At 38.3% G+C, this 144,179-nt stretch overlaps 2 protein-coding genes across 2 annotated transcripts; one reads left to right on the plus strand and one right to left on the minus strand.

Moving 5' to 3' along the window:
• Positions 1-11,825: 11,825 nt before the first annotated feature.
• On the minus strand, positions 11,826-96,921 carry LOC139732189 (tyrosine-protein kinase Fer-like). Its single transcript, XM_071643063.1, has 20 exons — positions 96,894-96,921; positions 93,063-93,385; positions 91,183-91,385; positions 53,814-53,924; positions 52,595-52,720; positions 50,367-50,537; positions 49,707-49,803; positions 48,292-48,484; positions 41,218-41,355; positions 40,574-40,696; positions 37,184-37,315; positions 30,181-30,397; positions 28,249-28,347; positions 23,678-23,875; positions 22,083-22,265; positions 21,021-21,234; positions 20,075-20,198; positions 19,153-19,307; positions 16,909-17,031; positions 11,826-15,815 (listed from the first exon to the last, which is right to left on the minus strand). The coding sequence occupies exons 2-20, from the start codon at positions 93,322-93,324 to the stop codon at positions 15,673-15,675; spliced, it is 3,012 nt and encodes a 1,003-aa protein (XP_071499164.1). The 5' UTR covers positions 93,325-93,385; positions 96,894-96,921; the 3' UTR covers positions 11,826-15,672.
• Positions 96,922-107,018: 10,097 nt separating this feature from the next.
• LOC139732191 (glycerol-3-phosphate dehydrogenase [NAD(+)], cytoplasmic-like) lies at positions 107,019-141,758 on the plus strand. Its single transcript, XM_071643066.1, has 8 exons — positions 107,019-107,225; positions 107,699-107,876; positions 118,260-118,400; positions 134,149-134,290; positions 135,383-135,495; positions 136,391-136,621; positions 138,328-138,434; positions 139,505-141,758. The coding sequence occupies exons 1-8, from the start codon at positions 107,023-107,025 to the stop codon at positions 139,599-139,601; spliced, it is 1,212 nt and encodes a 403-aa protein (XP_071499167.1). The 5' UTR covers positions 107,019-107,022; the 3' UTR covers positions 139,602-141,758.
• Positions 141,759-144,179: the final 2,421 nt, after the last annotated feature.

Here is a 144,179-nt window from a genome sequence, read left to right on the forward strand (position 1 = left end):
TTTATTTTTTCTTTTGACAATATAGTTCCTACTTCCCGGTTTCTATACTCACATTTGTTTGAATTTCGTGATCATTCCCGCTGTTTGAATGGATTTTCTAACAACAAAAAAAGAAAATGCTAGAAAGAAATTATTGTCTTATGTTTTATTTGATATAACTAAATCTTTAAAAGTTGTTTTCTTCCAATGATTGGGTGTGGTTAAGAAAAGACAAAATGGACAGGATTTCACGACTCTTATGTCAAGTGGAGCCTAGAATAGATGTTAGTGGTGTGGAGTGTACATGTAGGTGTGGGGAAGCTAATCCATGTGAGGGGGGAGTACCCACGGTAACCAAATCCCATGAGAGAAGTGAGGTGGTTGGAGTTGGTGTGACCCAAGTAGCGGACATTTTTACCCATTGATTACGAGAAATCCAGTGTGCCAAGTATAAATCCTATTGGGCATTACAGTACATGTATCTGGGACACAACAGGGTAATCAGGTGCTAGGGTGAAGGAGAATCAAGCAATACTCAGATGCACATGTGCTGTTAACGTTGACGCCACATTTTGCCAGCTCTCTTGGCATGGTACTGCAGAATCATTCAGAATGGACGTTTACAGCAAAACCCGATTACTGTAAGAGTGGACATTTTCGTGGGAGTAATTTTTTACGTTTGGTCTGGTAAACTGAATTTCGCATGTCTTTAATTCTGTGGAATCGAAAAGATAAAATATTGCATCATATACAAGCAAAAATATGTGCACACTTTTATTTTTGTGTCAATTTCATGTCGTGTGAAATTTGCACAGTTTTCCAACCTTTACAGTGCACCTGATTTTTTTTTATGCTTTGGTTAAGTACAGAACTATAATTTCTGTTGAAGAAAGATTGCTAATGGCTACTCTCCATCTACCCCCTTTGATGGCTGAGTTTAGAAATTGCCCTTGTATGAGTTTTGAGCAAAAGATGCTTTGGTTTGTTGAGAGAATGAATGGCTCTATAAAACAAGCTGCCAACCCACATGTACCATACTGTTGGGCCCAATCCCCCCTTGTATGAAAAGATTCTTCCTAATACTGACTCCATGATCCAATTTTTTTGTCTTTCCCAATGGCATATGACACCACCCACCAGTTTCAAAAGCAGACCGTGATTTTTGTGTGGTACATAATATCGTGGAAAATGCATGATTGTAGTCAAGAGTCTCAAAGATGCATAGTACAGTTGTACTTCTATAGGATTCACACACATAATGTTGAATCTAACAAGACATGATTGTGATACAAGTTGGAGGATGCTTTTGAAATTAACATATTGTGTGTGGTAGAAAGGAAATTTCCGTTTCAGTAGACAAATTTTTCCACTGTATGAGATCAGTATAAATGGTGATGTGCCAATAACTGGCTTATGAAAGGCTGAAATCTTAAAGAAGGAATGGTAATTCAAACTAGCAAATATTATGTTAATAGTTTTGTATAGGATATGAAGTATTTTTTTATAAAGGATAAATGAAGTGTAAATCTAAATAATCCAGATGTTAAAGTACTGCTCAAATGATTTTCGTCCATGCCTTCTAAGACTAAGCTTCTTTGAGTCAATTTTTTCTGAAAATGCAATTATTTACTGGTTTATTTATTTATCTTATGGGGGGGGGGGGTCTATTGAACAGGTTGTTGAGAATTAAAGCGGAAGGAGCTATTTCTACACGCACTGAATCATGCATGATATGTTAAAGGAAACAGTATGTTGTGGTGGAATTCAGTCTGAAACCAGAGTGAAACTTTCCAATGTTCACTACGGAGGGTTTATCTACACTGGAAATTTCATATTTATTTCATAAGAATACCAACAGTGGTAGCGCCGTAAGGAGATCATGCTCTTCTTTGAGACCAAATGTTACATTTCATGGTAGCTCCATTCTGAGCAGGAGTCTGTGGCTTTCTGAATCATGAGGCACGGTCAGACTGGCAAAAGATCGAGAAGTATCAGATTGCAAAGCCTTCGCGATATATTCACAATCTTTTGCCGTCCAGTCACACTGGCTAAAGATCAAGAAGTTTGGCAGGGGTGGCAAAGGTTGAAATATCCCTGGTTGGAGTGGGGAGTTCAAGAGAAGTTTTGCGGGAAGTTTGCGGTCACACTGGCAAAACTTTGGGATCTTAAACTTCTTGATATTTTGCCAGTCTGGCAGCGCCTAGTGACTACTTCGCCGATATTGTTTTTGTACTTTTGCCCTAATGTGTACATGTCTGGCATCGTTTTCAGCCAAGGCATCAAACCAGCACTTGACCAATATCATTCCAGTTCTTTGCATGACATGTAATTCTGTTTTCATTTGCTTTGAATTGCCATTTAACTTGTTTGTTTTCTGTAGCTATGCGACGTAATGACAGTTGATTTTATTTTCTCTACTTATTTAATCTTACAAGTATGCTAATGTTCCTGATGTTCATTTTACTGCCTGTTTGAATTTCTTATACCTGTTTGCCTTGAAAAAAGAGCAAACAGAATTTGAGAGGTATGTACCTTGTATATTGCATCAACATGCAATACCAAATGTCAGTATTATAACAAAATGGCTTTCAGTAATATAAAACACCTGCAGAATAGGTTGTTGCACATGCAGTACACAGTATGTGCTTTCATGGCATTGGTTGTTAGACGTTTGTTCTCATTTGTCAAACACTGGGAAAGGTTAAGAATAGAAGAGGTATTTTATCATAGCTGGGGATGCAGAATTTTCACTGTTCACATAGTGGGATGATTTTTACGATCGCCTTGCAGCCTTTGCTTTCTCTTACAAATCGAAACACCCAGGGAAGCTCCTGCGATGCACCCTGTAAGAGCATTCAAAGAGATTCAAAGAATGTCTGGGAAAATGCATCGTTTCTTGTCAAATCTCAACAACAAATTTCAAGGTAACCCGATACTGACATTTACAACATGTCTCTGATGCCAATGACTATCTCAGGATGAAATTTTGCCAAATTGATGGGTGTTTGCCGAGATAAACCACCATCGTTCATGAAGTTTGTCTCTGTTCCTGTGCAAATTCAGTCTTGGTTGTAGCAGGGAGGTCGTCTTACCTCCCTGGTTTTAGCACTGATACTGAAAATACAGAAGGGTGGGTAATGCAATCGCATCATGCACATACAGCTGTAGTGATGGAGTACAAAATTGTGTGATAGGAAAAGTATAAAGAAATCTGACCTTTGAAGGTGTGAAAACTGCAAGGATTTAGATAATATAAGCACGTGCTTAATCTTTTCTTCCCATCTTGTCCTAGCACACAAAGTGCAAAGAATTTGGTAAAGTCTGTGGCCACAATAATACTTTTTCCGCTGATTAGCCATAGTGAGAAATGGGCATATTCTAGGCAGATCCTTAGAGCTGTATTTTGGGTGAGGTTTTCTTCATGATTGTCTTGCCGTATATTCTGCATTATTTCCCCTCACTTCCGAATATTTTGACCATGGTAGGTGTGATGAACAACCTTTCTGAAGGGATATAGCAATTGGGGGGGGGGGGGGGGTCATTGCAGATCTAGATGGTGGTACATGTGTACCAAATATTTGGAGTGTTGGGCACATTGGGTAGTAAAGCACAAAACTGTATACTTTGTCAAAGTGCACACACATAGGTATGGCATGACAGTGGTACAGTGCTTTTCTTAGACTGTGTAATATTATCGTCTCCTCACCTTATTTCAAGGTAGTGTATGTCCTGTGATGAAACTGAAAATTTACCTTTGGTTATGTCAATAGTTATTTGCCACTGAACACAATAAGTGAATCATCCCTAGAGACGCCATTGTATATGTTCCTCTGCAACTCAAATGTTGATGTTTCATAGCATATAGGTGTCTGAAGATGAAATTCTCTTGTAGATTAGAATTGGTGTCAGGATTTTTCATCTTGTTAATAGACACACACTAAAATTAAAAATGTGTGGAACATGCCCTTTTGACTTCCTCTGAACATTGATTTTTTTTTTTTTGTTCACTAACTTTGTTATAGACTTGTGTATCTTTTTGATAAAACTGTGGTGTCATTTTTTTCCTTTTTTTATATATATATACGCTGTATGGGGCAATGATATTGTAATTACTAATAAGAGAAAGTATATATGTACCAAGTCTCGTTAATTATGAATTGACATGAAAATGAGTATTGTTGTTGTTTTTTTAAATCATGTGACATTTGAGCTGTATATTTATGCAATCTTTATGAAAAGCTATATTGTACAAATGTCAAGGCAAAGACTTGCTGCTCTAAAATTAAGAAAAAAATAGTAATAATAAAAAAACATGGAGCCACACCACACTGTAGTACCACATAATGCTGATTGTTGTCATTGCTTTTGGAATGTACAGTTTCCTTGTTTTATCAAGGTTTATTTTTGAAGGCCACTGCTTTAGTGTTGTGCTTATATTTTCTTTTCCTTCATATTATTATTATTTTTATCATTGATAACAATAATAATAGTTATAAATATATATATATATATATATATATATATATATATATATATATATATATTTGCATACATGTTAACACTCAACACAGTCTAGTGCATTATTATTACACATATCAGACATCTGAGCTGTGGTTGTACGAAATTGTATTCCCCTCAATTTTACTTGTCAGCAGGGATAAATTTCTTATGCCCCCCTGTGTTTTACAAACCTCTATGGGATTGGCGTGTTAAAAAATAGAGGGGAATATAGCATCCAGGTACTTGAGCTCCCAGTGATGAAAATTTGCTGTTGATGAGTGTTTCTCGCGGAGTGGTTTAACCACAGAGGGCAAATTCCAATATGTTAGCATGTAAAAATTGAGGACAATCGCTTCATCTGCCTTAAAGGGACTCAGTCCTCACGAAATTAAAAAAAAATATGTTGTTGTTGGCACCTCCAATGAACTACTTTCATCAAAAACAAACTTTCAAATCACCAAATAAGCTCGTACATTTCGGTTAAAAAAGTGTGACTCTGCAAATGAGCAAGTCTTGGCGGAGAGTCATACGTCATCGATGCACAACTCTTTCCAGCGGTGTTCTGCTCGTCATCCCTAGTTATTTATAAATACATGTTTACTATTTATTTTTATGTTAATTGTATATATAAATAAGCTTGAAATATTTTGTTTGAAATAATAAAACCACATATTGTCACATTTTATGAAAAAATCAGATATGATCCTTTTGAACACTTAAATTGGTTTTCTGAGGCACGGCTTTCAACTTGAGAGTAGGGCATCAATGACGTTGCACCTTTTGGCAGGCTCTTACACGATCGCTTGCAGGAATTATTTTTAAAAAATCGTGTACGAAGACAATTTTTGATGTCCACGCGTATAAATTGGTGAAAGGTTATATTTTTTACTCTTCTTAATTATCAGTACAGTGAAAATCTCAGGACTGCTTCCCTTTAAGTGTGTAATCGTATGTGTGACTGTGCGTGCATGGCTGTAATGCGCGCTGCATAGCTGAGCTTTGCATGTATGGTATGGTTGCTGTGGTGTAGAGCTTGAGTGTGGCGCTGAGTGGAAATTTGTTTATATTGGCTGGTTGCAAAAAGTTTACATTGTATAGTAGTTTATGTTGCTGCTCGCTCAAGATGTCTGAAATGAGTAATAATAATTCATATGGAGTGGTTACTTTCGGGGAATATGACATTAATTGCCCTCACTAGAATTGTATTGCCCTCGTCTTCGACTCGGGCATTACAATTCTAGTTCAGGCAATAAATGTTGTATCCCTTCAAGTCCAGTCCATATTACATTATTACTAGTCATTAGGTTTTTTATCTCGTCAAGCATTCATATCTACTGCTTGGGAACTGATCCCTTCTACAGCTTTCACTAGGAATCCTACGTGATAGCATACTTAAACATCAAATTATGCAATGTTCAAAAAGAATTTTACCATTTCCATATATTCCACTGATGTGGGGGTTAAACTTACTGATTTTACCCATAACTGGACGATATGTAGGACATCTCACACACATAAACACTCACACAATCACACACACACATCCCCTGCACACACACATCTTCCATCAATCTGTCAAGCACACCTTTGGTCTCTAGTGGTCTGTGTATCCTTTTATAGCTTGAAAGAAATAAGCTATCTATTGTGCTTTATTTTCCCCTGTAATTCATGAGGCAGCCCATGTCAGGACACACAAACACACCAGTGCACACACACACACACACACACACACACACACACACACACACACACACACACACACAGAACAGTCTGCATACATAATTCCACTTTCTCTGTTGTCTAAAATGAAGGGAACACATCATACAACCCAGAACCACACGAGTGTGGACTCGCCATCTGACCGCCATTACTCATAATGGAAAAAAAAAAAGAGAATTTTTCTGAGATCACTCTTTGCTAGACGCAACAGCCTGGATACCGTATGCACCAAATATTCAGCAGGGTTTCTAAATTTATGAATTATGCCACGTGGGTGCTATTCGGGAATATAACAATAGACGAAAATATGAACTGTGATCCCGACATGAATGCGACATAACGACACGTGTTCAATATTCTGGTTACTCCAGTAGGCCCTATGTGAATAAGGTGTGTGATAATACAGTTTTGTAGGCCTAAAGTCTTGCGATGCCTAATGTGTGAACAGGTGCATGCACTTCTTCCTGAAAATGAGTGAATAACACCGATTTTTCCGCCCATTGCTGTACTGCGTGATCACGAATTAAACCCCTCTCAAACTTGTCGGGAAGTCACAACTTGCGGAAAAATTAGACTCTCTAAATATATGGCGCATACAGTAGTATTAATAACAAAATGGCAGCCGAGACTTGGTATAGTTACCTTGTCTTATACATAAACTCGCATATAAGTCATGACTCAAGAAATCTCTTGTTCATCCTTTTAATGCATATGAAGAAATAAAAAATCACATTCACATTTCCTTGTGAACCAACCATAGGGTGCCTAATATATCACAGGCTCATAGACTTTTCACATCTCGTCAATTTATATATATTATATACACACAGAGAGTTGACCTACAAAAAAAATGAAAAAAAATTGCAAGATTGTACTAAGCGGTAGACAAATCGTACACATATAAAAATGATACATATTATGTCATCGTTCAGTTGCAGCACATATTAAAGGCAGGCACTGTGCAGAAGGCGTAATAAAGCTACTTAAATAGTGGAAGAGTATATTTGCTTGGCATTGTACATGTATTCTCATATTAAGGTTGAGGGCATGTGTTTGTGCATTTATTGGGTAGGCATGTAGCAAGCTTGAGTATGGCATTATTCTTCGTATTAAAGGTATGCGTGTGTGTGGGGGGGGGGGCATGAAGGGGGCTGCAGGGTGTAGGATTACGTGACCTTTGTAAATACCTCTGTAATGACAACCACAGAAAGAAAAGAATTTTTGTGGACCATGGACCAAACGTGATCAAACTTCATTCCCCATAAAAATATCCTGTTGGTCAAATGCACTGCTGGTCTCGTACATATGTCATTGTATACCAGGGTACCTGTTTGCATATGTCGGGACATGTAAGCCACCTATTCCGTGATTGTACAATTACTTCCTATGTTGTTAAATATGAGCTAAACAATGGAATGTTATCAATTCCTTCTACCAGTAACTCCAATTTTAACAAACGATGCAGACTGAAATATTGACTTCTTTTGTTTTGGCTTTTGTTTCACAACATTGTTTTCAACTCCCCTCTGTTTCTGTTGACACATCAGATCCTAATATCTGAGACTAACGAGGGTGGTGTTTTTTTTGTGTGAAAGCTATAGAATTTGAAGCTACAACATTTAAGTGACATTTACGAGGAAATGAAACCTATGACTTTTTACCCCCCAAAAAATATAGATAGTCTGTTCTATTCAAGTGTCAAAGCTTGTATTCCAATACAACAACATAAATTTGCATGAACAAGGAAAATATAAAACACACTCTTTTACACAAATCCGGCATGCATGGTCAAATATCGAGTGTCTTTGCTCATGTACTGCAAAGACATTTCACAATGTCTGCTAAAAAAAAAGGGGGCAAAACAAGAGAGGGCTCACTTCCAAAGCTGCAAGAGTAGAGATTCATGTGGCATGTCATGTGACACAGCCAAGATCTGCATGAGGTATCGAGGGTCTACATTATAATTAGGCTATACTCCACATATTCCACAAAGTCATACTATTCTGTGCTCACTCAATTGTAAAACGACATGGCCATTGGCATTAAATTGGGCAAATCAGATTAAACCTATAATGGACTGAATTCACAAAGGTAACTGAAAGCAAATCCATAGTCTGATCGAATTTAGTCCATCAACTCATGAAAGTGTGAAATAGGTGGATCTTTCACATGCATATCGGTACACACACATTATTGGAGGCCAGTCGCCGTACATGATCTGTCACGCACATTTACGCAGATAATATTTGCATAATCCATGGGCTAGATTTGAACTACATTCGTGAATTTGGGCTTGTGGGTTTAGAATTCCAACATTATTATCACTGTAATTTATTTATGCTTCACAAGCACCAAACATATTCAACAGTTATTTGATAACAAGAGACCACACTTCTTTAAACAAAATGCGAATCATTTGTTTGACTACAGACCCCCTCAGGAAGAGTATGGCAAAAATAAAGCCTATTCTTCGCAAAAGATGCTACAATAATAAATATTGTAAATGTTTCACGCCATCCGTTCACACAAAAACAAATAGAATAAAATTGCAGAGCAATGGAAATATCATCAGCTTTTGTACACTTATGCACAATCGGCTTGACAGTCAGCTGTACACTGCTATGCTTATGACATTTACAGACAGCCTGGTCGGCTGGCTGCACATTTTTCAAAATCTTGATCGTTCTATGGTGAGCAGTGTCACTGCAAAACGATGCAGAAAAATCACGCTTCAGTCTGTGATTTTTATGGTGATGATTTGGGCAGCATTTCTTATGCTTGCTAAAGAGCTTTCACAAGCATGTTGCAATTTGCTGATGTCACTATTCTACAGAGACAGTTAAAAGAATTTTGCCCAGCATATTTACGAGTTTTATTTAGCACAAATAGGAGTGATTAGCTCCCCTTTAATGTCATTTCTCAATGAGAACTTCTGATGGAAGCATTGAATAGTGATTTTTCCCTTAAAATTGGAATTAACATCACATACATATCATAACACATCTTCATAAAAAAAAAAATAATAATAGATTCACTTGTTCCATCAAAAATTTCATTTTAAAGCGCATTTGAACATGTACATGGAAAATGTGCTGTATAAATACATTATTATTATCATAATTATCATCATCATTATATTGGTACTAATAGAAATATTGCTAATTTTGCACCAATGGTAGGAAACAAAGAAAAAAGACAGTAACAGCCAATGAGATAAAGAATGCTTACTTGACACACTGCCTTGTTGCTTTCCATATTGACAATTTATGAAATTTGACACAAAACTCCACATTTGGAAGAAACTAAAACAAGTTAGAGGGTAGCATGCGTCATATATAATGCTCTAGGAGAATTTGCACGAGTTTGGAATTACACACTTGGTTCAACCAGCTCATGTTTCACTCGACTGCACAAATTCAATCAAAATGTGTGGTGGATTGTGCTTTTCTCACCATCACACATGAAATGCACAATTTACAGATATTGATATCAAATCAATGACTGCTTGGATTTACACGCCGACTATATACGCACCATCAAATTTTATCATTGACTGCAGAAGGACCTCTAAATATGTACACGTAATAATCCAATCGGCAAAATGATTTTGCCATGGAGACAACTCGAGAACTGATCGTCATTACTGTTCAGATGCTTGGAAAAAAATTACACACTCCCTTGCAACAAATATATACACATAATTCAGTGGTATGATAATCTCCAAATCAACTCGCACAATTTGTCAGCAGCTCTGCCGACTCCGAGCCTAACCTCTTGTGGATCTGCACACAAAATTTTGTTGGACCCCTGACAGATCTTTTTTTTTTGCTCTATCAATGTTTCAACATCAGAATGAAGAGAGAACACCAGGTCTGTCTGACTTTTGAAATACATGGAGAGGTTACAAAGGGCAAAGTTCAAAGTTCAATCATCTCATGCACCCAGATACTGTGGAAATGGAAAACATTCCTGATGCTCCTATTTGCATATTCCCTACACCGTTCATTCAAAGTCACAACGTTCCAAGAGTATGGGGAAGATAATTTCTGATCAAATAATGGGCTACAAACATAAAGTTCTGGTGTTTTCTGTTTTTGTTTTTGTTTTCAAACTGAACAAATTTAGCGCAGAAATGGTAATTATGCCATAACCATTTCAAAATCAGTATTATATGATCAATCACATGACTAAGACATTTTGATTTCTTCTTTCTGGACACAATAATGTGAATAAATTTGAGATATTTTACCTCAAACTCACACTGTCACAAATATGTACCATTTGTCTTTTTTTCTCTCTTCAATTTGTGTTGACCTGTGGTTCTTGTTTCTTATCCAGTTATAAAAAGAGTTTTCTCATTCTGCTTTATCAAGTTCACTAAATATACATCAATACAACAGCTGGAACGATTTGCATAGAAAAATGGTATCCTACGATAAAAAGAATAGTGACTGCATGAAGCAGAATTTACATTGAGCTTTGCATATGGGAGAAATGAAGCTGACTAAATTAACGTCCTGTCTAGAGTACAGTCATATAATTAGCATAACATATTCGCCAACAATAAGGCCGCGCTATTTTTAACGAATGATCAGAACAAAATTAAATTCCTCCAATTTTGTTTGTTTTTCATCACCAAAGTTGGGATGCAGCTTATCCGGCGTTGCGACCTTATCGACGGCGAATATGGTATTCCAAAAACAAGCAAAAAATATATTAATCAGACAAATGGTAGCAAACATTCTTTGAGTCTAATGTTTCTGTAAAAAAAAAAAATGATAGACAGAGCTGCGAGGAAGAGTGCAGTCACCAGAGTCTGAAAATAGACTAGGCAACCAAAGACTGACAACATTTTTCTTTCAGGAATCCACATTCATTTTTTATAGCTTTTTGAGTAGAGACTATCAATTTGGAATTCTAGCACAAAACACAAAACAGATATGATCCAGTTGACGCAGACCAGAGCTTGACCAACAACAAAAAAAGTTGCTTACTTTTAAATAAAGAATAAGAAATGAACCACTTTTAACTTAAAAGCATTTACAATGGCACACAATGAGTTGAAAACTTACAAAGTTTGCTATTAGATACTATGAGACACATACTTGTGTAAAAACAAACAAGCAAACAAACAAACTTAACAACAAATTTGGGTCCCTTGATATCATGATGTTGCTGGAATGCTGGCATAGGTTTGAGATGCTACGCATATTTAATTGCCCCAAATCACCAATTCAAATGTACAAATAAAAACATTCACTTTAAACGTTTCATTCCAATATCTGCTCTATATCCAGTCCCACAAAAGTTCTAGTTTCATGTCGCTTTCCCAAATCCATATGTATATATGCTAATGAGATGTAGCCATCTCTATAGGTGCTTGAATTCATGCTAATGTGGTACATCCTGTCTGCAGCTGTTAGTCAGCTTTCAACACCAGGTTCCTAGAGCAGAGGAAATCATGCTTATTCTTTTAATAGGCAACACATAATTAGGCAACACAAAAAAAAATATATATATATATATATATATGAACTGGCACACGAGGTTCCTTTCCATGATTTCATTGTATTTCCAAAATCTTAAAAAACAAACAAACAAACAAACTTCACCAACTTGTACCGTAAGTGGTAAATCCCCGCTCGTACCATATTTTGAAGTAGTTGATAATATTTACTAACCATACACATGGTAACTCGCGTTCATGCATGTAGCCCACTCGTGATAGGAATATGGACATGAAAAGCATTCTGTGTCATCATATACACACACACAGACACATAAATACACCCAGTAAAAAAAAAAAAAAGAACCTGAAAACACATCAATGATCAGACCTGCTGAATATTCAAAACTTTTAGGTGTACCCAGAAGACTGCTTGTTGCCATAGGCAACCATATTACATGTTTTTGATTTCTGTTCATTTTTCAAGAAATTGGACAGATATGGGAGGATAGTGATTGTCCAACCTCAGTTCATCAGTAATTGTCATTGATTTAGTGCAACAACAGTCATTAACTATGTATTGTATATGTAATATCGGTAAGTGAAATGACAGGAATATATACCTGTAAATTAAAGTGTTCCATCTCTCCAGATACCAGACTGCCTCTCTTGTTTTTAAGTATGATCTCTCAATGTTTAACATCCATAGGCCAATATTGAATACAAATATGAAAAAATATACAGATTTCCAGCAGATTAATAGTTACCGATTTGATTATCATACAGTGAAATAATGCCACTATTTTGTGCCTCTAATCTACACCAGTCAAAAGTAGAAACTATGTTCATATGTTTTTATGACAAGTAAGTATAATCCTGCACGTATCAATGCACTTTGTATTTCAATATACATGAACTATGAGAATGCACCAATCAGACTGTCCTTCTTTTTCTACAATCATCGAGGAGATGCTTTGAGATACCCTTTCTGTTTTCTTATAAAGATTATCATAACAGACAAAAAGCTACAGTTGCTTGGAGTAAAATGTTCTCTCTGCGTACATTCACATTGTCACAAGTGCTGCATACAATGAACTGTCATTTTATACCTAGTTATGACAACCTTCTAAACATGTCTTTTTTTTCTTTGTTTTTTTTTGCAAGTGAAAAGATAGTCAGGTGAGTGCTTTTGATGAAATCACCAAATCATCCCACAAAAATACATTATACATCACATCTTTTTATAAATAGTATTTTAGTACATATATATATATATCACAATTTCATACATATATTCTATTTTTATATGACGCCACTTGCAAAAGCATGGTGCTCGGCAAATACAGAGATTTGTACAATAAAAACTTCTCTATATGGGAGGCAATTTGTTATCATGCATTCTACTTCTCCCAACACCCACCCGCTGAGCGCACACCGATTAAAACAAAAAAATGCGCATACGTCATAAACCTCTACTGCAGTCAAAAGTTAGCACATTTCTTACTGTTGCAACAAAGTACGCATATCAAATCACTATGATCGTCAGGCTAACATGCCTCAGTCCTTTCAATATCAGCTCGCGTCGGGGCACGGTTATCCAGTTATGCAAATTTCATCATCCACAGGAATTGCATGACGTAATAACTGCTCCAACACCTCACACACACACACACACACACACTCACACACACACACACACACACACATACATTTCATGTTTTCTGTTTTTGTCCCTTTTCTGCCTTCTTTCACTCCCCCTAAAAAAAAAGACAAAATAGGAATGGATTTAGATTGTAGGATTCACCAAAATCGTGCTTTCATTAAAGCACACACAAAGCAAGGGCACACCATTATATCACTGAACAGACAAAACATATTTATGAAGATGCAGCTTAAAGCCAAAACATAGTTCTCAGAAGGGCTCAAAATTCATCTTCCATCAATTGGAATTTGCTTCCTATACGTCCAAAAGATTTACCATGGTGCTTACGCGGCTGACGCAATTTGCCAGGATGATGAGTTGTTTTGGAGTGTTTTGAGATCAAAAGTGCAGAATAATTTCAATCATAGTACATGACTTTTATTCTAGAAGAGCCCTCTCCATTAACGCTGCATTCTGCATTGTGGGAAGGTGAAGAATGCAATGTGATGATCAATTGTACCTTGCAACTGTATTTTCAAATAATCTGCATGCGATTCACTCTAGCATGGAAGATTGATGGGTATCGTTGTGGGTCAATTTGTCGCTTACCAATAATCAATTATGAAAAATTATGTAGCAACCATGATGGGGTAAGCTCTGAGAATGGGGACTTCCAGCGAACCTTTTCGGTAAATATTTGACATTTTCGTTGCTACACAACTGAAATTGTGCTACTACAGTGTAATTTCACACATTTCTCTTGCATGCATGCATACCTCAGAGCAATAATCGACAGTTCTGCTGGCCTATGAGAACTATCTTTTGGCTTTATGATCCGAAATGTTTTGAATCACTAGTGACCAAGTAATCTTCCTATGCACTGTGAGCCTAGAGCTACCTTGAAGAGATCATCAAGGAGTCAGTACTGCAGACCAACTTTATTTTAAGGGAACGATGCCCTTATGTAAATGCAGAGAATTCAGCAAAGCACTTTCCTATGTTGCCATAGTTACACACGTACTAATAGAGATTTAACTCTCTCACTTGCATTGTAGACAAAAATATTAGAATAGCAAACATATATCTACAGTTAAACCTGCACAGAAAGACTGACCATGTAATAGCTAGTTGGTCCTTGATGACAGGTTGGTGGACATTTTGAGGATTTACCACTCAGTGTTATACTTAGCAAGCAAGCCAAGCTAGCAAAGCAACCTTTTTTATCATTCCAGTGATAACACATGAGTATTTATGGAAGTGCAAAGATAATTTCATCTGTGAAGTTATAAACAAGTAGAAGTAATTGAAAATGGTCCATTAAAAAAAAAACAAGTCAGGTAATGGTTCCATTTTAACAGAATAATTTGGCTTGTCGCAGCTTATATAGCTGGCAGTGCACTGAGTTGTAAATTCAATGAGCTGCAATCCACAAAATGAAGTCGATGTGTCCCCCCACCCCCTGTGTCCTTTTAGCTGCCATCTTTGTCTTTTTTCTTCAGATGATTGGAACATGACATCTTCTAACATCCTAACAGTAGCTCCATCACACAGGAGGCATTTTCCATGCAGATGACAAACTAAATTTCAATTCGCAGTGGGAGAAGTTCAGGTGGCAAATCATACACATGTGTCTGTTCTTTCTACATGGTCTTCTGATGGGCTTGACTTTGATTTTAAAGACAAATGTGTGCTTGATTGTACACACACACGTACCAGTACATGTGTGTATGTATGTTTAGATGTATGTTTGTACTGTCATTGCAGAAATTTTCACAGTATATTTTAGTTTTTGCATATTTTGCACTGCTACTGAATAGCTTGAATTCTGTGACCCACAAAATTATCTTCACAATTTTCTCTGCGCATTTTGAACAGGTTGAATTGTGGACTTCATCAGTGATGCGTCCCCAGTACAAGTGTGTGCGTGTGCATATGCCCTGGTATGTTGTAGTATTCAGCTGAGTGCATGTGTGTACGCAGTAGTTTCTGTGCAGGCCGTACATTCGAATGGACCGGGCAGCGCGTCGATCTTCATGCAGGGAAACGTGAAATACAATTCTGTCTTTTCTGTGAACTGGATGAAAACGGACTAGGAGTAAAGCATTTGTGCCGTGCAATTTCAAGAACCCGCAAATATGTTTTTGAGCCACTCAGCACGAAAAATTAATCACGCGAAAGTATTGACGTTAAACAGTAGGCATACATATGTGGGTGTCATTGATGTGCATGTATATGTCTCTTTGTGACATTTCATCAAAACACATATACACACAGACACACACATACACACACAGATATGTGTATATACCAGCATCTACTTATATCTGAATGACAGAAAGAAAGAGATAAGATAGATCCTCTCTCTCTCTTTCTCTCTCTTTGATGATTATCTAACAGTCTTTAGGGCCCTCTTCAGCATGGCCTGCGCCTCTTTGAACTTGGGCCGGTCCTCGTCCTCCATCTTCCAGCAGTTCTCCATCAGCATCCTCACCTCGTCCGGGGTGTGCTCCGGGGCCGGCATCCTGTAACCTGAGGGCATAGAACGGACAAATAAAGATGGAAGGGAACAGCTTAACATAAAGATGCATCATAGTTGGGTCTAGGGCAATTACCCCCTGGGCAAACCCAGACCCTTTCCCTGACCCTAACCCTTATCCTAATCCTGAACCTAATCCTAACCCTAAACCTAACCCTAATCTTTACTCGTATCTTATCACTAACCAGTATTTAGCCGGGGGTTAATTGTCCTCAAGGGGTAATTGCCCTGATACGCTTTGTATGATCCATGTTTCCTTTTTTTTTTTCTCTCTCTCTCTCTCTCCTCCCTCTGTCACACCTAAAATTACATGCAGCCATCACAGAAGAAAACATACATTCCATACTGCGCTCAACTTGACTCAATGAAATCACATCAAACAAACAGATGAGTACAATACAAGTCAGGTTCTATATTTTCACTGGGGAAAAAAAAAATAAAAATAAAAATATATATATATATGGCTGTGTATTGAGAAAGCGGATATATCTTCACTGGATTTCCCTTTTTAAAAGTGAATTCAGAGCCTTGAAATCACACTGTTCTTCAGGGGCAATGATTCTGCACTGGTTACCTTTTAAAGAGGAATATTAGTTGCTATATTTATTGTACACAACAATATGACATTCATGCAATTTATGAACGTGGAAAATTTGTGATGCAATAACATCATTATCTCATCTCAGTACACAAGACGTGTACTTGTAGCTGATATCATTGTTTGTGAAAGAATATGAACTTTTAAAATTTTCACAACTTCTCTACATTTGTCAAATTTGAATCAAACACTGTTTATCCTGTTTGACTTTTCCTGTGGGACTTTTATTCACGTCCACTTGAGAACATATTAAAAAGCAATGCTTCCTTTCGAGCATATCTTACAATCATACCATCTTGCTCATCAAACACTCTCTGAAATAACTTACATGCTGACTGCCTACCTCATTTGCATACTTGATGTAGTGCTGGTATCATCCAGATTTGAATTTAGCCATCTTCGTTAAAAAAGTACACAATTTCCTGTAATTAGGTATCAATGAATCTAATCACATCAAAATCTTGACATTCAAAGTTTCTGATGCTCACCTTGCTGTACTTTTTCTCTGGCCTCATTATTGCTCATACCAGGGTAGGGTGTACTGCCATTGGAAAAGATTTCCCACAGAAGAATTCCAAAGCTCCACACATCTGACATGGATGTATATTTACCTGCAAAGCCATAATGACAGAAATCACATTGATCTCTTTATCAAAACGAATAATACCACTGGTACAGCCACCTGAAAATAAAACTACATTCCAACAGAACAGTAAACTTTTCACTAAAAGCCGACTGAAAACTAGAGAGCAATAAAATTGTACAGTTCAACATTCAGATTTTACAAATTCTCACAAACTCTTACATGCAAAATAAAATTGGAAACTTTGATATTAGTATAAACTCTAGGCAGCAATTGAATTACGTAAGAATCTGGTCTTGAGGAGCCAAAAACCAACTGAAAATGGATTAAATCTCTTCATCATGGATGCCGTCATCAGAGGAAAGATCCAGGATGATCTTTACTGCTGTTTCATTTCAGAACCTCTAATGAACTATTATAGCCATAATGATAATGACTGGCACAGCAAAGAAGGAACAGCTTGGCCATTGCCTAAGCTAGTAGTGCCATTTATCATAAGGCCCCCCCCAAAAAAATTGTTGTATTGGCGTAACCCGCCCGACCCTAAAAATTCCGCCGACCCCATGTTTTTTTTATTATTTTTTTGCTATCGATATCAAATATCTTGTTGATTGCGATCGCGATCGCACAAACCCGGAAGTGGAAACGGCTCTGGGGATATTGGATGTACGAGAGAGAGATCTAGCGCCTCGCATAAGCCTCGCTTGATCAGTACGTCATCTGTTTCCAGCACCGACGCGTACTCTAACAAGAGTTATTCAGTGCATACTTAGCATTCAGACTGTGATGTATTGTGCACAGTTTTGCCACAGGTTTCTTGTGTGGAGAACTTACACGAATCTGTGTATGTGGGACTGTAATAGAGATCGCCGTGTGCGATGAAAAGATCGTACATATGGGTCAATTTGCATCTATCTTATCTAAGTCAAAATAGTAAAATATGAAGTGAAAACATTCAGGATAGGGATTTCAACATCTTTAAATTCTGTGAAGGGGTATAATTCCAGTGATATCGGCCTCATAAATGATTTGTAGAATAGATGAACACAGCACAATCGGTGCAGCAGTTGTAACTGTTTACTTAGCTGAGCACGAGTTTTACACGTAAAATGCAGGTAGCAAAAACAAAAAACAAAAAACAAAAAAAATCGGCCCGACCGACCCGAATTGAAAATCTCATGTTACGCCAATACAACCTTTTTTTTTTTTTTGGCCTAAGGTACAATTGCCAGTATTAAAGGACAAGTCCACCTTTATATACTATGTGGATTGAGTGAAGGCAGCAATATTAGTACAACACATCAGTGAAAGTTTGGGAAAATCGCACAATCCGTTCAAAAGTTATGAATTTTTAAAGTATCTGCGTAGTCATTGCTGGATGAGAAGACTACTACAGTGAATGATGTCATATGCGTACAACCATATAAAAGAAATAAAAAGAGAATTTCACAAAACTTTACTTTTTGAATAAAGTGCACATTTCTTTGACTTGTTACTGGCATATGTTAAGGGTAATATTATTATCCCTACCTTCTGAAAGAGAGAAGTCAAGTGTTCTTTTGTTATGTGAAAAAAATGAAAATATGTTGAATTTTCTTTATTCTGTCTTTATATCGTTGTACTCATGTGACATCACAAGCTATAGTAGTCTTCTCATCCAGCCTTGAGTGAGCAGAAACTTCAAAAATTCATAACTTTAGAATGGATTGTCCGATTTTCCTCAAACTCTCAATGATGTGTTCTGCTAATATTGCTGCATTTGCTCAACCCACATGTCTATGAAGGTGAACTTGTCCTTTAAGTTTTCTTATGAATCTTAGATTTCAGAGAGCAGTGAAGTTTGAATGCAGTTCTACGGAGACTGCCCACTATGTAGAACATATTAATATTCATGTTCCAATGGGGTATAATTCTCCATCACTGCCACTTTTGTTTTCTCCCGTGAACAAGGCGTAGAAGAATTGATGTGGAGGTGGAGATCAGTCTGTTGTTGCTTGCTTTTACAAGCATTCAATCAAGCAGCTATGTACAACAAATCATAACACTCATTCACTTGTTCAGTCACTTGACCAAAAAGGATTGAGTGCTGATTTATATCGAATGATTCTAGTTGTGAGAAGAAAAACAAAAGGTGAAAAGATCTGCTTACCATAATTCATTGCTTCTGGTGCCGTCCACTTTATTGGAATTTGCCTCATTGCTCCTTCCCGTATTGTGTAGACGTCATCTTCTCTCGACATACCAAAGTCGCTGATTTTAATCACGTTTTTGTTACCAACGAGACAGTTTCTGGCCGCCAAGTCTCTGTATGGGGTCGTAGTGAGACAAAATGAAAGGTGTCATTTCAGAACATGATTTAACATAGGGGATGACTGTTTGAAGAAAGTACAGGGTCCCATTTCATGAAAGATGTAAAAGGACAGCAACTCTTGCTAGAAAGGTAACATATCGTATCAACAGCCAATCAGAAAGCAGGATTCTTGTTACTACCATGACACATATGACGTGGGGCCATGGAGTGGGATTCCAATGCATATACAATCAGTCTACCTCCTGATAAGTGGCCCTTTTGATAATAACTATTATAACAATGATTAACATCTGTACAAAGTTGATTCTTTTTTATTTTGATATTTAGCCCTAGCACAACTGTCCATTAATTGTTACACTTGGCTTTATTTTGAATGTATGTGTGTAACTGTATTAGATGGAGACATGGGGCAAGCAATCTAAAATTTAAATGGCTAATTGCTGTAGACATGATATATTTTGCAGCATGGACATTTTGGACCATCTAAAATTATGTGATAAAAGCAGGAAAGCCAAGATGTGATCATTGTTTCTTTTTTTCGAAAATATCTTGATGCACACGATAATATAAAACACCACACAACATAAGTAACATTTTCACTGTCAGTAAACTTCTAAAAATATTTCTTAGTCACCAAAAATAATTGCACTTAGATTGTGTGTTGGCATGGGGTCGTGTTGGACGGCATGGGGCTAGTAGCAGTGGGTGTGGTGTGGGGAGACGTGGGGTGCTGTGCAGTGAGCTGGGATGTCTGTCTTACCGGTGTATACACTGCTTGGATTCCAGATAGGCCATCCCTGAGGCTGCATCCTCTCCCATCTTGACCCTCTGCTTGGTGGTCAGATCATTTTGGTCATTCCTCAAGAAGGACAAAAGGTCACCACCTGTGGACAGGATTTACCAAGTGTACATCTGTTATGATTCCTTGGAAACTCCATTTTCTCTCAAATACATGTTGACCCTTTTTTATGACCTATAACAGCAAATTGCATTTTAAATTCATTCACATTTATACATCCTATATATCAATGACGCAGGATTTGATAGCATTGGTTTCATTCAGTCAACTTTCATACTCAAATCAGTAACTACAAAGCGCTTGAAGAGCTCAGACTTTTTAAGGACCACACTCACATTCAAGAAAGAATAGACAGTGTACAGTGTGCACTCCCATTATAACGAACAAGGTTCTAATGAAATTCCAGTTACAACAAAGTGAAAATTGAGGCCGCAACACTATGCGATCTTTGTTTTTTATTGTTTACTTGTTCGGTTATAACAAAATTTCTATATAACGAACAAAAATTGCCAGTCCCCAGGACTTCGTTATAACAAGAGTCCACTGTACCGTGAAACCGTTCACCACCAAATGTTCTACCACAATGGAAACATTAAAGGCCTGATAGCATGGGGATTCAAGGGATGGGAAGGCTGGCCTGATTCAGATATATTCAAGAATCCTCGTAATGAATTGCGGACAGCTTTGTTGCTGATCTCTCTGTAAGTACACACAGCCAAAGAATCTCAACTGGAGTCAACTGTTGCCAAAGAGCGTATGCTTCGATGCACTTTTTCGCTGACCAGTGCTATTCATGGTTTCCAAATGTATCCCGTTGGACAGCAAATAAATCGGGCGACAAATGAATCCCCATGCTACCGGGCCCTTATTAAAGAATACATCAGCCATTATTACTGGCACTGCTAACCTGGAACGAGCTCCATGACGATGTAGATGGGATGCTTGTCGGTGCACACTCCGATGAGTTTGACGATGTTGGGGTGGTCATACTGCTTCAAGATGTTGGCCTCCTGGAGGAACTTCCTCCTCGTTGCCGCGTCAACCGTCTCCTTGCACGTCTTGACTGCCACCGATGTGGAGGTCTTTTTTAGCCGGCCCCGATGGACATCCCCAAAATGACCCTTTAGATAAGAAAAAAAAATTCACTTCCCGATTGAACAAGAGACCCTGTGGTCTGAAGAGCGCCCTCTGCCTTCTTGGCACTCCACCTGAGGCAAACTAATCTAAAAATCTTAAGATTCCAGGATTGCTGCAGCCATTTCAGCTCAGATGATCTAATTCTGTAGATTGAACACTCCTTCACTCTCAAAAAAAAATCCACAGAAATCCTGCAGAAAATCCCTGATCTCCTCTTAAAGTTTTGAGCTGAGAGAAGAAAGAAAGAAGTGCTTTTTTTCCTCTTTGAATCGAAACACTTTCTCTATAAATTGTTCTAAATTCTTAAAATCAAATGTCTTACATATCTCATGTGTAACTATTGTGTAGTAAACTGACAGTTTAAACCTCACCAGACCTAACAGCTAACACTACTTTGTGGTAGAATTTCATAGGGTCCTGTTGACTTCTTTCCATATATCACACCGTCTTTGAAATATTGCAGTGCTGCTGAGTTTATGCCTTGAAATCCATCAAACTTCCATTGGCTATAATTCAATGCTACTTTACAAATTGTAATATCTGCCATAACCACCCCCCACACACACACACAATACACAAACACAGACACACAGCTATGTATGAATGACCTTATGCATTAAATTGCTTTGAAAACGAGTGAAGTGCCTAAACAACTGAGTGTAAAAAACAAAAAGAAAGGTCTTTTATACCAATGTACACAGGAGCTGATTGTGAAGTGGCTTATACAAAAGACTCTTCAGAAGCCCCTAACTGATAAAGATCCAAATGAGGACGAGTGACCGATCGACCAACTGACCGATGGATGGGCTCTCTAACTTCTGGCACGACTTACTGCTCCAAGTTTCTCCTCTAGTTCGATCTCCTCATGCCGCAGGTCGTGTTCATTCCTGACCCGACAGACGGGCTTCAGCAGGATGGCTTGGGAGGCCTTGGTGACCGGCTGGCGACTGTTCAGCTGGTACCGGATCAGCTCGCCAACCGTCGGGAAAGCGTCCCCTTCCAGCCGATACATGTTCTGTGGAAAGAAAGAGAGAGACGGTGTGACACAACTGATGCTAATGCCGAGAACACCGGCCATCAACATTATCATCAACACACTGTAGTAGAAGATCTACACTGGACAGCAAAAGAAAGTACCCACTTCTGTCAAAGGCCGCACACAAAAATTCACCCCCTAGAAATAAACAATTTTTGGACACAGGTATGCTGCAATATCCATTAGTAATCACATACCCAATAGCAAGTGATTATCTTATTGCAAAGAAAAAAAAATGACATGCACAGCATCTTGCTCACTGAATCAAAAGTCACAAAATGTAACAGAATGAGCCTTACAAGTTTTACGCAAAAATCAGTGTCACAGGACGAAAAAAGCAGTCACAAACATCAATTTTCAATAATGTGTATGTCCTCCTCGTGCCTGGACACATTCCAGGCATCTCTGACGCATGCTCGGGACAAGCTGTCTGGCGTAGTCCTGGAGAGGTTCTGTCCATTCCTCCTGCAGAGCTTGGATCAATGTTGGTTGTTTAAAAATGTTGTCCATTCAGTGGCCCTTTTTGCGTGGTGGAAAGTGCTTTTGTGTGGGACTTTTGATTCAGTGACCAAGATGCTGTGCATGTCAAGTTCTTCTTTGTTATGAAGACATTCACTTGCTTATGTGCATGTGATAAGTAAGGGGCATTGTAGCACACCTGTGTACAAAAACTGTTTATTTCTAGGGGGTGAATTTTTGTGTGCGGCCTTTGACAGAAGTGGGTACTTTCTTTTGCTGTCCAGTGTAGATACTAGGTGTCATTGTGACACGATTGCATCATTTTATCAGCTTGTAAACTTGAGTTTACTGAGTGGCATTACATTACGAGAGTGTACGATTTGCTGATTTGTGATTTCTGGTTGTCCATCTTTCATTGACTGCTGGATTCTGTAGTGACTTTACGCTCATGCTTTGGGGCAACATGCTGCCATTCACAGAACTTTACATTGTTGGTTATTAGCTGAATGGCATGTGGTAAACACCTTTTGGTGTTTGTCAAAAAGGTGTTTGTCTGTTGTTGTTTTTTATAAGGGATGTTAGTTTTGGTATGCTTTTCTGGTTTCCTCCTAGATATTTACTCTACTATTAAATCCTCCCCCCCAAAAAAACAAACAAACAAACAAACAAACAAACAAGAGATTCATTACCTCATTTCACCAGTAGGAAATTCCAAACTGCATACAAACAAATACAGAATTGCCCTTCCATTCAGCATTATCCCACAAGAATTTGGCAACAAGAAATTCTCAAGAAAATAACCTAAAACCCACAATAAAACCACATTTGTTTTTTCATCATTTCAGTAGAGCCACCCTTTGTGAAGCACACACACACACACACACACACACACACACACACACACACACACACACACACACAAATTCACTGACCTCATCATTTATCTGGATAGGAAAATGGCGGACTTTGGCACTGTGCTTGGCTGAGAGAACATAGCGCCCCCACGCATCACTCTTCTCCCTCACTAGGAAGTCTCCGTCGTTGACCAGCAGTGCTTCCGTCTCTTTTCTCGGCAAAGCCCCGTGGTAGAATTCCTCCTCTTCCAGAGGAATTTCTGTTGGGCTAGTCGGCTGGACATGAAAACAAACGGTCAAATAAGGCATGGTTAATCAATCATAATAACAAAAATAATTAACAATGCTTTATATACAGCACATAAAACGTAGTATATATGTCCTTATGTGCTCATTATCTACTTTTGTATGTAGTTCTAAAATTCTCTTTGACTTTAGAACAGGAACATAGAAGCCATAGTTTAGTAAATAGTTATCTCCTCCCGTATATGCTATGATTTTCTATAAATTTCCTGGTATTGAAGTCCCAAAAAATTTCTTGATTCCCTTCCCATCTGTTACTGCATCATGAATTCTGACTTAAGTTCTCTACAATTTTTGTTTTCAGTTGGACAGCGAATTTAACAGCACGCGAAAATGCCACCATATGCTCAGGTATAAGTGCACTTATGAAAGCCTCTGTGTCAATTCGCGAAAAGATGATCTTGCGAAAATGTCCGCAACCCTCCTCATTCGCGAAAATGACAGCGTATACCGTATCTAGGTGTCCATTGTTTATTTTCACAGCTTTATGGATCCCATGAGGAGAGTTGTTCCTAACTCCTTTGATGGTTCCAAAAGATTTTAGTTCGGCACGACATCTTGACCTCACCTAAACGGAAGCATCAAAATTTAAACTATCCCAGGCATCAGAGACTTCTGTCAGCCAACTAAAATTCCTTTACAAGCAGCAGAGGAAGAGTTGTGCAGCAACTGAAGAGCTGTACAGCTATCCTTTGCCTACAAGATTGTAAACAATAACTTGCCTTTCCCCTAAAATGCAGTACCATTCAAATTTGTCCATCAGCCAAAGCTAACAATTACAACTCACACAAACACCACAGCTTTACTGTGCTTGTAAATTTACTTACTTCCACAATCGACTGCTCTCTTTTATGATAACATTAATTAACCACAGATATAACTGTGCCTTTTTTTTACTGTTTATTTGTCTGAATTGAAACATAACTTTTGAATAATGTTGGGCTTTCCTATTTTTTCTAATGTTTTTTTCTTTATTTTCTATTGTATTATCTTTTCTCATAAATTCTAGATAAATACAAATCCCATAAGTTACTCTTATCCAAAAGCATGAACACTTGTCAGCATTTCCAATAAGTGGCCAAAAAAAAAAAATGACTGCTCTATTAAAACACTACCCTTACTAGGCATTTTCACATCAGCCCGATAAAAATCCAAGCTCGAGATATTTTTTAATTTCCCAAGTCAGAAAATAGCGCGCTATTTCGAAACATCGGGCTGATGTGAAAACGCACTGAGTAATATTGTAAACGTGCACAAAAACCCAACAGCTGGGTGTACTGGATCATCCATTTGCAGAGTCAGCAATACAGTAAACAGAGTGTAATGCAACATCCCAGAAATTCAATGATAGATGCAAGCACTGCATGCCAGAAATATGTGAGAAGGTTTCCGAACACACCATTAAATTCCTTGATTCTATTTTGGTCAAGATTGTGAATGTCTGAACATGCATGATAACTTCGACTTCACATGAATGAAACTAGCGTTACACAAAGACATCACGGAGTTTGCAGTGTCCGGTATCTAGTTACTCTAGATCTCCAGATCACATCAAATTAGCTCTTCTTCACTACCAGAGATGTAGCGAGTATCAGAAACCATCCAATCAGGAGTAATGCAGTGAAGATGCACTCAAGGAAATTACTTTTAGAGGAAATAAGAGAAATAAACCCCTGTTTTTTACCTAATATACCCTTACAGAATCACAAAAGAAAAATTAATAATATACGAGAGAATGCCACATAAAAGCTTGAGTATTACACATGATCAGAAGAGAAATCAGCCCAGTGTCTTGTACAGGCATCTGCAATAGACACCAAAAATGGGAAGAGAACCAACATGCCATGCATAGAGATTTATACTAGAACAAACACGAGGGGCAACTTGCACTCTGCTCCCATTATAAAAACTAAGGCATTATGCTTGCACTGAATGTGGTCAGCTTGTTACTACGACAGGCAAAGCTCTGGGAAATAGAGCCGGATGTTCCACTTCGCAGCTGCCCTAAAGATGCATTGTGAAGCCTTGTTTTAGGGTTGATTTCTGATGTTTCTGGAATAAAATGGCACATCAGTGCAATCAAACATACAGTTGAACCTCTATTATCCGGCCTCCCTTTATCCGGATCTCTCTGTTATCCGGACGCAATCTCGCCGTGATTTTTTTTAAAATAATTACGGGAAGAAAGGGGGATTCCCAACTCCTTGAGAGCTCCTACCCAAACACACATGAATTACATATTATTTCCAATATGATTAACATACATTGCATCAAATTTCCTTCCAAATTGCTTACCTTCACTCTTCAGACATTTCAACATCCCGAAACATCCCCAAATGTAACAATGAAAAGGTTGCAGTATACACATTACTACATGTGGTACTACAACGGGCTACATCAGTACATGTGTATGTATATGTACATGTATATAAAAGCATTGAGTCTCCCGTATCCGGCCAAATCCCTTATCCGGATGAGCCCCGGTCCCGACTTGTCCGGATACGAGAGGTTCAACTGTATATTGTATGAAATTCCTATTCTTATGTTTGATTTTTTTCTCTCTCTCTTTATTTCCACGTGACATCTTATTCTCATCTCAAATTCATCTAGGTACAAAATCTTCTCCATGAGGTGGTTTGGTTTGCGAGTTCAACTGCCCATATTATTAATGAAGTCTAGTGTTCCACGATGGCAAGGCATTTTGGTGTAGTACGCCCCCTATGGTTCTATTTCATTTACATACGTATATAGCTCTGTGATACCATGTCATAAGGGAAACACATGCTAAAACACAGACACAGGGCCCTCTTTGTAACTCATGCCATGCACATTCCAAGTTGCAGTGATACCTTTGCATTAACAGCCACCATTGACTGATTAGTTTGTCTCCTGTACCACAACCAGGGCTCCCTCTATGGTGAAAATAGTTTTTAAAAAAAGCCTGACTCTTATTCAAGTTTGTACCATTAAGAGTGTTCATTAAGTCCAGTCTTACCCATACTTGTAATGAACATATAAATACACAGTTTGATGATGATGAAAGTATATCGTGTTGGCCATTGACTGTTATACATTATTATTATTACCTATACGAGGTAGTTTACAGTTGGTATTTTGCAGGGTCGAGAGTTCAGCAGGCGACATTAGAGCATATCACGAGCATCCGGGGTTTTACATATTATACAGTGGACTCCTGTTATAACGAAATCCTTGGGACCGGCAGTTTTCTTTCGTTATATCAGAATTTTGTTATAACTGAACAAATAAACAATAGAAATACATAGAGTGGATGACATTGCAGCCAAAATTTTTACTTAGTTATAACCAGAATTTTGTTATAACCGTGTTCGTTATAATAGGAGTATAGGAGTGCACTGTAAAACAGGGAGGTGGGAAGAGAAGGAGTGGAATCTCATCCCCACCTCCCTGCTTTAAACATAAACATTCCGATCGACCACGAAAAGAAAACATTCCAGGACGTCCAGGGTGTCAGTTACACGCACCGCAAAAGAACGCTGATTTATCAACTCATACAAGGTCAACCACTTACAGCAGCACTATAGGCGTCAAACAATGACTCGTCCATTTGTGCTCAGTAATTGCACAGTGACCATCAGTTTTATAACTCTCCAACTTTAAACAGAGAAGTAAAAGTAAAGTGTAAGAGCATTCAGATGTTTGAAGTTTGCCTGTTACAACTACATATGTATCTTTGAAGTTGGAGTTGAATGATAAGCATTGATGAACAATTTTCAACATGTTGATGGTCTACAGGTACGTGTAGTCAAATGTGGCTTGATCTGTATCATAGTGTATAGCCGTATTCACATATTTTCTTAATTTACCTAGGGGATAGGTAATAATTATGATATTGACTGGCCTTTCTTTCGGGAGGTACCAGATAAATATTGCCCGCACTGAAAACATATTGCCCTCGTCTTCAACTCGGGCAATATGCTTTCAGTTTGGGCAATATTTTCGGGTACCTCCCTCAGGGCCAGTCAATATTATATAAATAATAACCTCTGACCTGACTCAGGCAGTCACAAAGTTTGACTGACCTCTAACCTTTGACCTCATGGCAAAACTCACTGTTGCAGGTTACCCATGTGGTCGCATATTCTTTGAGGTAGCTCAAGTTTTTCTAAACATTGCAGTAGATACAAAATAATCACAGACAGACAAAATACACACAACTTTAAACACAATGCCTGGGAGACTCCCCCCCCCCCCCCACCCTGCATTTCAAAGAACTTGCCAAAGAGAGGGTACTCTACTTATTCTCTTACAACTGGATACTACTTCATGACAACACGACTGACCATGGGGTCATCACTCACCCCTACCTCATGTGAGCTGTCGTGATTCCTCCCCTTGAATATCTTGGTCATCTGTTTGGCCATCTGGGCTCGCTTGCTCTTACTCTCAACACTGGAGTCTGTGCTCTGGTAGAGAAACAAGAAAAAATAAAAACAAAAACATAGAAACACAATCACAGGGCTGCCAGAAACTCCCAACATCAATGAAAGGAAGATACTCCTGTGTGCAATATCTACAGCTACTGGTGAAAATCATTCCCGTTTCATGGAGACATTCTATATGAGTTCTGGTCAGGACAAAATGAGATATTGAAGTTTTGGGGGAACGCCCTGCAGAATCAGTGAGAGTGAGACCTAGCAGATCTGCAATGAGTGGAATACGCATGTTCAGAAGCAGCTAATGAGCACATGGGTACAAATGACCTTCCTTTTTTCTCAGTTGGTTAGGCACTTCACTCATTTACAATGCAATGTCATGCATTCATAAGATTGCCAGACTTCACAGTTTATGGAATTCAGTCATGTTCAAACAAAGGACGACCAGAATGGTCCATCAATTAACGTTTGGGAAAGCATCCATTTCGTCATTTTACATTGAATGTATAAACAATCTTTTAAAATTGCCAAATACAACTTTCACTATCAGGCGGATGTGCTGGCAAGCACCATTCATAAGGAATACTTAGATAATCATCACATCACATCACAGATGCTGATCTCAGTGAATATAAAAACCAACATGCCCTGTTAGTACAAATACACATTTTCTGCTTCTGCCCAAAGTGGAACTCCAGACTGGCTCATGAAACAGGGTAGGAGAGTTGGAAAAATTACACAAATGGAGAGTTATAACACATGCAGACGTGGTAGATTGAGGAAATTCCAGAAACAGAAATTCTGTTCATTACGTAAATTCCTTCAATGCAGACTAATATGACATGAAGCATACCCAGCCTGACTTGATATTAATGCCCTGCACATCCTTTTCATCAATTAATCAATACTTAATCTCCGTCATTTAGTCTGTCACAGTAAGCAAATAACTATGTGTAAATGACTTACGATACCACGACTGCACATACAATTAACTTCCACCTGTCGGAAATGATTGATCACCTGCTACCGATCTGTTTGGAGGTTTCGTTTGGATTTCAGTGCAGCAGTTTAGGAAAGCAATTTGTCAGTCATAGTGTGAAGGTGAAGTTGAGTGAAAAAAAAAATAACAAAAAGTACTACGGTCAAACCGGAAGGAAGAAAACTTCTCTTTGGTTAGATCCATAATTTGGTAATATACAGTTGTTCATTTCATTTGCAAAATTTTCAAAGGGCTCCCAATTGGTGAATTGATAACCGATCCTTTCATTGACAAATCTTCTCTTTCATTAGAGCCATGCTTTTGTCCATTGTTTATTTTGACGGCAAAATCATCAAAAGCCTGTCAATCGCTAAATTCATAACTGACCCTTAACTTGGCAAAACTTCTCTATTCATCAGAGCCATGTTTTGATCAAATACCATCATCTATTTCGGTGGCAAAATTATCAAAAGCCTCTCAATCGCTAAATTCATAAATGATCCTTAGATTAACAAAACAGTTATCAAAAGTCTCAAATTGGCAACTTTCTGTGATTGGATTTTTTTTTTCTGATTTTGTGCAGATGCAATGAATTTAGCCACTTCTAATTTGTCTCTAATTTATGAAAGGCACTAAAATTCAGAGTAGCCAATTTACTGATCACAAGACAATAATTTCTGCAGCAAAAGTTACTCTTAGGACTTGCCGGATTAAATGGTAGTCGTAAGAGACTTAAAGGCCTGGGCAGCATTTCATGAAACTTGTCAGTCACTAGTAACTGTTTTAAGCTACTGAAATCCATGCATCTGATTGGATGGCAGCAAATTTGTTGGTGAAAAAAATCACTGACAAAACACTGGATGAAATGCCCCTACTGGACTCACTGAGTGGAAGGTGGGGGTCTGGATAGTGCTCCTGGACATGGTCCCTGTGCCGCCCCCCTCGGGGAAGGTGATGCCGGGGGGCAGGGAGTCCTCGTCGCCCATGTCCCCTAGCTTGCCGTCCAGCAAGGAGTACTGGACGGCCAGCTTGGCCTCTTGGCATCGCAGCTCCTGAATCTCACGGCTCACATCACGGTACTGCTTCTGTTTCGACAGCAAACTGTAAAGGTGGCGGGAAGAGGAGGAGCGGGGAGGAGAGAGTAAGTTAAGAAAAGGGACGATACTTGTCTTTCTGGTGATGTGGAGTTTGATCATTTGGTCTTAAAATACAGTCTGACCTCTATTATCCAGCCATGTTGGGACCACTGCAAGAAAACGCTGCGCAACAGTATAATTCATGATTGCATGATTAAAATTATAGTCACAAATTCAAAACATTTTCCTGCATAATTCGTAACATGTTTCTGTAGGAAATGTCATGGGTAAAATTGTGTGAGTTTTGTATCAGAGATGTAACTGTAGTTGAAATCACTTTTTTTGTTTGTCTTCATTGCTTGCAGGCATTGGGGTAGTAGAGAAGTCAAGATAAGAGAGGGCTGGTTGATCAAGGTTGGACCGAATCTCAATGCATCGGTATAAAACAAGACTGTTGATACGTAGCATCATATTTTCTCTCAAGACTAAGCACATAATTTCTCATTCTAGTTTTACTGACTGACATGCAAGACTGGTTTGTGAACCAAGAATATGTTCTATGGATTGGGAGTTCTCACAAAGCACAATTCCACATCAATCTAGAGTTGGCTTTGATGAAAAGAGTGAAACCAGATAAACAGAATGGTAGCAGTGTTATCAAACTTGGACAATAAATGAGAACAGTTATGGAATTTCAAAGGTTCCCATGTTTTGCAAATCAGTGATATCAATTGTAACCACATTCTCTAATTGGCATGGCATCCCATCAAACAGTCACACAAGTATTCACCAACAAAATTTTCTCCTTGTTTTGGCATGAAATCGATACAAGAATATATTGATGTATCCTTAGGGAGAAATTGCAGTTGCTAAATCACTCATCAGCATCCCGATTTCACTTAAAATTTCAGGTACAAACAAACTATGGGAGATTGACATTATTGGCTCTTTCTAATTTGTGCATTCGAAAAACGTGTGAAACTTTTGAATTCTGCTAAAACTTTCTTATTTCAAGTCCAGTTCTAATGAAACTATGAGCATTCTGTTCATCTGATTAAACTCTACTCATTAAATTCAACATTCACTTTGTGTATCATCTTCAGGGTCTCTTGAACAATGACTTACTGTCACAATTGAAGTGTATACTTAATGTTCTTTGATGCTCTCTTTTTTGTATCAGTTTGGAGTATCTAATTTTTGTAATGTACCACACACTGACAAAAATCTAAGGCACTCAATCAATATAGAATTTGTCATTTTCATTACAATACGCATGGGGAGTGGTTTGAGGTGTAGACATTGAAAATCTCTGCCACAGAAAAAAAAAGCCCAAGCGTAAAGATCACGTCTACTAGGACCACTAAATGTCAATCACCTTCAAAGGCAGACTACCGTACACTGAGTTAGACATGGACATTGAGAATAACACTCAAGACCTCTACATGTCTACTACATGTCTCTACATGTGCAGTTATGGACTGATCGTTAAGCATCATTATGGCATTGATTGTAGTTGTGTGGTTGTTGCTCTTGTTGTCATGCAAATACCACTTGACTACCAGTGCACATGAGGAAACTGGACAAAAACTGAACCCCGAGGGCGTACTTCCTGTGGTGCTGCTCCATTTGGATCCTGATCAAAGCTGAATAGCCGGCGTGTCTGTAGCATGAGATCAACATTGGAGGTCAGAGTATTTGGGGGGAGGGGGTCTAGCTGATTTCATTCGGCATTCTCCGATCAAAAAATTTCCACGGTTCAGTGATTTCTAAGACTCCAGGAAAGTTGCCATTTCTCATGCAACAGTCACAGCCAAAAGCTTATGGAAAAAATGAAGAAAAAAAAGGTAGATTGTGTCATTGTTTTTGTGGTTTAGCGATTTGGTGGATTCACAGATTCACAGATGCATGTGCAAGAAAAAGAAGAAAGAATTCTTTTTTTCTTCTTTTTCTTCAGAGGGGAAGGTTTAGTTGCAGGAATGGAGGAGTGATTTATTTCAAGCTCTAAGACTGGTGGTTGTGGTTAGTTTCTCACAATCATATACTGAAATTTCAAGTGATATATTTTAGCTGGATATAGAGTGATTGTTCTGTTGTTGAAAAACAGAAACAACAACAGATGTATAGGAATGATGAATAGAAGATTGATATCAAGATCAATCTTTATTGCACTGCTGCAGATCCGCGTACTCATGTTGGAGGTGCAGGAGGTGTTGCAAAAATTTAAACTAGAAATGTCACTATGGCGAGTGGTATGCCTCCGCCATAATGCATGATTCTCCTAATAGATCTATAGTACATGTAGACAATGTGTGATTACATTTTCACAAAATTGGCAAAATATTAAAATGACATGTTTGTCACAAATGTGTTGAATGTTCACCTTCCTTGACCTACGTTTAATTGTATGAATAGGAGAGTATACACATTTGTATATTTGGGGATTTAAGGACTTTAACTTGACTTTGACCCTTTCATAAGTTTATGCATTGAGTAATTTTCAAGGTATGGAGAACAAGTGCAATTTCTGTATTGAATAGTAAATTGTTACCATTTGCATCTGGCCTTTGACCCTAAAATTCATAAGAGAATCACTGTCAGGCAGAACATGCATAAGTATGTACTAAGTTTCAAGATAACTTGAGCCACTTCCGAGATATGGAGGAAGAAGTAAGTGCAGCACTTTCACTTGATCTTTGACCTTTTGACCTTTTTGGCAAAAAAAAAAAAAAAAAAACTTCCCAGAAATTCTCTATTGGGTTATACATGCATAGACCAAGTAAAAAAAAAATAATCCTGCTGGCATTGCATAAATATAGTACAATTTTGAAGTGTTGCCCTTGACTTTTGACCCCTGACCTTTGACCCCAAGAACCCAAAATTCCCTAGATAATCACTGCCAGTCAGTACATGCATATATCCTCTGTTCCATTCAGATACCTTGAACAGTTTCCAAGATACAGAGAAAAGAGTAACATTTCAACATGTTTACTTGACCTTTTGACCCTTGACCTTTGACCTCATGACCCCAAACTTTCACCAGATAAGTTTAATTGGGTAATACATGTATACACTAAGTTTCTAGAAAACATCTTCAGGCATTGCATAGATATGGGGGAAATAGTGAAATTTTAAGCATTTGACCTTGACCTCTTGACCTTGACCTCTTGACCTTTGACCTTGAGCGTGTGCACGCAAAAGTTGAGAGGCACAATTTAACCCCCTAATACACATACATACCAAGTTTCATTAGGATACCTCAAAATGTTTTGTAGTTACGCCGTCCACAAAATTCATTAGGGATGGACGGAAGGACGGATGGAAGGACGGACAACCCGAAAACATTATGCCTCCGGCACCACTTTGTGGCGGAGGCATAAAAATGGGAAAATCTGTAATATCGCGTGAGCAAGGAGCCTAATTGCACTAATCTTGGTTTCCTAGAAGCTTGTAAGGCAGGGTCATACATCACTCTCATAAATCAGCCATAGGAGGAAACACATATTTGGCAGGCATCTTGGATTGATTGTTTCGGATTGCTAAATAGATTTTTCCCATCATGCACTGCACTGCATGATCATAGTTTGTTTCTATTGCTCCCTCCCGGCTATTTGGCCGAGATGTGAATCCACCGAACCGAGCTCAGGCAGATGTATGATGCCTCCAAGCAAATTGAAAGTAGCACGTAAGTTTCAGCAACACAGGAAGTAGGAACCAAGGGACCTTTTTTCAGGCATGATAATAGAAGAAGAAGAAGAGAATAAGGGATAAAAATATACGTACGCTTGTTTCACTTTGAGAGTCATTCAGCTCAGCATGTTTACCGCAAAAGACCCATTAGCAAGGAATGACAAGGGTTAGTGTGTGACTGAGTATCAGAATCATGGAGTTTTAACGACAGGAAAATGTGGCAAAGAAGATGGAATCAAAAGCAGAGGTAGTTACAGCTCATCAGGAACAGTCCGGTGCAATTGTATTTCATTCTTCTTTGGGTATCGGTAGGTTTCAAATTAGTAGGATGCATGTATTTGGTGAGAGGTAATAATGATATATAGGAGCAGGCATTCATTCCACCCTATTGCATTGCCCCCCCCCCCCCCCCACAAAAAAAGAAAAGACAAAAGGATGAATACATCACAGTGAGCTCAGCTTTGATTAAATAGATGTCGTTATATTGCCTCTTGGCTCAATTTTGATATAGTTTTCCCCAAGACTGTTATGATAAACCTTAGGTTTGCTACATACTGTATGTGACTATCTGCTCACATGCTATTGGTACTAATCTCACCATCAATTACATTTAATCATGATTATCAGGGAAGATGAGTGGATGAATGGATTGAACTACTTGAAATACTGAACTGCAATACTATATGCACCAGACATGCACAAACATTCCTAATGAAGGCACATATTTTTGCTTTAACTCTGGGTGCGTTCGAGCGCTCTAAAGCGAACCAAAGTGACCTGAACCAAAGCGTACCGTGCCGAACCGTGACAGTTTTGGAGCGTTCGAGTGCTCTGTCGAGAAAGCGTACCTCACGAGTTATTTTTAGAAAAGGTCACGCTTGTTTGTAGCAAGAATGTCATCCACCTGGCACTTGAACTACTTACAGCTGTCCCGAACAAAGAGAATCTTTGCATTGTGACGTATGTGCATGATACGCGTATGCTATACAGCAAACTTTTAGTACGCTTTGGTACGCTTTTGGAGCACATCGGGAAGTGGTCCACTTTTGGCTCGGCACAGTACAGTACGGTACACTTCAGGAGCATTCGAGCGCTCCTCTGCCACAGGTACGGTACGGCACGGTTCGCTTTAGGAGAGCGCTCAAACGCACCCATAGATAACAGTCCTTTATCTCATGCAAACAGCACACACTCGCTGTGTTCTAATCATGAATACAGCCGTTCTTAATTTGGCACATCACAAGAGAAAGAAACATTTAATGTGCATGGTGTTTGCACAATTCAATTTGACTTGAAAAATACAACCACCACCTGCCATGTATATTCAAAGTTTTCTTCTTTTTTCCCATATTTCTATTTTAAACAAATCCACTTACTACAAGCACTTGGCTGTTTCAGTTTCTGTGTCACTGTCATGTAAAATCATTTGCATGATTCTTCAATCATGAACATTAAACCATGCTCCAAGGACATAGCATTATGACTTTATGAATCTTGAAACAGTGCTCAGCTGTTTCAGTTTCTATGCCACTGTCATGCAAAATCATTTGCATGATCTGCACTCATAAAAATCAAACTAAGGTCTAAGGATATCGAAATATGCTGGAGTATAAACCACAATGAACACAAAATGCGTACATAGGACCACTATGTCTCTGTAACCACCATATTGTCTGACAGGGCATCACTGCAATTCTCTGCCAAGTCTACCAATCCACTTTCAGAAACAATCAACCCTTTGTATCTGACCCGGTTAACTCTTTGTATTTGACCCCATAGCATTCATACATGCTGTTCAAATTCCCTGGCACATAAAGGTATAACTCACAGTGTGTTCAAAGTGGTTGGTCCTGTAAAGTCAGTGGGTATGTTACAATCTCATCTCCTAAGTACAGATTACTGTACGAGCTGAAATGTTCGCGGTGGTTTTATTTTCGCAAAATTCGTGAATCGCCTTTGAACCGCGATAAACAACACGCGAAAATAACAACGCGCGAATAAATAAGTTCAGTTAGACCCTCGCAACCGTGAAATTAACAACACGCGAAAATGTCCTCAAGTAGCAATTCGCGAAAATATCTGTACGCGAAAATTTCGGCTTGTACAGTATGCTCTCAATGTTCACGCACAGCGTCAACAAACCAGGCACACAATGCTCTTTGAGTGGAGGAAGTCCATTGCAATAGCTAAAATTTAAACTATACAAGGATTTCCTGTTTAGGGTGTAATACAAGAGGTAAATGTTTGTTTATGCTGTCTATAACACATCCACCTATACATCCATCAAAATTCTCTCTGTTATAACTACCCCTCAAATGATTTGCCAGAGACAATTCGCTTCTCTTTCACATAAAATCTCCCTGTGTGCTGTATGTAAAAAGGCACAGTGTACAGAAGAACATGCAATATTTCACACTCTCTGACCCATCTCAAGCCTCTCCTCAAACAATTTTCCCATGATGTGCACGTTCGGAAAAAGGAAATAGATCAGACCATATCACTTTTACTGATTCAAGTCTGCTCACACCAAACTCGAGACTGTCTCAAAATGGTTCAAGTGGCATTAGAAACAGATGTCTGCCCACTACAATTAGGATTTTTACATAGGGTTTACTCCATTTGCCATGACACATTCAGAACAAAGATTTTGTATTAGGAGAGGGAAGGGGAAAAGCCCAAGTCCTAGTGTCCTACTCATTAATAAAGAACAACAAAACAAAACAAAGGCAAGGGAAATCAGCTTCTCCATTGTAATAAATTGAGTGAACTGCATTGTGGATATTTTGGCACACTATCACAGAATCTACTGTTTTGCTAGTGAGTCCATGGGGGTAGGGAATGGGGAGAGGGGAAGGCAAGATATTTCTCCTGATCGGTTCCATGGCATTTGCTCCTGCAACAATTGCTCCCATAAAATATCTACATGCTAAGTCAAACATAAGTTTTACCCACAAACATAACCCTAACCCTAATCCTAATCCTAATCCCGACATCAAACTAAACTTAAAACCCTATCACAACCCTAACCCTAAGTCCTCGGAGAAAATAAGACCTGAGCAATTGTCACAAGAACAAATGTTGTGTCACCCTCCTGAACACAGAGTAAGGTAGGGCTTGTTCTTACTCGAGCATGGCGCTCTCTTCTTTGGGTGAGGCGGGGATTGCCCTGATCTCCTCGTCCAGATTCTTCAGCTCCTGCTTCTTGTCAACCAGCTTTGCCCTCGTTGCCTTCAGCTGCTCCTCCAGGGAAGAGTGTCTGCCAAAAGACAGGAATATTGAGAAGAAAACAGCTGAAATGATGCCCAGTAAGAACTCATCAACTGAGGGGTAATGTATGGTACCACCACCATTCCACATAGATTTTTTTCTCATCAGTAACTCGTCGGAACCAAAGTGTATCAGATCACAGTCTGATGAATCCGACTTGTGTTGGTTGACTACCAGGTCAGTGTCAGACATGTCGCACGTGATCCTCATCGGATGATCTTGCGTAATCGCATCGCCGCCCGATGCGTCTGACACTGACCTGACAGTCGCCCAACACAAGTTTGATCATCAGACTGTGATCCGATACACTTCGGTCGGTGACCAGAAGCAACAGACTCTGGTTCTGACAAGTGACTGATGAGAAAAAAAAATCTCTGCAGAGTGGGGGTATACTCAAGAAATGCAAACCAATGCATTACTATCCTCCCTGCACTCACTCATGGCTGTTTAAACTGCATCAAAGGAAACAAGCACATGACACGTGCTTGTTTTCTCCCTAATATATATTTTTTTCTCCCAATTCCTTGTTTCTTTTTGTACGATTGCTTGTTATTGATATCATTAATAAATAAATATCACATCAATCTTTTTGGGGGGAAAATCTGGAGGAATGTGACAAAACGGAATTCATTATTAAACTGAGCTGCACTTGATGAAATGAGACTACAAGAGAAAATCAACTGTGTTTATTACAAGTGAGATACGGATTACAAGAACATTTGGTTGCTTAAATATTTGGTGAGGAGGAGGTGGAGATTACTTTTGATACAAGTTTGTTGAACAAATCCGAACAAACAAATCTCACTGGATGTCTAAATAAGGGTTGAAAATACATTACTGACAGTCAGTCACACTTGACAGGTATATACAAAGAACTAAAAAAAAACAAAAAAAAAACTACAAATTGATGAATATAAGAAAAGGTGTCACATTACAAATTGTGGGCATGCCAATAGAATATGCTTGCATTTATACACCACTCACACTTTTCAGATCTGTATTCATATTCAACAAGAGAATGCTAAATACTGAAATAGTGAAGAATACATGAAACATATAAACATATACCACACTGCATGAGCATACATTACAAAAAGCATGTCTAGCATGCAGGAAAAATCACTGGGGTCGTGAGAGCTTTATTTCCATGGGCCAGTGTTCATGCAAGACACAACACAAGTTTGCCACAAGACAACACTACCATAAAGCTGCTCTGAATTATTAAGTTGACATGGTCGCCGCAGTGTACGGCTTGAGTGCTATTATCAATGACTGTTCTTTTCTGGACTGATCGGCACATACAAGGTACATAATCACACTCATACAAACAGGCTGGATCTCATTGATGTGACATCACTGATACATCATCATCTACACCAGTAAGAACGCATGCTTGAGAACATTTTTTCATCTTATACCTGTGGCACTACACGTCAGGTATGGGAAACCACGGCACAACAAAGTCTAGTATATGAACATCACAGATACATTGATTATATGAGGCTGGAATAATAATCACAAGCTCGGACTGACTTCAACCACATAACAAAATCAGATGCTTGACTGACAATTCAAGAAACAGAAAGTTAAACACTTCAAAACATTTGTAGACTTCAAAGTTTAGATGAGAAGTAATTGTGATGTCAAAGTTTTTGTGAGAAGTATTATGATGTTGAAGTTTTCATTTTCAAAGACATGAAATTTCTAATTGCAACTGAGTGTCAAACTGCCCTACATTAATATTAAGTTAGTGTAGGACAATTTGTCAATCAGGTGCTATAAAAACAGCTCAAGAATTCATTAATTTGAATGAAATATCTTATATTCTTCTTAAAAAGCACCTTATTTTTCAGTTTTCTTGACTTTTCGAGACTTATAAGGAGCATTTAAGGACCATACAGCTCAGATTTTTCCACACTGAAAACATCTTTAAACAATGTCTCTATAAATGTCAGCAAATATATCATGGCAGCATTGGGGCATGTAAAAAAATCACACTATAATGCCACAGCAACGCGGAAACATAGGTGCATCACTACAGACGATGGCACAGACACTCCACACTGACAAGCCACTGGCTGGACAACGTGACATGCCAACAGAGAAACATTCAACTTTTTACCCTGATTGATGGCACTCACGTAGCATCGGCTACCGCTGTTACAGAAACAGACACTCGTTAAGGAAACACTTCCTTGCCAACGTGGAGACATACACAAATATTGGGAAGAAAGTCGACAACAATCACAGATCTATTTAGACATCAGCAAACACTACAATCTTGTGATTTGTGGTACCACCTAGAAATCCCGCAAGGGTGCAGAATACATTGATTCATTCACCTAGGATGTTTAACACTAATTCTCTTGTGAAATTACAGGATCCCTCAACTGGAATATTACACTTGCATCTTCAGGGAAAAATCATCTTTAATTTAAACATCTGTTGGAATCTAAGTATACATATTTTTTTTTCTCCCGAAGTTGTAAATGCTAGTCAAAGGCTAAAATGCATAATTCAATAGATGCTTTAATGCTATTGCTCTGCATGAAAAAACAAACAAACAAAGAAACAGACAGATAGTTGATATCAATAAAGGCATTCAAATAAAGGTGGGTCCCACCTTTTATTATGACACCTTTGTTATTGGATATCTCAGCCATATCAAAACCGATTTTCATCAAATTAACTTTGGATTTCTCTGAGAATTGTACACTCTTTCATAATTATACTATATACATGTATGGTGTATTTGATGAAAATCTGTTTTGAAGTAGCTGAGATATCCCAAAACAAAATGGTCCTAATAAAAGGTGGGCCCTAACTTTTATTTGGACTACTTTTCAGCCATTCCAGAATTGATTTTCATCAAATAAATTTTGATTTCCTTTTAGAATTATACGCGATTTCATATTTTTCAAGCAGTTTCTCATTATCTCACCAAATAAAAAATTAATAAATGAATAAGAATCTGAAGCCCCATCTAAACCAAAACTACACCATCGCTTTTACAGGGAAGTCAGGTACAAAATGTATGTCTATGATATCTGTGTCTGTATTTTTCTACTTTAATGCTGCATAGAAGAGCAAAGGTAAATTTTTTGTGCTTTAGGAAATGTTCACATCAGACAATTCTTCATGAGTAAAATATATGTCAGAGCAAATCCATGAATGTAGCTTAGAATCACACACTCATCGCATATAAACAAACAACAACAACAACAACAACAACAAAAAGCCCACTTACGAATGCTGTATCGCTTCAATGGTGAGTGTGTCGAGTACTATTGTGTCTTCTTTGAGGTCGTCGGGGAACTCCTCCAGTGGTGAGCCGTCAAACTGGTAGGTGTCCATGGGGAGCGGCTCCATCCTGGTGGGTCGATTTACAAGATGAGACACCAGTGGTAATGGTTGCCTTAAAAAGTATCATTATCTCATCCGAATACTGGCTGGAAAAAAAAAAAAGGCTCATGTATGGATGAATCAAAATCCAAACATTGCAAGTACCTTTATAGATGATGTGTTGACAGCAGTTAGGTATCATATCTTGAGCTATCTCAAATGACAGAGGTGTTCGAAGAAGCATACAAATTACACATGGTCAAAGTAATATGAACCAAGAATAATATTTGCCTTTGAAAGATTCCACACAGCAAATACTGTGTATCTGAAATGAATATGAACATTTTTATCTAAAAAAAAAAAAAAAAATCACTTTCATTGCACTTTTATAGTCTGTACTCTTTACAGTTCTTCAGATAATCGTGTGAGGAAGCGAGATTTTGAGTAATGGACACAAACTGGGAAGATGATCAAATGGCCCCATCTACTTGAATGGCAAAGGGCAAAGGTCAAAGGGCAAGGGGAGAGACAGAGAAAACAGCAGCAAACCTGTAGTTTTCTACGAATTGGACGTATTCTTTGTCTGGTCTGATCTCCACCATTTTCTGCATGATGGCCTTGTAGTGTGACTGGAACTTCCCCGATGCTGTGTTGATCAGGTTGCAGTGCTCCACCAAGATTTGTTTCCTTCATAAAACCAAAAGAGACAAATAAAAATACACAAATGAATTCAGAGAGACATGCAGCTAAATCCATGGCTTCCAATCTCCCACGAAATCGCAGAAAAATAAAGTACAGGTGAGAAAAAAAAATTTTTCTTGCATTTATACATACTATAAATATTTTCTGAATGCTTGTTGCACAAATGAATCGATGCAAAATCTGAGATGAGAGGAATCAAAAGAAAAACTATAAGATATTGAGAGAGACAAACATATTGAAAGACAGACAGACAGATAAATGGACTGACAATTGGACAGACATACATAGATAAATAGATAGGGAGATAGACACAGACAGATAGATAGATAGAATAATAGATAGAGAGATAAATAAATAAATACATAAATAAATAAATAAATAAATACATAAATAAATACATAAATAAATAGACAGATAGATTGATGATTGATTGATTGAAAGGTATTTATTAAATAACATCTCTTGCAGCCAGGAGGCTGAATTGCGGACATTTTACAAAGATCATCATGAATACATTCAAATATACAAACATACATTAGAAATATTAACTATTGCACAATAAAATTGACCTTTACCATCAACAAACAAAAAATACAATTATTCACATCTCTGTTCTTATTTGCATAAATAATCTCTTTTGTTTGATAGATAACCTTACTAAAAAAAACAACTTTCTTTTCATCTACTCATCTTCTTTTAACCCATCTTCTCTTTTACCCCTCCTTATAAACTTTACCATCCTCGTCTTCACTTTCACTCCTTCAGCGTCTTCTTATTCCCTGAAATTATCCTTATCATAATCACACATTATTACTTTTCATCATTAAAAATCAAAATACCCTTTAGTCTCTACTAAAAAAAAAAAAATCAATATACATTCATCAAAAATATACTATTGCAGTGTATTATGTAAAACACTGGTTTCCTATCAGTAAAATTATTCAAACTATAAAAAATTTCTTATTTCACATAACACAGGACAGAGGAACATAATATGGTAATTAAACTGATCTAAAAAAATCTGCTTAAGACTAAAAAATTCTGGCAAATGAAAAAAAAAAATGAGATGAAATCAGAAATAAATGAATGAATGGAGGGCCCATAATCAAACACATCATTACAAAGAGAGAAAGAAAAAAAAAAACCAACCTTAACAATAATGAATCCACATGCGATTTGTAACAAAGTTGAGTGTTATATCAAAAAGAGAAAGTTTCGGCGTGCCTGCAAAAGGCTGAACTTGAATAACAAAACACAGAGTGTATGGGCGATATAACTATCAGTAAAACATCGATTATATTCTTCTCTGTCAAAAAGATATATTATATATAATCATATTCATATCAAAACACTTAAAAAACTTTCAGATCTTACACATATGAAAATAAAATCAGTTGTTATCTCATTTTCTTAAATAATCTCTATTGTTCATACAAATGACCTGACTAACCCCAACTTTGTTTTTTTTTTCATCTACTCATCTTCTTCTTCTCTTTCCCCCCGCCTTATAAACTTTACCATCCTCTTCTTCACTTTCCCTACTTCAACCTCTTCGTATTCCCTTACTATCTATTACAAAACCTCAATCAAAAACTCAGACTTTACATTCATCAGAAAGTATACTACTATTATACAAAACACTAAATTCATATCAAAAAGATTATTCAAAATACAAAATTTCATATTTCACATGACACCGAACAGAGGAACGTGACGTGGCGATCAAAATGAAATCAGAAAGTCTGTTTAGGACTACAAAATTATGACAGGTGAAACAAAAAATTGAGATAAACTCAAACAGGCTTTACCCATATATGGAAAAAAAGGCGCTGGCATACTACTTTTGCTAGTGTCCTCTACGAACGGTACAATCAAATAAAAAGGGGAAATATCTACACATACATCAATTATGGCGTATAAACTCCCCTATTCGGCATTAATATGGCGTCTGTTATTTTCTAAGAGGCATTAGCTCAGTTTGATTTCTCTTCGTTTTTTTTATGCTGGTGGTTTGTTGTTCAGTGTACAAAGTGGTGTGGGCTTTCTTCTCTGCAGAGGTTGAATAAAGCCAGGGCACTGAAATAATTGTCTGAAAGACCCCTGATGAATAATATTAGTCAAAAGAACCCAATAACATGCTTCCATGGTGAATTTGCAAGAAACGGCGATTAATCGCAATCATGTTGCAAATGGGCTGATGAGTGTAAATGGCTGAAAACCGGATACAGAAAGAAATGTAGCACATCTACCCATTAAAAAAAGAAAGAGGGAGAGAGAGAGAGAGAGAGAGAGAGGCTGAGGCTGGTGTGAGAGTGACAATCCATAAATCACATATTCTATTGAGTATTATACAAACGAATTAAAAAAGGAAGGGGGCTATTCTTCATTCTGTTTGTTCTACAGAAAAAGTCAGGTATTTTTTGAGAATGTCTTAAAAGTCTTTCATTTCTTGGTTTCTGAGGTAAATAATTCTTGAATTGATCAGTATTGTTCAGAGTTTTTTGTATGAAATTCAAACACAACATCTTTCTCCTTTCCTGCAGGGTGATCATGCCTAACTGGGCGAGCATGTCACAGTAAGTACTGTACTGGCAACCGAAGATGATGCGGAGGGCTCTTTTTTGTATCTTTTCGATGTTTTCAGATTGCTTCTGCGTAATACCGCTGTGCCACACAGGGGTTCCATATTCAAGCACTGGGCGAATGTAACCTTCATAAATGGTCAACATATCGCGGGATGGTAAACAATGGCGCTTTAGGACTCGGAGCATATGGAGCTTCCTATTGGCACGTTTCAACATGTCATTAATGTGGGACTCCCATTTGAGGTCGCTTTGGATGAGAATTCCGAGAAGTTTGATGGTTTTAACAGACTCGAGCTGATGATCTCCTAGTAATACGGGTAACAATGGTGGCGTGTTTCTCATGAAGTTAACTTCCATTGTCGTGCATTTCATAGGGTTTAATTTCATCATGTTAGCATCCGACCAATTTGCCAAATACGAGACAGCCGCTTGCATCTCAGATTGGTCATTCCCAGAGCGGCATTCCACCAGCGTCATATCATCAACATACTTGTAGGACCGAATGGGTAGTAGTGGCTTTGCGTCATTTATCATAGAAAGGAATATGATAGGGCCCAAACGCGTTCCTTGGGGGACACCTGCATTGAGAGATGCCCAGTCAGACAAGGATCCTCTGTAGCGCACACATTGCTGACGTCCAGAAAGAAAGCTTGCAATCCATGGTATTATGCACGGGCGGACTCCCATCTGGACGAGCTTCGTTATTGCTGTTGTGTGGTCTATCCGGTCAAAGGCCTTTGTGAAATCGGTGACCACTAGGGTAGACGATGATTTTGATTTCTCAGCATTAACATAGATGTTGTGCAGCACATTGATGATGCAGTGTGAAGTTGACAGGCTCTTTCTGTTGCCAAATTGCATGGGGTCCAAGTTGGGTGCCATATCGCTCATCACCCATTTCGCTACAAAACCTTCTGCAACCTTGGCAATGTGGTCAGTGAGGGAAACTGGACGGAGTTTCTCGAGGGACGGGGGAGACGTTTTCGGAACGGGGATCACAATTGCGCGTTTCCAAACGTTCGGCACAACACCTTCCTGGATAGATGTATTTATTATGTGTGCAAGTGGTGTAGATAATTCATAAGAAAATTCACGTAGAAATCGGGAGGAAATATTATCCGGGCCGCCAGCAACGTTTCTTTTAATTCTCGAAAGGGCTTTCTGAACATCCCAGGGATAGATATCAGGACACCGTTCACACGCCGGTAGAAACGCAGGAAGATGCTCTGAAGTCAGTGGGTCGAACGATTCTGTTACAGACACGAAGTGATCATTTATGGCACTGGCGATCAATCCGGTATCGTCAGAATCCAGTCCAGGAATTGAGATCAAAGGTTCATCCCGCCTTCCTCCTGTCATGATACGAATCTGTCGATACCAAGCAGCTGGATTGGATCTTTTCAGCCGTTGTACGCGAGTGGAGTAGTAATCAGACTTTGCAGTCGTGATCATTCTCTTCACTCGGTTGCGCAAACGTTTCCAGTCATCATCGTGGTTTAGAAGGAAGGCAGCTTGCCGACGGTGAATCAATGATTTGATTTCACACGTTATCCATGGTTTGTCGCGAGGATGCACATTGATTTTACGAAGAGGGAAATGCGTGTTGATTGTTTCAAGCAGCCTGTCATAAAAAGCGGTGCACTGATCATTGACGTCATTACTCAGAAAAACTTCTGGCCAATCGTATGAGCTAATCCATCGGCCGAAGGAACATATTGCGCTTGTTGGCATCGGTCTATTGAAGACAGTCTTTGTTGCGTTAGATCTCACCTGGGGGCCTTTCGGCATCCATAACAAAGCAGCATGATCGGAAAGCCCTACAGGCGATTGAAGTTGCACACTGTTGTACAAGTTGCTGATGTTACTTATTATTTTGTCCAATGTGCGATCTCCTCTCGTTGGGTTATCTACGACCTGTTTGAAGCGGTTGTCAAGGAGTAAAGGTTGCAGATTGAGTCGATTGAAATCACCAAGTACGATGAAGCCGGCATCTGGATGTTTCGTTGTCAATAGATCGATGGTAGACTGAAGATGGTCTAAAAGTTGGGTGGCTAACAGGTTGTCCGGCTGAGGGTAATAGACAACTGCGCAGAAGATGCATGAGACTTCTCGGGGCAGACGATTCGGACGAACCCGAATCCATACAACCTCAAGGTTGTCAGGAACTGACACGTCCTCCGGCTGCAAGGGATGAAGATCGTGTTTAATATAAAGTGCCACTCCTCCACCAGAACGATTGGTCCTTGCTTTTGAGGCAATGGTATATCCGGGGATGGATACGTGCTCTAGGGGCATGTCATGTTTGAACCACGTTTCCGTAACGGCACAGATGTCAACATCATGGTCAAGAATTATTGCAGACAGTTCGTCGAATTTGTTATTGACAGAACGGGCGTTACACAGGTATACGGAAGGCAACCTTGTGACATTTTTCTTTTTGTCCCGAGTCGTCGATATTTTGATGAGATTGGTGGAATTTCCTCGAGGTTGGCGAATTGAGCAAATTGACCTGTTAGGGCGAATGATAGTTTGAATCAGGTGGCAATAGTGTTTCAGCTTACGTCTACCAGCACGGCAGCCACGATGGGTTGGTTTTTTACGTTGTAGGCCCAAGAATTTGATTCTGTCTAAAATAGAAGGAGCAACATCTGTGATCTGTACAGAGCCAATGGTTTTGAGCTGACTGCTGGTGTAGTGCAGACTTTGTTGGTAGCGAGTGCTTCTTTCAATCCTACAACCTGTATCAATGGTTGAAGTAGAGGGACCAGGGCTGGGATGCACATCACCGCAACAAATGAGTGGAGGATTAAAAGTAGCGTCTGAGTTTGAATAATATCGTAGTGGAACTTTCAGATATCCCTTGCGAGTCATAGATATACGGAAGCTCTGATCCGGGGTATGGGGGCAGCCATATTGTTTAACACCACAGTCAACGCAGTGTAGACACACAAGAAGGTAAATGAGCAGAGCATCGCATAGCTTGTGTGCAATCGTCACGGTCATTGTCCACTCCTTTTATGTCCACTCAAGTTCATTCTTCTATCAAAGGATTCTCATTCAGCTTGTTCGCACAGCATGAAAGTGAATGGTACACACTTACTTGTATAGGGATGTATGTAACCGAGTAAATGGCCGACTTCAGTTCAAGTATAGGAAAGCCAAGTTGAAGGAAATGCCTGGTTCCATGAAAACTCATAGACGAATGTTTCTCAACAAAGTCCAGCAGGGTCACAGAAGTTCAATAAACACACTGATACATAAATGATACAGTCTTTCTTCCGAAATATTGCTCAAAGGCCAATGTTTTAGGAGAGCGATTCAGAAGACGGCAGCCTGCTAAGCGCGCGTCCACAGATATAGATAGATAAACAGACAGGGAGACAGACACAGACAGACAAAGAGAAAGAAAGAAAGAAAGAAAGATAGATAGATAGATAGATAGATAGATAGATAGATAGACAGGGAGAAAGACATAGACAGACAGATAGATAGATAGATACATAGATGTATAGATAGATAGATAGATAGATGGATAGATAAATAAACACGGTGACAGACACTGACAGACAGACAGACAGATAGATCAATAGATAAATAAATAAATAAACAAATAAATAAATAGATAGATAGACAGGGAGACAGACACAGAGAGACAGATAGACAGACAGATGAATAGATAGACGGATAGATAGATAGATAGACAGATAGACAGGGAGAAAGACATAGACAGACAGATAGATAGATAGATAGATGAATAGATAGATAAATAAACAGGGTGACAGACACTGACAGACAGACAGACAGATGGACATATAAATGAATAAATAAATAAACAAATAAATAAATAGATATATAGACAGGGAGACAGACACAGAGAGACAGATAGACAGACAGATGAATAGATAGACAGATGGATAGACAGAGAGACAGATTCAGATGGACAGACGAGTAGACAGACAAACACACAGATGAACACACAGACCAAGACAAATAGACAGATACACAGCCGTACAAACTGATGGATGGATGGACAAAAAAAAAGAAAGAAAACACTTGTTGATTGAATGTATTTTACCTTGTTTGTTCGAGGGCTCCAGCTACAAGCACATAATAGCTTCTTACAAGTCCTGGCATGGATTTGTTTCTTTGTTTAATGACTTGTAAGTTATATATTGTTTTATATTTTGCGAAATAAAATGAAATGAAAATGACATATATAGAAAAATGGACTGACAGCCAGAAAGTAAGACAGACTGACACACAGGCTGACATACAGACTGACAGACACAGAGACAGACAGACAGACAGACAGACAGACGGACGGGACTCCACTCACATCTGGGCTATCTGGCTCTCCTGTGTCTGTTGGAGGCATTCCAGGAGGCGTGGTAGGATGTGGTTGCGGTAGTGCTCTTGGTGGAGAACGGCGGCCCGCAGCGACAGCACGTATTCATTGTGGGCCTTGTGCATCTTGATCACACTCTTCTTGTACTTCTCCTTGGCCCGGTCAATGTCCTTTACACCCTTGCCTGGCGGACGGAGTAACAGTAATATCATGTATATCATACACTGTAAAACTAGAAATTTTTGTGGGCATGAAATTTTTGCAAATATCGCAAGGAGCCAAGATATTCAAAATCTAAATTTCAGTATCTTCATGTACCCACTTTATAAAACATATGACGCATGGGCATATTTCGTGAATCTGCAGATCTGGACGGGCTGATTAACCCTGAAAACAGTACTTAAAACCTACTTGGCTAAGGATCTTGGTTTAACTCTTTTTGTTAGACATTTGCACCTCCAACTCATCAGTCGACAACTTGCTAACTTCACAGTACATTCAAAACATCATATCCATAGTTTTCTCATAAATTTACAGCCCAACAAAGCTTGCAATTCTCTCCCACTTTGCTGTACTGCATTGCTAGCCTAAATGTTTTGATTAAAAGTTACACGGCTTTGAAAAAAAGAGAATGTTTTCTCAAATCAATCATGCATTACAGTCTCAGAATAATATGGCACATAGGGGTTTACACCATGACACACATAGATTTAAACTGTTTGAAAGTTACCTCCTGCTTCCAATTCTTACAGAGTATAAACTCAAGCCTCTGCATCCTACATATTTACTTGGAATTATACAACACCTAAAAACATTCTAGCTATTCTATTGGTTGATCGCTCATCATGTGACATGCACTTAAAAGTATCGTTGCACAATGTCGCTGTTGAGGAGTGCAAGTTTTTAGCAAAAATGGATAGCGCAAGGCTGATGTCACCAATGTACATCGACTCCTGTGTTAAACTCATTCTCAACTCATAGTTTTTTGCACCAATGCATACCTCTGACATCATAATAAACATAACTTTGTGCACTAAATCAGTTGCAAGCTTAGTTTCAGAAACTCATTTTTAAGAGCATCAACAACTTTGACTGATCGCTTTCACATACGACTGATGGCACTGTGCCACCTACTCGACTTTCACGAAAAATAGTTGTCATTTTTGTATCAAATAAAAAACTCAGTGTGGACCATATCTGTTGACATCCACAGTGTTGCATAAGAAACTAGTGTTTGGTCTTTACTCGTGCAGTGGAACAAGATTTTGCGCTCAGTAAAATATGAGGTGCGCTATTCCGCTCAGCTCGTAACTTTGAATAGAGCGCCTCTATCTTTCACCTGGCGCAAAATCTTGTACCTTCACACTCGTGACCATTCACTATTTGTATTCAAGAGTGTTACTCACCCCTCTGCAGTTGGTCCTCGTATTTCGCCTTGCTTTCCTTGGCCTCTTTCGCTGATCTCTTGTAAGTACTTAGATTCTCTTCCACCTCTCTCTTAGCCTGCAGGGCAGAATTCAGATATAGGATTGATAGCTTGGGGATCACGTTGTATCAAAGTGTGCTCTCACTTTCTATCTACACACACGGGAAGGCTGACAGGTCCTAGAAGTTTGCTGCGCTTGGTTGCTGGTAGTTGTTGGATTCAACTACAGCATCAAATGATAAAGCCTGTGAGCTTGAATGATTTCAGGGGATGATGCTGGACCAAATCTATGTAATTCATACCTACACAACATATCACTATAAATTCTTTTCAATAGTTGTGATCTCAGGTTTCACAGAGAGATGGCAGCAGAAAGGTGGATATTAGGTGAAAGTGTCAAGCAACAACTGTGTCACTGCACAGGCAAACTCATGATGGTCACAGTTAAAAATTTGCTATGTCTACCTTCATACTGTATACATGTGGATTAAGTAAATGCAGCAATATTAGTAGAACACCAGTGAAAGTTTGAAAAAAGTAGGAAAATCCATTCAGAAGATATGAATTTTTGCAGTTTCAGCGCTGCAGAATAGTGTTTCAAGCCACATTAAAAGGATGGAAGTGAGGAATTTTTTGTTACCTTCATGTACTCCGTATCTATTCTGCTTCGTTCATGCATGTACTGTCGTTTGGTGTCTTGCTTGTCACGTATCAGCAGCCCCAACTTCTCCAGGAGCCCCTGCACCTCCTCCGCATTGCTGCGAATCAGCTTGCATATTCGGTCCGTCTCCTCGATGAGGTTATTCCACGCCTGGGTACGGCAAACAAAGCACAGACATACACATCAGAAGCATGCAAACTGCTCACTAGTCATCCAATGCAATGGTAAATGGTGAACTTGAAAGTGGATGAATGCAAAAGACCTTTCAGAAGTCCATGATCAAACGGACCCAACTTGATGACTGGGATACAAATGCTACATTCCCATGAGTTACAAAGGTTTGGCAAATACTGAATGACATTTTATAATTCTGCATCACATTCACTGTATCTGGATTTAGAGCTGCTTAGTTCCTATCAAAAATGACTGTGCATCCGTAAGAGAAAACTGTTATGATCCTTAAGTGATCTGCTTTAGAGTGCGTGTGATGACCATCATCATAATCTTTTCAATTAATCTACAATTGTCTACTTTCCAACCACACATCCTATCACTAATTTGAAGCAAAAAGCAAGGATCAAGACATACAATTTGTTCAAAAGTACAGGTTTGACAAAACTTTCTACTCAAAATTCCTAACATTAGCTGCATTCACACACACCCATGAAAAAAGAAAAATGCCATGTACAGCATGAGTAAAATAATGGTGACAAATAAAATCAATTTTTGCATCACAATGCAAAAACTATTAACTCCTGTGTGTGAATGTGGCTAGAGAGCCATTAACTTTGAAGAATGCAACTTCAATTTCTCTCAGCATTCTGCACTAAATACTAATGAACGTGTCATCACCCTTTTCATACAAGACAGTGCCACTGGCCTTACTGTACGCACACCGCACTGTTACCTGCCACTCGGGTTTGCATGATCAAAATCATTGGTTAATATTGTGATAGGCATTGCCAATTCAAGGATCAGTTACAAACTCAGCAATTTAAAAGCAGTTAATAATTCTTCGACGGACAAAAAATTGATATATGACCAAATAAGGGTATGAAATGGAAGAAAAAATTGATTATACCTTAAGGAACACTTAAACTGTCAAATTTGAAATTTATTTATAAAGATCAGAATAAAGTTCATTTTTACAAATATTCATTCAAATATGAAAAAATGATAAAAAGAATACAACTCCAAACAACAGAAATATGATTTTCTGGGACTTCATGGCTTAATTGAAATTCATATCTCAGTAGACCACCTGGGTAGTTATGAAGACCATGAAATTCAACCCACGACGACAACGCACATTCCAAATTTCCCAAGCGCAGCAAATTCGATGACAGACTCGTCGGGAAGTTTCTCACAGCATGCTACATGCAATTCTGTCAGCGTTACTATGGTATTGCCAAGGAGCAAACCATAAAGGGGAAAAATATGACAAGCTATAAAAATGCTAAGAAAACATACAGCTTAAAAGTTCGCTTGTTGACTCCACAAGTTTGGAAATTTCTGTCAATGTGGAGACAACGGCTATGAATGGATTGAAAACATACCTGGAGTGAGAACAAAAATACAAACAAACATACAAATACACTTCTCAAAACAAGCTACTTATTTTGTTGACACCATTGTTGGACATCAATCCCAAGTTGAAATAAAAAATTCTTAGCATGCTGTACATGTGTTGAGTTGAGCAGAAATCAAAAGGGAGAAGAGACTATTGCAATCTTCTGTGAAAACAAACTTGTAGAAGTCGAAGGAGTCCGTGTGAGGGTGTGTATCTATATACTGTACGAGCAGAAATTTTCGCAGTGGTTTTATTTTTGCAAATTTCGCGAATCGTCTTTGAACCGCGAAAATAACAACACGCAAAAATATCAACGCACGAATAACAAAGTTCAGTTAGACCCTTGCAACCGCGATATTAACAACACGCAAAAAAGTCCTCCAAGTAGCAATTCGTGAAAATATCTGTGCGCGAAAACTTCAGCTCGTACAGTATTCTCACATTGGTATACAGATGTTTCAGTTTTGATCAAGACTTCATAACTTGGGCAAGGCTGATTCACTCATTGTCAAACACGACCATCTCCCAAGGGGGATAAGTATGATTGATTAGCCACTTGAGGAAAGTTGGCCAGGATGTAACTGGGGGTCAATTAAACGGACTACACACCAAGAGACTATTCCAATTTTACTCTCACCTTCAAGAGTGGACTTTGGTTGTGTGAGAGTTGGGCATCTGTGTCGAATCTCCCGGCAAGATTGCTGATGCCCTGCAGTGCTGTGGCATACTCTTTGTCTGCCTTCATTCTATGCTGTACAACACGCTGTAGGAGGTGAAATTGAAAAGTATGACAATTGAAATGAAGTCAGCCATTCTATTAAAAGTCCACTGTGTATCAAGGTATTTCCTTCTTCTTCTTCTTCTTCTTTTCTTCTCTCTCTCCCTCTCCTCCCTTCCCTCCTCCCCCTTCTCCTGCTTCTTCTCTTCCTCCTCTATTTCCTCCATCTCTTCTTCCTCTTCATTCTATTTCTCCTTTTCTCTTTCCCTCCCTCTTCCTCTTCTCTTCCTCATCCTTATCCTTCGATCACCATCTCCTTCTATTTTCCACCTCCTCATCTACCTCATATGTTTCCTCCTTCTCCTCCCTTTTCCTCTATACTCACTCCCCTCCTCCTCTTCTTTATCCTTCTCCTTCTCCTTTTCCTCCTCCTCTTCTTCCTCTACCTCTGCTTCCTCCTCCTTCTCTTTCTCCTTTTTCTTCTCCCCCTTCTCCTCTCCCCTCCCCTTCCTCTTCTCCCTTCTCCCTCTCATTCTATTTCATCTCCTCCTCCCGTACTTCTTCTTTCTCCTTCTTCTTCTTTTCCATCTTCCCTTTCCCTCCCTCCCCTCCTCCCTTTCTCATTCCTTCTTCTTCATCCTTCTCCTTCTCTTCCTCCTCTTCCTATACATCTTCTTTTTCCTCCTACTTCTCTCATTCTCCTTCTCTTCTTCCTCTTCCCTCCTCTTTATCCTTCTTTCTCCCTCTCCTATTTCCCCTTCTTTTTCTCCTCCTCCTTCTCTCTTCCTCCTCTTATTTCTACCTTTCTTTATCTTCCATCTCCTTCTATCTCTTCTTTTCCTTCTTCCTCTCCCTCTCCCATCTTCCTTCACCACTTCCCCTTCCTCTTCCTCCTCCTTCTCCTATCATCATCATCATCATCATCACCATCATCACCATCATCACCATCATCATCATCATCACCACCACCATCATCATCATCATCATCACCATCATCACCATCATCATCATCATCACCACCACCACCATCATCATCATCATCATCATCACCATCACTACTGTCCTCATAATCATTAATTCTTTCATACCATGTCCCCCTGGCTCAGTGACAGAGGGTGGCAGAGAAGACTGCTTTTACCTTTAATGTGTCCAAGAGGCGCAGCTCCTGGTCGTTGAGTCGCAGTATGGCGTCGTGAGCCGTCTTGCTCACGAGTTCAGAGCCAAAGCCCATGCGATTGACATTCCTTGCCTGTGAAATACAATACGATACAACACAATACAATTCAGTAAAACAAGGTGAAACAAAGTCTAATCAAATGAGACATAATCAAACATTACATAAAATCATATGAATGATATGAAATGCAATAAAATGACATAACACATAACTAGATTTGTGATGTGCAATACACTGTAAAAGATGAAATATTACTTTAAAAATGTATCAAAGATATCATGCTTTAATAAAAATGCAATAAATACAGTATCATCACTTAGGAAAATATTCTACAATTGAACTCTTCCATTCTATCTGTACATATGACATAAGGTTGAAAGCTTTATAAAAGTTCAAAAAATAATTCCTTCCACCCTCAAAAAAAATGTAACAAATTTGTTACTGCAGCAACATAGTATTGATATTTCATAAAATGATACCTCCATACAGAGACTGTCTACTGATAAAATAATCTCTCCAACATTTCAACCATTTATACTTTTCAGCAAATATGTAACATGTTTATATAAACCACAAAACCACTGTGAAGAACCTATATGATTAGAGACTGATTTATCCAGCTCAATACTGTCTTCTTTTATCTACCATCTTATTATCTAATGAGGAAAGTTAGCTTGACAAATTGACAAAAAGCAAGCATGTAACATACAGAAATATCCTCCACAGATAAACAAATGAAAAAACTGCAAATAATAACAATAATGATGAGGATGATGATGATGATAATGATAATAATAATAATAATAATAATAATAATAATAATAATAATAATAATAATAATAATAATAACAATGATAACAATAACAATAGATAATGATAATAGATAATTATATAAATATACACAGAATAAACCATATGAATTTCTGCTGGTGTATAAAGAGGACATTTTGTCAAACAACATTAACAGTTTTGTTTTTTAATTACACATGACATTCTGGTAATGTCTTTACAAACGAGACATCATACAGAGCAGTAGATTCAGGTTTATGATCTGTGTACCTGTTGACTACAAGCACAAAGAGACTACCAAATGCCCCTCCCATACAGGTTTAATATTGCCAGCGAGGAGGGGGGGGGGGGGGGGGACGTGGAATGGAAACCTTCACAAAATATCCCCCAATAGAATTTTACACCCCAACAATCAAACATTACAAGATCATTTCCCACAACAGAAGTCATTTGCCTCATTCCCTGTATGGATACCCAGCCTGTCAAACAACATGGCAACTCCCTTTATTGCCTTGCAATGAATGATTTAATAGTCTGCAGTAATGGACAGGGGGAAAAAAAAAGGGTACACATACATGAGTGTTTGTTTACATGCACTACATGAATATACCTAGAATGTTTGTAAAATTATGTATACTTTAAAGCAAGATGTTTGTCTGGCATGAAATTTTTGCAGTTGAAGCCAACCACCTTTTTTGCTGCATGCAATTTTCAAAAATTGCCACTGGCATTCAAGGCATACACTCTAGTAACTAGTGTAGACAAGAATTTTTGCATGCATATCAATTTCACAAATCATGGCTCTCATGAAATTTGCGAAATTGAAATGCATGTGAACATTTCTGGTTTTACAGTAGTGCTGCAACTGGCTTTGGCATTTGTCTCAGTGTCAGAACTTATGATAATTACAGTTAGCACCATATACTCCCACATATTTTGCATATCGGATGAAAATTTCACAAGTGGTTGAATTTGCAGTTGAGAACCACGATTGACAGAATGAGAGAGAAGTACATGTACATGTATAATCACTTTTTTGAGGAAAAAGTTACCAGTTTCTCACCCTACTGATGATACACAACACATATGTGTCACAGTAGGCAATTTTTTTTTTCTCAAGGTATCAATTTCATGCATATCTGTCAGCCCAAAAAATTTGCAATGTTGCTTATACAACAAATATGCACAAGCAAGAAAATAAAAAGTCATCGGATATTGATTTTTTTTTCTCTCTCATACTCTCTCATGTGTTCTATACCATTATCATTTACCAGTCCTGTCATAAGTACATATTTATCCGAAGGTTTGCACTCAAAAGATAAACATTTCCTAAATTATAACATATCACATGACTTGCCACACATATCACATGAATTGCCGCAGAGTTAAATAAAGAAACGTAATTGTTTCAAAGCAAACCAGTGTCATTTAGCCTGACGATGTCATTCAGAGTAAAATCAGAACTAAACAGGGTAATCAGATCGATCAAGTCTATCTCAGCACAGTCGAAGGCGTTGCAATGGAAACCAACAAGGAAGTTCAGAACCATCACATCATGTCTGATATTTGGCTGCTAATTATACCTGCTGCAGCTTGTGTATCAAATTAATCAAATGTACTCGTTTCATTCTTTTCATGTGAATGCTTTTTCCTCCATGTAAAAATAGAACGCTGTCATCGTAAAACTGCTAAAAGTATAAGTGCTGTCCGCTGTGGTATGACCTCATCATGAATCTTCTTTCTGTTCGTATTTTATAGCAACCAAGCTGAAAGGTTGTGAAACTTAAAATAGTTGACACAATAACAAATGGATGAAATGGAAACACACCCCCTGCCAATGGCACAAACAATGACGATGCTTCCTCTCATTCAAAAGAGTGTCTGCCCCGTTGACATTACTATTGATATCAAAATTGATAAGATGAATGAGTGGCAATACAAAAACAAAAAGAAGTCAGATACAGCATGTCAGTTTTATGAATTGCTTCCGCATGAGAAGCTCCTAAGAGGTATGCGGTTTTAACGTTCATGATAATTTTGCACGCTGATATTGTACTGAGTGGGTATAGAGCTCTGTATTGCCATGCACCAGAGTGGAATGGACAGAGCATGTACTTGTAGTTTGAGGCAAAATAATGCATGTGCTGGCGTGTCTCCAGGAAACAAGAAACTTCACTTCAATCGCTGATCTTGTGAACATGACTCATATGCTGTTTTATCTTTATGTTCTCTCTTCCCCTTCAATGCCCCCCCTTTCAATGCTTTCAACATCAACACACATACAGTTACTGAAGCTACAATTAAGAGGGTTCATCGAACATTACTGTAACCTTCTTGGGAATGACCTCTTTAAAATACCATAACTGTAAAAGTGGATATTTTTGTGTAATTTTTCACGCTTGGCCCAATAAGATGAGTTTTGCATGTTTTTAATTCCATGGAATCAAGACGTGAAATACTTGAACATATAGCAAGCAAGAATATTCCAATATTTTTATTTTCGTGCTAGTCTCTGGATGCACGAAAGGCAAAAATTTTCAACACCGTGAAAATTACCACTTTTATCATAATGTCTTTATGTGACAAAGTTGCCAGTGCTGATACAGGTTATGGGAGGGGGACTTAAATACACACAGCTGGGCAATTCCACGGTATGTAGGACACAGATGCCGAAAATTCAAAATGATATTTGTTTCAAACACCATACATTTTCAGACAATACTTGAGTTGAAGTTTTAAGAATCATTATGTTTTTCAATAAAAGCGGCCATTTTGATTTTCAAAATGGCTGCCAAAATATGCCTATAACTCAATGGTAAGAAAGAGTGTATTGTCACATAATTTACCCTCTGTATATCCACTTTACTAGTACTCTAAACAACAATCTTTTATATGCATGCAGTTACCAGACAAGTCTTTTACCACATGATAAAAAGAAAAAGCTTGTTGCTTTTAAGAATTTTATAAAAACTTTTAATTAGTTTGACAATGATGGATGTAACGTCAGTTACCAAAAACAAGGAATTTTTAACATTATTTATCAAAGAAAGTGAGCTGTATGATGTAACTTAGGATTTCTAATGTATGCCCATATGCCTTCCTTTCAATACCAGAAAATAAGGATACTTGGCATACTGGAGAGTCAAATGAACACATCAAAATGTGTAACGTCAGTTACCGAAACGTCATATTACCAGTATGTAACGTCAGTTACCATGACAGTAATTATAACTTAGGCAAATTTTTTGACTTTAGGCCATTTCAGTACATCTGGGAAGTCAAAGGTTATCAACAAAGAGCAGCAATCCCTTTGATAGGGAATGATGTCATCACCATGGTACACTGTATGTCCATGGATAAATTTTTTTTTCACTTTATCTTATTTATTTATTTATCATATTTTTTTTGGTTGGGGCGGGGGCTTGAGCTTTTGATTTTCGGTTCAGCACAAGTTTAAGGTTAAATCATCTGGAAGTTTAGGTTTACCACATGCAATATGTAATGCACTCAAATTACTATACAGTACTCACTGTCCTACGGGATGATAAAGCTACCAAATTTGTAGGCCTAATCAATGATGTGGTTGCATGGTAACCACCTTTTTCTATCAAAAAGCTTGTGTACAGCTGTATACCAACAGTTTTATAATCTTTACTAATGACTACTTTTGCAAGCATTTTTCTTTTTTTCTGGAAGCTTAGTGGAGTTTCTACCTCAAGGCAAATGCAGGAACAGATATATTTCTTCGCTTGCACTTAAATGTGTGGTTCAGTTCATATGGCACATCTTGAAATGGTATACATACAAAGTAGATAAGCAGGCCTGACATAAGACATGTACTGTCATTACTGTTTGAAACTAACACTGATGTTGCTCAACATTTAACACTGATGTTGCTCAAAGTGAGAGGTGATTCTAGGGTAAAATAAAAAACTTCAGATTTGTTGATTACTTTATAAAAAGTCTCATTTCTTGGTATCTGGCATGTATTTGCAAGCCTTGATATACCAGTGAAAAGGAAAAGAAAAACAATTACATTCCTTCAAGCAAGGAATAAACAGATACAGTAATGCCCTTTTGACCAGGAAAGCATGGTTCTTCTTCACAGAAATAATATCAAAAGTGTAACACTATTCATTTAAATCATTATTGATAATGGAGATCATTTATTTATTTGTGGCCCTAACAATGCCTTGAGGGAGAAGGAGTAAAATAAAGAAAAGAAGAAAGAATATATCACAGTAGATTTCATACATATTTATGAATATTTTCATTTGTATGTGTTTTGTCCCCATGACCTGAAAGATATATTTTTTTTCACTCACAAAAACATCTGTGTTTTGTGTAGTACTGGAGGGCATTATGGGTGGGGTACTCTAGATAGAAACTTTCCTGTTCATCAAAAAAAAAAAAACAACAACAACAACAACAACCAAAAAAGAAAAAACCCTTAGTTATGTCAATATTTCTACTTGGAACTGCTGAATCTAAATGGCTCTGTGTAATCATAACTGTTGAATAAGCATTCAACCTTAAGACAAATGTCAAGAAATATCCTCTGGTGCATTTACATTATTTTTGCTCAACTGTGCTTTGGCATGGGGGGGGGGGGGGGGGGAGCTTGCCCTCTAAGGGCCCATCCCCATTTTTGTCTTTAGATTTTGTTTTAATTTGTTGCTAAGTAAATGCCTGGGATTGTTACTGGTACACTGCAGCAGTATAATAACCTGTTAAATAAATTAGTTCTTGTAAACCTCATAGCAAAAGTATGTGTAACGTCAGTTACGTAACGTCAGTTACGTAACGTCAGTTACTGACATGTTTACCTTTAAGTTTTCATAAAACATAAAGAAAATGGACTTATGTTTCATTTCATTTGGGTATTTGTAATTGATGAACCAAGGTATGATTCCATATCAAACAAATCACTCTGAAAGGTCAGAATTATAAAATATCACAAAACTATTCCTAATCATGATTTTCCATGTGTAAACCCTATGGCAAATGTAAGCGTAACGTCAGTTATGTAACGTCAGTTACCGTCATGCCTTCACTGAAATTGGCATAGTGCTAAAAGGAAATATCAAAAGTGCACATTATTTTGCACACCTGTTCCTAAGAACCTAGGTTTATTGCCATATCAAACACATAAAGTTTAGAAGTCAGGGACATGAGATATTTCCATTTAAATATACACCATAATTTCCCATGTCCTTTTTCTGTAACGTCAGTTACCGACACATTTTCACTTGTTATGTGATAAGAAATGCAGTTTGAGAGAAAAACTTTCCACCTATTTCTTCATTCTCATGAACTCATTCATCAATGCTAATTACAAGCCCCAGGTGCTTTCATTCACAAAACTACAACATAAACAATTTTATGAAAATCCTTACGCGTAAAGTCAGTTACCGTGGAATTGCCCAGCTGATTATACAGATGAACAACAGAAAAGCAGTGGCCCTTCTGTAATTGTTCATCAGTTTTAAAACAGCTTCCTGTATGGGGGTTTCTCTAACAGCAACCCATAGTTGCACAATGTCAGCATTTGCACAATATTCAATGTTTTCAAAAAGGAAAAAAAAAAAAGAACTGTACAAAGGATAATATCAGTGTCTTTGAAAAGATCAAAATTTACATATTAGCTAGAGTTCACAAGAGTAGATTGACTGGCACTGAGCATTCACCAGCTCTACAGGCTGGAATCCAAGAATACCTGATATTGAAATATCACAGACTATAATATGCAATACGAGTTTCACAACAACTCACCAGGCAGCCTTTACAAAACAAAACTTAAAGATAATAAAAAGTTTTGGTACGTCAAAAGTGTCCTTGAATTTCCTTGTCTTAGTTTGTGTTTCAGGTTAAAGTACCTTTCATATAACTAACACTGTGAGACTTACTCGCCCCAAAGTGCTCTCATGTCTTAGTAATCATGCAATTAACTGCGACCAGCAGCCCTATACGCATAGCGACCAGCAGTCCCATACGCATAGCGTAATCGGGCTTCGCATTGTAGCATTCAGGATCATGACAGATTTAGTATCGCAGGATAAATGTCAACTTAAAATCCCAAAAATTCTTCAATTTGAAGACTTACCAATTAAGGTGAAATATTGAAAACGGGCTCGGGCAACGTTTGGTTCTGCCTATAGTCCCTTTCTGTTCGAATTGATGACTGAATGTGACTCGGTCGAGAGGACCTTGGAAGAGCTACCATACACTGAATACTACAGCCAGTGCATGCGAAAACATCCCATGCGCACAAATTTCAAATCCATCATCATCCATCATCCATCTCACAGACAACGTACTTTAACGTGAAACACAAATCAAGATAAGGAAATTCAGGGAAACTTTTGAGGTACCAAAACTTTTTATTATCTTTAAAGGGGCATTCCAGACGATTTTCACAATTTCACATCATGTAGTACATAAATCGACAGCTCTATGTATAGATTTGTGGAATTTGTGTGGTCCTTGAGCAGAGAAACCAATACTCTGAAAAATCTTGAACAAATTACACTGAACAGTGTTGATGACTGAGACCCCGTTTACAGTGCAGGGCCGGGCCGAGCCGCGGCCTCAATTGCGGTACTCGGCCGCGCAATTTTGTCCGTTTACAGTGCTGGGCTCGGCCCGGGCTTTTAATTCAAACCTTTCAATATTTTGTCATAGTGGGGCTCTGCTTGTAAACAAACGACTATTATTGGGAACGCGCCAGTCACAATTTGGTACCGCATTTGGCCAAGTTTGCGTTTACAGTGAGAAAAGGCCGGGCTCGGCTGCGGCTGAGCCGCGGCCGAGACTACCTCCAGAGCTTGGCCAAATGCGCAGCCGATTTTGGTACCGCATTTGGCCTTTTGCGCGTTTACAGTGAAAAGAAGGCCGGGTTCGGCCGGCCCTTTCACTCACTGTAAACGGGGTCATGGAGAGTCACATATTTCAGAAATGTAGCAGTGTAATTTCATTACAATACTGCTTGCTTAACAATTTCACCTGTGTAGAATCTATGCATGCCTTCCTCTTTTATTCTGCTTCCTTGAGCCCCAACTCATGCATTCTTATGGCGAGGCTGCCATGTCATCATCCTTGTTCATTGCAATTTGTTATAAATTTTGAAAACATTCTTATTCCTCATCCCAATCACTATGAATTCTGAAACTCTGCACTCAGTATAACTAATTTATAGTTGTTCAAATGTAAAAGCCTGAAAAAATCATCTGGAGGTCTCCTTTCTGAAGTTTTTAATTTCTGCTATGGACAAATCACTATCAAGAAGTCAAATGTTCATCTGGTAATTCACAGCAGAAAAGGATGCTCAAGTTGCACATAAATACAGTCACAAAAGGAAGGGGGAGGTGGAGGCACACACATACACAGATTTGGGGAACTAAGCTATGGTGCCGCAGAAGAATTGTCAACTTGGCAAAAAAACATGGGGAGGAAAGCGTCCAGAAAAGGTGGAAGCCAATATTGCCTTTTCCTGGACAACGACCAAACTTTTAAAGGAGGGTCCTGTCACATCGACCAGAAGCAAACTTAGAGCTCGCAACAGCAATGAAATCTAACAAGCATTAGGAATATCATTATCGTCATACAATATCATGACCAGCATTGTGACAACAAATTAAGTAACATGAAACTCTGGGAGTAGTTATGAGCTCGACATTATGTACTTATCACATACAGTCTCATCTATCAGTCACGAAAGAAGCAGTCAAAATCCCTTTTTTTAAGGGGGGGGGGGGGGGGGGGGGTCGTCATTTTGTGCAAGTAGCAACAGAGGTTTATAATCTATGAGATGTCACAGTCCTTTGATATAAAGAGAGACCCGAACAGCAAATTGTGTTAGACCGGTTACACTACTCTGGAAAGATTTTAAACTGTCAAAACTTTCTTTCACTTATATTCAGGAGGGTGGGGATTGACTTTGTTTCTAGTTTTGTTTTTGTTTTTGTTTTATTTGTTTTTTGTCTGGCGCTAACTTGCAAATATCTACTTCTTTGACATGACTGCCCTCAAACAGTAAAGAAAACTTTTTCCTCAATGGTGAATTCTATTTCAATCCTGGGGACAGGAGCAAGTCACTGGCAAAGTGGATCACATGAATTGTTGCTCAGGTCACTCTTGGTCATGATATAAAGCTCATTTAGCCTGAATCATTCTATAATTCAAAATACATGATTTTTTTTCTTCGATGTTCATAAAGTCATCTATATTCTAGTGATTTGATTGCAGTGCCAGAAAGATAAATAAATGAATGAATACATGAATGAATGATCACATACATGCAAACACCAACATATATGTATACAGAGTAGAATAAATGAACGATAGAATCTATGAATGACATTTTAATTTGACAGTTGCGCAATGTTAGGTAGAGTCTGTCAAAACGTACAAGTTTCTGTCAGTGTCGTTTCAGTATTCAAGACATTTATTCATTCACATTAATGATTTCTTGCATTGAGTTGTTTTGTCAATCAGTTGCGACATTCATTCAATTATATTCATTTTCCTGCTTTTTAAAAAATTCTTTGGGGCACATTTACTCATATTGAATATCATGTTACCCCTTTGGATCCTCTTTTTCTTTTTAATGACATACAAGGAACTTCTCTACTCCAACAATGTTGAGATCAAATTCTGTGTCTTGTTGGTCTTGCAGGCCCTGACAGCCAGTCAAGATCATATGACATTACTCTTCCCTTAAAGGCAGATAAAATCCAAATATCTAAATACTGTAAAACATGATATTTTAGCGGCATGAAATTTTTACAAATTGGAGCCGACAGCCTTTTTCCACGGCATGAAATTTTCATGAAGTGCCTCTGGCATTCAGTGCATATAGTGTACACAAGAGCCTTCGCCTGCATTTTAATTTCGGGAATCTTAGCTCTTGTGAAATTTGCAAAATTAAAATGCATGCGAACATTCCTCGCTTTAAAGTACACACGTGGATTGAGTGAATGCAGCAATATAAGTAAAACACATTCATCAGTGAAAGCTTTAGGAAAAGTTTCAGTGCAGCCATCGCTGGATGAGAAGACTACCCTGGTACTGCTGCACTTTGTGACTTCACATATAAAGAATGATATAAAAAAAAATAAAGAAAATTCAACAAAATTTCATTCTGTATGAAAAGCACACATTCCCTCAACTTGCTACTGACACATCGGTATTTTATTACAAGGGTCACATTATTTCCTCTGTTTTCTAAAAGAAAAAAGTCAAGTGCTCTTTTCATTATGCTGAAAAGTGGAAATATGTTAATTTTTAAAATATTTTCTTTACCATATTGTTCTTCGTATTATGTGATGTCACAAACTGTATTCTGGTAATCTTCTTATACAGTGATCGCTGCACCAAAGCTTTTAAAAAATCATTACTTTTTGCCAGAATGTCTGATTTTCCTCAAACTTTCACTGATGTGTCCTACTAATATTGCTGCATTCACTCGATCCAGATGTATATTTGGGTTTCATTTCCTTTAAAAGTGCAAAATGTGTCACAGGGGAGGGGGTTTCCCAATATCAGACGGTAACCAGAGACCTATTTGTACAACTGCTCCATATAATTGAGTAGAATAACACTTGGGAAGACAACGATAATATATAGCTAAAAAAAAAGCAATAAAGACTGCAGAAACTTCCTCGTTCACACACACAAACACACAAACATGCATACACACTCAAGTCCAATAATGAGGAAGTATAATATGAGTGTAAAAATGACTGCATGGCAAGAGGTGAAGTATAAACACGACACCAAAAATCACTTAACTCTTTTATGTGCCACCTTCGCACTCCAGACTTGGTCAAAGGCATGCCAAGTTCACATATTTTGCTCATATGCACAAACTGGCCCAAACCGATCGATAAACCGAAAAACGCCCTAAAGCTTCGCTTGTGATTCTGTTCCTCTCAAATGTATCTTGCGCTGTGCGGTGACTGAATATCGAGCGATGTTCCCTATTGAATTTTTGTGTAAATTCTAAGTTTCTGTCATTGTTTTGTGTGCAAAAGTCATGCCTGTAAGAGTCATAATAATAAATGTGTCGTAAGATCTACATCATAGTAAAGCAGAGGATTTTCTCTACAACTCTGGTCATTGATTGTCCTGCATAACAAAAATATATAAAAACTTACATGGATTTGAAAACCTGAATATTTTCCCAACGCATGGCTGTGTTGCAGTCTCAGAATAATGTGGCACACAGGGGGATTACACTGTGGCGCATAAAAATTAAGTCACCAGGTTCCTAAAAGTTGAGTTATTAGTACCCAAGTCTCTTTTCTGTCCAACAAATACACAATCACAAAGAATTAGCATTAACATGATAATGTTTATGTATCTGAAAAAGGTTTTGCCTACATTTCATACTGTTTATATAAGTGTGATTTATGTAAGGTACAAACTATCAGGAAATAAAGGCATGTACCAGTACCCAATAGGGATTTCATATATATGCAAATGTTATACAAATATGCATCTGATATGGATAGATAGAAGCACAGATATGTACCGGTAGATAGATATATAAACGCCTCAAAAAAGTCCTGCAAGTCCAATTTGATGTATCATATTTCTCTTAAAACTACATCATTTCATTCAAATTTGACATCATAAGAAAGCCTGATTAATTATCCTTACAACGACAACTCACTTGTTTACATTATGCATTCCTGGAATGCACAGTATGACTGAGTATGAGGAAAGGGCAAATGTGAACTGTTGCAAAATAGAGCAAACGTGTTAGGTCAAACAATATAATTCCCATTTGCTTTGTCGTTGCAGGGAAGGAGTGAGCTTGAAAAGAATGCATTGTGAGATTATCACTAGATTCCAGGCTTCATCCATGAATTATAAACTGCAGTAGTATCTGCAGATTAAAATTAAACATAAGGGTTGACCAAACAGTCATCTAATGTCTAGGAAATGGGAGTTTTTGAAAGTGCTTTCATTTCAGCATTGCTTATTCCAGTGGCCTTCTTTCATCAAAACTGTACGTTATCAATAACAGAATTGTTGCGACTTTTCACTTTTGATCTGTCCCCATACTCAGCTGTTTTGCACATTCCAAGAAAACCCAATCATAGCAAGTGAGGTGTCATTTTGAAGATAATTAATCAGGCTTTCTTATGATATCATATCTAATGAAGATAATACGGGTATAAGAGATATATGAAACTTGAACTGCAGAACTTATTTTGAGGAGTTATCTTTAGATAGATAGATAGATAGATAGATAGATAGATAGATAGATAGATAGATAGATATGTAGATAGATAGAGAGGGAGGGGAAGGAGAGAAGGGGATATTGATAAAGATGTTTAGCACAACATGAATTTTGCATAGCCAGTCAGAAAATCATACTCTGGTCATGCAATATAAACTTAAAATGAATATGTCATATACATCAGCCTTCAATGGGTGCACAAAAGGCATTCAGGATATTTTCACAGATTGCTATATTATCTGACCTTCCACAAGGCAGAAGAAAAAAATACAAATCAGAACATGAAAGTATCAGTCCATTGTTAAATATGCGAGAGGTTCGTAATAGCATTCTCACTTTGGGGGGGGGGGGAACCTAAATATCTGTCCTTGCAGACTCTGATTTTAGAAATATACACCGGCTGAACATATCAAATTGCACTTCCAGATTTTGAAGCAGGGATACTGCATAAGCATAGAACCAATTGGGCTGCCGTTGCCCCAAAATTCATCACTTTGGATTTACTGCCTTTTGAAATGTCTACATTCCACAAGGCAAAGTTTAATGGATAATGACTTTCCATGCACTCTGATCAGCACAATATTTTTAAGAGTCACATAAGAACAGGAATCAAAAGCAGAGAACCAATCGGGCTGCCATTGCACAAAAATTCATCACTTTGGACTTACTGCCTTTTGAACTTGCAACATTCTGCGAAGGCAAAGCTCAATGGATAATGACTTTTTGTGTACTCCAATCTGCACAATATTCATATTAAAGAGTCACAAGAACAGGAATGGGTTCATTGTACCATTAAGGTGACTGCAATATGTGAAATTATTACCAAATAATGTATCTTTATATTTATAGACTGATGCTATGTCACACACTCATACTTGGCAAATGTCATCAGATATCTTGTCATTTTTATAATTGAAAGGTAGAGAGAAAGAAAGAGGGAAAGAGTAAAACTAAAAATAGTCAAGGAAACTGTGTAAATGACATTTAGAGACTGCACATTGCTTTTGAAATATTACTATTGGCTCAAGTTGAAATTCAATGCATGATATCTTCATATGAAATGTCATTTTCAGACAAAGTGATGTTTTGGCAGATCGTGGGAGAGCTTACAAAAAATAGGCAACTATCCATCTCAAAGGGGGGGGGGGGGAGTGAGAGGAGCAATTTTGTACAGACCACACTGAGCACAGTTCCCAGTGTAAACCAGCAAGATGTGTGAGTGTGTGTGTGTGTGTGTGTGTGTGTGTGTGTGTGTGTGTGCATGTGTGCACAGCCATTGTCACAGGCCCTCCCCTGCATGTGTGATTGCAAGAGGAGCAAATCAGAGGGTCATAACACAAGATTAGTCAAGCCGTCAGTAAAGGGGGTATCTCACTGAGCGGCGAACGTTTGCGAACGTAGCGACTTTGGGATTTTGCCAGGGTTCATAGAGGGTTGCAAAAGGTTCGTTAACAGTTGCACGAAAATTCGCAAACAGTTTTTATTGTCGCAAAGAAATTTTGAACATGTTCAAAATTTCTTTGCGAATTAGTATTTTCGCTAACAGTTGCAAACATTCGTAAAACACTCGTAAGAATTCGCAAACGGTTGTAATACGGTGTCACTAACATTTTTATTTGATTCGTCACTGCTAGCGAACAAGTAACCATATGGTTCCTATATAAAAGCTCCTGAAACAGGCCAGGTTCCACTCTAAGAAAGTTTTTGAAGCTCTTGAAATCTCCATAATGTAATTGCTGCCAAAGCTTTTCATGTTGACCAAAGTCTGTCCTCTGCAACAACCACTCTCTGACCCAAACAGTCTTTCTTTTCTTCTTTCTTTCTTGTTTTTCTTCATCTTCTTTCTTTCTCTTAAGCTGCACGATAGCTGTAGCAGCAGCCAGGCAAAGCAGCTCTTCATGGATAGCAGCACGCAGAGCCTCATCTTGGCAGAAATTTATTTCCATATTCTGGAAATCCATCTTGATTGAACGGAGGTCACAAGAGATCTGAATGCAGTGGAAGGTTGTACGTTCGTTTTATGGGTCTGACTATACATAATCGCCTGGTACTTTTCCAGGTCCCAAAACATTCGCAAATTGTCGCAAGGGATTGGCAAACAGTTGCTGATATTTGCAAAACTGTCGCTAACATTTGCTAACAGTCGCTAACAGTCGCTAATAGTTGCCATCTGTGTTTCACAAACACTTTCGCAAACATTCGCTCAAGTGTTGTAATTGTCGCTAAACATCGCTAAAAGTCAATAACTGTCGCTAATGGCAGAAGCGAACCCTGATTTTTTTGCAAACATTCGTCAGAGAATCTCAAATTCGCTACATTCGCAAACGTTCGCCGCTCAGTGAGATACCCCCTTAAGAGTAAAGATCCAAGGAGGGGGCCATTGAAGAGCTGTCTGACTTTCTTTAACTCACATCTTTGAATTATAACTGAATGCTGCTTCCAGTGTTCAGCAGCAAAAATCATACCATAAGAGCAGTACTACATTGCGCACTGACGGTCAGAGGGCGAGTCTTGCGATTCCATTTAGTCTTCAGCACTAAAATATGGGACAGAAATGTTGTCATGTGTATGTTATGCTTTCACCTGGTCATGAACAGTGATCACAATTGCACATCTTAAAAAACCCTCTTGCTGACACGCTCGACTTTACTCTCTAACTCTTTGCTCAAGACTGTCAGTACTGACAACAGTGCATGGGCCTTGAAAAAGGCTACTATCTTCCAAGATCCCCCCCCCCCCAGCCATTTCCTCTTGATAATAATAAGAAGGGTGGGGCTGAGCTCAACCTCAACATCTCGTCTTGACCCCGTCAAAGATCACTTCCACATTGAACTGCAGTGGAAAGACCCACACACCACATTAAAATGCAAGCACAGTTTTTATACTATGTACAACACTTCACTAAACACATCATGCAGTGTACCTCATGATATCTGACAACTACATAGCCTTTGCAGTCTGTGCAAGATCAACTAAATTTGGCATCTAGCATTTGGAGTACTCACACTAAAAATTTCCATATCCACGCTCTAATTGTCACCCAGTCCATTTCTGGTTATATTTCTTTAAATCTACTTTTTATATAATTGCCCTGAACAATCAAACTATTTATATAAGATATGCCATCTGAAGTGTGCATTCATACATATATGTACACAAAAACATAATACAAGAAATCTTCACAATTTTCCTTTCTACTTTAGAAATGTATGATGCAGTTCTCCAAGTGCTTTAGTTATTATCTTTGTTGGGGCTGCCATACAAGTCAAGCTTTGCTCATGATAGTGGTCTCCTGTATTTTTTTCTTTCTCTCCCGGCCAGTTACATATGATGAAGACTGCTTTTGTTTCTTTGCTGCATGTGTTATTCTTTCAATGAGAATGAACACTACATTATGAAGTGGAACCTACTCGTATTACTTTCACTATGTATTCTATAGTATCATGTGTGTATACTTAACAACTTCATCTGCTACTGTATCTAAAAGAAGAAATACAGAAATAGAGACGAATATGTGGAGTGGCTGTAGACGACTCGGAAACAGATATAAGTATGTTTTTTTTTTGTTTTTTTTTTTTGATTTTTGTTTTTTTAAAGAGCAATGATTTTGTAGTCAAATTCAAGTTAGTGTAAGATCATCTTCAAGACTTTATATGATCTCATACACTGAGCACTCTTCACTCCTAGTGGGGGCCATTGACCCCGGACATGGGTAACTTGCAGTCTCCGTGACCTTTAAAATGTTTGGCTTGGCCTGCAGGAGGGGTGTCCAACTCATTCCAGCATGAGGGACTACACACTTTCACTCCTCAATGCTGTCAGCACGTATATAATTGACCCAGTCATCGATGTTTCCATTCTCCATATTATGCTCCAGGCACAATGTGTGATGATGAGGTATATATTTTTTTTTCACCAACTTTCTTTCACTGTAATTTTTTTGAGAAGCAGGAATACATGGTTTTGAAAACATGGAATAATTGCTAGATCACATTAAAAGCAAATCTCTCGCAAGTTTTAGGGTTGCCATGGGCTACAGCTCTTTGAGGCAGGCTTAAAATAGCAATCTTGGCATGCCGGTAAGAGAAGCTCTTGACGTTCAATGCATCGCCTTTGATGTTGGGTGATTGACAGCCCAAGTTGTAGCTGCGCAAAGATGGTAGAGTATTGGCTGAGATGAGGATTCAGCTTTTAATTTTTTTGCAAGGTACATAGAAACAACTTTATGAACTGTTGAAAGGCATACAATTCTGTGAGGAATTCAAATAGTATTTGACTAAAATTGTTTTCTGAAATGACTGAGACATTCAAAAAGAAAGTAAACCCAGAAATGTCGCTATGGCGACTGGTATGCCTCCGCCATAATGCATGGTTTTCCAAATAGGTCTATAGCACAATGTCATGACAATGTGTGATGACAGTTTCACATAGCTGGCAAAATATTCAAATGACAGGTTTGTCACAAATGCATTGAATATTCACTTTCCTTGAACTAGATTAATTTGGATGAATGGCTTTACTATCATATTAAAATGACAGGTTTGTCACAAATGCATTGAATATTCACTTTCCTTGAACTAGATTAATTTGGATGAATGGCTTTACTGTCTAAGAGTGCAGGTATTTGGGGATTTGAGGATTTGTACCTAACTTTTGACCCTTTTACAAGTTTAAAGAAGAAGTGAAATTTAGCACTTTCACTTGACCTTTGACCTCTTGGCAAGAAACTTCCAAGAGAATCTGTATTGGGTAATACATGCATACACTAAGTTTCAAGAAAAAATCCTGCAGGCATTGCATAAATAAGAGGAAAATAATGACATTTTGATGAGTTGACCTTGACCTTTGTCCCCTGACCTTTAACCTATGACCCCTAAATTCCCTACATGATCACTGCCAGTCAGTACATGCATATATTAAGTTCCACGAAGATACCTCGAAATATTTGTGAGATATGGAGAAAAAAGTGAAATTTTGACATTTTCACTTGACCTTTGATCCTTGACCTTTGACCTCATGACCCAAAACTCTCTCTGGGGAATCTTTATTTGGTAGTTCATGTATACACCAAGTTTCAAGAAAATACCTCCAGGCATTGCATAGATATAGGGGAAATAGTGAAATTTTGAGCATTTGACCTTTGACCTCGAGCATGTGTGCCCAAAAGTTGATAAGCACAACTTCGCCCACTCATATGTCATGCCAAGTTTCATAAGGATACCTCTAATGGTTTTTTAGATACGCTGTCCACAAAATTGATTACGGACGGACAACACGAAAACATAATGCCTCCGGCGACACTTCGTGGCAGAGGCATAAAAATGTAAAACAAAGCGATCCTAAAAAAAGGTGGGTCCCACCATTTATTGAGACTTCATAAAATAAACTTTGAATTCCTCTTAGAGTTATATTCTTTCACATTTCACATGAGGTTTCTCATTATCTAAAAAAAAAATGATCATCAAAAAATGCTAGAAACCTGAAGTCTCATCCCATTCAAAACTATAAAATCCCCCTAAGGAACTGAAAGTAGTAGGACAGTTATTAGGGAGTTTTCGCAAGCACGACGCCGCCGGGAATCGAGTGTGCTGTGTGCAAAATTTGCCTCTGCGCATGATCAAATCCGAGAAACGTCCCGTCCAGGGGAAAACGAATACGGTACTCGGCCAAAATAGCGTTCGTTCCCAATGCTGGGCAGGAGTGAGCCAGTCAGCCAGCAAGCCAATCAGCGATCTTGTCCCCACGCCTCCGTCCTGTACAGGAAAGCGAAACAGCTTAGATATGGGGATGGGAGTCCGAGTACGGGGACTGTCACAGCTAATTGCTTCCATGTACTCTCAGTCTTCCCGTCATGTAGTGAAAACTCCCTACTATTTCTGACATGGAACAGTTGCAGTTTGCATGTAATTTGCATAAATTCCTGCTCACATACACTGATACACAGCCATCTTGAAAAACCAACAGACACCTATACTTGTATATGCCAGTTCGGAGTTCCACTTTGCGCACGAGCAGAAAAAAAGGTCATTCGTACCAACAGGCACATTGGTTTTTCAATTCACTGAGATAGTATCTGTGATGTAATTATTTTCAATTTAAGTTCGTACATAGAAAAATCGCCACTCATCACTATCTATGTAAAATAGGTATAAGTGATTCTTCAATTTGTAATTTCTGTAACTCTCATCCACAGACATTAATTCATTTATTTCTGAAATGTACCCATGAGTCATCTTTCTGGTATGAAATATTTTTGGGGGGCTCAAAGCTAAAAATGTCCGCAATGTTATGTTTGCAGATGAGGAAATATGTTCTAGAACTTTACATGTTGAAAGAGGACATTTTGTGAATACAATGATTTATTATGCAAAATATTTTATATTTTCATGTAAAATCAAAGATATCATTCCAACTCTAAGTCAATTTCTGTTTTCTATGAAGCACTTGGAAAATACAGAACGTATCATAGCTATGAAAAAGAATCTTCTAGATTTTCATGTGAGCAAATGGTAAGCTCTTATACCATAGTTTTTTATGTTAATTTCCTTTTTCCATAATGTACTATTCATTATTATGCATGTATTTGGTATATGAAGCGGCATGTGAATTGGGAAAATAAAGCTGAAATGAAAAGAAAAAAAATCTTTGATGTAATTATTATTCATGTAACCTTATAAATGCTGCCGCCAGCACATCCACCTGACAGCAAAAGCGGTATTTGGCAATATCAAAAGAAAGAGATTGTAAATACATTCAATGCAAAATAATGAAATAGATGCTTTCCCAAGTGTTAACTCATGGATCATTCTGGTCATCTGGTCGACACAAGTTCATTCTTTGTTTGAATAGGATTGATGAATCCCATACATTGTTACATAAAGCTTTATGCGTTATGTTGCTCTGAAAACGAGTGAAGTGCCCCTAACTGACTGAGAGAAAAAGAAAAGTCATTCTTACCAAGGAGGTTTAAAAGATGGAGTTCCAACTGGCTGTAATTATTCAAACAGTTGTCACTTTTCTATTGATGTACAAAAGAATTCCACAGGTGCACTTGTGCCTTTGATGACGGGGTTTGATGGCGCCATCTTGCTGAGCAATCTGAAGATTCATTTTTAACGTTAACTTAATGTTGGCTATATTTTGCTTGTTTATCTATTAAATGAAACGAAATCTCACTTAATGATATAGCACATTAAACAAAGGTCACTCCCTTCCAGAAATATGTGCAAAAGTGTAAATCAGAGCTGTATCATGTGAAAGTGTTTAAACTGTACCCTCCTGGAAAGCCGGTTTTATCACTTTTCCACTTAATTCCGACAAATAAAACTGATATGGAATAATCTTCAAGTACAATTCTTTATTAATAGATATATCAGATTAGTGTCCGGGCATGGCCAGTTGGCTTATTTTCATTTTCATTTCATCATTTTTTGCGCAATTTCTATTCGCGCATCCCCGTGTCTTTATCATTATATATCACCTATCTTTTATAAGTAGGGATGGCGAAAAGTAATTACCATCACAAAGACATATCTTCCTTAGAAAGTGGCTGATGATTATGCAATGACACATGAGTCAATTGTCTTCCTATCTGCGCGGCAGATCCAGTTTGCCACATGCTTCAAATACTTTCGAGTGGCGGCATCGAACGTGACTTCAAAGGAAATACGACAGTTGTGACTCCATTCTCTTGAACCTCCTTGTTCTTACCAAAATGCCCATGAGCTAACTATTAAACTTAGAACTGGCTTATTGCAATTAGCCATCATAAATGCCAGCAGTGCAGTCACAATTAATGGAAGTACTCCGAGAGCATCAACTTTCACTTTCTGTTTGAGGTAAACTGTATGTCTTTCATGGAGCGACCACAATGCTTCTAACACATTTAAAGGCAAAACATAGTTCTGGGACGCCTGCAAAATTGTAAAACTTCGCTCCAAAATGTTTGCATATGCCTAAGAAATGTGTGGAATAACGCTGTGATAACAAGATATTCATTGGGTAACGGAAAAAATATGGAATAGTAACCAAAAAAGGGTTCCCGGAGTCACAATCTCAGAACTTACTCGATTGGGGTCAGGCTGTTAAACTCAGACTCGGGGACAACTCGGCCTCGCTTTGCCGAGTTGTCTCTCTGGATTGTACAGTGTTGTACTATGGGAGCACTTTGCATTCTGGCTGGTCGTAGATATGGGCGGAGTTGATACAATGCCTGCATCAAAGAACCTCTTTGGCGCATAACATGCGCCTATGTATAGAATATGGCAATCACGAACTGCATGTAAATTGTCTGAAATAGGACCGAGTTTTCCCTGAGACCGAATTAGCCTGGGTCCTTCTGGAATAAAAGTTAGTATACCAACTTTTATTATTCTACACTTTTGATCTAAAAAAACTCCAAAACTTATCATCCCGGCAAGTCGCGTCAGCCAGGTAAGTTTCTTGGTAGACCCTTTCAATATATTTGAAAGCAAACATGAATTGGTGGAAGATGGGTTCTCAAATCCTTACAAGGGGCCCGTTGCATAAAAGTTACTATTATGGTAACTTTGCCATCCAATGGTAACTTCCATGGAATTCTTGATTTTGATTGGCTGTTGAGTATTGTTGCCATGGTAGTTACCACTGGATGGCAAAGTTACCATAATAGTAAATTTTATGCAACGGGCCCATGAACCATGTTTTCACTTTAACACAACCCTTCTCATTAAGTAAAAGTTTCAGTTGAAATGGGGCTTCAAGTTTCCAACATTTTTGGTGATTATTTTTTTGAGATAGTGAGAAAATCTGATGAAATATGAAAAAGCATATATCTACGAGGAATTCAAATTTTATTTGGTAAAAAATGGTTTTGGAATGCCTGAGATATTTAAAAAAAAAGCAATTCTAATAAACGGTGGTACCCATCATTTATAAGGATTGCATTGTTTTACTTTGTTTTTGGATATCTCAGTCATTTCAGAACCAATTTCCATTAAATAAACTTTGAATTCCTCATAGAACTGTATGCTCTTAAACATTTCATACAGTGGATTCTAGGTATCTCACACTGAGTTAAAAGCTGAATACTCACCTAAATGAAAACTATAACATCCCTTTAATTGTGGAATCTAGTGATAAAGAATGAAATGTTTGTGCAATGTAGCACCATCTACTCGTGAACAATGCGTGACATATACATATATATGTCAATCCTTTGCACCTAAAGAATCACTGAACATTTATTAAAAACAACCACAATTTCCTTTCATTTCAGCTAGTATATTGTGCAATTCCAAGAAGTTCATCATAAGGGTGAGCGAAAGTAAATGAAGTCTTCGAGAGTTGATAATGACCATGCATGCATGCTTTAAAAGTTTAGAGGCAGTGATCCACAGGGTCACAAGTGTGTGGATGAAAATAATCACTCATTTAATCACGGCCAGTCGTGCCTTCATGATCTATGTTTGGTGTTTTCATTTAATGCCATGACACCTCGTGCAAAAATATAATGATAATAGTACGCCATATTTATAAAGCACACATAAAAAAAGAATAATATTATGTGTCCATGCACAATGGAGGTAGGAAAAATAAAAATTATTAACGAAAATAGCAATGGCTGAGAGGAGAGGAAACAAAACAAAATAAAAATTAATGCAACTTTGACATACAGCGCAACAGCGCAAAGTCTAATCCAAAAAACTCTTCGATTTAAAATGATCTACTGTATCGGCCTGCTTGAGATGCATCGGGTAATTTGTACCATATCTTTGCGACTGCAAGTTTACCAATTTTTGCATTTATTGCTTTCTTTGTTTTTATGTTGTTTTTTACATGACCAACTGTGTGTGCGCATGTATGTATGTATGTATGTATGTATGTATGTATGTATTGTTTCTTATTACTACATTCACCTGGTACACACTGTTCAACGGATATTATCTGTGCCAAAATATTGATAACGAATCTCATTTTAAATTCATTTTTTATTTCCGGTAACATACTATTCAAGTATTGTTGACAACATGCTTTTATCGGAACACTTGACAAATACTTTTATTCAATGGATATACATGTTCAATAGATATGTTATGTGCATATTGTTTATCATGTGATCTACGTCTACAAGCTCTGTTTTTTATGAGGGTTTTTTTTTGTGGATAACTCTTTTCTATAGCTTTATCTACTTCTTAATGTTAATTCTGCAAAGTATGCGTTATTTGTGCTATACTATTATGCATTCATTTTGCACATACATTCAATGCTATTCTCTACAGAGTGTATACTTCTTTAACCTTTGCTTTTATACTGCTTTTTATGTATTCCCTTTTGTTCGATGAAAATAAAGAAGTTGAATACAATGAATGTGGCTTTTGTGATGACATACAACAGAAACACCTTCTTTCATCATTCATGTTAGAGAAGAGAAAGCAGTGGTTTTTACTGACATTGTTTTCTACCTGGTTTTGAAAACACCAGGCTTGGGGCTTTGAATGGAAACAGCCTTTATTGCTTCCCTTTTCCTGTCATCAAGATCAGTGATGTATCTAGTCAATTTATTCTTCTGATGAGAACAAAGACAAGAAACACTTCCTTAATGCTCCTTTCTTTTTCTTTTCTTTTTCTTTTTTTGCTTCTTTCTGTGTAGAAGGCAAAGCAGTTCTTTACTGGCGGGACTGTAAATCCGCTTTAAACACAACATAAAGCTGGATAAGAGTAAAAACATTGATAATGGTGTTGCTGGGTAAAATTTCATATCAAGCTAATTTAATAGGAGGAACAAAGCAAAAAATAGGCACATCTAAAAGAAAGGCACAGTAATATTTGACAAATATCTTCAGGGACAGCTGGGAAAGAACTTGAGAAGAGACCTAAATGCTTCAAATGAAACGTTGACGGGTTTCATTGGTATTATATCATCTTCCCCTTTCATCATTTAAGAGGAAAATTTCCTTCAAGAAAATTGCACGAGAGGATACAAAAAGTGGCACCAATAATGTTTGACATTAATTGGATTTCTAATTCCATTCATTCCAATACTTCCTCTTTGTGCTCAAATTCTGTGGAGTTGAGCAGCCCACTGACTTTAATACCTGTCAGTTTGGTTTAAAACCAATTTATAGTTTTATCATTATTCAAGTTTTAAAAGTTTAATGCGTAATCATGATATCAAGTCCATTCTATTTTCAGTTTTAAGGGTCTACTAAAACTGAAGAATATGATGTACTCATTTCTCTAAACATTCAAGGTCCACAGTTTTTAGAGAACACTTTTTAACTCATTTCATTTAATTTAGTTAATGTGAAATACTCCTACACATATATTTTTAAAAAAGATACAGATGAAACCAATCATTATCATATGTCATGATAGTTTTTGAGTGTTTGGAATGTATCAATGTTTTTCCTTCCTCTCTCCATTTTTGTGAGCATATTACACCTGTTTGACATATACAAAGTTATACCTTTTATGAGTCCAACTGTTCACAAAGAAATTCACCAACTGAACAGTATACAAGTACAATGAGTCCTTCACTGATTTGAAACAAATACCAACCCACCAGAAAAAGGAGATAAGTGTTAAAGCCAAGATATCCTGTAACTGAGTGGCTTGAGTTCAACCACTGGCAATACTACGTTCCTTTATAAACCGCTCACACTCTTTCCTGTGGCAGAATTCATTTCTTTGCTGTAATGCTCTACAGATCCAGTTAACATTTAGGAAGGGGGGGTGTTAAGGCTGAGATCCTACGCGCGAGAACATGGATTCTGAAGTGGGTGGTTTGCGCTGTATCAGTTCAACTGCTGGCAGAGCTTCTCATACCTCATGACACACAACTACACAGAGTGCGATCTTTTCGGTAAATTGGCAGGTCGAACGGAAGCGTACAGCGACATCGACTGCCAATGAAGGAAATACTTTCCCGACATACTATATGCCCACAGTTTCCTGCCGATCTTATGCTGCCCTTTCCGAAATTGGGCCACGTATTCAACTGTCCTCCTTTATATGACGATCGCTTTATTACTTCTTTTTTATTTACATCCCACAATTGGCCATGTGCTATGATGGGCGGGGCGGCTAAGAGTTCCAGAATGTTCTCAGAAATGAACTATCAAACAAAACATTCACATACCTGTGTCGTAAATGTACTGTCAAGTGTCGGAGGAATTCACGCTGTTACATTCACGCCACATTTTGGTTTTTCATTAAATGATCATTCACTTCTTCTATTATGAAATGAAGGAGTGAAAAAATGAGAGTACCATGTTTAGATAATTTTCACTCAGTATTATTGCCATGCAGCCAAATTGAAAAAAGAAATGGAAAATAAATGGAAAATAAATGCTATGTACAGCTATATCAACTACAAGTCACAAGAGATTTTCCAGTGCATGTCAGGATGAGGTAACTGATACTGATCAGAAAAAAAAAGAAGCCATTTCATATCATATTTCAAAATGTATGTATATTGAGTGAACAGAAAAAAAAATATTCCCAGTACTCATAAAATGTCTTTCTTTATTATTGCTCATATGAAATATCAAAGAGTGGACATCATTCATTCGAGTGGCAAAATGATGTGTAAAGTATCATTTTCAATTTCATGTCTTCCATAAATGATTACACAAAATAAGGCAAATAAATGCTGTATCTGCAAAATAATTTGGTAAATTTCATGGCTGTGTCAATTATCCATCATATTCCTAAACACTTCGATATTTTGATGTCCCAAGTCCTCTAAATGCACATTTTGATTTGACATAATCTCAAAACTTTGTCACAGATGAGACAAGTTCACTACAAACATATCATAAAGTCAGACATAAAGTTGGACATGTATTTGGAGGAAAAAAAAATTGTAAAAATGGAAAGAAAGAGAAGTAAATTCTTTCAAATCAAATATTGTGCAGATGCTAGGCAGACATCTCCCCTCAAGTCGGGAGAGGAAAAGACAAAACGAGGATTATGCAGCAGAGACTGCACGTAATCCACACTGAACACAGCAGGAATTGGGGGAAGGGAGCTAAATCCAAAATGGCGGAATGTGACAGCAGCCCAGCACCGCAGCTGATTGGCCAGACAGTGGCACACAACGCACAGTGTGTATATACAGCTCGGGGAGGCAGGCGGCCACGGCAGGAAAGCCAGGCAGATATAGACTCACCAGTTTGTGCCACCGGACGGCATTGCTAAATGTGCGCACCTCTCGAGTCAGCTGTTCGTGGACCGGCGAATGTGACTGCAGTAGCGTTTTCCCGCTCATCTCCGGGCAAAATCTGGGGGACGTCAAGATTTCCCCTTCCAAGACGATAAATCCAGCGTATTAGATCCAAAACAGACTATGGGACAAGTGTGTCCCGCTCGCCCATCGACACGAGACGGCAAAAAATAAACATGGCTTCCCCCTCCCCCGAACTCTTCGATTCTCCCTGCTAGCTTTAGTCACACTTTGCTTTTTGCTTTTTGTGTGTGTGTTGCTTCACCATTGCTGCGTCACAGTGTGGGGGGGGGGGGGGGGGGGGGGGAGGTCTCATGCGTCGCAGCCGGGCTCGCTTTTACAGCAAAGGAGAGGGCAGCTGTCAGCATTAACCACTGACTCACTTGTTTCACAAACACTGCTGTGCATGCACCTTAGGACAAGGTAAACTCCCCTGCATGCTAAATTCAGGGGCAATTACTTCAAAATACATGACACAAGGCCTTTACTTCTCAGCTCAAAACTGAACAACGCCTAGGCTATATATGCGTTCAAAATTTCATCATCAAAATTTTCACACCACCTCGCACCTGGGCCATCCACCACATTACGATCTGCGGGGTGCCGTAACTAGTTACAGTTATCTTAAAATGTCTTTACGGTAGTTGCAATTGACAGAACTCCACTGATCTAATTAGTATAGGCTATCCTCCTCTCAAGCTTCACGTTTCAAACCTCTTCCCCCCCCCCCATTCTTTTTTTTTATTATTATTCTTGGTGTGCGAGTGTGCTGTAGAGCCAGCGAGAGAGCAAGCTGCGGTATGGATCGCAGTCCGCCCTCGTTCAAATGATGTGGAAATGAGACGCTTCCTGTGGGTTGACTTCGCCACTCATCGTGATTCATGCCCCATGTCATTCAATCACTCCAATTCTCAAAACATTTACATACCAAACACACAAACAGATACATCACTCGCGGACGAAAAAGAGAGCACCTACCTGTCGCAACATGACTGTGAACTCTACCGCTTCGTGGACGATTTCCCCCTGTCTTTTTGGTAGCAACAGTATAGAGAAAGATGAGAAGTACAATGTGCCCCCTGCTTTTCGACTGCAGTTGTACATGTGAAGTCAAAGACACTGTCTTCGCGCTTATTCTTAGAGTTGTGTATTTCTTGGCCCATTGGGTACTTCCTTCGATATCAGAGATCTATTAACATGACCTTGCATCACATGACCAAGATATAACAACCAGTCCAGAGCGCAGAGCGCTTGTACTGAAATATTACACTCTGCTATTAATGAAAACATGGCAATTAGCCTAAAAAACACATACATATAATGCACACACATACACACACACAAACACACCACAAGAATATGCATGAACTTTAAGACACCAAGCCTCCAGTTCTTACATCATTATGTGAGGTTGAAATGTATGATGTATGAATATGCCACATATTTTGCGAGGTTTTAATTTTCGTGAATTTGACGAGTCGGGTGCTATTCATGAATCTAGAAACATGCAAAAATATTAACTATGATTCTGACATGAATGTGCCATGCATGAAAATGTTTCTCCATTAAACACTGTACTCCACAATCGCGAATTTAACCACTTGCAAAATTGTCGGGAAGTCCCGATTTGCGAAAAATAAGACTTGCTTAATATATGGTGTATACAGTAGTTTGTACAAGGAACTATTGGTTTGTGCAATGTCCAAGTCATGGCAGTCAAACATTTGCAACTGATACTGCTTGAAAACCCCCCCAAAAAAATTTGGGTAAAATAAACTGGATTTTGAGAAACAATTTGCTCAGACCATAAGAATACAGATGTCAGGATGTGGAACTGGCATACCGAACCAAAACAAAATGAGCAAACACGAACATACAGATGGCGAACAAAACAAAACAATACAATAAGACTGATGTTTTCTCCTGGCCTTTCTACCTTTGGAACCTTTATCAGAAAGATATGATTACCTTGCATAAAGTAAATGTCTCAATTTAATACTCTATAATGTTCATCGAATTGAATTGAAGCGAATTCATTTTATTTCCACATCATTGGACGGAACACCTTGATCAGCAAATGCTGGTTTCCATAGGGGTCCACACAATGTTTAGACTGTGAAGATTTGTAACATTTTGCAGACAGTGAAAGTTTCTCTGCAAACAATGGTGAATAAACATGAAAAGTCCATGCCACAATCAAGTTGATGGTCATACAAATCTAGTCACATCAAACATGTGGAATGGCAGAATTTTGCTACGAGTTGACAAAAATTGAGAAAATTATGGAATTTCGGTATCACATGTTTTCACACAAAAAAGCAAGCATCTGCTATAGTCAAATGTAAGCAAACCTTGTGAGGTGATGAGTTGGCACTTCTTTCAATCTTCACTAGTTCTTTTTAATGAAATAATAAAGAAGGAAAAATTATGTCTGTCACATGCTCTTATATATTGTAGTCTTATAATGGCATAGCAATGGTTTCTTTCAAAGGAAGTACTACGTGTTACAGTTGCTCAAATGTTTCATTAAAAGTCATGATAAATCTTCTGTAATATCATTCTATCTTAACAAGTCAATGTTACAGGTATAAGAAAAGGACATCATTTTACCTACTGTTTGACATATGAACTTGTATTGTTAAATATTATCATTATTACATTTTTATTATTTTTATTATCATTATTATCATCATCATCATCATAATAATAATAATAATAATAATAATAATGATAATAATAATAATAATAATAATAATGATAATAATAATAATAATAATAATAATAATTATTATTATTATTATTATTATTATTATTATTATTATTATTATCATCATTATTATCATTATTATTATTATCATTATTATTACCATAATCAATTCAGCCACAAAATGGCAATACAACATACACTTTGTATATATTGTGATTGATATTTAACACTGTGCCATAAAAACATGTAAAACTATTAAATGTATCAATATCTTATAACCTTCTCCTTTTTTCCTATTATCATGAAAGTCTCTCTGTTCTGGTTTGATCTCATACTCTCTTCTCTCTTCCTTCCTGTATTCAAGTCATCTTGAATATGTATTAGAATTTCCCTTTAAACTTCTGTTGGCCCAGTATGTGCATTCGGGCCAAGGTTGTAAATCTACAGCAAAAACCGCTGAATCCTATTTACCATTAAAAATAAATAAATAAATAAAAAACATATCTTTTTTTTCAATCAAGTAGCTCAATAATGCATTATGAGCCCGCACTCATTTTCAGCCCTGGTCCAGTGATGACATTATATTTTGTTGGAAAGACTCCCTAATGTTCCCATCACTCTCCCCCCCCCCCCCCCCCCCCACTTATCTATGCCATACCACTCTACACAACCATGCCCTTGTTAGCTTACGCAACGATGCATGCAGTCTCCGCTACCTGCCAAACATGCATGCATTTGTGCGTAAGCTTACCAGAGTAGAGTAGTAAAGAGTGGGATGGCAATATTAGTGGGTGGAGGGGGGGGGGGGGGGGGGGGACATAAGGAAGTCTTTCCATTTCATATCAATGAGCTCCAATGTGCCAGTCTGTCAATCAAGCCACTTGGTAATTACGGTTGTCACCCGTGAAAAAAACAAACAAACAAACAAACAAACACAAACACAAATGAAGAAGAACATAATCCACGACCTAGTTTCACTACTGTGGTTGCAAAACTGTAGTCATGGTGATGTAGAAAATATGTGCAATCATTGAATACTATAGGAGGACTTTACACTCTTATTAATGATAGCAACAATGGTCAAAACTTAAACCCATTGAGGATGAGTCCCGAGTATACTCAGGCAGGGGTGTAAGGCTTTATGAGTAATGCATGTTGTGGCATAATCAGTCCATCATCAACAGGTTTAGAAACTATAAATGTGACATGGCTTTTTACAGTTCATGCCTGTTCATGATCTTGGGTAAAAGCCATCAATATAACTTACTGAAAGATCATTACTTCTAATAATGCACAAAAATAATGCACATGATTGTTGCTGGAAGTGAGACTAAGTCTGGCAGAAACAAACACAGTTTTCTTCACACCAACAAAGGAATTCCCATGGTCAGTTTACGATGTCCAGCATTGTACAGTTTTTGGTTAATCATTAACCATGCCTTTGAATTTCAAGATTTTACACAAATTATCAAGACTGTCTGGTACTGACACAGGCCCTTACCCATACTAGAACGTTATAATGAATTTCAAAGTTTTCAACAACAGCACCAAACAAAGGCAAAGTTATACCCAAAAGGTCCATTTGCCTCATACCAACAGAGATTAGGAAGACTGCACGTAAAATTACTCAGAAAATGAGAAGGTAATGCCTTACTATTGAACTCAAGTACAAGTACATCATCTGACACAGCATCTGACATAATTTTTGAGCAGGTGACTTGATAAGTCTTATCCGAGTAATATTTTCCCCCAAAATTTTATTTTATTTTTTTTGCAAAGGAAAAGGACTCAATTTCTTTTTTGTTTAATTTAAGCATTGACAAGATAGTAACAATGGCAAAGCAATATATAAAATATTTCTTTTCAAAAAAGTGTATGTGATATTCATATTTATAAATCAAGATGACTGGTGGGTGTTCAAGTCAGCAGTATGTTTGCCAACACTGCTAATATTACATGGCTTCTTCTACTGTGTATTTTCTACTGTGTATTAATGATCATTCATTATGGCAATCCCAAGTTTCTTACGTGTGAAGTAACATAAGGAGGGGGCAGCATCTGCTTGCAAAGTTTCAATAGATTTCTTGCACCTCAAATTACCACTCGTGTTGTTAATATCAACCAGCAGTCTTTTTTTTTTTTGTACTCTAGCTTATTAAATCATAATGAAAACATCATTCAAAGCAAAGTTTAATGTGTTTTGTGTCTGCTATACTTAACAATACGCTAACATCTAATACATATGAATGGATGGATGGACGGACAATATGAAAACTATGCTGCCAGCACCGCCCCCCCCCCCCCTCACATTAGGGAACTTGGTTATGACTATATGAGCTTATGAATGGCATAGGTATAATGGGTACTGTATCAAAGTAAAAGTTGGAAGGGGGAGGGGGGCAGGGAACTGAAAGATTGGGCCACCATAACATGAGCTACATACTTATGGTGTGTTACATGTAGTAATGAGGTTGGGGGTGAGAAAGGGAAAATGTGTTGACACAACAACTCATCAAGCCCTATGATGTAGTTTTAGCTAGAGAAAGTGAAATGCTGAAATTAATGTAAAATGGACACATTTTTAAGAAATAATTTCAGTGAATATACACAAATGTACAAAAGAGACCCAAGCTGAGTTGCTACTCCAGAAACAATCATCACAAGCTCGTAAATGGTATGCAGCCCATTAAAACTTTGTAGAGTCTACTGTGGACAAGGTTGTTGGGTCATTACTTCAGGGGATAGTTTTCAATTGCAGATTAGTGCTACTGTTCCATGTGTAGCAAAGGTATTGTATGAATGACAAAAGCCTATCAATATCAAAGATGTCAAACATACCTGACATACTTCAAGGCTTCCAGTCTGCACGAGTTGGCATATATATATAATGTAAATGCAAGTATCTGAGTCTTGCTTTGAAAATGTCTGAGCCTCGTAATCTTTTCCAGAATGCTACCTGTACTAGAATTTAGTGACATCGTGAACCATTTTAGTATGATCATGAAGACTGCAATTATCATTATTCTGATGGCGAATAAAAAAATATAGTATGCACGCATTTGACTTAGTTTACCATATAACTTTGACATGGATGAAACAATTCAATAGTCCACATTTACGGCCTTGAACAGGTTTTTCAGATTTTGTCCTACTTCTACAATAAACTTGAAATCAAATCCAAACAGATGCAAATACCCAGACAGAAAAAGAATCAAACATGTGTGACTAGAGAAGACAAGGCATCATAAATCAAACTGCATGCCATGGGTCAAACACAAAATAAACAGAGTGCGCCCCTCATGACAAAAGGCGAGTGACATTCACAAGGGGCAACAGCATAAAATTGAGAGTTTCAGGTAATCCTAGGTCTCCCTCTAGTGTCCAAACACTTGATGAAACCATCAAAATTATGGCTGCAATCATCTGAAGTCATTTCAACTTCCACTTTTTGACTTAGAGATAATCTTAGACCCCGTTTACAGTGCAGGGTCGGGCCGAGCCCGGGCCGAGCCGCAGCCGAGCTTGGCCTCAATTGTGGTACTCGGCCCCACAATTCTGTCCGTTTACAGTGCCAGGCTCGGCCCGGGCTTTTAATTCAAACATTTCAATATTTTAGTGGGGCTCTACTTCTAAACAAACGATTATTACTAGGAGCACGCCGGTTACAATTTGGTACCGCATTTGACCCAGTTTGCGTTTACAGTGAGAAAAGGCGGGGCTTGGCAGCGGCTCGGCCACAGCCGAGACTACCTCCAGAGCTTGGCCAAATGCGTGGCCAATTTTGGTATCGCATTAGGCCTTTTGCGCGTTTACAGTGAAATGAAGGCCGGGCTCGGCCGCGGCCGAGCCCGGCCCTTTCACTCACTGTAAACGGGGTCTTAGTGATAGCTGTCACATCATCTAAACTGACATTCTCTTTTACTAAATTTAAAGGAATTCATATACAGAATATAGTGTAGGATTTCATTACACTACATATTTTCCAAGTGACAACTGAAACACTGATCACTCAATTCATCAACGACCAATCAAGTACAGAGGATTGTTTCTCTATACAGCATCGGTTGAGTAACTGTACCATATCCATGTGCATATTGTGGTAGTGTGGCTGTTCTTGGGGCATGTTCATGTGCACAGTTTTAATACAGCATTGCCCTGTACACTGTTAGGTTCTAGTGCTCATGTTCAGTGTTGCATGATAATGTCAACATTCTAGCTTTTTCCTCATGTGTTTGCTTACATGGTAAAAAAAAAGATAGAAAAGAGGCAGACAATTGTAGAATAATGATATACAAATAATGAATGTTCATGAGTACAATGGATAGCATATTTCATGAGGTGAAAGATGAAATATTCTGTCCACTGCACGAATGAAAAAAATTTATCATTTGTTTTATATAACACCTAAAAATAAATCCTTGTCATTTGATGTTTTATGCATTTAGAAACAAGACAAGAATGTGCAAGATCTGAGATCGAGAGAGAGAGCCGAGTGCTAGATGCTGGCACACTGTCTGTCAATATGCTTGATCAAATGCACACTGCAAAGGCAAGCGTTTTTTTACTTAAGTAGGGAACCGGGCTCTCAGCGTGCGTGCAATGGAGCAAATCACAGGGATTCAAGACAGTGAATGGACCCATAATTGCACGAATGATGCTGTCATAGTAAAATGGGACAAATGATGAATATCAAACAACCCATCAAATGACAAGGAGATCTATTCAGGTGTTACATAAAATACATTGAATAATGATTTACAAGCTATCTTTATTTTTTCCTCTATGTTAGAACCACTTTCAATCATGTATCAATGAATGATCTCAAGTTAAACTTCACAACGAAGACACAGGATCCCAAATCAGAACTTGGACCGCTTGAGTGTACAGTTTGCAATTATAGTTTGTGGCAGAATCAAGCAAATGCTTGCATTTAATGACACCATGACAAGGCTACTTTTCAAATATTCTCCATATTGCAATGGCGTACATGTACTGTATATCATTAAACATTATCATGTGAAAAGTCTGGAGATTATGCGACTCGCGGCTGCCTACAAAACTGCCATGCCATCCTTATCATTAAAAATGATGGAGATCACCATTCATATTGCTGTGTTGTCCTTGAACTACAACATGCCTTCCAAGTTTGCAGCAGTAGGATACAAGGAAACTGAAAGCAAAGAGGCTTTCCCTACTGAAGATACGGCTTGTCTCTGTTCCCATGACCTTTGTTTTTCTTTCTTTCTGTCTTTCTACGTTCAAAGGGATCTTCCCACAAAGGCTCCCAGACTGTGCTTTCCCCAGCCGGATGAATTAAAGGCCTTTTCTAAAAAGCTGTTTTCATTGCAACAGATTGACAAACTGCCCTTCATCAACATAAATAAGCACCACTTATTCAGCATTTTAGTAGTAGCCATGACAAAAACAAAACAAAACAAAACAAAACAAATCCTGGGCATACATACTCAGGTTGGATTCAAACTAATGATCTCCTGATTATGTTAATTCACAGACAGGCATCATATCCACTAGACTACCACACTTTTGCCCAACAGTCAGTGCTGGTTCTAATCCTTTACCTTGATGATGAAGGGCTATTTGTTAATCCGTTGCAATGAAAACAAGTTGATGCAAGGATTCATTAATTTTCCAACTTTTTTGGACAAGGATTTTAGACCACTGAAGGGGGCTTTCTCATATTGAATGTATTGAAGTTTTCTAGTTCCCTAAGTCTTTTAGGTTTAGGTCCAAGTTTTTGATTTGATTTGAAAATCTTCACAACAAAAAGTAAGCTGCAGGTAAAAACTTCTTGACAGTAGATTGAATTTTTGAGATCATACAGAGCTAGCCATATTCATCATAACTTTAGCATGGTTGAAAACAGAAAGAATGCAAAGAGTGATATTTAAGGACCACATTTCCTATTCCCAGTAATAGCCATAGCAGAGAGTAGATGTCCAGTTGGCATGGAATAGCAAATATTTTCAAAGGCAAAGCTCTGACCATAAGGGGGATCTTTCCCCAACACATGTATGGCTTCGTGGAATGCACTAAGATATAGTGGAACACTCAGTGAAAGTTTGAGGACAATCTGACAATCTGTAAAGTTTTAATTTATTTCATGTGCTGCCCTCTTGAGATGAAAACTCTATAATAAATTGATTTGTCACAGTAGTACATGTACATATGCAGAACATTACAAGACACATTTCACAGAAATTCCATAAGTCTTCATTGTTTCAATCAAATGTACACCATCTTGAGATCTGTTACTGAAATAAGCTGAAAAGGCAATTGTAATTCTCTATGGAGGAATTGTATCAAAGTCCTTTTTGATCTCCCAGAAAAGGGACCATTGTGTGAAATCCTTTTTGCATCTCTTGAATACAGCTTTATAAAATTACTGTGACATCACTTAAATTGTTGTAGAGATTCCATCTAAACTGGGTAGCATGTGGAATAATGTCTGCTTTTCCTAAAACTTTCATCACTTCCTGTTTTACTTTAAAGGACAAGTTCACCTTCATACGTGGATTGAGAGAATGCAGCAATATTAGCAGAACACATTGCTGAAAGTGTGAGGAAAATTGGGCAAACCGTTCAAAAGTTATGAATTTCTAAAGTTTCTGTGAAGTCACTTCTGGATGAGAAGACTACTACAGTGTATGATGTCACATGTGTAGAATGATATAAGGACAATTCAAGAAGAATTTCACAAAATTTTATTTTTTGAAAAAGTACACATTCCTTTTACTTGTTACTGATATATGTTATCAAAGAGTAATATTATTCCCCCTGCCTTCTGAATGAGATTAGTCAAGTGCTCTTTTATCATGCAAGCAAAGTGAAAATGTGATGAAATTTCTTTATAATTTCTTTATACCATTCTATGCATGAGACATCACAAGTTGTAGTAGTCTCCTTATCCAGTAATGGTGGCACTGAAACTTCAAAACTTCTTAACTTTTGAATGGATTGTCTAATTTTCCTCAAACTTTCACAGATGTGTTCTACTATTATTGCTGCATTCTCTTAGTCCTTATATCTGAAGCTGAACATGTTCTTTAATCTCTCTGCATTCACTGAATAGACAAACATGATTGGGGAAACTTTCCCTTTAATACCTTTCCTTCTGAAACTTCCTTCTGCAGCACCATTTTTTTAAAGGTTGATTATATCCTAGGCCAGGAGGGGAAATCACTTAAACAACTAGAATACTGAGACTTATTATTCTGAAACTTCATGTGAATTACAAACAAGAACAGAGAGTGTGTTTCCATGGGAGCTCTAGGTTGAATGGCATGAGGAGGAATGGGGTGATCTCTAACATAATTTTTTGATTTCGCACTTTGTAACTTATCATTTCAACACACAAAGGGCTATGCATACTGCACGTGTGTCAGCAATAAATTCTACACAGAACACTATCTCTCACAGCCTAACATCTTTACTTCCTCTTTTCACATTTGGAAGCCGCAACAAGTTTCAAATCCAGTGACATGAAGGGAAAATCTAAATAATAGCAGACCTAATATTAGAATGAATATCATTTTACAGAAATATGTGTAACATAGTATCGGTTTTTGAAAGGTAGGCTTTAACTTTAAAGTCATAACAGAGGCAGACGGAGAAGGAAGAGGACGAAGTCAGGATGTAGAAGTTCAAACTACGTGACCTGTCAGTGCATCAGACATACTTTTTTGAAACGTCTGCAGAATAGATCCTGAAGTGGGATCCATCATTTCTGGTGTCCACACTTCCACTACAACACACTGAACATCAATTATGGCTCAGTACTCAGGATTTCCACCTGAATATGTTTTGATAAGAACAATGATAGATTGGCAACGAGAGCTATCATGAAGGGATAAAGAGATATGTACTGTAAAACGAGGAATGTTTGCGTGCATTTTAATGCGGAAATTTCACGAGCCCCACGATTTGCGCAATTAAAATGCACATGAAAGTTCTTGTCTACACTATAAGGCATTGAATGCCAGTGGCAGTTTCGTGAAAATATCATGCCGCAAAAACGGCCGTCGGCTCAATTCGCAAAAAATTCATGCAGCGAATATATCACATTTTACAGTATTTGTTTGCAACACAAATAGCACAGATACCCATACCTATCGAACAGAGCTGAGACTCAGAGGCTGTGACAAATTCATCAGAAATATATGAAATAAATGAATATATTGTTTACATTTATATCGATATAACTTTAATCTGAAGACCTCACATGATTAGATCCGGTGAAATAAAATGTGAAGGACATCTGGACTAAATATCCTCTTTGTCAAACTCTCTTCCAGCAAAGCTATTATCCAGTGAATTTCAATAATCCTAATCTAGCACATTTGATGTAACCCATGTTTATCAACACACAATGGATCTGTGTATTATGTTCAGGGCAGAGAAGAGTTTATCATTATTGGTCTATGACATCAAAATCAAACTTTGTAGGTACTAGGTGAAGTAGTGCATCGCAGTATTCACCAAGAAGGAGCCGTCTCTTTTTAATTCATCACAACTCTGTGTCAAGATGGTAACTTCTGAATAAGCAGCACAGTGCATGTGAGCATATGGAAATGAGAGGGTTTGTCTTGTACCAGCACACAAAGGCTGTCCATAGAAAGTATCTTATATTAACAAGATTTACGAAAAGGGCAGATCCATCGCTTTTTAAGGGATCACATTAGTTACGTTCAGACGACAAGCCTTAACCTTGAGGTTAGGAAACCTCGAGGTTAAGCTTGTACAGATAGTTAGGGACCGTGTAGACGCACTCATAGTTAGCTAACTTCGAGGTTAGCTTGATGTTAAGAGCCACAAGATATCTTATGGTTAGCGCTCTAACCACGAGCCGCGGGGGTCCCCACTCGTAGTTAAGCACCGTGTGGACACAAAAATCAATGCACTCAAAGGGGCAGTTTAACCTTGAGGTTAAGCTTCGTGTGGAAGCACGTCGAAGTTAGGGGGCAAGAGCTTAACCTCGAGGTTTCCTAACCTCGAGTTTAGGGCTTGTTGTCTGAACGTAACTATTATTTCACTAAGTACTACAACCGCATATCCGAAAGGTCTTTCCTGTGTCATCAATGTTGTTTAACCACAATAATCACAACTGCAAATATAAGTGTAACTAGGAAATGACAACATATACACAAACACATACATATGCAAACAAACACGCATAGTTATATACACACAAGCAGAGACACAAACTATTTCTTACATAAATGTTGCATATTTTGGGTCATTTATGAGGCCAACTGCATAATTCAATCACAGAACCGGGACACAATTGCTTCCGTTCAAAAAGAGTAGGAAGGACTACCCCCAGGTATGAACGTGACCTGAATGCGAGATGATATGCCCCCTCTCTTACCATGTAATACATCGCAGGTAAAGAGAAGGTGGCGCCCTCCACATTTGCATCAACATCATCGTCCAGATCGACCATATAGAGCTCCTCATCCTCCCCATTAACCCCCAGGTCCTCGTCTGCCTCGGTGTACATCTCCTCTTCCAGCTCTGGCTCACCTGCCATGGATACTGGGAGGACTGGCGCTGTATTCCTGGTCGGCAGAGCTGGTGGCGGGTGGATCGTAGACAATAAAACCATTTTAACAGCTGTCAATGTCAGTGAATGGATTTTATTATGGTAATTCTTGTGCATTATGTGATTGTGTTTTTTTTTTTAGGGGGAGATTGCAAGTGATCTTAAGATTTTGACGTAATGTAATATGTATTATTTGAAGTTAATATACTTACATTCAAGATGAACCTGAAATCATCTTTTAAAGACAAGATTTTACAGTTTGAACCCTGTTCACAGATTCAACACACTTGGCTTTTTGCTGAGACCTGTATGTACCTCCGTGTTGTATATCCCACAACCAAAAGTCATTTACCTTTTATTAATGTATGTGTGCATGTGTGCGTGTGTGTGTGTATCTTAGTGTTTCCCTCGTCACCTGATTGGTGTATGTCATAATTAAAAGCACATGGTATACAGCATAATGACAAGGGGCGCTGTATGCCAGTTGGTTCAGGTTATACCTGTACATGAGGTAATAGCAAACAATGCAATTGGCATTTTTATTCATTTTTGATTGCTGCCGTCTTGTATATTTTTCATATTGTGAAGTAAACTTATTATTCTTTCACAGTCTTCATAAATAATCATAAATATGTGTATGTGTGTGTATATGATTATTATGTATCGTTTGAATATGTAATAATGATATCTTATATCTTGTTGTACATACAGCTGTATGTTACTCCGCAATTCAGCCATTTGGCTGCTATGACAGTATTGAGAATGAATAAACCAGATTGAATTGAATTGCCAGGATCACTTATATGCTGTGAGTGGCTAAATTGACTTCTCCTTTGCCTAACTGTTTAATACCAGTATTGACTTTCTTGTTGGCACTACCACTTCCTATTCTGTCAAATAAGCTAAATTACATTTGGTGAACTTTCTTTTTCACTGAAAATTTTAAACTTTCATGTCAACACTACAACTTCTGTCTAATGAGTCACATTCAGTGATTTTTTTTTTTCTTTAAAGGGTGGAAATGTTTCACTTTCATGTTGACGCTACAGTTTCCTGTTCTGTCAAATGAACCACATTCAGTGAATCTTTTTTTTTTTTGAGGGTGAAAGTGCTTCACTTTCATGTTGACGCTACAATTTCCAGTTCTGTCCAATTAGCCACATTTAGTGAACATAAATACAGTCATCATTGCATTCATGACCTGTAAAATTGGCACAATTTACACAGTAAATGAAGTAGTGAATGACAAATATTGTATGCTGTTCCAAACTTTGCATATCCACACAAACTTCATTACATGTACTTCCATTTTCTGGGTGATTGTTCAGATTTGAATTACATACTGCACTTTAGGATCAATTGATTTTTTAATGAATATGAGCATGCTGAAAATATCATCCAAAAAATAAATCACACAAAATCACTTTTAGCCTTTTATATATTTCACTGTGCTTTCAGATAAAGCATTTCACGGTACTCAGAAAATAATGGTCTAAAATCACTGGCAAACAGTCAGTGGATAAGATTTTCCTGCAAAAATTATCACCACCATTTCAACAGATGAAATCATATTCTCCTGATGGGAATTTTAGAATATGACAATATTCATCACAATCATTTGCATGTTGCCCAAACAAGATCACAGTGCTAACTGGGTTACCATGGTGATAAGCGGGTTACCATGGTGATAAGCGAGAAGACCTCACCTGGGGGAATGCCCGTTAAGCTTGAGGAGCTGGAGGTCTTGGAAGGCGTGCGGTCTGGTAGTTTGGGTGGCGGCGGCTGGCTCCCGAAGCCTGCCCCTACTTTCCCTACTCCATCTGCGCCAGCCAAACTGGCGGTGCTGTGGACCCCGCTCCGACCCCCTGGTCTCCCGGGCAACCGTGGGCCCCCAGCTCCCAGCGGGGGGTTCCCATTCCCACCCTCTGCACTGAATTTCTTGCGCAGTTCGTCAAACTTGCTGGCCATCCTCGCTAGAGCATCTACACAAAGTGTGAGGTCAATGACCAGCTGCAGCTAATTGGTCTGACTGTGAGAGAAAACGAAAACATGAAGAAAAATAATTCTAAAACATCACTTCAACAACGAACATGTGTGATAAGGTAATCTCTTTTGGACATGTTCACATTGACAAAACATTGTGATATACCTCCCTAAAGACAGTGCTCTTAAACATCCCTCATAAGTTTGCATTTTCAACATTTTCTTCCAAACTTTTCAATATAAACATTTTCTTTATGATTCTACTTCAAAGTATCAAATTATATTATTACGACATCATGCATTATCCATGAAAGATAAGGGGGGAAAAAGATCATTTCAGTAAATGAATTCATCTGGCATCTCTCTTTTTACAAAGCACATGAAACACTTTATAAAAGAGCACATAGCATGTCAGGTTATCTAATTTCAACTCATGTTCAGAGTCACATTATAATTTGAACAAATCAAAGTGTCAAATTTTGCTAAAAATTTTAAAGACATTTTGGTTCTAAAGTATTGCTTTTTACTCCAAAAACAACTTTCTCTCTGGGGTGAAGACTTCTTCTTTGTACAGTAACTTATTTTCATGCATGGCCATTATATGTGGTTCTAGCAAGTACACCAGAAATCTGTTTTCCGCATACGGTATTCTAGCCACACGCACATCACAACTATTTGCCCAGGGTTATCAAAATGGGCCAGATATACGGAATCCCCTACCGGATCACATCAAACAGTCCAAGTCATTCAGAACATTTAACAAAGCTTAAGATTCACCTAATTTCATCATATTTTTTTAAATCATTAAATCACTTCCAAATCTTCAAAAAAACACTGATGGACTCACCACTTTCATGTACTTGCCACTCAGCACATACAATCTATCTCATCCCCCCCCCCACCCTCCATTCATCCCCAATACTCACCCTGGATTTTAAACATCTATATTAGTCAGCTAGGCTGTTTCCACTCTCAAGCATATGCTTATAGGATACAGCCATTTTCTGCAATTGCCCCCATAGATTGTACCTTTAAATCATTTTCTTTATTATCAATGTACCATGTAATTTGTATTAAATAATTGTCAATATTTTGTACAAATTCATCAAGTCTATTAATTCTTCTTTTAAAAATCCTATGGATTTGCACAAAAGGAAAATGTATCTTTATAAATTATGTTTGTCATAGAATTGCAGAAATTAATAAATATCGATCAATCATTGAATAAATCAACAATCTCATATTTCAAGAAAGCAGCCGAGTGATCAACTCTGTCGTTTCCTCTGGGTAGCCCAATGGCTGAATCAGAGTAGGTGTAGCTCTTACTTGATGGAAATAATATCAAAGCTACGTGTTTGTTTTTCTTTTCTCTTCATTTCTTGTCCTGTAAGATAAACAGACTACAGTTTATCCTGGGACATAAGACTTGTAATAACATCTGGTGTGTTAAACTTGTCACATGAAGCTACATGCAATTGGCCACACTTGCTTACTGTTCACACAATATAACTTTCAACTCCTCCCCAAGACTTCTCAGAATTTAATATCCAATAATATGATTTTGATCATCATAACTCCCTGTACTGGGGAGGACATAACGAGTACTTCTACAGTATTGGTGAATGAAAGTGTCACTTTCAGTTGTAGTTCTGAAATATCAAGTTCTTATAAAGATGATCAAAATATACTTGGTTTCTAGAAATAGGCCATTTTAACTGTATAATACTTTAAGCAGAGAAAAATCATTAACCCATAATTTGTCCCTCTTCCACCTGTGAATGACTTGAAAAACAAACAAACACTAACACCACATCTGTATTTGAAACAATTCAAATGATTATGTAGTCTTCTTTGCTAAAATCTCACCAGTATCATAAGAAATTTTACCAAAAATGTGGCAAGTTGTTGAACCAGTGTAAAACCAGGTTATATTATAATGTAATTGACACAAAAAGACCTTTACCTATGCTGATAATTGAAGATCATACTATCCCGTAAATCGTCAAAGAGGATATGATACATCCGAATGAAGTTACCTTGGCAAGAATGTACTGAATTTCCTGTTTATTAATTGGTACAAACTTTGTGGTTTGTGCAATGATAATAGAGAACACAGATCATATTTCATCAATTTTAATGTTCTTCAACAATTCAATGTCTGATGTCACCTTCATTCAGATTCATACAGAAATTATTTCAAATATCATATCAGATCACAGATGAATGACAGGGAGCTGGAGGAAAGGTGTCCGTGGTAGAGCCAAATTTGAAGGTTGTTTGGGTGGGCTTGAATGACATAATTTTCCTGCATTTTGTTTTTTTTTTACATCAAGGGCCTTGAAATGTACTACTATTCTACATAATCAGAGTGAGTAAAGCAAGTAAAAGAAGGCAAACTACTGATACATTTTGTGATTATTAGAAAAATGCAGAGACTGCACACAAAAAGTTGCTACAGCAAGTATTAGGACTAGCACACATGTCCATAACATAACGTCTATAGAGACCCATGACAACTGCCCATGAACAATAAGTCCAGGTTAACACTTTTCTTTTCTTTTCTTTTTTAAGGTTAAGGTGTGAAAAAAAAAATCCACTACTTTTCACAAATCACAGACACTGGCAATATCCCGATCAAACAACAGTCATCTTTACTTTAGGTAACTGGTACCGGTATTCAAGAACAACACAAAAATTACAACAATAGTACAGCACGTCATACCAATCTATATCCTGCTTCAATTGTTTTTTGTTCTTGTTTTCTTTTTCAATGAACATGGGAAATAGGGAAAGTAAACAAACAAATATGACAATAAAAATGCAAACAAAGAATGAAGAGGAAATATAGACCAGCCTGTAAAACTACACCTGTGATAACTCTACTCTCAGAAACACTTCAATTGGCACCAGAAATATGATAGACACAGCCTCTAAACTATAAGCATCGTGAAATACATCAATCATAGATTAGAGGTGTAATTGACTCCTTTGAAAAATAGTGTAAGTGGGCTCAATACTAAAGAAATAAACAGACTTCCTTTGAGAAGGTTTATTTTGATATCGTTCTGGTACTAACGGTGTTAGTGGTAGACTGCTCTTTCAAGAAAAAAAAAGAACTTTAAAAATTTTACTTACATTTGATTAAACACTAGCCTATATACTCTGGAAGAGAGGATGGTAGTTCAAAATACACTCTGTCAGTTTCCTATATCCACCTTGTCCAGCTGATCCAGACAATCCTGATCCACGTTTTTTTCTCCAGAAAGATTTTGCAACCATTCAAAGCGATTTAGGTTCTACACCCCACAAAATACTGGGTAAGGGACTACACTGTAGTATAAAAACTATGTGCCGAGACAGTGGAGTGCGTACGAAGAGCGATGCAATTTCAGTAATAATCTCAATGAAAACAAGTTAAGAAACAGTAGTAGCCTACAGAATCAAAGAATACCATTCAGTAGCAATATGTGCATTCAAGGAGCACTTCCCTACACAATCTCATTCATTGTTGACTTAGTTTGGCTAGTTTTCTTATCGAAAGTAGTGCGACTCACCTCTGCGAGTTTCCCAGCATCTCTTTCTACAAACAAGGAAGTAACTTCCGATAAAGTTTCGCTAATGTGTATTACGGAATTTCTGACTGCTGAATAACTTTGTACATTCCCAGTAATAACGGGAAAGCATGATATACATTTGTAACAGCGGTACATCAACATCGCAGGCGGGGGAAGGCTGTTAGTGTTAGTGTTATCACCATGCGGTAAATATTTGGAGAATAGTGGACGAAGTCCCTCATAATCTAATCTTCTTAACAAGAAATCACAGCCAGAGATATCATTGATGAGGATGCATACAGCAAAAATTCCCGGGAAAAGGCAGTAGAGAATGGACTACTAGTACTCGTTAGTTTACGTCAAAAACCACTGTACCAGGTGGTCAAACTTGAAGTGCACTGGTGTGAGAACATTGTTATTGATTTTGAATGACAAAATAATATTGAAATGTCTTTATTGTACATGTTTATGTGTCTTTTCTGTCTTTCATTTACTAGTACGCAGGTAGGCCTATGTCTTGTTTTTGTAAGTTCCAGGGTGACTATCTAAGTACACTAAATCGACATAAAATTATGGCGCCCTGCAAGATTGAGCACTACTATCAACACCGAAGATTGGACTATTTTACTATCATAAATATATCGTCGTCACTCATCAGATACCCAAAATATTTGTGGATGGAGTGAATGCAGTAATACTAATTAGCACCACACAACAGTGAACTTTGAGGGAAATCGGATGATCCGTTCAAAAGTTATGATTTTTTGTAAAGATTTCGATGCCATCATCGCTGGATTATAAGACTACAACATGACAGCGTCACTTCGTGCCTGTTCTGCAGGATATAGGCCTACAATGATATTTCAATTTCAATTTCAATTTCAATTTATTTTCATATTTCTCGATGAAAAAATACATCAAATATAACAAAATTAAATAATACATGATATCCAGCTAGGTGGCATAATATACAATATACAATGCATGATATCCAGCTGGGAGGCATTTATACAAAATGCAATAAAAGATATCCAGCTAGGAGACCTGCAAACAGATAAAGCATAGTGGTCGAGCTATGAAAGTTGGAATCTGAGAATGAATGCTAAAGAATATGAAGGAACCTACTTAAAAGCAAGCTTGTCGAGCGTAGGTCCCAATTAAAATCGAGCTACAGATTGAGATGAGGAGCACAGTACGGCAAATGACCGAAACATTTATAGAGGAAAAAAATTAAGAAAAAAAAAAGAAAAAAATATACAGGGATATAGTAAATTCTTCTCTAATGCAGGTTTGGGGGTCGGATAAGCCACGGGGCTGGGTGAGCGGATAAGCCGTTGTCATTCTGGTAATAATAACAATATGAGTCAATGTATAATGACAATTGCACGGTTTAGACAATATTAGAAAATTATACATTTCGTGTCTTCAGAAGAGACGGGGAAGTATTGAGAAGAGAACACATGGACCTGCAAATCAAATTTTAAAAAAAGACATCCAACAACCAGTTGCAGTGCAGTGAGAATAAAAATACCAGCTTTTACCGCGTTCCCAATGTGTTTGATAGAGAAGGAAGAATTATGAACACTGTGGCAGAAATTGAGATCGCAAACAACTGGGCTCAAGTTTGATTTAACATGACAACAACCATGCAGTATAGTATACAGCGGAATAGTCCTGAACAATAAAGAAAAGAATTTCTATGAGCTTAGGAAGATCGTTCGTGGAATATTTATACATAAAAATGCCTGGATTATAGTCCACCAAATCAGTCAATTTGAAAATGTTATTCTTATGAAGAAAAAAAAATCGATTTGTGTAAAATAAATACCCGGCGTTATTGACTATTTTAATAGCGCGTTTTTGAAGAAGGAAAAGCGAATCAAGCAAAAAACTGGACGAATTACCCCATTTTAGAATTCCATATGTTGAGGTAAGGGGAAATCATTGTTGAGTATACAATTATTTGTAGTATATGTGTGGGAAAATAAAATTTCAGCTTGTTAAAAGTTCCTATGTTTCTGGACAACATTTTATTTATATAGTTAATGTGGGTTTTCCAGGATCACCATCAATATAAAGTCCGAGAAACTTGATACTATCGACCTGGTAATCTTAACATGATCATAACAGAGTGCAGAGAGTTGCTGAACAGCATAATGCGTCTTATCAATATTGATTTTAGTGATAACTTATTGGCGTGGATCCAGGACTGAACAAGTTTCAGTTCATTGTTTAGTATACGTATATTAGTGTGTTGGAAATGCGATGTGAAAGAATAATACAATTCTGTCATCAGTAAATGATTATGAAAGAAAGAATCTGTGATGAATTTTGGAGGTCGTTTATGTACAAAATGAATAATAGCTGGCCAAGCAGGGAACCCTGGGGGACACCACAAGAAATCGTTTTCAAAAGAGACTTATGACCATTTGAATAAACATATTGCTTCCTACGGTAGTCTTTAAACCATGCACTGTATACAGCCGTCCCATGAATGTCATAATACAAGCAAAATACAGCTCTATCATGTCAAAATATCATGATATACTAAGGGGGATTAGAATGTTACTTTTTTTAAAACGGAAAATACACACTATCGCCCTAGTCTTGTTGCTGACACATGTATTCAATATTTATACCATTGCTCTCTGAAAGAGATAACTCAATCGATCTTTCATTATTCTAGAAAATCAAAATATACTGAATTCTCTCTTCTTTTTTTTCATGACCCATTTCTATTTCACGACCGTGGTAAAAACATCATGATGATGTTCATCACTGTCATTACCATTTGGGGAGAGTCGATTCTAAGCATTTCTCTTTTCAGGCATTATGAAATACCTTCATGTACATGTGGATTGAGTGAATGCAGCAATATTATTAGATCATATCAGTGAAAGTTTGGGGAAAATCGGACAATCCGTTCAAAAGTTATGAATTTTTAAAGTATCTGCGTAAATAGTCACTGCTGGATGAGAAGACTACTATAGTGTATGATGTCATATGCGTACAACCATATAAAGAAAATAAAAAGAGAATTTCACAAAACTTTACTTTTTGAATTAAGTGCACATTTCTTCGACTGAGACTAACATATGTTAAGGGTAATATTATTCCCCCTGCCTTCTGAAAGAGAGAAGTCAAGTGTTCTTTATTTTGTTATGCGAGAAAAGTGAGAATATGTTGAATTTTCTTTATTCTTTCTTTATATCGTTGTACTCATGTGACATCACAAGTTATAGTAGTCTTCTCATCCAGACTTGAGTGAGCAGAAACTTCAAAAATTCATAACTTTTGAACGGATTGTCCGATTTTCCTCAAACTCTCACTGATGTGTTCTACTAATATTGCTGCATTCACTCAACCCACATGTCTATGAAGGTGAACTTGTCCTTTAAAGTTCGCCCTGAAATTGTATTCATCCCCCCAAATTGAAGGCGGCACTATTTACGTCATGTGTTTATTGCAAGATATTTTGACTTACACTGATACGCTGTAACTGATTTTTTTTTTGGTAAGAACAATGAGTTGAAGTGTGAATATTGATTGCACGAAAGTGTAAAGATACAAAGCGAATCATCAATTTGTTTTGCAAACGTATTCACTACAAAGTTTCAACCAAACTTCACCACAGATATAAGGTGCATGGGGTGAGAACATTTGTTATACGTGAAAATAATGTCTTGCAACATCATAAGATTTGCTGCCATGGTTTTGAAGAGAATCATGAAAGCGGTTCATCTTACATCTTTATAGTTTGTTCAGTATCATCAGTTCCGCTTTCATTATCATAATTGAATACCATTGTCACTTTCGTCATCGTGCATCATCATCATCATCATCATCAATATGAACATAAACCATGCTAAATAATACTGTATTATCTTCAGTGCAATTTTTACTAACATTTTTTTTTTTTTTTTTGTCCGTGGTCCGGGATAGACAAAGGGAGTCAATTCAAGTGATTTTATTTCCACATAAAGTAATCAAAAAGCTATACATACCGCTTACATGGGTACATAATGCAATCATTTCAAGGAACTTTGAATCACATAAGTTTCATCAAAACATGGATACAATTATTATAATAATATCAACTTAGGACCGCTACTATTTCTAGTGTACATAAATGATATATCAAGCTCATGTCACTGCAATATCATGTTTGCCGATGACACCAATGTATTCTGTTCCAATTCTGATTTTCATTCACTCCTAAGAATACTGAAATACCGAAGCTATCTAAATGGTTTAAGAGTAATAGACTATCACTCAATTTGAAAAAGACAAATTTTACGTATTTTGATAATGAGAAGCATAAAAATGCAATGCAACACTTAAATATCATGGTGGAGGGTATAATTATTGGAACAAAAAGAAAGTATCAAATTTCTCAGAATAAATATATTATATGAAAGTATGAAATGGAACACTCATGTGGAACATCTCTGATAAACTGTCTCGTAACGTTGGTATACTCAATAAGATTAAGTGCTTTGTCCCTAAGAACATTTTATTTATGTTATATTATAATTCCGTGACGTGGTGATATCGTACATTGTAACATTGGGCAACTTCAATCATCAGAGATCTCTGGTTCGAATAAATAAAGCACCATAGCGCCATCTATTGACGCTCGGACGGTCTTTCTTCATGTGTGATCGCACCGAAATTGTATCATGAGCAGGGCAGCGAACACACACAAACTACAGTATTTAGTAGATCGACTGATGTATAATTTCGACAAAGAAGTCCAAAACAAACGGGAACACCATCCTGGAGTGAAAACAGTTTGAGAAAACCATGCAACGTGTTCGAATCACAGATCAAAGTTGAGTTCTGTGGTTCGGAGATGTAAAAGCACCATACCACCATCTATAGATTACTGACGCTCAGACGGTCATTCTTCAACCTCGAAGATAAATTTTTATTCATATGTGATAATAAAACAGACAAACAAGGTAAAATAGAACAGCTTATTACCTGGTCAAATTTCGGAAATGGTACTCTCTAAAAAAAATTCGAGTGAAAATATTCATTCTTGAAGGAGTGAATAACAATTAAAGGAGAGTGAATTTAGATTAAAATTTGAGTGAATGTTGAGTGAAAATAAACATTTTCACTCAAATTCACTCCAATTTCTTCACTCTAAATTCTCTCTTTTCTGTTGTTTGCTCCTTCAAGAATAAAAAATCTCACTCGATTGTTTTTAAAGAGTAGGTGTACCAATTGTTCATATACTAGTACTCTTGGCACAATATAGGGCTTTTTATAAACACTTGTAAAATTTTGCTTAGCCCCGGACCAACGGTGGGGCTAAGGGGGGGGGGGGGGGGGGCTTAGCCCCACCGTTGGTACGGGACTATCCTTAGCCCACTTTCTGTTTACACTCGTTTTTGCCAAAGTGGGCTAGCCCCACCGATAGTACGGTACTATCTGGCCCTGCAAAATAGCAGGGGTTAGCACCGCAATTGCGGTGCTAGCACCGCAATTGCGGTGCCAAGCAAGTGAGTGTAAACAGAACGAAAAAATAATCCTGGGCTAAGCGACGGAGACGAAGTCCGACCCTCACTGACCAATCAGAAACGAGGTAATCAAGTGCTGCCGGTGCGTGCGTGTACGTGTACAGTACACAGCGTAATTATGAATATTCATGTGGTTTGGAAAGTCCGGGGCTAAGAAATACGAGTGTAAAAAGGTCAGTTTTCTCCTTAGCCCCGGACAAGAGATAGTACGGGACTAATTGGCGAGTGTAAAAAGCTGAAAAAATTGGTACGGGACTAACGATAGTCCTGGGTCAGAGAAAGTCCGGGGTTAAGAAACACAAGTGTAAAAAGCCCTTATGACTATTATATAGCAATGGTTGAAAAGGTTAAGCACTATAACGGGTGGTTATTGGTAACAATCAGTCATGCTGTATAGCATTACGGTATGTGGATAAGACTCTCGACTCCCAATGGAGTACCCGAGTTCCAATCCCGCCCAGTGCTTTCGTCCTTGGACAAGATGCTTTTGCCCACTACTATGTCCCTCTCGATCCAGGTGTACTTAATGGGTATATATCTAGCAACGCTAGGGTAATTATAATAGCAGGGCCCTCTTGTAGAGCAGTGGCAATTACATTGAATAGGCTATTTTGTATGGGTAAACAAGACCTTATTATTGTAAATATAATTATTATTTGGACTGATGTCCTTTTGTCTTAATTAGTTATACGCAAATTTACACCGTATTCAAGTCAGTTTTTAACTGATGTCCTTTTGTCTTATTATAGTTATACGCGATTTTACACGGTATTCAAGTCAGTTTTTTATGTTTTGTTTTGTTTTTTAAATGAGTAAAGTCAAACGAACTGAACAGTAGAAGTCTTAGCTGTTGAATTATCATTGGGGAAGTGGATGGCCACATAATGATTTGCCTCGCATGGTTGGTCAGAAACTTGACCAAAAGATCGGTCTGTAACTTGAATTGTCGGGGTAGACGTTCCGAGGAGTATACGTTTCGCATCACGAAATCCCCTCTACGGAGGAGAGTAAAAAAAATGTGACAAAAATGATAAAAAAACCTCTTCCGGCAGACAGATTTTTCTGTCTAAATTCAGAGACAAGCCATTAGCAATGACACTTATCAAAGGAATAACGCCTTTATAGCAAAATATCAACGATTCCTCATGACGCATTTTTTTTTTTAATCACGTTGTTGTCTCCCTCTGTACAAATTAATGTATGATGTAAAGATCGCAACTGCTGATTTGTATTTTTGTTAAACATGTTGGAAAAGGGAACCAGTGGGATTCGAACCATAGAGGGAGACAACCAACAGATAACAATCTGTCATATCACTGTCTTCATCCATCTGCTTTATGATCTCTTGCTTTCATTCATTCAGGAGAGGATTCATATTTCACGATCAATTTTCAGACAGATAGACGATCAGCTCCTAAAACCTCTCTCCTCCATTGTTCAACCATAAGATAGGCTAACTTAACTTTTTATTCGATTCCTCATTGTTTCCGTGTAATTTCGCCCCAGTAAACAGAGTTAAATCACTAGACAAAGAAATTTGAGAACCGCTGCATTTTGACAAGAACAACAAAAAAGTCACTGAATTTTTGAGATATCCACATACCAATCCGGTTTTCACCATATTATTTTGATGTGATACTAAATTCTTGTGGCAACGACATTATGACACTATACAGAAGAGAAGATTTCTTCACCTATATATTGTCTCTCTCATCAGTATTTTCCCTATAAATTAAATTCTGAACAATAATTGCTTTTGATCGACAATCTAGCAATAAGCATACCTTCCAAATGCATGAATTATCAATTGGTTATTTCCATTTTCAGATGATTTTATGTGCACAATTCTTCTTTTCTTATGATTTTGCGTCAAAACAGGGAGTTTTCATGAACAGGAAATAATAAGGCCTCGCGTACGCGCAATCAGTGTGAGATGTGCTATACGGTGACGACAATTAAGGAGGTACATAAATGTTATGACATCGCCTCAATCAATATGATTACACTATAAACTATCGCAGCAATGTGGAAAAAAAAATGTGGATCGTGTACAGTGTATTATAAACAGTTCCATTCTGTCTTATCTTATAGTTCTGACTTCTGATCTGATCATTATTGATTCCTGCATCTAACAATGATAAAAGAGAGTCTTAGTCCAAAAAAAAAGATACAAGGTCTTTTCCTGTTTAGCTCTTTTCAAAGGCCTTCACGCTGATTTTTTTTTTTTTTACCTCTCGCTATATTATAGAAAATACGCCTTGGCTCTCGATGCCATCCATGTATGTGCATATCCCGCGTGACGACCCGTGCTCCCTTTCTTGCCTGTGAGCGACTTTTGCAAAGGCTATTTCCTAAGATTTATAAACCGATTCTGTGACGCGCTATGTGTATTTTTGGCATGGGCGCAGCCATAGTGGGTGTATCAGCCGAACCCCCCTCCGCACTCCCCCACCCCCCTCCCTACGTTAGCACGCGCGCAGAATGAAAAACTGCTTTAGCCAATGGGCGTCTCGTACTGAGTGCGCGAATGCTTGCTAGTGCGCGAACCTTTGTTACAAGTGCGTGATAAACATGTTGCCCCGGGGTGGGGGAGAGCAGGGGGGGGGGGGGGGGGGGGGGGGGGTCGGCTGATACACCCACTATGGCTGCGCCCTGTGCCGTAAAATGTCTGCTGCCCTCAACGAACCCGAATCGGTCAATACCTGTACCAGTATACAGTGTACTCAGTATTTAGTATTACCGTAAATTTATTCACAATGACGCCTTTGAAGACTAAATAAACAATAAAACAACAACAATTACCTGTTTATTGGGATTACAGTTTGTTTCTTTCGTTGTTCATTCGTTACTCATTCTTCCAGGCCTACTTCTTCATTATTCTAAATCATTTTGTCACATGAAACAAAAGAAAAGATGAGCTGAAAATCAATAATATTATTCAGTTCGTTTCATTTCCAACAGAAATGCTACTGCTACGAGACATTGGGATGGGGGCAGCAGCCCCCATTTTAAAAAGAAAAAGAAAAAAAAAAAGAAGAAGACAAGAACGACATGGAAAAAAAGGGAAAAATAGTTGATTCCCGAGGGTTCTGCCCGGACCCTTCACTCCATCAGCCTATATAGTCTTATACACCCCCTTCTAAAAGAAAAGAAAAAACAAAACTAAACAAAACAACATAACAAAACAAAATAAAACAAACAAGTTCCCCCTGCCCGCTTGTGTTCTTAGTGACAAATACCGAATCAAAAGCACAATGTAGTAAAATAGTAAAATAGTAGGTTTTGACAGAACTAATACAAAGTTGGATGACTATTAATTTTGTTATGACTTATATATGCTGATTCTGATGGCTTGCACCCTTCTTGGATATACGTCAGCAACGTGACCAGTGAGATGTCGGTTCCAACCTTTCCTCGTTAATGTTCGTATTCCGAAGGTTCGTTTTATCGGAAAATGAAACTGCGATAAGGTTCGCTATGCCGAAATGCGCAAAAATTCTTCAGGACCTCGAGGATCGTTAATCCGATATAAATGAAAAATGGTTTGTTAATCCGAATATTTTGTGGCGTTATTTCGAAGGTTCGTTATTCCGAAATGCAGAAAAATTCCCCAGGACCTCGAAAAAAACAGAAGAAAAAGAGTTCGTTATTCCGAACATTATTTTGTGACGTTATCATAGCGAAGGTTCGTTAATTCGAAAGCGAACAGACGCAGTGCGTAACAATAGCGTATAACGAACCTGCAGAATTACGAACCTTGTATACATCTTTGGATTTACGAGCCTTCGGAGTAATGAACTTCATTTCATTTTCAGATTAACGAACCTTCGGAATAAAGAACCTTATTTCATTTTGGATCGACGAACCTTCGTCAGAACGAAATGTACTCAAATAGTTGTTGCTGTTTTTGTTGTTGTTGATGATTTTTTTGTCAGAATGGCAGAAATATTGTAGTGCAATGAAAATCGTTTTTGTTAATTTGATTACAGTCTTTTTTTTTTAAAATAAACATTCATTCACAATTCCATATTGGGGCCTGCTGTATACTAGTACTCGCTCATCTTTTTTATCATTTCCGTTGATTTACATCGTTCCTCCTATCTTTCCCCGTCGTTTGTATACAGAGCCAGTCATTTCAAAACCGATTTTCATCAAATAAACTTTCGATTCCCCTTAGAATTGTAATAATAGTGATTATGCTCTTTAACACTTCAGAGAGTTATATTTGCTATCTAAATATCTAGCAAGTAATATGTTACAAGCTGAATCCTCACGTCAACCACTACGCCAGTACTGTACAGTCCCTTTACTAGTATATCCTGTCATATTTGCATAAAATGCTGTCCGCGGGACTGTACACATCTTTTTATGTCTTCTCGACCATGAACGCGAAAAAAAATAAGTTCTGATATAGACTTATTTTTCGCGTTCAATCATTAATTCCATCATGATTGAACGCGAAAATAAATTTACCCAGAACACCTTGATTAGAGGCTATAGTGTGCCACCTTGGCCGCTTGCCAATCGCGAGCGAAGTCCATGTGCAATGCGGCTGGCACTGCATGCATGCTCTACGCTAGGGATAAACGACCACCACAGGCTCGATGCTGTCTCATCTACGGCATCTCCCCGGCCCAGCGATACTTCGTTGTTTACCTAAACTTGCTCCTCCTTTGGCTTTGCATCGAAAAGCTGCACTGTGGTTGAGAAGCCATCCTGTCCCAATATACACCTCCTGTAGAAACAGTGGCATTAATATGGCAACAGCAGCTCCGAAGAAAGTTTGTATCGTAGGCTCCGGTAATTGGTAAGTATCATTTTCAGACACGGAGCTTGGACTCGGGCGGAGGGTAAAGATGAGAGATGCAAGACTCACTGGCTGTGCGCCGCCGGTGTCCCTGTACAGTCATGCCTTGAGCCACGGGTGGGGAAAACGTCCCGTCTATGCACCTGCGTGCGTGAGCGGCGCGGCGAATTTGAAGTTTCCTCAGTGATTCTATTATAAATGGTGTCATTTTGTAAACTTTGCTGGTCAAAAAAGAAAAACAAATCCAGATGAATAGGCCCACGCGCCCAGGATGTTATTTCCAAGCTGCCTCTGAGGACTGTTCAGTGTTGTCCATGGAACTGTAGACAGAAGACTTGCACAAAATTCATATAATTTACTTGTCTTGAATGGAAAAGTGAGACTGAGAGAATGCAGATTTATTCATTGGATTTATAAAAACTATGATAGGCTGTACATTGTCTTATTATTATTATTTTTTTTATTGTCGCCAGGGGGTCTGCGATTGCGAGAATCGTCGGAAAGAATGCCAAGAGGCATCCCGAGTTCCAGGACGAGGTCACGATGTGGGTCTTTGAGGAGATGGTGAATGGCAAAAAGTTGACGGAGATCATCAATGAGACACACATCAATGAGAAGTACCTCCCAGGACATGTCATCCCAGACAATGTGGTGCGTAGTCTTGACCATTCTTTACTCTGCACAGATACAGATACTGTAGGTGCATGACGTGTTGTGCCTGTGATACGAAAGAATCGGGTACCTGGTACTCTGCTTAATTGGATAAGAAATGCTTTGCCCGACACTCCTCGGATTAAGTGGAGAGTAGCGGGTACTGTGTTATCACCTCTGCTAATGTCTCTCCAGTGCTTGAAAATGTTCAGGAGTTATCCTTTTTTTACATGTGTGTGTGAGAATTAAATTATAGTGAAAATTTTGACCATTCATGATCCACAATGCAAAGTCAATTTTCCATAAATTTATAGTGCATTTTTTTTTATCTTCCTCGAATTGCTTGTAAACTTTGTTTAACCCTTCATACACAATCAAGATTCATGAATTATTTCCCATCGTGTACCGTGTTTGTCTGCTTTGGCAAAAAAATAAAACTTTGATGAAAATGTGGTCGTGGTATGATTCACAATGCAATGTCAATTCCCTGTAGAGTGAATAAAGAGATGTAAACTTAAAAACTATCACTCCAGTTCTGTTGGTAATTAGTGAATGTGCCCGATTACTTGGCACAAATGTTGGTTACCATGGTACACAAACCCACACAATGCCACAATCCTACATTGTATGTACTCAAAAGCCAACGTACAATGTAGTACAGCAGGGATTATGTCATCCTGAGGCAGATTCAGGATGCATCTGTTGACTGGCAGAAAAAGCAGGCCCCACCCCCACCCCCTCTCACACTCGGTGTTATTTAGGCTGCGTTCACATAGAAGTATTCGGTATTTGCTATTCGCAGAGACTCCAACTCTCCCGTTTTCGACGGGAGATCTCCCGCCGAAAACCCATTTTTGCAAAATCTCCCGTTTTCCCTTTTGAGATTTAATTTCTCCCGCCCTGGCTCTTTGTCTCCCGTTGGAAAGGATTTCTTACTTATTTCTATCGTATGTTGAAAAAAAAAAAGCGTTAGATAGCACAAGAGAGCATCTAGAACCCTAGGAACTTCGCACACATCAAGTTGGAGTCTCCCGTTTGCTAGGGGTTTCAGGCGGGAGAATCTCCAGATCAGGAGGTGCTTTGGGTTGGAGTCTCTGTATTCGCTATTCGCTATTCGCTATTCGTTATTCGGGCACCGAGTACACCATCACCCGCACCGTCAACTCACCATCCCATGCAGTGAGAATTTCTTCCTCCTACATCCCAGCAAATCGTATTAACAATTTCTAAACTGCATCAGAATGTCAGTCTACATGCTTATTTTTGCTAAAGGGCAAATCCAGACCAAAAGTGTCATTATTTCATAAACGAGAGACGGTATACGCTGCAAGAAAATCGAACAAGCTCGATTCCCACTTTACTATACTTTTCGAATAGTGCCCTCCTACATGTATGTGAACCGGTGTGAGGAAATCCTATCGTTCGATTCAAGCTATTCGCGTGCCCTCGAAAAACGAGCCCGAATACCCGAATAGTATACTTCTATGTGAACGCAGCCTTAGGGTGCGCATATGCTTGTTCCCTCCCTTTAAAAGCACCCCCCCCCCCCCATGCGAAGTTTTTGCAGGTTTTTCCCGCCTTGGAGACTCCCTAAATCTGGAACACTGCTCAAATTCAACCCCCCCCCCCCCTTTCTCAGGTAAGCTGTCATTACAACAGTGTATTGGAGAAGTTTCTTTTTGTGTTCAAAATGGGATACTAATACCCGGTACTCAAAACTTGTGGTAAAAAAAAAAAAAAAAGAAGAAGAAAATTGTATGACATGAATTTCTCAGAGTCCAAAGGGAAAGAGAGAGAAAAAAATAAACAACTCTTTGCATGTAATCTCAGGATGAAAAGTCTTTGCATGTAATCTCAGGATGAAAAGTAAAAGACACCCCCAGCCCTTTTTCACAATTCTTAGGCTGGATTTGGTTCCACAACAAGTATCCCTTCACTGGAGATTTAGGGAACACACATGCGGTCCCTCTGATTCCATTTGGGGGGACCGGGAAACAAGCCAACAAATGTACTCATCTACAGGAGTTTAAATCTTGTGTAAAGATCTATATTGAAGTAAACTTGTACCAACTCTATACTGCCCACAGCCCTTCAAAATGGAGTTGTTGAAAACAAAATGCTGAGGTCTACCTCTTAATACAGTATGCACAGCGGTACTGAATCTCCTTGAGAATTTATCTAAATGCTTTGAGATACAATCAGTTGACAAGGGAAAAAATAGGAAAGCAGGTCTGCTTCAACTGTTTTTTTTTTGTATAGTGTAAACTAAGATTTATAGGATTTCAAAAGTACATTCTAGTTTTTCACCACTATAGTCATAGTTACAGCTCACAATTTGCAGCACTCTGTTCTCACACATGTATATTATATTCATACATATTGTGGCGGGCTTTAGATGGCTTTTTAAGGAGTCGTTGTTTGTTGTGTGTATCGCCCTTCTGAGTTGTTTGTTGTTTGATCTTCGTCGAGGGCGCACTGTCGCCACTACCACAGAATATAGTGACCGAGAGTTACTAGTGTAGATGCTGTGTGTTTTCCAGAAAGATTGATCAACTCCGTGGGCGAGGTGTTAAGCCCAAATGTCCGAGCGGTAAAAACATATACAGAGTTAATCGACCTTTCGGAAACTAATAGTCTCGGTGGGGATGAGTTCTTTGGTCAAAGTATATGACCGAGGAGGGAAGATGGAATGTTAAAGGAGAGGAATATATGTGTAGTGTGTGTGTGTGTGTGTGTGTGTGTGTGTGTATGTGTGTGTGTATGTAGATGTGTAGTAGTAGTAGATGTGTATGGGTTGTGTGGTGTGTGAAAATAGAAACTAAGTCAAGTGAGTCGTACACAGAAACAAAGAAAGACACAAGGTTGTAGTACTCAGATTTCAGGTTCAACAAAAACAAAAATCAAAGTTAATCTTTCATTTACAACATTTCAAAATCGCCACTGTTACATACTCATTTATTAATGCATGCCTAAGCCAATTCGTAAATTCTAATACCGAACCATGCATACATTTCGTTTGATTGTACGTGTGAATAAGTTCTTCTATTTCCCCTTAGTTTCTGACTCGCCAGAATCCCTAACATGACATCTCATGAAACTAATACAAAGCATGTCTCTAACTCTTTTTGAATTTGCCGAAAGATCCCAAAATATATGTTGAAATTTTACATGGGGACATAAGGGGGGGGGGGGTGTAGTTGAGATGTAGAGGAGTGAGCAGATGCTCGATACTTGGAGTAGAACTCCAAGAGTCTCCTCTACATATTAAAGGGGAGGGGGGAGGAAGAAAGAAAGTAGTGTGTTGAGGAGTGAGCAGAGAGTAGCTCGTTACCTGGAGCAGGACTCCGGGAGTCTCCTCCTGATCTAAAAATTTCTCCTACTTATATACTCGTAATGCGGACGTCGCAGGAAACACTACGCGGAGGAAGCTATGGTGAGCGCTAAGCGCTGAACTTGTATCCTCCGTAGATTTTGTGCTAGTTTGACGTCGCAAATTTTATATTATCTCGACAAATATCACTTTCCATAGTATAGGATCCGTGTTACAATAAACTGTGAGTTATTTACCAAATGACCAGATACAAATAATAAACCAAATTTCTCTAATATTGACCAGAATCGACAAAATAGCAGTAATTTTCACACACGGAGGATCCAAATCACATGCTGACGTGGCTACGTCATCACAGCGATGCGAAGCCAAAGCTCGCATTCAAACTTGCATCAATTTGCGAGTTAGCTTCCGAAGAATAATAAAATTCACTTCTATCACCAAACGCTAGTTCATGTATCAGTAATTGCAACTTATTTTTCTCAGATATGGTGAATTTAGGGAATTTTGGATATGAATTAAAATGAATGGCCAAAGTATCGATGATAACGAACGAGGGAAGGTCTACAACCCTGAATGAACACTACGCGGTACGTGCATCTATCGGCAATGTTTTGGATCCTTCGTAAAGGACTTAACATCGTCTTCAAACTCCATATTCCTTCATATTTCTGTCACATGGGGTAAGTTACCACTCAGATATTCGCTACACATACTAAATCCTTCAATTATTAAAATATTCCTGGCCGTCAGTTCATAACAAACGGGTATTCCCTACATTCTTCAATGCCTTAAAGAATGTAAGAAGTTGCTGAATGCAAAGTGCAATACAGCAACCGTTTCTATACTAGTAGAGGACCGTAACGAGGTTGGCTCGTTACAATATATATAAAATTGTATTCATATAGTATGTATTATGAAGTCTTGGATGAGATTTAGAAGAGAAAGAGATCTTGCAACAGGGGACTACAGCTTTACAACTCAGTAGGATTAATACCAAATGTCTTCTTTTTTTTTGTCCAGCATGAGTCATTTGTATTTTGATGGAAAGAAAAGACTTGATTAAAAGAGACAACAATTCTTCATGGAACTCTGCTGGTGTAGCATGCAAATTCTAAACGTAAAAAGACATTTGTTTGTGTGAAATACCAATTACCATAATGTATTGTGTTTGGAGCAATTTAATGGTTAAGTTCCTCTGAATAAGTGCCGCTGAATTATCCGAACCCACTCGGCTATGCCTCCTGGTTTCAAATAATTCAGAAGTACTTGATATCATAATTCCTGCCGACTGATGCGACTCATTCAGCCATTTGTTGTGTAGTAACATGGATGCAACAGACACAAGACATAAATTGGATTCTAGGATTCTTGGCACATCACTGTCTCATAATTGTCTATTTCTACAATAAATATTTAAGAAATATTTCATGCTATTTTATGAAAGGTAACATGGACAGAGTATGACAATATGATGACCATGATGTATAGTTGGTATAATGTGCTGATGTGACTGCAGGATGTCAGATTACCGTAGTTATATTGTGTGTCGGTTGTTATGGCATGGTTGAAGGTCAAGTTCAAAGATTTTGTCTAGATGCCAAAAGAAGGATATCAGTTCATTTCAATATTTACATTGGTATAGTATGACAGCTGAAGACTGCTGAGATTTGATACAGCTTAATGAGCAAAGATGTCAGTACATGTATGTTGCTCTTTATTTAGTTCATTTCCCCCACTCTGTTAGTAGTTTTAATTGTTATCAATTGCACAAAACTTAGATAGAATAGTCCCAAGATTTTCTGTCAACTACGTTGTAGTTTGGAATACTGTCTTGTTTGTCTCATATTTTACTTGATGTCTCTCAAAGGGTGAGTTGGAGATAATTTAGAATACATGTGTACATGAAATATGTTGTGGGTCAAACTGTTTGGTTCTCCCACAGAGACTTTCACAATTAAGTGTAAATGGTTGTTACCTTTACCAATCTTTAAGTTTATGTTTGGGTTAACATGCCTAGGGTAGAGTGCCAAGTTCATGTGTGCTTCTGCAGAAATCACAAAATTTCTCTTGAGTGCCCCGTAGAATTGTGTGATGACACCATGTTGTAGACACAAGCAGTATGAGGCCATTGACTTAGGTGTATGCCCTGAACTCAGTAGAGGATGAATATAGTCATTACTACTTCATATGACTGCTCATATCGACTAGAAAAGCACTCAGAGAGAGTGCAGACCTCTGCAAAGCAGCTAATTTCCACCCATACACACATACTGAAAATTGTCCAATTTCCCAATATAGAAATCTTTTGTTTACATCATCAGCTTCCAGCTGCACGACACCTCGCCCGAGCAGAGCACGCGCTTTAAATAGTAAATAATGTGCAAATCTCAAATACGTGCAGCTTAAAACTCCCAAGTTCATTGACCCAATCTGCAAAAAGATAGACAATCCATACAAAAATCAAAAAAAAAATTCCCGGATCACTACCAAAATTCAGTCATCTGTTCCTTGTGTCATTCTCAACTTTTCCTGCAAGTTTCATCTAAATCCGTCCACAACTTTTTGAGTTATTTTGCACACAGGGAAACAAACTTGTAAACAAACAAACAAACAATTGCCAATGAAAATGTAACATTGTAACCACCTTCCGTGGCAGAGATAAAAATGCTAAAAATGGTCCTATTTCCCAGTGATAAAGAATCCTTTCCTACAAATGTAGTGTTTCTACCTTAGCTTCCTGCCCCATCTCTAGATTATTTTAGGTGTGCATATATATGCACACCTAAAATACACGCAGCTGAAATTCCCTCATTTGTTGACTCTATTTTCCAGTGATTAAAAATCCTTTAAAAAAAATCAAAACATTTCCTGAATCTCCAGATGGTGATCCAAATCACCACCAAAATTCCATCTTTTGTTCCTTGTATCATTATCAACTTTTCCTCGAAATTTATTCCTAATCTGTTCATACATGTAGCTTTTGAGTTATTTTGCATTATACACAAAAACAAGCAAGCAAACAAACAAACAACAACCAAAACCCTCTTTGGTGGGGTAATTATATTTCCAATGACATTATATATAAATGATATATTGCAATAACTTTGACAATCTCTTCATGGAGAGATTCTTGCCATTGCATACTTTTGTTTCATAACTAGTTAAGTTCCTGGCACTTTGGGAAGTTAACTTTGTTGTAGACTTCAAACTTACTTTTAAACAGTCAAGGATATAATGTACCAGTACATGTACCAGTACATTCCAACCTTCTACCCTGCTCCCAATGTCTGATGCTGAAAAAGGGCATGATCTGGGTGTATGTGTATGCTTGTCAAGGGAAAATTCATGTAGCAACTTGCCCCCTAGCTTGACCTCAAATGACAGGGACACCCTACCCTGACAAGGTGATTTATGATGAATCAAGCCTACTGTACGTCACCATCTAGCACTAAGCAGCAAGGTTAGCTGTTATACATGAGTGAGGGATCTCATGTTGCACAGTTGTGCAGTCAGACTCACTGCTTGCTGATTTTTATGGCTGGGCAGGGTTTGATAGTTCTTTGCACAAAATCATTTGGCAACTTTTTGATTTGTACACTATTTCAAAACCTTCAGTTTGTGGGTGACCAGTTTCTAAATGCGACTCAGGATGTACTTTTGACAAATAATCGACAAATTTATTCATGATGCACAAGGTACAAGTGTATTCATGTCCGCACATCTGCAATTCCAAGTAAGATCACTTTTTCAGCTAGTCCCTTATAGGCACCCTGAAATTTGAAGGTAAAACAAACATAAGCATGCATTAATCAACAACAAGTTTGTAGTCATGATGCAAAATCTGTTGTCAATCATATTAAAAGTAGTAACATGGAAACATGCATGTTTTGTTCAGTCTGGGGGCAGGTGAGATCCAATGTACATGTTTTGAAATCATATTTGTACTTCAACAGTAATAGGCAGTTGATGTATAATGATGACAAAATCTTGGTTTGGAAGAATTGTGTGGGCATATCCTAGTAATCTGAAGAAAAATAGTACAATATTATTATACAACATTTGGTACAAATTTAAATATTTATTTGGTACATTTAAATTTGACCACATACCAGTACATGGTAAGTGATGTGTTGCTGAGGGTATCATAAATTAACACAAGTGAACATGCATTTTTTTGCATTGCACATGTTCTTTAAAGAACAAGTACATCTTCATTTTACATGTGGATTGAGATAATGCAGTGCTCAATATAAGTGGAACACATCAGTGAAAGTTTGAGGAAAATTAGGCAAACCGTTCGAAAGTTATGAATTTTTAAAGTTTCTGTGCAGTCACTGCTGGATGAGAAGACAACTGCAGTTGATGATGTCACACGTGTAGCACGACGTAAGGAAAATATTCTTCACATCCAGCGATTGTGGAACTGAAAGTTCAAACGTTCATACCTTTTGAATGGATTGCCCAATTTTGCTCAAACTTGCATGTGTGTGTTCTACTAATATTGTTGCATTCTCTCAATTCACATGTTAATGAAGGTGGACTTGTCCTTTAAGACTGGATAAGCAACGCCCCTTCTCTCTAACTGTCCTCCCTGTACAGCATCTCAAAAACAATGATTGCCTAGACATAGCAATTTGTCTCAAGTGTCATAACAATGTAACATCTGTCCGAGGAGACTATTCACATGGGTTGGCAGGGGCCTGGATTCTGAGGATGACAAGCATGTTAATTACAACACTGTTCAGCGCGCAGTCATTGTGGTATGCCAGACATCCAGCCAGACTGTGGAGAATTGTAAAGTGTAGAGTATATGTATACAAATGTCAAGAGAGGACTTCCCAATCACATTATCATCACCAAGTGATAATAGATAGAACTGCATTTCAATTGTATCCGTGATATAATTGCAATTTGTAATCACTGGAACTGGAAGCTGATACTGATAACACGGTACACACACACACACACACACACACACAAAGAAAGAAATGAATGTGTATTCAATGTTGTTAGTACATTATCCTTCCCAAGTAAATTCACTGTGAGAAATCATTATAACTAGTCATTTTCCTGTCCGCTATGATACCTTGGTACCAGATAGTGGTAATGTAGCTGTCCTCCTGTTTGGCTTGTATATCAGGCCTACCTTAGCCTTTTGTAAAGGCTCTGTTGCTGTATGATGGCTATAACGGGCGAGCGAAGTCTGCTTTACACATTATTATTCGTGACACATGAACCCTACTGAATAGTCATATTAACAGGTTCCAGTCGACCAATGGAATGGTCACTCCCCACATCCTTTGTCTTGGCGTTGTCCGGTCGGTTCGCATGCATCACAGACCACCAGTGGAGGTCTGTGGCATACACTTGCCGTACCGATATTCAAATTGGGCTCGAGCAGACAGACATGCAGATTAGTCGACTTTTGCTCCTGAAATCAGGAAGCAGAAGTTGGTAATTCAAAGGGCAAACAAAAGATGCAAAGCAAATCTCAAAAGGCCCTCGCACAACCCCACTCAGCTGGACTCTCTTCACCATACAGGGACAGGGCCTTGACAAAAGGCTAGGCCTATCTGTGCTTTTGTGCGTCTACACAGATTGATATTGATTTATTTGTTTTCACCACTCCCATAGCAATACATTTACAACTGATATTGCAAGTCTTTATTCTTATCAGGATGCAGTTGGCAGTTAAATCAGACTGAATGAACAATTCACATTAAATTATTTGTGAGATTATTCAGGCCATTGTTCACATTAAATTATTTGTGAGATTATTCAGGCCATTGTTCACATTGAATTATTTGTGAGATTATTCAGGCCATTGTTCACATTAAATTATTTGTGAGATTATTCAGGCCATTGTTCACATTAAATTATTTGTGAGATTATTCAGGCCATTGTTCTCATTAAATTATTTGTGAGATTATTCAGGCCATTGTTCACATTAAATTATTTGTGATATTATTCAGGCCATTGTTCACATTAAATTATTTGTGAGATTATTCAGGCCATTGTTCTCATTAAATTATTTGTGAGATTATTCAGGCCATTGTTCTCATTAACTTATTTGTGAGATTATTCAGGCCATTGTTCTCATTAAATTATTTGTGAGATTATTCAGGCCATTGTTCTCATTAAATTATTTGTGAGATTATTCAGGCCATTGTTCACATTGAATTATTTGTGAGATTATTCAGGCCATTGTTCTCATTAAATTATTTGTGAGATTATTCAGGCCATTGCTTCCCAGTGCATCTTAACCAGAGACAATGGTGTGAAGGTACAGTAATGTAAGACAAGGTCCCCCACCCCCGCCCCTGTTAAGGAAAACCTGCCAAAGTCATAGGAGTTTGAAAGCAGATGTGCAGGTGTTGAGAGAGGTCATATCAAAGAAAAAAATATTCCTAACAAATCATTTACTTGTTTTTACTAACATTTGCCTATTTGTGATTACCTAAACTATGATTTGACTTTGTTTCCATCTTAACAATATAATGTTGTTTTTGTCTCGCCCATGTAGCGGAAGTGAGACACAGGCATCAATTTTCTGCCATTGGCATTGTCGGTATAGTTTACAATTTGGTGTACATACTCTGTCTAACTTTCCACAACTTTGGTCTATTACCACCAAGCTCACACCACAGGTACATAACTACAAAATGCTGGTCAAGTTTGAATGTGGATGAAGCCTTACAAGGTCAAAGGTCAAAAGGTTAAGAACTTGCTCTGATCAGCACTGTACTCACAGTATTATGGTGTACTCTCAATAAATTTCCACAGCTTTTGAGCTATGACCACAAAACACACACCACATGTATATCACCTGGAGATGCTGGTCAAGTTTGAATATTGGTGAAGTTGGACAAGGTCAAAGGTCAGTTCAATGAACTTACGTGAAAAAACTCTATAATCACAAACTGCAGTATGCGGGTGAGACATCGCTGGACATTTGACTTGCTTGAAAGCTGCATTCCCAAGTTTATATGATGTTGTTGAGAAAATGGTCCTGAAAGTTTTAACCGTATTTTCATACTTTTATCTTGCAGGTGGCCATTCCAGATGTCGCAGAGGCAGCCAAGGGAGCAAACATCCTCGTCTTCGTGCTTCCGCATCAGTTTGTTCCAAAGATTTGCGAGTCGCTCAAGGGAAAAATTGATAGTGATGTAATGGCTATCTCACTTATCAAGGTACTAACTTCTGTGCATGCCTGTGTGCTTTTAAAATTATTTCTTTTATTTGTGTGTTTATGTGTGTGTGTATGTGTTGCTGATCTCAATTATTTTGTTGGTTGTGTGCAGCCTTTCTGATGCAAGACATAATGTTAAAAGTTTATGGTTTGAATAATGTTAAGATACAAACAAGTGAGTTTTATGAGCAAAAATCAAATATTGCACTCAATCCTGCCATTGATATGGAGACGTTTCACTGTTTATTGAAATAAATATGATTGGCTGGTGACTGAAGAATGGAAACAAACCAACAGAAAATAGTGGGGCAGTTTTGTTAAAGTTGACCAGACCAGAGAATGCCCAGCAAGAGTGCGTGATGTGAAACCAACAAAGAAAGGGAAACATTGATCAGATTGAATCAGCACATAATGTCAATGCTCTAGAATTTTTTGTTCAGATTTTCATCCGTATTTGGTGCTAGAACTGAAGGATGCATTTATCAGATTGTTTAACAAAAATTGTGATCTGCAGTGCATTTTTTTTTCATGTTGATTAATGTGCTATAAATTCTATGTGATTTAATCAAAGTAATTCTTGTGATTTCCTTTTTTTATGACAAAATAAAGAGGCATCTTCCAGCCTTCCAAATAAGTAGATTGGTCAATATTTCTTATCATCTTTCAATAGCATGATGTGCCTTCAGCAAGAACAGGTTAACTTCACAAAGAGCCCATCCCATTTTTATGGACCACATTCCTATCCTACAATTTCTTAAACCAGTAGAAAGGACTGCTTCAGAGGCTGGGAGCCTTGATGTGGAAAGAAGTGAAGGAGATTTGAAATGAAAGTTACTAATGATTCACACAAGTAAATCTTGTTTTCTTGCAGGGTGCTACAAATGCACTTGCCTGCTTTGCAAGGACTACTAAATCCTGTTGGGCAAGTGATGATATGTGTGGGTGCTTACCTGGTGAATACTGTATGCTCATGCACAAACGCCCATCTGGGCAAGGGAGAGAAATGTACTTTTTAATGCTCTGCTATTGTGCAGCATTAAAAAAAAAAAAGATTATGCAAAAGTTTCTGATAAACGTTCCTCCATATTCATTGTCCAAGATGTCTCCTACCATATATATTATATCTTTCCAGTCAATATCAACTGGAAACCAAGCATCACTATTCATCCAATTGTGATATATTCATTTTTTCCTACAATTTAGGGTCTTGTTCCCCCTGATATAAACTTAAGTCTTCAGAAAGAGGTAAACTATCTCCAGAATCTAATCTCTGTAGTCATAGATTTTATCCTGATCTCTCTACTGGGAGTTATTTAATCCAGAGAAATGGGTTAATTTGAAAGTAAGCAGTGAGGGATGAGCAAGATATTTGGAACCGTTCACTCATTCAACATGGTCATCTGTGGGCACTTCAGAAAATTATGTATTTTTCTCTCTCTATCTACATAGAAAGTGTCTGAATTCTTGCATTCATCTTTAGAGGAGTTACCTCACCCCTTCCGTGCGATGTGCAAGACTGTAATTGCAACTGAGTGACAAATTGCCCTACATCGGCATAAAGATTGAGGAGGAAGATTGTAATTTTCTGTACCTGTCTATTGAAAACTGTTTCAAAGGAGATTGACAAGTAGTGACTCTTGATGTTCACAACATGCATTTTCTCCACTAGGTGTATACAAGTAAATTCACATTTTTGTATCGGAGCAAGATTGCTACCACATGAGATACCTTCTTGATGTTACAAAAGATGACTTGGTTACATTTTAAATGGTTGTAACCTTTTTTTGTAGTAGCCGTATTTCCCCAAACCTTGCTGTAGATCTGTTGCTGCTCATGTTTTGCTGCTCTCATTCAAAATGCCTCCATTTCTTTCTGCCCTGGGTGAACCTAACAAGGAAGGGAGACTGTATAGAACTTATAAGTCTCTGATCCTGTCTTTCTGGACGGCTGTGCATGCAAGTGCATTCTTGCATGCAGTTTCTTTTCATTTGGTTCACAATTAAAGATTAACAGCATCAGTCACATTCATGATTGCACACTTCCCCCATTATGTAGTGACTCAAGTGGATTTTTTTTTAGTACCGTATCTACAGACCCCGTTTACAGTGCGGGGCTGGGCTGAGCCGCGGCCGAGCCCTGGCCGAGCCCAGCCTCAATTGCAAGGCCGAGCCTTGCAATTTTGTCCGTTTACACTTCCGGGCTCGGCCGCGCTTTGAATTCAAACCTTTCAATATTTTGTCGTAGTGGCGCTCTGCTTGTAAACAAACGCAATTTGGTATTGTCTGGTTTTCAGACCCTTTGCCAACTGAATTCCGTGGCGACAAAGTCGCCGTTCGGGCAAAGGTCTTTGCCGAAGGAAAAAAATCCTTTGCAGGACAAAACCACCTTAAACTATACTAGTTTCGACGTTGAGGGGGTTAATATCCTGAATAGCGAAAGATACAGGCAGAGGGTTTGGAAGCCAGACTAAAATTGGCCGCGCATTTGGCCCAGTTAGCATTTACACCAAGAAAAGGCCGAGACCACCTCCAGAGCAAGGCCAAATGCGAGGCCAATTTTGGCCTCGCATTTGGCCTTTTGCACGTTTACACTGAAATTAAGGTGGGCTCGGCGGCGGCCGGGCCTCGCACTGTAAACGGGGTCTTAGTGGAATAACTGATCAGTTTTAGTACTGACAACCTCATAGTATTTACTGTCTCCTTTGAGGCCATTATTATACTCTAAATGTATATTTGACTGCTTAATTGTCACATGCAGTGTGAGTGAAAGCCTTTGTTTTTTGGTCCCAACAAATATGCCTTGTGCAAATCTGACCATTTGTACGTGATTTTGTGTGTCTTTGAAAGTATGTTTGCATCTGTGTGACTACATCAAAGCATGTGTGTGTGGTGCCAAAATATCAATGTTTTCAGGATTGATATTGAGCCAAAGTTGGGAATGCCATGGCATTTTCTGAGCAGTAGTAACCTGCTACTTGTGTGTGTGTGTGTGTGTGTACAAAATCAGATTGCTTTGATATCAAAGTATTACGAGGACTATGTAACAAGTTGTGATAAGTAGGCATTTTTTACTCACATTTCTACCACATCCTGATGTTAGAGGCACAGTATGAGACCTCATGTTCCTGGTCAGGGGAATGAAATTTGTACCCTTGGTGTTGCTACAGCATTCTGCTCATTTGGGGCCTTCCAGCCAATTAAAGGAAACCAAAACCCAATTAGAGAAATGTGGATTGAGTGAAAGCACCAACATTAGTAGAACACATCAGCGAAAGTTTGAGGAAAATCAGACAATCAATGCAATAGTTGGGAATTTTTAAAGTTTTGGTGTTGGAACCGCTGGATGAGGAGACTACTAGAGATTATGACGTATGTGTGGACAACAATATAAAGAAAATATAAGAAAATCGGACAATCGATGCAAAAGTTATGAATTTTTAAAGTTTTAGTGTTGGAACCGCTGGATGAGGAGACTACTAGAGGTTATGACATACAATGTATGAGTGGACAACATTATAAAGAAAATATTAAAAAAATTCTACAAAAAAATACAGTCAAACTCGGATACCTCGAATTCGTCGGGACTGAAGAAAATGGTTCGACGTACGCGAATTTCGAGGTACGCGTACGTCGAATTTTCTTCGACTTATCCGATGTTTATCGATGTTCGACATTTATCGATGTTCAACATGGTGTCTGTTATAGTGCCTACTGATTGTTTGCATGCTTGTCAATTTGAATTGAATCAACTTTTATATGAATGAATTGAGTGAAAATCGGAAATGCAATCAAAATTTCAGAAATAAAGATTTTGGTGGCCCGATCGCGCCACCAAAAAAAAAAAAAAAAAAAGCCGGATGTTTGCCTTTACTTTTGAAAATGAACAGCGGTAACAATCGGCTACGTAAGATGCTAAAATAAATGTCAGAGTTTTGCGTTTAATTGTGGAAATGAATGACGGTAAAATTCGACTCGGTATGATACTAAAATAAATGTCGGATGTTTGCTCATACTTTTGGAAATGAATAACGATAAGACTCAGCACCGTATGGTGCTAAAACTAATGTTAGATATTTGATTTTGCGTTCAAAAATGAATAAGGATAACATTCGTCTCCGGAAGACGCTGAAATAAATGTCGAATTTTTGCTATGACGTTCGGAAATGAAAAACAATAACATTCAACTCCGTACGATGGTTAAATAAATGTCGGATGTTTCCTTATACTTTCGAAAGTAAATAGCAATAGCATTCGGCTCCGGAAGATGCTAAAATAGATGTCAGATGATCGTTTTTATGTTCGGAAGAAAATAGCAGTAATATTCTGCTCCATCATGTCCATATGATGCTAACATAACTGTCTGATGTTTGCTTTTAAATTTCGAAATGAATAACAGTAACATTCAGCTGCGTTTAATGGTAAAATCAATGTTTGATGTTTGCTTTGACGTTCGGAAAAGAGTAACAATAATATTCAACTCCTGACAATGATGACATAAATGCTGGATGTTTGCTTTTACCGTAAAGATCCGTGTATAAGACGCACTATTTTTTCGTCGGAAAACGTTGAAAATCGGGGGTGCGTCGTATACACGGGTACAGTCGTATCATGGAAAAAAATCCCCCGTGTACACCCAATTTTATAAGGCCAACTTTGGGCCATGTATGCCCATCGACGTTTGGAAGGTAAGCAATCACTAAAACTTACGGATAAATGAGCGATCTTTCAATCTGGACACACACAAAAGCTGCAAATACAAGATAAACTTACATCGGTCTTGTGCAGTAACGATGTATCAATCTGGCCATAGACAACAGCTGTAACAGCACTGCTGTATGCTACCGATGTCAGTCTACCAAGCTACCAACAGCCAACCTAGTAGCTGGAATACGCGATGTACAGGTATCATCACTAAATTACCGATACCGTAAAACTTATCAATGTACTAGTATCAATATGGCCAAAGACAAAAGCTGTAAAATACGGAGTAGGATCGACACTATGTCACCGTAAATATGAACGATGTGTGAAGCATGCATGCATATCCATGTCGTTCGTTTGCTCTTCATTTCACGAGGCCAGCTAGGCATAGGATAGCATAGCTACACTGTAGCTAGCTAGCTAGCTAGCAAGCCTTTGGCAAAGGCAGCAGCTCACAGCTGCAGAGAGGCTTTTGCAATGGACTCGCGTGCACACAGCGATCGGATCGAAGCGCGCTTGCCCGTTACGCGCTGTGTGTGCAAGTCCATTGCTCTCTGTGTGCGTGTGCTGAAATTATAGCGAGCTGCCTTTTGCAAAAGGCTAGCACTGTGCATACAAGCATGGTACAAGAGACACACATGTTACTGGTAACAGTGCATGAGTGTAATTACCGTACACACCGTACGTCTTGCTGTATGATCCCTCTGCTACACTTGTTGATGTTTTTCTTTTTCGTAATGAGCCTTCCAGTCTGACCTGTGTCAATATGCGAGACACCCTCTGCTATGTATGACAGCAAAGATCGTACTGTACATATACACTCATGAGTACGATATGCATGACACATGTACCATGATTGAAAGGCCAAACAATAGCAAGTGAGTACCAAGGCATGTCTCGCATTTTGCGTCTTCCATATTTTGCCGATGTCCGATGAATACCGTTAAAAGAAAATATAAAAGGAAACGAAAAATAGAGCAAATACATGCTGCATTCTAGGGAAATTTTGAGCTGAAATAATATTTATGACACACGCAATATTTGTGTGGAATTTTTAAAGAAAAATTTTAGGTCCGAAAGTAGGGGTGCGTCTTATACACGAGTGCGTCTTATACACGGAACTTTACGGTATGTTCGAAAGTAAATTGCAATAACATTTAGCTCCGGAAGATGCTAAAATAAATGTCGAATGTTTGCTTTGATGTTCTGAAGTGAATAACAATAATATTCAACTCCGTACGCTGATAAAATAAATGCCGGATGTGTGCTTTTACGTTCGAAAGTAAATGTCAATAGCATTCAGCTCCGGAAGATGCTAAAATACATGTCGAATGATTGCTTTTACAGTAACATTCTGCCCCATACGATGATAAAAAAAATATTGGATATTTGCTACGGTACATTTCAAAATAAATATCAGTAACATTCAGCTATACGTTTCATGGTCCAAAATGTCTGATATCTGCCTTGACGTTCAAAAATGAAAAAAAAACAAACAAAAAAAACCAGTAACATTAGGCTCCGTGCGATGATAACATAATTGTCAGATGATTCATTTCACTTTCGGAAGTGGACAGCAGTCACATTCGGCTCCGTTCGATAATGAAATAAATGTCGGATGTTTGAAATGAATAACGGTAATATTCTGCTCCGTATGATGCAAAAATAAATAACAGATTGTTGCTTTAACATTTGGAAATGATTAATGGTATTAATCCGCTCAGTTAGATGCTAAAACAAATAGCGGATGTTTTCTTTCACGTTTGGAAATGGATTAGGATAGTATTCAGCTCCGTAAGATTCTAAAATGAATGTCGGTTGTTTGCTTTTACATTTAAAAATGAATAACGGTAACTTTCGTCTTTTTACAAAGCTAAAACAAATGTTGGATGCTAACAAATGTCAGCAAATGCTCCCATTTTCTCATTTCAAACGTTAGTTTTGACCTCCTCAATATATGGGCATCAACTTTTATAACAATATCTACGCCTATTTGTCAAATCTTTAAACACAGAGTAAGATGTTAGAATTTTCTATTCATTTGTTTTAGACATGGACATCTGTATCACTTCAATAATGCTTAACATTAATTTGTCTATGTTTAGTAGGACCGATTTAGTTTTTCTAATGTTTTTCCTGATTTTCTTTTTTGTCACCAGATTTTACTTTCGACCACCAGAAAATAAAAATCAATGATATTGGTGGCCCGATAAAACTTAGTGCGGAGCCCTGTGTATTCTATTCTATATTGTGATCGGCCTATACTTCCAGATTTTCATAATCGCATTGCTGGAAAAAAAAAAGTTTCAGTGCTTGCGTTCTCGGGGAAGTAAACTTCGTGAAAGGCAAAAAAAAAAAATAGTTTAAAAAAAGGCACTACGAGGGAGATTGATGTTTTGACAGTGGAGCGTGATTAATGGCAAAGATATAACTGTCAACGTAAGCAGGTGCGCCCCGACGGTTGAGAAATCTACGCGCACGGTATGACTGTCTTGATCAAAAAATCAAAACACAGTGGTTAAAGAAAAGCAAATGATGGGGCAGTGTGTAGTTCTATCGTAAAGCACTCCATTGGCACGGGTGCTATGTGCATACCATGTACGTGTGTTGGTAGGTGTTGGGGATTTTCCTTGTCAGCTGTGTATCGAGTATTTCTCCTTGGGCGCGCGATTGTTCTGGTCTCAAAATATTTACAATCGAGTGTGAAAACATTTGTGACATGTCTTTGCTGTCCAAGCGCGCTTAATCGGAGATGCTGAGTGATGTTTACAATTTCGATTCGAGCAACATGCTGGGAAAAACAATAAGTTAATTAAGATCGGGACATTAGATTTCCCTTCGAGGTAACCGAACTTCGAGTTATCTTTTTCGAGCTACGCAAATTTTAATACACGGAAACTCCATAGGAACAATCGGGACTTTTATTTTGCCCCCGAGGTAAGTGATATTCGGCTTATCCGACGTCGAGGTATCCGAGTTTGACTGTAATTTTTCATGAAAATTACAAATTCCGTCAACTTGATACTGACATATGTTATGGGTAGCAATTATTCCCCCTGCTTTTTGAAAGCGGTTAATCAAGTGCTTTTTCATAATGCTAGAAATGTGGATTTTTGCTGAATTTCCTTTAAATTTTCTTTGTTTTGTTGTATACTCATACGTCAAAACCTCTAGTAGCCTCCTCATCCAACGGTTCCAACACCAAAACTTTAAAAATTCATAACTTTTGTATCGATTGTCCAATTTTCCTTAAACTTTCACTGATGTGTTCTACTAATGTTGCTGCTTTCACTCGATCCACATTGCTGTTTGGGTTTGCGTTCCCTTTAATGGTATGTGTGAGTCCATTTGATGGTAAACAGATCAGTAACTCATGTCAAAATCCAAACTGCTGAAGATGATGAAGAAAAACAATAATAGTGAACCTTGAAACTAGCATCCCTGGGATATCTTTATGGTTTTATGTTTGACTGATTTAAAGGGGGGGGGGGAGGGATTAGAGTGGAATGAAGAGCTTTTATCAGATTATAATTTGAACATGTATGCTTTACTTATTGATTTATTAGCTGATACAATTCTATTTCTGGGATAAAGTTCAGCATAAGATGACTGACAAATTATCAAATGAAGGTCAAGTGTCACTGCTTATAGAAGTATTAGGTTGACTGTAAAATTGGGTGATTGTTTTTTGAAATGTATTTGTAATGTTTATAGTTTATAATAATTTCCAGTCATCAAATAAGTTACAGTGGCTGTAGATTTATATACCACAACTTTATGTTACATTACTCAGACTGTGTTAGAAGTCGCAGAGGGGTTGCAGGCCTATATGAACTCATCTGCTGTCATGTTTCTTGACACAAACTGCATACTTCAGATGGTGACATGACATTTGCTCCTGTGACAATTGCTCAGGTCCTATTTTCTCCTAGGACTTAGGGTTAGGGTTCTGATACTAGGGTTTTAAGTTTACTGTAGTTTGATGTGAGGATAAGGATTAGGGTTAGGGTTATGATAGGATTTTAGGTTTAGTTTGATACGAGAATCAGGGCAAGGGTTATCTCTGTTGGTAGAATTTATGTTTGGCTTAGTGTGCGGATATTTCATGGGATCAATTGTCGCATGAGCAAATGTCATGAAACAGTTTCAAATGTAGAAATGACTCTACTTGATAAGTGACAGCTGTGACACAAAATAACCTCTGAAACAAAATGTAACTTTTGAAACACTAACATTAAGCATAGATTAATACTTATATGGAGGCACCACAGTGGAAGTGAACACATGATCAAACTAAACATCATTTTCTGAATCACCTTGTGGAGATCAAACCATTCAAATTCCAAAATGTGCACCCAAATTTGAGCAAATGCTTGAAGAAGACCTCAAAATATGATTATGATTTGCCACAAATGTGATTGAAGAAGTTGTTTGGGAGAAACATGACGTGTGATTGCTTTCAGACTTACAATTGCAACTTGGATGCAAACAACTAGGGTCTTTTGTATACATAAAACCAGTCACATTTTCATCTGGATGCTGCAATAAGTTCAAATCCTTTCTTTGCATTCTGAGTTTAAATGAAAATGAAATTTGTGTCATGTAAATTTCATATGTGCATTTTACAATTAGAACCTAAATCAACCTAACCATGCAGTGTCCATGGGGAGTAACAGATTTCTCCTGAATTTGCAGTTAAGTTTTTGAAAGCACTGGTCACCTTTTGGTCAACTTTTGGTCATCACTTGTAATGTATATTTCAGCCACCCACTCTTGAGATCAGTAAGCACTTTAAAACACCATTGACATTGTATGTAGTGATGTTGCCAGTGGCAATTACAGTTGAATCAGTTTTCTGTATTTGATCGAGGTGGTGACACGCTCACACCACAATTTGAAACTGTTGGGATCTGTCTGACCACTTGTGCTGTTGATATGTACACTGTAATATGGAGCTTATATTTGTTGAAAGTTACCTGTCTCCCACTCCCCCGCTATTCCCCTCCCCCACACATACACACATAATCTCAAGTAAGTTATGAGGGTTCGTACCATTCACATTCATTAGGGTATTGGTACCAGCATATAACCTGATTATATTATACCCAGCATATGTGGAGAAAGAAGAAAGTACAGCACAGTGAGGATAAAAAACAAATGTGTGAAGTCAGCACTACCACTAGAGTATTTGTCTGATATTGTCACAGGTGGTGTGATCTTAGTCTTTACACAAGTATGGACTTTGTATTTATGTGAGAACAACAATAGATCCGAACTTCCGTCGATATGATTTTTACATGCACGCATCGTGGCCAAGATTGTATTCGAGAGGAGGGTTCATACAGTACAAATTGGATGAGACCAAATATTTGCAGTGCTGTCGTACCATTGCTGTGTCTCTCCCTCAATGAACCACCCCTCGAGCCATTGTCACTGGTGGCTTTCTGGAGTTTTAACTTAAAGTTCACATAAGAAGCCGATCGCCAAAAACTGGACTGTTTGTGTTTTTGAAAGGCTTATTAACCATACTTTCCTATCTCACATCTTTCAAACCCCTAAAAAGGTTGGTTTTTGAGGAATATGCGTTCAAATTTCGTCAAAATATCGAAGCCTTATTCCCCGTTGAGTCAAGACCCCTAGATTATGATGTCACGTAAGGGTATTCCCTCTTATGTCCACGCAAATGCAGTGCTGTCAAAGCTTTAAAATTGCGTCATATCGCTCTCTTATGATGGATTTTATGTTCTAATTTGTTTAAGAATTATTAGAAAAAAATGTTCTAGTGAACGATTTTTTGATACATCACATAATATTCAGAAAATTTAGAATTTTGAGAGGACTTTTTTAGTTTTATTTTGGTTGGAAAAATAACGTCCGGCGTAAAAGATTAATCCGCGAGTGATGCGACTCTGTACGTGCCAGCGCGCGGTACGGTGCGGACGCCAGATGCTGCCAGCAAAGAGCTACCTCTGTGTGTGTGTGTCACTACGTGTGTGTGTGTATGTGTTGTGTATGATGTGCATATCGAGGCAGGAAACTGGGCTGGTGTCGCTTGCGATAGCTCCTATAGGCCTACAACACGCATCACAGCATAGCACGCACCCTGTACTGTACATATCGGATACAGTCACGCTCACAAATCACGTACGTCTTGCAAAACAACCAGACTAAATTTCTGTCTACTATTATTAGTTTACTTGTGGATTGGTTATGATCTTATCGTTGTTCATTTATATGGCATTTATATTTCGAAAGTGCACTCGCGATGCTCGAGTCACTGGCACTATAAAGCCGAGAAGTCGGTTGTGAATACAATCATGTCCGCTTAGCCAAAGTGCGAACGTAACCATGCTCGCCATGCCGGCTGCCCTGGCTTGCAATCGCGATGCTCTCTCGTCCGCTCGGCTCCCCGAATTTTACCGGCGGGGCTGCCTAGCTGCTGCTAGCTAGCTGCGCCTGCATACATACGCGGGGTTCGTACGTGTTGTAGGGCGCTCAATACGGTACATGTGAATCGAATGTAAACTGAATACCGAGCACGTACGTACGCACGCAGCGCACACAGGGTATGACAACACATAGGGGGAGTGGCTTCTGCGCTTGTTACGCGTATTTTCTAACCGCTGTACGCTCATTATCTGATCGCTGGAGATCCACACGCGAATGCAGCTTTTCGGCGTTGTTTGCAAACATGATTTGGGTCACATTTTCATGCGTGCTCGTAAAAAAATGGGGTGATATTGCTGTGATTTCAAAGTTAAATTTCTCAAGATAGAAACATCATTTCGCCATGAAATTTGAAATATGTCTTAATGAATATGTCTAAAATCGAGACGAGGAGCATCCCCGTCGTTTGCCATTCCATCTCCATCGAAAGGCAGCGGCTCATAGGGTTGCGGCACCCGTGGCCCTGCCGCTGCTTCCCCGGCTGGATTGACGTCGACAGCACCTTGCTCTCCCACTTCTCCATCGTCCTCTCCCCAGCTTACATCTTCCCAACTTCCATCGTCCTCGTCTATATTCTCGTCCCCTTCTCTGCTTTTGTCGCTTCATTCCTCTTCACTAACGTACTCCTCAAAGTCCATAAAAAGATCACTCTGATAACTCACTGTTCTCGGCCATTTTCGGAAGGAGTGAAAGCTCAAAATTGATCGACGCGAAATTTCGAAACGAACCGCTATGAAAAAGTTACGATGATACAAATGTGAACCGCACGTACGTACGTACAATGCATACGATACGAGCTGCGAGGTGATACGTCATACCGACCGACGGCCGACCGGATCTACTTTCGCACCAAAACTATGAGGAGAAAATTGTGATAATTGTGTGAAATTTGGGCTTGTTGCAGATCATAGTAATACAAAATAATTGTTTGAGAAGAAGCAGTTCATGATAATACTATTAAGTGTAGACAAACAGTAAAGAGTTGGTGTCAAAAGTATAAATAGCAGAGATTTCAGACTTTGAAAAAAAATTGACAGAAATTCTTTCCCGATGCCAAATGCTTTTCTACAGAGCATCCGGGGCCCGTGGCTCTAACTACCCTGGCGTGACGTCACAACTTTTGGAGTCCCGTACTGTGGCTGGTTTTCGAGGGGGAGGGAGGGGGATGTTTGGGACTTGCAAATAGCGGATATCTAGATGCTTGCGGGGATTTGAGCCAAACTTTTTGAATAATTGGTCAATTACCAACATATATTTCATCTACAAACGAATTTTACGAACATTTATTCCCTTCATATAGGATCTTTAAGTGGTTATCATTGGGGCTTTGACTTTAATAGTAGCAGGGAGGGACTCATTATTAATTGCACTACTTTAGTGTGCTGCTTCTTCGGTGATAGTACTGGTACCATGTTTAATTGTTCTTTGCAGAAAAAAAAAAAGCTGAAGTACTGAACTTTGCAATATTGTGTGTGTGTGTGTGTGTGTTTTGTCCTAAATGCAGATTTCCAATACCAGTTGTACTTTGATTCCATGGTGCAGCATTAATTAGTTTGCTGAGCAAGAGTCTGTCATTTCCTGTTACTACTTGCAATTTGCCCCGACTGTATGATATGGTAGGGGTCAATTTGAGTCTTAAGTCTTAATAGACGTTGTAGGTTTTTACTTAAAGACCCAGTGGTACGGGAATACCATAGAGTAGGAATTAATTTGAGTCTTAAGTCTTAATAGATGTTGTAGGTTTTTACTTAAAGACCCAGTGGTACGGGGATACCATAGAGTAGGAATTAATTTGAGTCTTAAGTCTTAATAGATGTTGTAGGTTTTTACTTAAAGGACAAGTTCACCTTTGTAAACATAAGGATTGAGAGAATGCAACAATATTAGTATAACACATCAGTGAAAGTTTGAGGAAAATTGGACAATCGATGCAAAAGTTATGAATTTTAAAAAATTTTGTGTTGGAACCGCTGGATGAGGAGACTACTACAGCTTGTGAGTCATATGCGTACAACAGTATAAAGAAAATGTAAAGAAAATTCAACATATTTTCACTTTTTTCGCATAATAAAAGAGCACTTGACTTGCCTCTTTCTAAAGGCAGGGGGAACAATATTACCCATAACATTTGTCGGTAACGAGTCGGGGGAATGTGTACTTTTTTCAAAAAATGAAATTTTGTGAAATTCTCTTTATATTTTCCTTATATTGTTGTACGCATGTGACATCTAAGTTATTCGCACACTGCAGTAGTCTTCTCATCCAGCGGTTACTGCACAAAAACTTCAAAAATTCATAACTTTTGAACGGATTGTCTGATTTTCCTCAAACTTTGAATGATGTGTTTTACTAATATTGCTACATTCTCTCAATCCTTATGTTTATGAAGGTGAACTTGTCCTTTAAAGACCCAGTGGTACGGGATACCAGATAGTGGGAAGGCTGGTCTAGTTCAGATGTATTTGAAAATTCTTGAAACGAAATGTAGGCTTATATATAGCTTTAAAATGATCTTTGTGTGAGTACCGGTACACACACAGCCAAAGAATCTCAACTGGAATTGGCCGTTAATGATGAGGGTATATGCTTCAATGCACATATTTGCTGACATTGACAATTTGTTTTGTTTTTTGTTTTGTTTTTTAATGTACACCGGTGGGCAGGGAATGAATTAAGCCACCCATGAGTTAACATGCTAAAATGGGTCATTAAAGCCTTCAGCAATATGCTCTTGTACACCTTTTATAGTTTAAGTTAGGGGGCAGTTAAATTGTCACCGTACTTCACAGCATTCCTTTCACACAGTGGCCATGATTGTATAGCGCCTTACTTTGTTCTGTGTTCGTAGTGTCTACGTGTGGCACATTTCATAGATACAAAATCAGACTTCTGATCCTGGCTGATGTGGTGTAGACTAGTACCGTGGGTATGAAACACCTGTTGATGACTACCCTTTCTCTCACAGGAAGAAATGCATATATTGGACATCTCGAAACATACACTAAACGGGGTGATATCGAGTCATTCTGTTTTAACCAGTACTTTGATATTGAATCTTGCAAAGTTCAAGGTACATGTACAGTAATTCACATTGGAGGTATTGAATGGGATAGATGCCATATTCAATGATTAATGAACTCTTTGCTAACAGCATTCATGATATGACATTAGTTGTTCAAGGTTTGTTTTCTCCATTATGGCTCAACTAACATTATATCGTGTAGTATTATATATTATAGATATATATATTGATAATATATCACAGTTGTTACAGGACATTCCTTTTGTAAATGATTTTGTACACCATTGTGTGAAGTGAGTTTAAAAAGAAATGTCTTCTGGGGCATTGTACGTATTTCCCTCAGTGGTGCATAATAAAAACACTGTTTTCCATTACGGTATGTCATTTTCCCTGTATCCTGGATACAAGGGTAGGTGAATTTTAATAACAACAACAACAATAACTTTCACATCTGATTCAGTAAACTTCAATTTTATTTATGTGGGTGAATGGTGTATTTATTTCTAACATCTATGAAATGGATTCCTTGTTAACGAAAGTGACCCCCATAATGTGTACATTTAAGATATACTCATCACATTACTACTGTTTTACACTGAAGTGAATATTCCATCTTGTGCAAACATCCACATTTTTCTAGTACAGATTTTCAAGTTAGAGGTGTAATCTTTAAATTTTGCATGAGAACAGTTTGTTGTGCTTTAGTGGTCTGTCAATGGTTTAAACCATGGTTTCAATGGTACTAACTTTGTGAATTCGGGCCTATAAGTCCCCAGAAATACAGCACAACCTGCAGAGGTCATGCCGTGTTTACCTCAGATGTCTAGGACTCCAAACAGACATGACACAAAGCACAAATCTGGAGTAAGTCTTCAACAGGAGGTAAATGTGCTAAGCAGCTTAGCACCAGCAAGGCTTGACTCTCATTTATTTTTTGGTGGCCCAACAATGAAATTTGGTGGGCCAAATGGGCCACCAAAACACATCATTAATTAAACAGTGGTGACAAGCCGTCTATTTCTGGTGGCCATGGGCCACAGGGCCACTGCTATTGTCAAGCCTTGATGAGTCTGAACTAGCCTCCTGAGGTTGTGCTGTGTTTATCACAGACAAGGGGACTCTAAACAGTTACAGGGTAAACATAGCACACACCTCCAGTGACCTGCGCTGTCTGTGGTGCGAGTGGCCATGTGCACACCCTAAAACAGTTCGCCTCTCTTCAGGATAACTGCGCGGCCACCGGTTTTCATCAAAACATGTGCTGACTTCATGCCAGACAGCCGGGAACTCTGAACAGAGGGTCTCTTTCACCTTGCTGTATACAAGGTTGGGATCCTTGTAGCTTGTTCATTGTGAAGCATTGAGATGATTCCTCGTAGTGGTCAAGGTATAAAACAAATAGTCCAAACACAACTACATCACTTACTTTTACAACTCTTGGGAGTATGAGGCCCCCTACAGGCCATTTAGTGCTACCTCCTTGTTTGATATCTCCACTGCCTTGGGTTATCAACCTCTTGGAAATATATTTTTGGGGGAATAATGCAACATAATAGTGCTTGGTGTCTTCATAACCACAGGGCGTGCACATCAAAGACAATGGGCTGGAGTTGATATCGGAGCTAATCTCTGGCTACCTTGGGGGAATTCCTTGCCATGTGCTGATGGGGGCCAACCTCGCGCCAGAAGTAGCCGCGGAGAAGTTTTGCGAGACGACCATTGGTGAGTGCGGGGACTGTCTTTATAAATGCAAGATGCTCGAAGTCGCACTGAAAGCTACATACCATCAGGGGGTCCAGTTCATTTTAATGACAATACAGCATGTATGGTGATTACATGACATTGATAAATTCTAACAGTTCTTGTAAAGGTCATGTGTTCAGTTTTATAAAGAGTATGCATGAACCAGCTTTCTCTTGCTATGTCTCACTTATTTTGTCAAGATGTCCCATACAAATTGGTAGATATAAAAATGAACATGGTTACCATGAGGGACTGGTCTTGTCAAATTTTGACATCAGAAGTGTACTATTTCATCTGTATTTTGTGTGTGTGTGTGTGTGTGTTTTTTGCTTTTTTTGGGGGGGGGGGGCTGGGTCTGGAGAGGGGGACTAGTAGGTCCATTATGGTCTGATTCATTCAATATGTTCAACCAGTGAATCTCCATGTGTCGGGTGTAAAGTGAGGTTCCCCAGTGTCCCTCCCTCTCCATTCCCATGCAAAGTTAAGCTGCGTTTACACAAACTGCGTTTACACCATGTTCCCGGCAACCACGGCAGCCCCGTTTCAGGCCACCGTGGAAAAAAGCGGGATGGACGTGCAACGATACGGTGAGATGGGATTGTCAGACGTGGCAGGCCATGATTGCCGTGGATGCCTTGTCAGATTTTTAAACTGTAAAAAAATTTGCCACGGCAGTCCCGATGCTAATGAGGAATTTTGTATGCCTTTATAAAACAGAGTGAACGCAATGAAACACAGTGGCACATAAAAGACCGTAACAAAACTTGGAGGTGATCCGTAGCGGGACGCGATAGAAAATATTGACAGTCTAGCCTGATCAGACGCCATGAGAACAGCGTCTGATAGCTATATGTTCACCAGGGCATGGACTGGAATGAACAAGACTAGAACGTGAAGGGGAAAAAAACAGGAGAATGTCTCATTTACCCACGGCGCACTGCGTTTCAGGCAAATGGGGCTGCCGTGGCCTCCGGGAACATGGTGTAAACGCAGCTTTCGTGGCTACTCTAAAATAATATTCATATTTCTTGTTTTTTTTCATCACTAATATTTTACACACACTATTCTCAGGATGTAAGGACAAAGAGAAGGGAAAGCTCCTCAAGCTGCTGTTTGAAGTTGATTACTTCAGGATTGTCGTCGTGGAAGACAAAGACACCGTCGAGCTGTGTGGTGCTCTAAAGGTTGGTTCTTGCTTGCATGCTCATGCTTTAAATATTGTATGTGCATTTTACTTCCACGTTATTGTCTTTTAAGTTACGGAATTCCCCCTGCCGAGAACTGCAGATCAGTCCTTGTGGACCCTTTGCTGTTAGAAAAATGCATTTTTCTTCAAGGAAGTGCTGTGATATTTGCTTTGCAAACTTGATTGTTCATCTGGGCATGTAAAGTTGTCAATATAAAGTGCTCACCCATATCTGAAGCAGGAATATAGTTTCATTGACATACATGTATGTGTGAGTTGTTTCAGTGTATTATGGAGACTATGAAGCCATGTTAATATTACATAGAAGAAAGGGATGGGTTGCATCCACAAGTCAGGCTGAGTCTGAATATCAATCAGAGGACTTGAGTTAGAATCCAGTCCAGTGCATCATATGTCCTTGGACAATATGTTTTTATGCACCATGTCCCTCTTGACACAGGAGTATGAATGGATGCCTTGCAATGCTAGGTAATCATGATGGCAGGGCCCTCTGGCAGAACAGTGGCAACACTGAAGAGACTACCCTGGATAAAGACGACCATATCATCATTGTTATTGTTACATTTAAGTGTGCTTAATCAAAGAAATACTAGGTGGGTAATACTGTACAACATGATATATTCGTGGCACGAAATTTTCGTGAATTGGAGCCGACGGCCTTTTTCGTGGCAAGAAATTTTCACGTATTGCCTCTTGCGTTCAATGCATATAGTGTAGATAAGAAATTTCGTGTGCATTTTAATTTCGCGAATCTTGGTGCTCGCGAAATTCGCGAAATTAAAATGCACGCGAACATTTCTCATATTACAGTATGTTTTTTAGATGGTTAATATGGTTAACATAATTCTGCCCGTGTCCCCCCGTGTTCGTAGAATATCGTGGCAGTCGGTGCAGGTATCATCGACGGACTCAAGCTTGGCGACAACACGAAGGCGGCCATCATCCGCCTCGGCCTGATGGAGATGGTGTCCTTTGCCGAGACATTTTACAAGAACGTTCAGAAGTCGACATTCCTGGAGAGCTGTGGCGTGGCTGATCTCATCACAACCTGCTACGGCGGGAGGAATCGTCGCGTCGCCGAGGCCTTTGTACTTACCGGGAAGGTACCGTGAAAATTTTTAATTTAATGTTTACTGTCATCCATACCTGTACACAGATGGACTCTCTAGGAAAGTAGGTGGGCAATTCCGCAGTTAGGTGGACATGACATGGATAAAAGAAATGTGCCTCTTTATCTTACTCTTTAATTTAGGTATCAACTAATGCCATGGATGTTCACCAATCACTAAGGTCTTTCAAATTCAGTAGAATTTATTTTTCGTATTTATTGATTTTGCGAGATCTAAAACCATCATTTAAAATGTACATGTGGGACTGGGGATGCTGAAATTCACTTAAATGCAAATTACAGTGGGTTGCTTTGAAATTTTTTCCTCAAATTTTTGCTAAAAGGTAAAAGATGAATACATTTAAATACTCCAGAAGTCATGTGACATTTTGTCAATTACAGAAGGGTGAAATGACCTGCGGAATTACTCCGGACAAATGTAACGTTACTAACCGTAACGTTACTAACCATGCATTTGGGGGTCTAGCTAATGAATTATCAGTCGAACTGCTAAAAATATTTGCGTGAACATTTGTCATGATGCCATAATTGAAATTAATGCAACACTTTGTTTGAAGTAACTTGAAATTTTGCACACTTTTTGTTACAAGACATTGATTTTTTTTGTCATGTCCTTTTTTCGTAACGTTACTAACCAGCCCTTTTAGTTGCCATAGCAATTTTAATATTTATTGGATTGTGCTCATTCTTTTCTATATCATAGACCTGGGGAGGATGAACATGTTTTAACATGATTTTGACTTGAAATGAATAAATGGTGATTCAGCAGTAAAAATAAATGTCTAAATTTCTTTAAATGTAACGTTACTAACCGCGGAATTGCCCAGCTACATAATGATTAGGGTGGTTTTTCCATTGAGTAGTGAATAAGTGTTGGCACAGACAGTTTATCGGAAATGAAAGCTTGTCAATATCCTGAAACCCTTGCTCATTCCATAAAGCTTTTTCAACCTTGTGTGGAAAAACTTGTGAATTCAACATAATTGACCAAAGCTCTTCATTGTATATTCAATACTTATTATGATAACACATTGTAAGGTAACAATCCCATAGCAATTTCATGACAATATTTGCCATAATTCATTAATCTATTTATATGGAGTACTTAAAAAAAAAATCAGGTATGTACTGCAAATGAATTGTTTTGATGCACAGAGCTGCTTTGAACATTCATGTCTATAAAGGGAGGGTATGGTATTGGTTGAGGTGAGGGCTCAGCTTTTAACTTTTTTGAGATACTTATAAACCACTTTATGAAATGTTAAAGAGCAAACAATTTTAAGATGAATTCAAAGTTTGAAAATCAGTTTTTAAATGGCTGAGATATCCAAAAACAAAATAAAACAGAGTTATATTATTACAAAATGTGGGTCCCACCTTTTATAAGGGTCACTTTGTTTTAGATATCTCAGCTATTTCAAAACCGATTTCATCAAATAGACTTTGAATTCCTCTTCGAATTATATGCTGTTTCATAATTATAAGAGGTTTTTCAGTTTCTCAACAAATCATCATCAAAACATGTGGGAAACATGAAGCCCCATCTCAACCGAAACTGTACAATCCCTTTAATGTTAACTTCTGAGGAGTCTGTATATTCATGTGTTTAATGTGAACTTCATCATTCCACAATTATTATTATTATAAAATGAAGCCATTGTTGGTTTTGTATCTTACCAGACCATTGAGGAGCTGGAACAAGAAATGCTAAATGGTCAGAAACTTCAAGGACCGCAGACGGCGTACGAAGTCCACCAGATGCTGAAGTCAAAGAACCTTACAAATAGGTAGGGAAAAGTTAACTTGTCTTACATTACCCTGCCCCGCCCCTCTCCCTTCCCCTTTTCCCATCTCCATTCCCCTCCCCTCCATTCTCCTTCTCTCCCCTACACTCCCCTCTTCCCTTCCTTGTCCCCTCCCCTCTTCCATCACCTGGTCCCTTCCCTTTCCCTACACTCCTCTGCCCTCCCCTCTCCTCCCCCCCCCCCTTGCCTGTCCCCTGCCTTCATTCCTGTCCTCTCCCTTTCCATCTCCCCTCCCCTCCCTTCTCCCTTCCCTTTTCACCTCTCCTGTCCCCTCCCCTTGTTCCCATTACCCCTCTCCCTACACTCCCCTCTTCTCTTCCCTCTCCCTTCTCCTTTCCCCTTGCTTTTTCCTCTTCTTTCCCCTCCACTTGTTTCTTCCCTTTCCTTCTCATGCACACCTCTTTTCCCTTACCCCCCCCCCTCTCCTCCCTCTCCTACCCCTTATCCCTCTCCTGACCCCCCATCCCTTCTCTATCCTTTTCCCTCCCACCTACACTTCTTTTTTCTCTTCCCTCTTCCCTCCCCTTCACTCCCCTCCCCTCTCCTCCCCTCTCCTTCCTCTCCAACCCCTTACCACTCTCCTATCCCTTCCCCTAACCTCTTCCCTATCCTTACCCCTCTCATCTACACTTCCTTTTCCTCTTTTCTCTTCCCTCCTCTCCCAACCCACTCCCCTCTCTCCTTCGTCCTTCCTTCTGTCCACTTCACTCTACTCTAAATTATGCCAACTTTAGAGCACTGTAGTTATTATGCCCCTTCATGATGCAGTTGTCAACTTGGCACTCACATTCCATTATCAATTAATTAAAGTCATTTTTTTTTTGGCAACTGAGGTGATGTACTTGAAATGATTAAATATATTCCACTGTTTTGAGCATGTATTTTTTGTAAGTGCTGTCATGTAGTTGAGCTGTGTATAGGGTATTTAAATACCTGGTAGTAATAGTCATAATAACATACTTCGGCTAAACTTTTGACAGCAACTTCCAAATGATATCACTGTCACTGAGTTAAAGTGTTGCTGATACCCTTGTTTTGCTTGCAATCTCCAGGTACCCGCTCTTCACAGCCATCTACAATATTTGCTACGAGGGCCTCCCACCGACGAAGCTGATAGAGTCTCTCCACGACCATCCAGAGCACATGTAAATCAGTTAATCTACCCCCTCGTCACTACCACCGCTGCCATTCTCTCCCATGGAGTGTTTACCATTGCTGGCATTCATCCATTTAAGCTTCTACGACTTCTTCCTCTGTGAGGAGGAGACACATTCAATAGGACCAGGAAATAAGATGATTTATGTACCAATCGGGAAAAAGGAATGAGCTGTAATGAGAATGGTGGTGTCCTGTTAAAAGTAGAGGCCCATGAGCCCTATAGAGTTATAGGAACTTGCAGTGGTCTGTAATGCACAGTGATTGTTGCCATGATAGCAACAGAGAAGGTGCTTAGAGCCGATTAATTTTCTACTGGTTATGAATTCTCATAAAATTCTTCCTGAAACACGTCTAGATGTAGATGTGTGGATGGTCTGTTTCTCGGCACAAGCCGGAGGTCTAACAGTGCAGGCTTTTGTATCTCTACTTTCATGCATCGCACAAAGTTGTTGTGACTCCCAAGCATATAACAACATCCCATTTCCACCACTAACGTTTGGCCGTTACATACACCTCTTCAGTACAGATGTGTGATTTGATGTGTGTGTGCATGTGTATAATGTGTGTGCATAGTCTGAATTCCAGACTCATTTTTTTCACTTGCCTAACTCATGTAATTTGCTAGTAGGATATTATCACAGTATCAGGCAGTAATATTGTTCCTTCCAACAGCCATTCGACCACTTGTGCCAAGGGTCAAACAGCCATTTGACCACTTATGCCAAGGGTCAAACAGCTGTTGGAGGTCAAGGAGTCTCAGTTGGTCCACCTTGCAGTGGTAGAGGGAATCAGGTTTAGAAGATGATCTACCTCACAGCAATGAAGAGGGACAGGTCTGAGATCCGAAGACTAATGCACATATATCTGATAAAGGATGGGCAGTAAGTAAATGTACTACATTTATCCACTGACCCCATAGTTTGATGTCAATATGACACCAGTTTCCGGTGATTTTTTTTTTTTTTTTTTTAAATTTCATGGCTGCAACAAAACAATTAACAAATCTTTCAGCTTGTAAAGTCATCTAAAACTTGTCAAGCAGAGTCTTTTTCTATTCTGATTGCGCCACATTACAAGAAACTCAGGGGATGACGATGGTCTAGCAGTAGTGAGGCTCGGCCTTTATTTAACATTCTTACTGAGCTTTATTCAACCCAATACATAAAAGAGAAAACAATGATCAAGTTGTTTTTGTTTCGTTGATTTTAGAGTAAGGCCTGATATGTGAGTCATGATGTATTCATAACATAATGTCTTGTTCATGTTAATGTGCTCTGAGGTAATGTTTTGTCATGGGTATGTGTGCTGGAAAGTGTTTTCTACCCAACCAACTTTATCGGTTTCATCTTCACAAGAGGGTGGCTTATATCTAATGGGTGAAGTCTTTCTGGATAAGATTAGATGCTGAGGTAACAAAAGTGACAGGGAATATATTTGTGTCTCTGCCTCGAAAGGGTGCCACAGACATAATTCCTTTCTGCAAAGAATATGCCCCAGATTTACATTTTTAACTTTATAGTTTACATGCCAAAATTTGACAGTAGTAATATAATTTAATTGTAATGCACATAAAATGGATTGATATGCTACCTTTATCTCTTCTTCTTTTTTCCACGACAGATGATTTCTTTCATGCGATGTTTCTAAAAGTAATGGGAATGTAGAGACACAGAGAATGTGCTCTCTGGGAAGTTTAGTTTTGCATCGCATTCGTGATCCATCACGTATAGAATTGCCAACATGTGTTTAATTGACAAAATCGACAAATGAGGTGATAGGGAATGAACAATAGGAAATATGACATCTGTTCACAAATTTAAAGTGCAATATCCTAAAAAGCACATTATATCTACATATACAATGTATACATTATATCATTATTTCAAAATTAAAAACTCTTCAGTTTTCACAAAAGAAATATTAATAGGGGCATTCTGAATTTACCTGTCACTTGGAAATACCAGATCTAATGCACACCTGAGTTTAAACTTGGGAGAATTTATCAAAACTATCAAGTTTATCTAATTGTGAGCTTTCTTACCATTTCTGTGGTAAGGATTTGGGGTTGGAGTGGAGCAAATCACATATCATTTGAAAATATCATAGTCTGGAGAATTTTGAAACAGCAACATTAGAAAATTGGTGCAGTGACAGAGCTTCCATGTTGCTAGGCAACATATGCCATATCTTCCATGTGTTTAAATCCTATACAAGATGATACTGGGTACTGTATAAGCTGTTATTTTCACTAGGGTTTAATTTTCATGAATTTCGCAAATCACAGCTGGATCGGGAATTTAACAATACATGAAAATGTCACCATACGCTCGGGTAATAAAGCATTTACGTTAGTGTCGGCATCAGTTTGCGAAAACATCTCACTAAAATATCTATGACCTCCTCATTTGCAAAAATATCTTTAGACCCTATGTGAAAATAACAGCTTATATACAGTAGTCTCAATGGTATTAGGAAAAGTACTTAGAAAGTATACCACATCTAAAAATAAATTCAAGATGTAGCCCCCCCCCCCCCCCCAATTCATTTCCAAAGTGTCCTGTAAAAGTGGGAAAAAAGGTCAGTCTACAAAGGTGAATTTGTGTGATTTTGACTTTTCTAACTTATTAAATATTTTTGCCAGTCGTAATATAATTTCACATGGACAGAACAGAGTAAGCAAAACATTTTTGCATTTTTCCGCTTATGCCAGTATCACACAACGAGAAATGGTGCGAAATGTCTGCTCCGTGAATTACAAGGTATTCTATGTTTACCTACAGTTGATGGTTACCTTAGCTGGTTATGAGGGGTGATGCTCCTAGCCAATAGAAGATGCTATAGAGAATGGATAAGAAAACTGAGAAGTACTGCACTGTTTCCTCTTTCTCTCTCTCTCTCTCTCTTTCTCAGGAATGTGAAATTTCTATGTCAGTTTCACCAGTGTAGTCAAGGAATGTTTAAATGATATTCAAATACACAATGTCAGGGTTCTGGAGAATGTAATGTCAAGTGTGTATTGAATAAAGAAATAGATGCACAAAATATATGGAGAACTTGGTGTACTTTGTTGATCTTTTTTGTCTAACATCAGTTCTGTGGTTGAAATAATATGTTCTCTTTTATTGCCTGTTTCTCTCACAGTTAAAGCTTATTCTGCAAAACAGTGATAGTGCATGTGGAAGTGCATAGCAAAGACAAAGAGTAAAAAGAGAATGAATAAACATTTTATGCAAATTTCGCAAATCGCCTGTAAACTGCCAAAATAACAAGTGAATGATAAAAATGCTCAAAAACAACAACATGTGAAAAAAAAGATAAGGCCATGCCAGTGCTGGATCACATGCAATTACAGTGTAATAACTACTCTAAAGTCTAGCACGCTGTGTGGACCATGATATAACATATCTTGGGCATGACAACAGACTAGTACAGTACTTCTTATGCTGAATCACTGGGTAAAAAAAAATTCAGTACAAGTATTGTTGCTTGTTACTCAAGTTTATTTCGTGCTGGGTGAAGTAACTAGACCCTCGCAACTGCAAAATTAACACACGAAAATGTTAGACAAGTAGCAATTCGTAAGAATATCTGTACGCGAAAATTTCAGCTTGTACAGTATTATTTCGATGATTCTGAAGAGAAAAGAGGAATAGATTATGGGTTGTGATGTCATATTTGTCTGAAATCCTGCTGTGCCAGGAATCTTACTTTGGTTCAGCAGAATCACTCAAATACAAATTGTGTGCATTATGTTAAAGTGCTACTCGGCAGTCAAGAGTCCTCAGCTAAGGGGTTTCAATTCTAGTCAGAATGCACATGACATGTCTGCTTCTTTATCAAGTTGATCATGTGATGAAAGAGCGGACAGCTCATTTTCTTCTTCTGTTTCCTTGGTGTTTTTGTGGAATATCAACTGCTACGAAGTGGGATATATGGCAGACCTTACATATACAGCCTCCACCAAGCACTCTGTTAACTGTACTGTTCAGAACTTTATGCAGTTACCATACAGGCTTTATCATCGTCATCAATAAAGTCCTGATGCTTCCAAAGCGTTCTGACTTAAAACATGCATTACCCAACCAAGAAGGCTGATAGTGCTAATGCAGGTCTAGAAATGATGGGACATACCATAATATCGTCAGCCGAGAATCAGAAGGGCGCTATCACTTTCTAAGATTTGAGTGTAAATAAAAATGGAACTATCAAATTTCGTGAAATATATAGCATATTCAATCAAAAGCGGGTAGATTTATAAGCATTGTTCCAAATATTGGGTAAACTTGTACCCTTGTTGCTTTGATTTTTAACATTTTACCGAAATTGAAAACAATTAAAAATTGAGACCATAATGTCTAGAAGATCAAGCTGTACAACGTGATACCAATAATTGCATACCCCCCCCCCCAAAAAAAAAAAAAAAAATGCTGTAGCACCCTTATGGTTCTCAGAGGACAATATAGTAGATGCAAGGATGATTACTGGCTGCCTGTGAACATACAAGTTACCGGTACATCTTCTGATCTCCAACTGTCAGCAACTCTGTAACTGTGACCCACCTGTACAGCC

Source organism: Diadema antillarum, unplaced genomic scaffold (genome assembly GCF_040938485.1).
Source record: "Diadema antillarum isolate AM-2024a unplaced genomic scaffold, OU_Dant_1.0 seq00000403_RagTag, whole genome shotgun sequence".
Lineage (NCBI taxonomy): Eukaryota > Metazoa > Echinodermata > Echinoidea > Diadematoida > Diadematidae > Diadema > Diadema antillarum.

Coding starts and splice junctions, on each gene's coding strand:
- LOC139732189 (XM_071643063.1), bottom strand. CDS start 93,324: ATGGCCAGCAAGTTTGACGAACTGCGCAAGAAATTCAGTGCAGAGGGT. Junction 41,356..48,291: donor GAGAGCCAGATAGCCCAGAT/GTGAGTGGAGTC, acceptor GGTTTTATGAAG/GAAACAAATCTTGGTGGAGC. Junction 30,398..37,183: donor GAAGAGAGCGCCATGCTCGA/GTAAGAACAAGC, acceptor CCACCTTTACAG/TTTGCTGTCGAAACAGAAGC.
- LOC139732191 (XM_071643066.1), top strand. CDS start 107,023: ATGCTGTCTCATCTACGGCATCTCCCCGGCCCAGCGATACTTCGTTGT. Junction 134,291..135,382: donor GTTTTGCGAGACGACCATTG/GTGAGTGCGGGG, acceptor CACTATTCTCAG/GATGTAAGGACAAAGAGAAG. Junction 136,622..138,327: donor CCTTTGTACTTACCGGGAAG/GTACCGTGAAAA, acceptor GTATCTTACCAG/ACCATTGAGGAGCTGGAACA.